General features: G+C 39.4%; 8 protein-coding genes and 1 long non-coding RNA gene across 14 annotated transcripts; 2 read left to right on the top strand and 7 right to left on the bottom strand.

Moving 5' to 3' along the window:
* Positions 1-5890: 5890 nt before the first annotated feature.
* On the top strand, positions 5891-8539 carry LOC306892565 (SLIT and NTRK-like protein 3; the record flags this gene model as incomplete). The annotated part of the gene is made up of 1 exon (XM_079453702.1): positions 5891-8539. The coding sequence occupies one exon, from the start codon at positions 5891-5893 to the stop codon at positions 8537-8539; it is 2649 nt and encodes an 882-aa protein (XP_079309828.1).
* Positions 8540-47554: 39015 nt separating this feature from the next.
* pdcd10b (programmed cell death 10b) lies at positions 47555-53992 on the bottom strand. Of its 2 annotated transcripts, XM_079451910.1 has the most exons (9): positions 53820-53992; positions 53085-53245; positions 51969-52022; positions 49876-49993; positions 49584-49710; positions 48995-49073; positions 48762-48844; positions 48547-48644; positions 48199-48458 (listed from the first exon to the last, which is right to left on the bottom strand). In XM_079451910.1, exons 2-8 carry the CDS (start codon positions 53172-53174, stop codon positions 48563-48565), a joined length of 633 nt encoding a protein of 210 aa, XP_079308036.1. In that variant the 5' UTR covers positions 53175-53245; positions 53820-53992; the 3' UTR covers positions 48199-48458; positions 48547-48562. The 2 variants fall into 2 exon arrangements, with proteins under 2 accessions (XP_079308035.1, XP_079308036.1); XM_079451909.1 differs by having other exon boundaries at positions 47555-48644.
* Positions 53993-54293: 301 nt separating this feature from the next.
* golim4b (golgi integral membrane protein 4b) lies at positions 54294-63025 on the bottom strand. The gene is made up of 13 exons (XM_079451553.1): positions 62664-63025; positions 60910-60984; positions 60700-60749; positions 60541-60594; positions 59808-59958; positions 59450-59532; positions 59277-59360; positions 56315-56651; positions 56057-56130; positions 55511-55639; positions 55114-55167; positions 54943-55032; positions 54294-54854 (listed from the first exon to the last, which is right to left on the bottom strand). The coding sequence occupies exons 1-13, from the start codon at positions 62848-62850 to the stop codon at positions 54816-54818; spliced, it is 1407 nt and encodes a 468-aa protein (XP_079307679.1). The 5' UTR covers positions 62851-63025; the 3' UTR covers positions 54294-54815.
* Positions 63026-64894: 1869 nt separating this feature from the next.
* ptx3b (pentraxin 3, long b) lies at positions 64895-68025 on the bottom strand (the record flags this gene model as incomplete). The annotated part of the gene is made up of 3 exons (XM_079453463.1): positions 67673-68025; positions 65993-66511; positions 64895-65511 (listed from the first exon to the last, which is right to left on the bottom strand). Exons 1-3 carry the CDS (start codon positions 67944-67946, stop codon positions 64895-64897), a joined length of 1410 nt encoding a protein of 469 aa, XP_079309589.1. The 5' UTR covers positions 67947-68025.
* A 1487-nt stretch (positions 68026-69512) lies between these two features.
* On the bottom strand, positions 69513-70496 carry LOC306892439. The gene is made up of 4 exons (XR_013786467.1): positions 70303-70496; positions 70066-70219; positions 69850-69926; positions 69513-69724 (listed from the first exon to the last, which is right to left on the bottom strand). It is a non-coding gene; the product is annotated as an uncharacterized lncRNA (long non-coding RNA).
* A 9393-nt stretch (positions 70497-79889) lies between these two features.
* On the top strand, positions 79890-85772 carry ccnl1b (cyclin L1b). Its single transcript, XM_079452311.1, has 11 exons — positions 79890-80285; positions 80544-80618; positions 80897-81006; positions 81094-81211; positions 82309-82373; positions 83301-83400; positions 83500-83604; positions 83732-83873; positions 83963-84062; positions 84163-84255; positions 84666-85772. Exons 1-11 carry the CDS (start codon positions 80046-80048, stop codon positions 85015-85017), a joined length of 1500 nt encoding a protein of 499 aa, XP_079308437.1. The 5' UTR covers positions 79890-80045; the 3' UTR covers positions 85018-85772.
* On the bottom strand, positions 85412-91075 carry klhl6 (kelch-like family member 6). Of its 2 annotated transcripts, XM_079452304.1 has the most exons (8): positions 90944-91075; positions 90634-90871; positions 90383-90548; positions 88517-88966; positions 87584-87821; positions 87291-87493; positions 86594-86807; positions 85412-86091 (listed from the first exon to the last, which is right to left on the bottom strand). In XM_079452304.1, exons 3-8 carry the CDS (start codon positions 90542-90544, stop codon positions 85790-85792), a joined length of 1569 nt encoding a protein of 522 aa, XP_079308430.1. In that variant the 5' UTR covers positions 90545-90548; positions 90634-90871; positions 90944-91075; the 3' UTR covers positions 85412-85789. The 2 variants fall into 2 exon arrangements, with proteins under 2 accessions (XP_079308430.1, XP_079308429.1); XM_079452303.1 differs by having other exon boundaries at positions 90634-91075.
* A 189-nt stretch (positions 91076-91264) lies between these two features.
* On the bottom strand, positions 91265-102736 carry pak2a (p21 protein (Cdc42/Rac)-activated kinase 2a). 3 transcript variants are annotated; one of them, XM_079452307.1, is made up of 14 exons: positions 102352-102736; positions 96867-97096; positions 96009-96112; positions 95615-95759; positions 95412-95530; positions 94580-94703; positions 94402-94465; positions 93850-93898; positions 93665-93777; positions 93463-93580; positions 93271-93370; positions 92996-93192; positions 92329-92466; positions 91265-92244 (listed from the first exon to the last, which is right to left on the bottom strand). In XM_079452307.1, the coding sequence occupies exons 2-14, from the start codon at positions 97048-97050 to the stop codon at positions 92158-92160; spliced, it is 1542 nt and encodes a 513-aa protein (XP_079308433.1). In that variant the 5' UTR covers positions 97051-97096; positions 102352-102736; the 3' UTR covers positions 91265-92157. The 3 variants fall into 3 exon arrangements, with proteins under 3 accessions (XP_079308433.1, XP_079308434.1, XP_079308435.1); XM_079452308.1 differs by lacking the exon at positions 102352-102736 and adding an exon at positions 99825-99997; XM_079452309.1 differs by lacking the exon at positions 102352-102736 and adding an exon at positions 97538-97626.
* A 57-nt stretch (positions 102737-102793) lies between these two features.
* ing5b (inhibitor of growth family, member 5b) lies at positions 102794-105131 on the bottom strand. 2 transcript variants are annotated; one of them, XM_079452346.1, is made up of 8 exons: positions 104887-105131; positions 104531-104602; positions 104270-104436; positions 104085-104196; positions 103887-103980; positions 103490-103631; positions 103310-103371; positions 102794-103211 (listed from the first exon to the last, which is right to left on the bottom strand). In XM_079452346.1, the coding sequence occupies exons 1-8, from the start codon at positions 104921-104923 to the stop codon at positions 103172-103174; spliced, it is 726 nt and encodes a 241-aa protein (XP_079308472.1). In that variant the 5' UTR covers positions 104924-105131; the 3' UTR covers positions 102794-103171. The 2 variants fall into 2 exon arrangements, with proteins under 2 accessions (XP_079308472.1, XP_079308473.1); XM_079452347.1 differs by having other exon boundaries at positions 102846-103211; positions 104826-104890.
* Positions 105132-108962: the final 3831 nt, after the last annotated feature.

The following is a 108962-nucleotide window of genomic DNA, read 5'->3' as shown; positions in this document are numbered from 1 at the left end:
TAGAGTTGAGGATTTCATCCCGATACTTCATAGCACGTGGAGGTCTGTAAGACCCTCTGAGAACGGTCCTCCCCAGACCACCCTCGTTGTTGCCTCTCCAGTGTACCTGTTGTCGCTTTTATTTGCACCAAAACAAGTGAAAATGGTTCACAATCACTTCTGCTTACTTACAGGGTTGATTTATAGTCCTGAGGGTTAACTGACTTGGTGTTGAGCTGTGATGATCAGGTGTTCCCTTCATTATTTTGAGCAGTGTATATATATATATATATATATATATATATGCTTTAGCGTTTACTCAGAAAAAAATTGCATTGTGTTCACCCAAGAGACTTTGCACTCATCCACAAAGATCGCTTTTGACTGGTTCATCACTAAAGTTTATAAACCGTGATAAAAACTACTTTAATTTAAATTGGGATTATTTTATGCGGCCAAAATCAGTTTTTCTTTACTGCTGGTTTAAAAGGAGGAAGCCTAATTGATGTTTCTAATTTTTACTTTACCTAAACAAATATGTCTGTGTGTATATTACATGATATATATTTTTTATTTTTGTCCAGTTTTTAAGTTTTATTACATTTTCTGTTCCTGAAATCCACCCTTCTGCTGGGATCAGTATAATCCTGTTTTTAGGATCAACACAAACTGATAATTTGATCCTGATTAAAACATTGAATTTTGTGATCTAATCAAATTCTCAATCCATTTTTTGCTTTTGAACTTCCCATTTTTAAGATATGCAAATCTTATTTGCGGTATTCTGAGATGTGTTTTATCTTAAGACATGGTTTCCATTTGACAGTGCTTTTATAGGGTTGATAAGGTTATTACAATATCACGTTTTTATTGCAGTGTTGCTGTGGCCAAAATAATTTTCAATAATATTAAAATAAATTCAATGTAAATGTAATTTACATATTTTGTTGTTTTATATATATATATATATATATATATATATATATATATATAAACACATTTTACTGTGTTCCTTACAGACCTCAACTTTACACGAAAAAATTGGAAAACCATGTAATTACAGGGACAAAACATTACTTTTGTTTTTTGGCAACCCAGCAGCCAGAACATTTCTATTATTTAACAAGATTTGATTTTTTGCAGGTTTTTCTAAAATACGGTCAAAAACTGTAAAATTACAGAAAATACGGCAAATTTACAAGAAAAATGAATATTTTTACAAGTGTAGATAATCTGGTGTCTTACATGTAAATTCCTCCAAGATAACAGATCCCGAATGAGAGGATGTGCAGAATTGTTCATGCTGGATTCTAGTTTTTTGATCTTGTTATGAGAACGCAAAGCTAAAGGCCATGTCATGACACATTCAAGCTTTGTAGAAAACCAGTAAAGTATGCTATACTCTATACAGCCTTAAAGCAAACTATCCCGTAATGTAATTCAATACTTCGGACACATACTGTTAAAACATGTTTTCATTATTATAATTCAAAAGCCACAATGTTGACCAGATACTATTGTATAAGTTTAAATGGCCTTCGATACGTCTTGGCTGGGTTAGCAGACAGACTTTGATTGTAGAGAACATGCAGTCCACTAACGTGACAGCATCTCACAGCACAGTTTAAGAGTTCTTTTGAACCGTCATTTCTTGCCATTTAATTACCCACAGATACCCCTGAAAAGAGGCTGATAAATGCTGCATCCATGACAACCGCAAGTGGAAAGATATACTGGTGAGCTGAACGTCATTATAAGACTCTCAGTGTATGAGTTGAAAAAAGGTTAGAGCCTAAAATATGTTATTTTGCATCAATGCTGCAGTTGTAAGTTAAGCTTGTTTACGCACGTTCGTATATAATATATTTAGTAGGCTACTGTGGCTGAACGGATTTTAAATATTTTATTCGATGATGCTTTTAAAAGTATTCCTGGGGATACTCATTTAATTCTGGTTCACTGTTTCATTAATTTACCACTTGAAAGCTATGTGAATGGAGATAATAATGCACGTTGCTCGGATGTTGCGTGCCCAACTCGTTTTCAACGTTCAGCAGTAGCGAGTCTCTCCAGCAGGGGGCGCGCTCGCCACGGCATATTTTCTGCCTCATTTACTGCGCCTGCATTGATGCAATCTTGTTGGATTTCAAGTATGATGCTTCACACGACAAGAGGTCATTTCCCTCTGAGTACTCCTCTTGATATGTAAAATGCAATGTCACTGCATTTTGTGCAATGACCGATGTTGTTAAAGCAATGAAAATAACAAACAAATCACAAACTAAAAAGAAGTTAAGCTTTTAAATTGCATGCTTTTTAGTGTTAAGGTTAATAAACGACATACCACTGACACTTCAAAACGAAAATGACGGTTTTTACCAATATAGCAAGAAAGCAAGAAAGAAAGAAGCACACACTACCTGACATAGCAACATTGATTCAACCAATGACAGAGGGGAAGGGCGGTTTAATCCGTTTGAACGACCAATCAAAATATTCCGTTTGTAATATATTGTCACCTTTAATAATGCATTTGGCAATCTGCTATAGTCATTCAAAAAAGATATCAGATACAACGCGGTGGCGATCCATCAAATATCATTAACCAACCATAAAAAATGATGTCTTTAACGTCTAAATATTTACCGTGCATAAATGTAAGTGCTCGCATAAGGCTGCTGCTGTTGTGTTTCTCAAATAGCTCCATTCGTCCACCGCACATTATCTATCAGGACTTTACACGGGGACACCAAAGGGCAGGTTCCCATGGCAACTGATTTATATTCTTATTAAAATGGCGCATAGTTTAATTAGCTTAACATTTGATATCGCTCAAGGCTGGCTCTAGGTCCATTTCCACAAGGAGAGGGGTCATCGCTCTGCGGCGGTATTCCGGAGAGCACCTGTGGATTCAGAGACCCCCACCCCTCCCATCACCTCAGTGTTATTTACGCCCTTCATCTTCTGATTGTTACAGCTGGGTAACTAATGACCAGCTTCAGGCTACACGGTCTGACCACCATTACATCTGGATTTCTGGAGAAACGACCCCCCTAATTGTGGTTCTCCAATTGTTGCGAACCGAGACAGTTGGCTTCGTCAAACTCTTCGTGTTGGTTTCTCGCGAGAAGGCTATATCGTGTCTGAAGTGATGTGTTCATTATTCAGAGGTGCTGAAAATCATGTAAATCCTTAATGTAATCACTCCTCAGACAAAGCTCATCTTTTGTCGTGATATTAATTACATACAATTACCTGCTTAAAGTGATCACGGTGTGAAAAGCGTGGCGTGGCTGTTATTAAGAACGGAGAAGCGTTCCTTTCGAAGGCAGTTGAACGACGCATCAGGTCAGATTTTGGTATTCGATTTCAGAGATGGCCGGCTTTCCGGACCCCATTACTATCCTGTCAATCATCGTGCCCTCCGTCACCTCACACCGCGATGGCTGCAGAAACAAAAAGAAGATCTCGTAAACAAAAACGAACTACAAATACCATCTGGTATCATTTTCTTTCGAATTTGTCGCATGTATTTTTCGCTTTGTTGCATTCAAAGGGCTGTTTCTTTGTTAAACACTCTTGCACCTTGCGGAAAGTGCCGTAATCATCTATAACAGGCTTCAGAAGAGAAGAGGAGCCGCTGTCACTAGCTAATTCACTGGAACATGTTCAGATCTGGAGCACCGATCTGTGTGACGGCATTAAAGATTTCTTTTTCTCGGATCTCCAGGAAAATGCTTTAATGCTCAACGGCGCAGAGAGCTGCTGAGACAGAGTAGCTTTAGACTCTCCTCTACCTGTGAGAAAGGGAAACAAAAGTCGATATGTTCAGAATGACTTTGGATGCATGTGTGGAATTTAGTGGTTGCTACTCGTACTCTGATTTCGCTTTTCTTTTAATCTTAACGATTCAAGCCTTGAAGCGATGAAGATTTACATCCATTTACCAAGCACATGCTTTCATCCAAAGAGACTTGCACACGAGGAACATCGCAAGGTCGCCATATCCACGAAGATCTTATGCAAGCAACCACAACCATATAGCTGTAAAGTAATTATCGGGTGACATAATTAACCAGTGGGATGAGAAATCAACAGAAGTGGGCATCAAGTCAACATTGTTCATTCTCAGCTCCAAAATAAGCAACATGCCCATACGTATGAAGCGCCACATTGTTGTGCAATAGCAGATGGCGCTACGTTTCCATGGTAACCAAAAGAAGGTTTCATTAAATTGTTAGGGCCACGATGAACAAGTCACGCGAGAAGCATTATGGGATGAGGTATAATTAACTTCATCGAGATGCTAAACTGTCGAAATTAGAGATCGTACGTATAAACAATCCCAACTCGTGTATTTATACATTGAAGCCAAACGCGTTTAAAGCGCATCAAAAGCCCCCGGAGAGGTGCGTCGCGCGCGCGCGTTGCTCATCCTCTCATCACCTCGCTCATATTTGGAGCATCTCGTAGCAGGGCGGCGGGCGCGCGCGCGCTCCCCGTGCGCTTTTTTGACTTGGAAACGGAAAGAAGTCCACGGCAGCGCCGTCCTGCGATTTTTCGCAATGCCAACTTTCACGCTCGCACCGGTTTAGTTTTTGAACTGCCGCACCGGAACGCGCGGAGATACGGGAAGATCTCACGCATCACCCGCTGTTGAGCGCTCGTCAGGGGAGCGGACCTGCATCCCAAAGCGAACCTCTCCGAGACATTGCAGTCCCGTCACGTCCTCGGCTCTCCTATTTTCCTCGACCACGAGCGCGGAGAGTAGAAGCGGCTCAACGGTGGTGACATGGCAAGAAGTGGCAGCATCATTTAAAGTGCTCGTTTCATTCCACTGCAGCAACCTGAGTGAGTAAAGCATTTCTGCTCAATGTCTCTGATATGGATCCGGACGCGGGCGGTGGTAAATCCAGACAAAGGCGAACGCTGATAGATTGGGTTTCAGCGCAACGGGTTATCACTTTGCGTTCATTGTTTCTCGTACTGTGAAATATAGCGAATCCCCTTTTCGTTTGCTGATCCTAACGGGTTTCTGTAAGTTCAGCTTTATTCGTGCGGTGCTTGAACGATTCCTTATGTCCGTGTGATCGCAAACCCCTCATCTGATGTTTGGTGAAGAGACTCTAGTTTGGGTTTAACTCATAAGATAGGCACCAAAGCATCTGACTTTTATATATCTTATCACGTTGATGTTCTGGTTGTACTTAATGATAATATTTATCGTTTGTGCAAATAAAATCCGAGGCACCGGAATCGATTCTTTCTGTTAAACAAAAGATTTTGCTTGCAACAAATGTACCTTGCATGCATTAGTGGTGGACCTGAGATGGCTACGTTGTTTTAGTGACCTGTATGCACATAAACCCCATCAGCAATCAATAAAGCCTAGGTCTTATTAACATCACATTCCTAAGTGCCCTGCTGTGCACATTAGCTAATAGGTGGGTGGGTGGGTGGATAGGGGGATATTTTCCATGGAGGTCAAATTGATATTCCAGAGTCATTAGCTGATTTAGAAACTAAAGTAAAAACCTGCAGAGAAGCATGATGCCTTTAAATGGATTAGGTCACTAACGTCTTGCATCTTCGCTGTGGTGTATGCAGCAGGCATACTTTCGATACTAAGTCAATATGAAGCTCTGGTGCGTTTTGCTGACCTTGTTTATTGAAGCCTTAATTCTACCTTTTGACAATATCCTTTGCTGTTAAAAGCTGCAGTCAAAGCAACCGAGCTGCAGTCCGTTCCTTCTAACTGTAGAGATGACAATCTGCCCGATTCTACGTCATTTCCCGACTCTCTTGTCTAGAGATCATTTGGATTGATCAATATTCATCATCATCCCCTCTGTATTCAAGTCACTAAACTGTTGTATTTTTTTCTCAGTGCAGTGAAGGAGCTCTCGAGGCTATGTACGTGCCTGCTTTGGGTGAAAGCATGTTGTGGGTTACGCTGCTAAGCACGATTGCACTCGGATGGACGACTCCCATTCCTCTTCTTGACGATTCGGAGGAAATAGAGGAGCCTTGCTTTGAGCCCTGCTACTGCGAGGTGAAGGAAGGCCTGTTTCACATTCATTGTGACGGCAAAGGATTTACAAATATTAGCCAGGTCTCACAGTCATGGCTTAGACCGTTCAAGCTGTACCTGCAGAAAAACTCCTTACGGAAGCTCTACTTCAACAGTTTTCTGCACTTGAACAATGCAGTGGCCATTAATCTGGGCAATAATGCCCTGCAGGACATCCATGTTGGAGCTTTCAACGGTTTGAGCTCGCTGAAGAGATTGTACCTTCACGAAAACAAGCTGGAAGTCTTTCGGAACGACACGTTTCTTGGACTGGAAAGTTTGGAATACCTTCAGGCCGACTATAACGTTATCAAGAGAATAGACAGTGGAGCTTTCCGAAATCTTCACAAACTCAGAGTGCTCATTCTTAATGACAATTTAATACCTGTGCTCCCGGCCTATCTTTTCAGATCCGTCTCTCTGACGCACCTCGATTTGAGAGGCAATCGACTAAAGTCGTTGGCTTATAAAGGGATTTTGGAATATATTGGCCGCAGCCTCATGGAGCTCCAGCTGGAGGAGAACCCTTGGAACTGCGTCTGTGAAATTATCCAGCTCCAGGCCTGGTTGGAGCGGATACCGTACACTGCGGTTGTCGGAGAGATCACGTGCGAGTACCCCTTCCACCTCCATGGAAAGGACCTTAGAGAGATCAAACGCAGTGAGCTGTGTCCCACGCTGAGCAAAGCAGAGATCGAGTCAATTCTAGGCATCCCGCATTTACCATTCTATACAGGGAGGGTAAGGCCTACACGGCCATCATCCATAGTCTCCCCAAATCAAAACACTGTCTCTTCTGTGGAACAAAGAGAAAGAGCACCAAAGCCAACAAAAAGACCCAGGCCCTCGAAGACGCCGCCAACACCACGCAGCGTGTTCCCTAATCAGCCACCCATAGCCGGATATCAGACACGGCCACCTATACCAATCATTTGTCCTATCAGATGTACCTGTAATTTGCACATTAATGACCTTGGTTTGACAGTCAACTGTAAAGAAAACGGGTTTCGGAACATTTCTGAGTTAATGCCTCGCCCCTTAAATGCTAAGAAGCTTTACTTAAGCGGAAATCTCATTCAGAGAATTTATAAATCAGATTTTTGGAACTTCTCCAGTCTAGATTTATTGCACTTGGGCAACAATCAGATATTTTACGTCCAAGAAGGAGCTTTTGTTAATCTCCCTAATTTGAGAAGCCTTTACCTGAATGGAAATAACATTGAAAGGCTAACTCCTGATATGTTTCATGGCTTGCAAAATCTTCGCTATTTGTATTTTGAATACAACGAAATCAGAGAAATCCAGCCGGCCGCCTTCAGTTTAATGTCCTCGCTGCAGCTAGTCTTTCTTAACAACAATCTTCTGCGTACGCTGCCCGTGGGAGCTTTCGCAGGTACATCGCTGACACGCCTGAACCTGCGCAATAACTATTTTCATTGCCTCCCGGTCAGCGGAGTTCTGGAGCACCTGCATGCTGTCGTCCAAATCGACCTGAATCAAAACCCCTGGGATTGTTCCTGTGACATCATTCCTCTGAAAGAGTGGCTGGACACACTGAGTTTAGTGGTCATAGTCGGTGAGGTGGTGTGCAAGACCCCGGAGTTGGTGTCGGGAAAAGATTTACGTTCTCTGACTTCAGAGGAAATTTGCCCCGAGCTTCGACAGTCTTCGCTGTCTCCAGCCGAGTCGGACGGTGGGCTCATCACTACGTATCCCGGGTTGGGGCCGCACCCGCCGAAAAGTGCCATACCGCTGTCTGTTCTCATTCTCAGCCTGCTGGTTCTGTTTGTGTCTGCATTTTTCGCCGCTGCGGCTCTTTGCGCGTATGCGCTTAAAAAGCGTGAAAAGCTCCCATTTAGGAAGCAAGGGGAAGTGGGCCTGACAGGCATTCAGATGGAATGTGGAATATTCACAGAACAGCCACCCACCTTACCAGAGACTCCTCCCACCAATCACGTGTATGACAGCATCGGTGCCCCCTCCTCGCATATGTGCAGTAACCCGGTTTACAAAAGCAGACCGGAGGAGTCGGGGCAGAAGCATCCTTTCACAGAGACAAATGAGAGCGGATCACATTACAGAACGCTGATGGAGAAAGAAAAGGAGTGGAGCATGGCGATCTCCAGTTCCCCCATTAACACTATTGCCAGCGTCGGAGCGCCGTGTAGTGATATTGCTGGCTTTCATGAAAACGGAATACTCTGCCCTACTGTCATTGACAGCCAGGGTCCCACGCCCAAGGTGGGTCTAGTGGACACTCTTTTTGGCACACCCACCCAGTTTAGCAACGTGCCTGACAGGCATATGCACCCACCCTCAGAGTTCCCACATGCAAAACAGGATGCCAGAAAAAAGCAAATGATCACAACCACCACAGGGACAAGGACAGGATGTCCTAATCAAACCCAAAGTGATTACCCTGAGCTGAGGGCCAGACTCAAAACAAAGGTGGATTACATTGATATGCTGGAGAGATCATATCAGTTCTAAGACATGTCAGATATAAGACTGCACATCCAAAAGGACAATGGTAAGATGGAAAAATAATGAATGCCATGTAAGATGTACGGTTTTCCCTCAAGTTGCTCTGGAGGAAACCCCTAGTTCAGATTTTTTAAAAGTGCCTTCATAAGAGCAACCAGCAATGTTGTAAATGAGTATTTTTGTATCACAGTTTTATTTATCTAAAAGACGTAGATTCACATTGGAAGGGAAGGAATCAAGTGCTGTTTCGAGAAACCGCATATTGACGTTTAAGGGACAAGCTGTATGTACGAATGCAGGGCGTGCGGTCTTGACTTTCAACTTGTTTGCATCGAAAACTTCTGAGATATTTTTATTTGAGTGGAAATGGTCCTTCGGCAATAGAGGTACTGCAGTTATTGTATAACTGTTAAGTGCTTTGTTGAATCTGTATTTTCAAATTGAGTAGATTGTCTTTATCGGGACTTATCGAATGGTTTTATGGACCAAAATAAGCTCGAAAACATGTCAGGAAATATTGATCATGTGAAAGTAAGTCTGTGTCACAAAAAGGGAAAGACAGATATGTGCATATATTTATTCTTAGATTTCAGTGTTGCAATTATTATTGTAAGACATCATGTTAAATCAGTGTATAATAATGATTATGCCTCTGGTTTAGACTTCCTTGAAAAAACCCACGGATTCAATAAAGGGTGCTAAACTAAGCCACGTCTACACAGTCATATAAATTGCACACGGGAGGTTTTCTCATCTTGACAGTGCTTACTGTACATGGAAAAAAGATTCAAAAGAACAAAGTGTGTCAATCAAGATAATGGTACATTTCTTGAAAGATGCTGTGATTATTGACACAAATTGTGAAAGATATACAGTAAGGGTGACCCAACAGACTCGAAGGGGGGGGGGATAAGCAGAGCATATGTACAGCATTCTTGCAGCATCCATCCTGCAGTCTCCAGTCCCCCGAGTGTCCATGGGAGGGCATCCGTTAGATACACCTATTCACCATGCATTAGCTGGTCTAACCTAGTTACGCAGCATTGCGTAAGAGAGAAAAATAGTGTTTAGCCATTGTGAAAGCCTTAAATAAAGCCTTGAAAGTGATGAAACTGAACATTAATGAATATTGAAGTCCCATCATCCAACATTTTTTGTTTCATTTCCTCTCTCGGATCATGATTTCTATTCCTTTGCAATAACCCCCTTCACTCGCTTCCACTTTTAGCTTCTAAACACCTCCGTTCCCAAATCTACTTTACCTCTTTATTTCCTGCATCACTCCAGGTCTCCCAAAGCTCTACAGTAATTCTGTAAACATTAAAGTGATGGAACGCCTGAAGTATGTAAGCGCGTGTGCTCGCTGCTTGGCATAAAGAATGATCGCTTTAGTTGGTCCCAATATGGCTTTCCTATTAGTCCAGCTCTGCTCGAAATTTAGCCAGTCGACGACCAGGAAGCACAAGGACGCACGTGTTAAAAGAAGATGGCGTCAGAGCCACAGATCGGCTCTTATCGCTCTGACCCTGTTTACTTTTGCTAATGTTGTACTTGGCAGATTCCATCCTTCACAGGCCATTCATCATTTACACTGTCGGATGTTCGTAACTGAATTTCTGCTGCCGGCATCCAAACCCGCCTGTCAGGGAGAGCGGCTTCATATTCACCTTTCCTCGCTGATAACTCACAAAGCTTTAGTCCGAAGCGTGAGGATAGATAATCCTCTCGATGCCACTCCAGTAACCCTCATTATACGCCTCTGCCGCCCAATTCGGCCGGCTGATCTGGTATGCAATAAATGCGATGGCAGGGGCAGTCAGCTGCCCTGCTACGGAGCGCTTGTGCGCCTCGCTAAGACAAAAGTGGCATTTAACCAAGAGACCATGAATGAAGAGAAACGGGCAAACGCGAAACGATATCTTATGTTTAATGGTTGCTGGAATCGAACTAACCGGCACTTACTTTCTTTGATAGTATTGTGTGATTTTTTTTATGGGAGCGCTCTTAACATAAAGTGCCATCATTATGAGGTTAATAATGACTTTTCAAAAACGATCTCAGAACAGCCCTTCAAAAAAAAGGGGGTATTATAAATTCCGATCACGACATATGGGCACGAATGTGAAAAAGTAGCTAATGCACCGCGCCACAGATAATGCGTTCCCAACACGTAAATGAGCCACAGAATTTTCAATGCGACGCAATTAGTCAGCGAACCTTGTGGGCCGTTGCTCTCTGACATTTGCATTTCTACTGTAGACTGTGGCCTTTTCCTCTGGCTGTCACGCCTGTAATGCGTCTGCTCAGACATGCCGTCAAAACCCCTGCGCCCCTCGGGGAATTCAGGGACACCCCGGTGCAGGCAGTTGTCAATTTACTTAGTCGAAATGCTGGACAGCTTGGACATGGTTCAAGTGTTCCGTTGTCGTCAGTGCTTGTCTTTCTCGAAAATCTTGTACCAAAAAGTTTGTACTAGCATATTTGTGTATAACTCAAATGTATTTCACCATGACATGAGTTAGGCATGTTGTGTGTTGTATAACCTTCTAATACCGAAATACCTTTTTATACGGACCGGGTATTATGTTTAGTAATATTTGCTACGTGTGGTATTTGCTTAAACCTTTCGCTATGTTGAAGTTGTTTGTTTGAGAAAGAAAGCAGAGCTTAATGGTAATTTTTTATGTATTAAATGTATTAAAGCCGATAAACCTTAAATAATTTCCTCTGGTTAAACTACTTCATCTGCACGAAATAGCATTTTTCATAGCTCACAGTTAAAATACAGTACAGTGCTGTCTTTCTGCATTCACCTACTGCTATTAGCTAAACATTGTTGATGTAGGTAAAGTATGTACAGGAGATACAGTATTTATGCATTTGTAAATGATAAGATCAAAAGCATATTGGTTGAATCAGAATGCTTTCCGTCATGAGACCTGTTGGACTTGTGGCTATTGAAAATATTTTTCTGGAAGAACATCTATAAAATGTTTATTAAATATACCAGAAAAGTTTAAAAGTTAAAGAATCTTTAACTAGTGTAAAGTAGGCTTGGTACATGATTTTCAGGGGAAAAGGAGAACTAATGTTTACCTTGTTTTCTGCGGTGAATGTTTTCAAATAAAAGCAGTTGTTCACTTTTTGCCTTTTGTTTCAGTCTTAGGGAATTGTTATATTAATATCTAGATCCTGTATATCGGCCAATATATCGGTTAAAGAATTATCGGTTATCGGCCACAATTTACCTATCGGTGCATCCCTCATTTTTTCTGTGCTATTCTAAACAAAACTACTGTCTACTTGGTCTTTTATGCCAATCGCTTATTGCTCCCTGAATTCTTTGTAAGTCGCTTTGGATAAAAGCGTCTGCTAAATGACTTAATATAAATGTATATCCTACGGTACTATACTGTACTTTATTTAATGCGACTCCAGAGTTTTTCATTGCAGTCTCACTCTGTTGTTTCCATCGGGCCCGGCATTGTTAGATCAGCTCACAAATCCTGCCTGAATGATAGACTGCGGTTGCGTAGGAAATGATAAGACGATATTACCTCACACCATGTTGTGAACTTCTTTAAATATAGCGGCTGCGAGAACAGCCTCGTGTTTTGTATGCCGCGCAGGTTCAATATCTCAGTTTGACGCGCCTCTGACACCACGTCGAGAGCTTTGTCTTGGGAAAAGAGTGGAGGATGCTGTCAAGGCAGATCTTTTCGTTTCACCTTCCAACTTCCTTCATCAGGAATGAAAGTGTGATAAGCGAGGAGAAAGGTGTATTTTCTATCGACTTTTATGTTGGGTTGCACCTTACAGGAATTGTATAGGGCTCTGTTGGTGGTGCGTTTTCTGCAATGGTCTCTGCTGTGCTGTGCAGCTTTTGCAGTTTCGTGCCGTTTCCTGCAGCGAGAGCTGTTTTTATGCATTTCAGGATGTGTTGAATCTAGTACACGGCGATGCATCCATCAGCACTGTCTCTGAAGTCCACCATCTGCCGTAGTCCTTGGACATTCACGGGAAATCTGTCAGCGTAATTGTGTGTTTGTCTTGGCTGGGAGGGCATTGATCTGACCCACTGTATCTAACTGAGCAACAGTCACTGTCGGGGTAATTACATGTTTTCATTAAGAAAACTTGATGGGTGCGCAGAGGGCAAGGAACACAAAGCAAATTATACGTCTGTGTTTGTTTATATTTATCTTTCAAGGATTTGGAAGTAATGCTTTTCAACTGTGATATATGCCAAGGGCGTTTATGGAAAAATCACTGTATAAAGAACTTTAAACAGCTTTGAGATTGCTTTTAAACTGGGCTCTGCTTTCATTACGCGTATCCGTTATTCTCAGCGGAGAATTCAACCCAACGTTTTAGCCAGCAGCGTGTTTCTTGGGAATATCTCTTACCTGGTGAATAAAACCATTAATGTCTTTCTTCATCTCACACCGTTTCAAGAGACAAAGATGGAGATTATTTTATTGCACTTACATAAAGAAATGTTGAAGTTGACACAGAGGTGTTTGTGCCTGTGTTGCAGTGAGCCGCTGTGGGCAGGTGGGAACTAAAAAGGGAACAATAATAGGAACAGAAGGGAGAAAGGTCTTAATAGCTCCTTTCGTATCCCGTTCAATCACTCCTGTTATTCCATCAATTTTAATAATACGGTAATGATGGAGTTTAATCTCGTAATATAACACTAGTTTCCACATTAAGCTAATTACACGAGGTTCCGCTGAGATGGATAAGACCAAAACTGGAGGTGAAATGTACTAGCCTAACATTATCTTAATTATTGTTTTCCGGAAAGACAGAAATAGTTTTCGACCTGGAGCGTTTCTGGATGATAAGGCGTAATAACAAATACAATAATCGGGACGGTTTTTACATTTTATATTGGATGACACAGTGTGATTACAACAAGAGCATAATTAGAGTTTCGTGCCCTACCGGCACGCGAAACCGAGAAACGAGATCCAGGAAAATGTCCTCTCCATTTCATTTTCAGCTGAAACATGTGGAGAGACACATCCGCACGCTGTATTTTTTCTTTTTCCTCCATCTTCCTTGGTTTAAATGAGAGTGCCGACCCCATTAGACACCAAATAGAAGAGCGGACGGACTGCGTTCATTTCGAGGAGAGGGATTAATTACAGATGTTACTGCGACAATGAAATATAGATCATGCCGACCAGGACTCCAGCCGGGTTTACTCAGTGTCAGGCTCTTCCGATTTTGATCAGACGGAGAGAAACTCATCGGTGAGCTATTTGGCACAGGTTTCCTGATCATTACCATTCTCTTCAAAGAAAAATCGTGTCGCAAATTCCACCCGAAAAGAGAGCGAACGCAAGCTGTGACTTATCGTGACATGCTGAGTTAGATTTATCTCAAGAGATATTTTGTTTTTGCAGTGTTGCGAGTCATCTCGAGCTCGTGTTAATGGTGTTCTGAAATGAGATCTCCAAACCAAATCAGACGAACACTTGCTTGGGCCGACAGATGCACGAGGCGAACGAAATGGAAACGAGAGGACCCGGCGGATGAAAAGCCGGGAGCAGATATATTTTGGACAGCTGAGATAAAGGACAGATCATTAGTCAAGGCTCTTAATATAACCACATGCACCGGAGAGCACAGCACTGTCAAACTTCAGACTTTTGAGATCTATTTCCACCTTGTGTGTACATATTGGCCAACTCTTATTCTCATTTCACACTGCAGGGCTCTCTCAGCTGTGGAGGTGTGACCTCTAGCTTGCACTAATGAAATATTAAGGCGTGTGCGTGTGTGTTGCCTTACTGACAACGTGCCTTTGGGGCGTTCTGCTTTTTCAACATTCCAGTTTTTCTGTGCTTTCTTGTTTTTGTGCTGTTCTTTTATTTATTTCTCATAAAAAACAATGACTGATATCCTATGTGTTTTGAAAAGCACGGCGAAGTGTAATAGACGCAAGTTGATCAGACGCAGAAGGGAACGGAGTTCTATTTGTAAATAACACGCAAGTAAACACTTCAAATCTAAGCGCATGCACGCTTCACTTAAATGCACAGTCAAATATTTGCGTGATTTTCTTTTAAAAAATGGACAGCTTTATTGTTAATGAAATAAGGAAAACAAAACAAACAAAAACAATAAGGTTTCTTAACACTAATAAATGTCTTAAACAGGGATCAACTATAAATTATACAGTTTTTCAGCATCTTTGTTAACAGCTTTTGATTTAAGAATATATTAGTACATATTGAGATTAACATCAACTAATATTAAAGGGATAGTTCACCCAAAGATGAAAATTGTCATGAATTCTCATTCTCTAGTTGTTCCAAACCTGTATACATTTCTCTGTTTTGATTGAAGATATTTGGAAGAATGCTTGTAACCAAACAGTTCTTGGACCCCATTGACTGCCATAGTAAGGAAAAATACAATGGCGGTCAAAAGTGTCCCAGAACTGAAAAAAATGATAATTAGTCATTTTTCCTACTATGGGAGTCAATGAGGGGGCAACATCTGTTTGGTTGCAAACATTTTTCCAAATATTTTTCTCTGCGTTCATCAGAAATAGGAATTTAATACAGATTTGCTACAAATCGAAGGTGAGAAAATGATGACAGGATTTTCATTTTTGGGTGAAGTATCCCTTTAATAAATGGGCAATTCCAGTGTTATGGATGTGACATTTTCAGTCAAATCTTGAAATATAAATTCTCAGATATTGTATTTATTACCGATATATTGAAGAATGTGTTTATTAAGTCCAGACATCAGAACAATATCAGTCTTTAGAAGTTTTAAAGAGAGACGAATCCATGCGTTATGGATGTGACAAAAAGGCAACACATTCATTTGCCAATTTATGGGGAATATGGATGTGATAATTCACTTACCTGACTATGAAAAACTATGCCATATAAACAAATACTTCACATGGGTATTTAAACCATCAAATATTGACATCTATCTGAAAACCTTCCAAAAAATACCAAAACATCTCATGGCTGATTGTATTACTGTATGTATTTAAGTGATAATTCGCCCCAAAAGAAAAATTCTGTCATTATTTATTCACCCTCTTTCCATTTTAAACCTGTATGACTTTCTTTCTTCAGCAGAACACAAAAGGAGATATGTTGAAGAATATTGGTATCCAAATAACGGCGGTACACATCAACCTCTACGACTAGCAACATTTTTCCAAATATCTTCTTTTGTGTTCCGCAGAAGAAAGAAAGTCCACAGAGAGCACATTCAATGTAACTAAAATGTGTACTTTATGGTTTCAACTAAGTGTTTTGAGAAAGAATTATGACATTTGGTTGAAATGTTACATTGTCATTCAATATTTATGTACAAATTCAAAGAACATGCTTATTCTGACTTAAAATATATAAAAGAATAGGGGAGCATATTACGGTTTATTGTGCTTGAAATATTATTATTATCTTATTGACAAATGGGTAAAACCTTTAGGATAGTGGCAAATTATATATATATTCTTTTAATTTCTTGATGCAACTGACTAGCATTTGCGGTGAAAGTAATTGTAGTCTTTTAATATGTCATGAATTGATTTTTGTTGTAATGAAAATGACCTTTAAGTGGGCGTCTTCTGTAAATCAGGAGAAAATGTATATTTATTTTTGCTCAGAAAACAACATGCAATTAAATTAAACAGAAAACGTTTTCTTTTTGTTTGGAACAACAACAGTTTAAAGCAGTATTACACTTATTATTTCTATGCCTTTTTCGTCTTTGACCCACAAGCAATTCGATTAAAAATGTAAAACACTGTCCCTCAAACAACTGGAAAAAAACCCATAGTGAATTATTGGTTGAAGGACTTTACGGCAGAAACGCGAAGGCTATTGTGCTAATTGCTTTGTGTCAGAATGATAATAAAAGAAATGAACGGCACGCTGCAAAAACACGCTCCTGTGCAATTAAACACATGACATTTGGACTGCTCGGGTCTTCATTAGGCTTCCTGTCAGAATGGCACAAAAACCTCTGATCAGTATGCATAACCCCAAATACTAATCTAATAAAGCACATACTGTACTGCTAATACGCTTTCAGAGTCAGGATTAAGAGTTTGAGCTATATACTTAAGCCTGATCTGCCTTTTGTAAATCACTGTGAAGAAACTTAACCCTGAAATGTCATTGTTAATTGAATTATTGATATACTCAATTACACCGAAATTGTAGTACCATGCTGCAGTTATGGATTAAACATTAGTTCTGTATATATGGAGTGTAATGTCAGACTGTAATGTATTTTTGCATGTGTCGTGAAGTGAGCAGCAAAGGTGAAGTGCTGCATTATATGTATGAAATCTTTGGCTTATGATGATTTGTGTCGGGGGGGGGGGGGTTAGAGCTTGCATTATAACTGAGACTTCGTAATGAGGGTGAGAAGATTCGCTGTCTGCCCATTACGTTGAAATATATTTTTTTTCAGGGGTCCCATAATAGTCGGACAAAACATGAAGACTTCCTCACTTGTAATGCATTGCTGAATCTATAGTTAAGTCAGGTTCTGAGGATTTCAGTAACCAAGTACTTGAGTACACTTTTTGAGTATCTGTGCTTTACTTGAGTGTAATTACTGTAGTGTACTTCACTACATTTGAAAGACAAAAATCCCTGATAGCACACGTACATCTGGCAGACATCTATTTGATGTCTGCATTTTCATCTGCAAGACATCTGGCAGATGCTGTTTGCTCACTTGCCCCACATCTCGGAGACGTCTGCTGTCAGATGTCATATAGACCTCTAGAAGACGTCTGTAAGATGTGTATGATTTCCAATTGATGTGCAACAGCTCTTTCTAAGAAGTTCAGCACAGCAGATGTTTTCCTGATCTCCATATCTTTGGCAGACATCTTACAGATGTACCTTTGCTTTTCTGGGATCATACTTTTTACTCCACTACATTTATAAAAAAGGCTCATATATAGAAAGTTGTTTCGGTGTAGCGCGCACAATTTTTCTGGCTTGCTAAAGTGTGGGGTGATCATCGTGGGTTCAACTTTGTGTGATGCATTACTTAAAACGAGTGCTACGATCAGTCGAAGATCACAGAAGACATTGTCATGAAAATCATCAGCATTAAGGCTAAACGGTACATGAACATCATATACACCTTGAGCTACATGACAGAGAAAATGGAAGATGTAAAGTTTTCATGAGATCGCATACCACGAGTTAAGGGAGTGTGCGTGTGTGTTGACTTCTGATCTGATAATATATCATTGAAAGCCGTTTGGAAAATGAAGGATGTTTTTATTGTAGTAACTATAGATAATAAAAACAATTGAACCCTGCCTGAAAATATAATGGATTTAATGGTTATAATGGGAATTGTATTGTTGTCTACTTTTATGTGATGTATTTTATTGGTGGGATGGTCAATCCTTTTGGAATAAAACTCAAAACACACTGAAAAGAGGGATTTGATAGAAAAATCTAATTCTTTTTCACAAATTCATTGTTTTTTTTCATCAGGGATGGTATTTGCAGTAAAACCACAGAATCCACAAATTTACCATTTTCTCTATATAGGAACCATACTGCAATTAAGATATTTTTAGTTAAACCACAGTAAATAAGAAATGACCATAGTTTCATTATACAGTAGTATCTATAATTTGTGTTTTTAGTTAAAGGGGTGATTCACCGGAAATACGTGTTTTTCTGTGTCTTTGGTGTGTTACAAGTTGCCCACGCATGTATTAGACACGTACAATTGCAAACATTTAAGTGCGGTTACATTTTATTTACATATACACTGTTCCAGAGAAGTGCAATCCAAATGTTCAGGTTTGTGCAGAGCGTTTCACCAACGATTGCTTCACGAATCTGGGAGAGATCAAGCCCGGCTATGCACGGAAGCTTTTGTTAAAAAGTGGGGCAATTGCAACAGTTAAAATAGACTGGTGCTTCAGATTCGCAGCCTGTAAGTATATTTTCATTCAACGTGGAAAAAAAGACGACATAAGTCCTAATAATAAGTAATTATGTTCCAACTAGACAAGTGTTGTGTTTATAATGGGGTTTATTGTCTTTGTTGAGTCGCGGCGAGACATGGCGTAACGCTGTTTGATCAAGAAGGGCCGAAGTACTTGCCGTATTTATTATGTTACCATTCCCTGCTGTAATGCGAGCTTGTTTCTATCTCACACAAACTCTGTATGACATATAAGGTTGTTTGTTTATAAGAGGCGTTACATTTCCGTACAGTATTCGACCAATCACTACGCACTAGTTAACTGGCCAATCATAGCAAACCTCACTTTTCAGAACGATGAGCTTTGTAAAATATCTGTGCGTTTCAGAGAGGCGGAGCAAAGAGAAGATACAAACATGCACGGTATGTGGAAAATACTGTGTTTTTAAACCTTAAATCGTCTATGCACATTACATTACATCTAAAGTAAACAATAATATTTGTTTTAGCCGCGTCAAATTACCCCTTTAAACTATGGTAATACAAATGGTAATTGTAACACGGTTCAACAAAGGAAGGAAGGAGGCGGGAACCGGCGACCGTAACACAACTTTTAATCATATAAACAAACAATAAAACAAACTTAAAAGATGGGAGACGCCTTTATCCAAAGCGACTTACAGATGAGGTAAACTGTGGCTAAATGATCATACAGGATTATATCTAAACTAAACACATATAAAGCTGTTACAGGAGTAGCTCACTTCAAATGTAAGTAAGAATCTGTCGTTACAACTTTTACTTCTAGTGAGGTAATATTTGATCAGTAGTATCTGTACTTTTAAAAAAAGTGAGGGAAACTTCGTCCACCTCTGGTCAGACTGTATTATAAGTCCCTTCCTCATTTTCGCATAGCGGCGTAGGTAGCTGATTGTCCAGATTATGACTAGTCTCAATTGCAGAACGTTTAGTTCAAGCGACATCAAGGAATCTTCTCCTCTCTTAGGCTTCCTGCCAGTCACCTCTTAACTCAGACTGCTGAAATAACACCCTCGCAGTATCAATTATTCCAGTCTATTTCCCAGTCTGACACTCGCCATTATCCTCTCAGATATCATCGCTGTCATTGAAATGGAGCCATGGCGGAAGCGTTTGTCTACCTGGGAATTTGCGCCTTTTCAACCCTGACACGGAATGGATGCACAGATGTCACATTAAAATGATGGCTCGTCTTTTACAGCCAAGTGTTCTGTATCCTTTCTTCGCTCCCATGTAATAATGCACAGGGTGTTCACTTTGTCTAGACTTTCCTGAAGACAGGGATAAGAGGTCGGGGCGCCAAATTGGTTGAGGTTACGCATGTGGTGTGCTATGTGTGATATTCCAACCTGATCTCACAGGAATTCGTTACAATTTACAAGGTGTCTAATTTGTATGAGTTTGTATGCTGTGAATTGTACAAAAACGTACGATTTTCTGAAAAAACAGTTTCGAAGCCCCACCCCTTACTGGCGTGAAAATAAATCGTACAAAAATGTACGAATGAGATTGTACGAATTCATACAATTTAGCCAAAATTAGCAACATCGAAAAATCTGAACGTTTTTGCATTGAGATTGTGTTGGATATTCAGACTCTTTGAAACTTTTGAGAACACTATAAAAATAAATAATTGAGAAAACGTTAAAAAGTTCGTTAGCACTAACATATTTTTTTTCAATTACGCAATGCTATTTATTGTTTTGCTTATCAAGTTCACCCGACTGAAAACAAATCAGTTTTATATTCAGTTTGTTATATTAGAACAATCCGCGAAGCTTGCTGGGAACGTTCATAACTTTTGTCTGTTTGTTAATCGTTTGTCGAGTAACCAAAAAGCAATTTGTTTAAGCTAATAGTATATAATAGACTGCTTTGACGAAAAAATATATTTTTTAACTCTATATGTTTTGACGGTGAATGCGACAAAGCAGCTCTTTACCATTAATTCACCACCACACTGCTCGACGACTAAACAGAATCTGTCAGACGAATGAGTGACATGTTTTTGCAATGCTAAATTCTGATCTGACTCAATTTCCATTCAGATCGATGTAGCTACATAGCGAACAGTAACGTTTACGCCAACATTTTGTTACAAATTTCACACGCGAACGCTCGCATTTTAGCCGAACTGACCTTGACTAGACGGCATGAAAGGAAGATGACAGTGGCAGCTGTATGATACGCAGTGGTGATGCCTTCTGCAGTCTTATTTAGGCCTGGTCCCTGAAGTCATTTGCAAGGATAATTAGAGAGGTACATGAATTGTATCTGCAGAGCTTCTCTACCCGTCCTTAATAAAATATGAAGTTTTTAATGACAGTGTGGTGTTATGCACCATTCATTATTCATCGCTTTACGTAATCTTTATGTAAGTCCTAAATTAATCAGAACTTCAATATAACTTTTAGGGACGGAATTGAGAGGTTTCATGGTTGTTATTGATGTGGGTCCAGTTTAGAGGATGAGCAAATATGAAAGACGGGCCTGTGCAAGCCCCATCGCAGATGAAAAAGGGGAGATAAATCATTCAGTGGAGTTTGTTCATGTGCTGGGTACATAAATCCGTTCCACGCAGATTTCGGGGATTATGGGTGTAGTTCAGTCATGTTTCAAAGCATTCTACCTGGATACCAGATTTCATGGCTTCGTGGAGATAGAGCGCATTTGCATATCCCTGAAAACAACACAGGGAGCTTGTTGTTTTAATGGAATTAACCTTTTAATGAGGCACATTTCCAAAGCACATTACAGCGCTGGTATCTGAACTCTGCGTCGGGCGCTATCAGCTTGCATCAGTCGGTGCAAAACAAACCGTTGCCGGTATCTCTCTCTTCCCACAAGGCCACTAGCCAGGTTTTGTATCCCTGGAGACCGAGAGGGAAGAGTTCACTGAATTATGGATGTTTTACAGTGCCAGGAATTCTGTGGAAATATTCTGCAAATAAGCTTTAAATCACTGCAGCGTCGACGGAGATTACCTCGCAGCCATTGAAATGCTGAACATGCAGCCAAAAACTCAGAGAACTTGCAGAGAAAGTATGCGAGGGTGATTTTTGCAGGCGGCGCGGCGGTAGAAGCGTAAGCAAAAAAAGCTAATGCTAATTTATTTGTTTGCTGAGGATCTAAGGCAGTTCTAGCCCAAACCAATTAAAACGTTACCAGGGCTATTAAGGCGGAAAGATCGGGAGGAAAAATGAATGAGGTACATTCTGTCGATGCTTGTAATTATTTGTTTCCTGCATTCAAACTCCATTCATTGGAGGAATGGCTGTGGTTGTTTGCCCGAGCTTAGATGTGCTCTCTCCACAGACTTCGGCTGCCCATTGTTAGACAGACAGCTACAATATGTTCTCGCCACAGGCCACCTTTCTTCTCCTATTGGATTATTCCTCTGCATCACTCTTCCTCCGATGGCCCAGTTTGATCCTCAGAGATGTTTTCACTTTATGAGAGAAAAGCAGTTTTCCCCAAACTGGGATATGGAACTATTTCATTTGTTGTATGTTGGCAATCATAGAGGTTACATTCTTGTTTTAATCCTAGTTTGTACATCAAGATATTTTGAGAAATGTCTTGGTAGTTTTGTAACTATACACTGTAAAGGTTTTTGCTGTAGTTATGCAGTAGATTTATTTTTATCTCATTTATTGGCCACGGGTTGTTAAAATATAAATGAATATGAAACATTAGTCTTTATTTTTACAGATAAAATGATACAATAACAGCCTCATGCAAAGCATTCTGGGAACCAGAAAGCGACATTTACATTTTAACATTTAGTTATTTAGCAGACGTCTTATTCTGGGAACCAGAAATCCACATTTACATGATTGCATTTAGTAAACGCTGAAATTACTACATTTAAAACTGGTTTTCTGATTCCCAGAATGCTTTCCATGAGACTGTTCTTTGATCATTTTCTGTTTTTTTTCTAATTTTGGTTCCCAGAATGCTTTGCACGAGGCTGTTATTTTATAGTTTTCATAGGATAAAGGACTTGTTAATGTTAAATGATCATTTATCTTTGAACAAACTGCTGCCAGTTAATGACATAAATGTACATCTACAGTAAGTTACCAGTAATACTGTAATTTCTACAGACATTTTTTTACAGTGTAGATGATGTCAAAGTAACAACATAAACAAACGTTACTGCGCATGTGCCCTTAACTTCCTGTAACCATTTGCAAACAATAGAGTGCCTGTAGATGATTTCTGATAACAAGCAAAAGAAACCGAGCAGAACCGTTACTTTGCTAAACTTGCCTCTCCACTATTTTTTATTTAGACTGCGATGCCAAGCTCAACAGCTAGATGTCAATGTACCATAGGGTTTCTTTAAATGCAACAGGACCTATTCAACCAATTGTTTATTTTATAAATTAACATACAAACAAAACCAATAAATCTATAATAAAGTTAAATTATTAAACACTAGCCAGGCCGATAAACAAACACAGACTGGAAGTTAACTGAAGTCCAGGAGTGTGCATCCGATGAGGGAAGTCAAGTGTTGTTTGGTTAGCAACGTTCTTCGAAATATCTTCCCAAATTTTCTTTGCCGATATCGCTAATATTTATAACACTGCACTGCTATGTGCAATACAACATTCCGACTGTCACGAAATGATTTTGGACAGAACCCAGATGCAGGCAGACGAAGGTATAACAAAAAATGTTTATTAAATAAAACACCCGCAAGGGGGTAAACATGAACAAAAACACTAGAAAAAACAAACACCTCCAACGAGGGGGACAAAAGGAAACAAAGTCCTTAATAATAAAATAATAAGTCCACAAACTATTTGCCTGGAGTCGTGTAATCCCCAGTCACAGCTCAACATAGACATCCACATTAGACAATCAATATAAGACAAAGACAATAGATAAAGACAATGCACCAACACTGAACAGAGAGAAAACTGAGACCATATAAAGGGAGACACTAACGAGGAGTGATTACATGGGGAGAGTGGTGACAGCTGATGGGAATGAAACCCTAACGAGGTGAATTACAAAACAGACGATGGGAATGAAACCCTAATGAAATTACAGGACATAGGAGGGTGGGGCTGAGAGACATAACAGGAAGACACGTGGCATCACGTAACAACATAAAGCCACATGTCTCCACACATAACACAACAGAAACCCGAAAGACGTGGCAATGTCATGACTCTGCCCAGGGAGCTTGAAAGCTCGAGACAGGAAGGACAGAGTCCTAACACCGACGACCGCTTTACTATAAAGGAAGATACTTAGTGAAGATGTTTCCCCCCACTGCTGCAGTGCAGAGAAAGATCCATCAAGACTGCACTTGATACGTCTATTTGCTATATTGCTCATACCCATTTCATCACCGCGGCCACCACCACAGATATTGCATCATTCTTTCCGCTGAAACATTTAAAGCTTTCGAATGCAGTGCTGTTTTCTTCTGGTATTTTGCGCCAAGTATAACTGCAGTCCTTATTTTTAGCATTTATATTTTCGATTTCATTTCAACACCCAAACAGATTAGCGAGGGAGAGAGACAGCGAGAAAGATCATCTCATAGCATTTGGCCTAATAAATGCAATGCTATTGCAGCGTTCCAGCACAGCTGACTGTTTGAGAGTTTGCCATGAGGTATGGTGAAGTTCAGAGAATTCCACGAGTTGCTTTGCACAATGGCTTGCGTTTAGGTTAATTGAAAATGACTTCGGCTGACTACAGCCGTTGCAGACACTCTGTCTGTGCGCTACTGTAATTATTATCCGCTGATTTGGACCAGGCTGTACAATTTACTCTTTCTCTTCTTCCCCCCTCCATCCATTATTGTTGTTTGGTAAAGTAGAAATACAATTTCACAGCTCAGAAGCTGGGTCACGACTGGAATTGTGATTAATAATAATTCACAGCGACTCGGTCCTCATAATTACTCTTTTCTAATTGTTCAAAATATTAACACATGACATACCTGTAGAGACATTAAGTGCTTTATGGTAAAAACTTTATCATGGTAAGGTTGACATGTGCATGAACGTCTTTAATACGTCTGATAAAGATCTGGAAACATCTGCTGCGTAAAATAATCTGCTAAACATCTTAGAAAGAGCTGTTTTACATTCAATCTAAATCATACACATCTTACAGACGTCTTCTCGATGTCTACATGACGTCTGACAGCAGAAGTCTCTGAGACGTATCGCAGTTGAGCAGACGTCAAATAGACGTAAGCCACATGTATGTGTGCTGTCAGGGAAGGTATTCATTACTGCATCCTAAATTTGGTAATTTACTATGATGCTGTTACATTGCCGACATCACAGTCTCAGTTCAACATTGTGTCAATGTACATGAAGTTTAAACACATATTATCTCTGTAAGTTCTATCCTGTCGCGCATCCCTGGTTATTCTCTCCTTCCAACAATACACTGAGGGAGAATAATCTGATTCTTTACACAAGCAAGCAGCATTTATTTATCACATGACCAGTGTTGCTTGGCAACGCAAAGCCTTTAGTTTATCCACCAGCACAAGTAATAAATCCATTATACAGAAAAGCAAAGTCGCTTCCAAAGATATGCAAGACTTTGCATTCGTTTCCCACTGCAATTGAGCCCGGTTTAATATCTGATAAAGAATGAATACCTTCATAATGTAAACCGAGTCATCATTTTATAGATATATTCTTGTTTTGCTTAAAGCATCAGGAGAATAATGAAGGGGGGGTCGAAAAAGAAAATGGAGGATCTGTGTTCTTTAGATACAAAAATATGTGCCTTCAAGCCCCAAAAGTTATATTTCAAGTTCAGGGCGCATATTTTCACCTGCCGGTAAGGAGAAGGAGGGAACCATAGCAACTAGACCGCCAGAGCACTTTTCATCCATTTCGGATCATTATCGGATGGAACGCTGAATTACATACTGTATCGGCTGCAGTATTTGACACATGTCGTTATTTTTCACTTCATTACACATTTGCATATCGCAAATAAACGTTTGTGTCTTTTGAAAAGTACCCATGCTTTGCTGACTATTGTAAGGTCGGCGAAAAAACAATTTAAGCAGTACGAGATGAACCAAATTACACCGAGACAAAGAAAGAAGAAAGCGAAAAAAGGATGATCCCTCAGAAAGTCATTGTATCATTTGCAGACTGGCTGAAAGCACGCAGTCTTACGACACAATCGGCTCTGTGTTTCAGCCTTTCCTCGCCGTAGATTAAAGCAGAATGGCTCTGTTATCAAAGATCTGGAGATGTGAATGAACGTTGTCAACTTGGTCCGTCTTATCAAATCAACAAAACAAGTTTTCTGTACAGGAGCCACGTAGACACCCGTGAACCTGAGAGCAATCCAGACTCTTCCAATATCAGATAAGAGAGAAACAATAGCTTTCTCTAGATACAATCTCTCTAAAGTGTCCATTTGATTCTTTAGATTGCCCTTGTGCTGTCTGCTGGACTATGTTGAGATCCTGTCACCGGCGTGATACACACAGAAAAAAACCCAGCCAAAATACAGGTGGACAGAGGTCATCTTGGCACTAATCTGTAAGAAATACCCCTGGATATGGGGTGTATATTGCTCCATGCCACTTCAACGAGAAAGAGAGCCGGCTTTTAATGTTTTCTGACTCCCAGCACTTTCTCTTCTACTCGGCTGCACACATTTGGAAACGCGATCGAATGTGACCTTTTTCCTACACAGAAGTGGGAGTATGTTTTTGAAGGGTTCATCTCGGGGCCTTCGACTTGATTACTCAAGCTGTGTTGTTTGTGCTCGCCGGCACCATAAAAGACAGTGGAACCTGGGAACACAGAGAATCCGAGAGACGCTATTCATGTCGAGGGAGCGCAGGTCACAACAGATCAGAAATGCGTAGCAAATATAACTGCCGAAAGAAAATAAGGATGAATCGGTGTGCAACATTTTGCAAATTAAATCTAGTCATGTGGAAGCAAAGCGAGATGCTAACCCGATGGCCGAGGCAGGCTCGAGCAGATTCGACTTTGTCTGGCGGTCACCGGCTGCCAATGCATTCCAGGTCGGAGGACGGAAGCGTCAAGTAGGAGGTCGCCAAAAGCCCTTAGCTGTGCCAGAGAATTCACAAAGACGCTAATTGAAAATAATGCCTCCTACCTGTATTTCATTTATCGCTTTTCTCTCCTGTAATGATGTGGCGGGTTGACATCGTCTGCATGACTGTCTGCCCGCAGTGATTAAAATAATGATCAATCACGGCGCACTGGATGGGCCCTCATCACGCTTGCATTCCCTCAGGGGCTCGAGCGCATCGACAGGCGCGGTTGATCCATTCACTAATGATTCAGAGCAGAGTTAGAGTCAAGACTCATTACAATAACACATGATGCGTTCTTTGATGACATGCTATTGCTCCGAGGAGCAGTTATTGAAGAAGCCCTCAATGAAATTAACCGCCAGACGCCATGTTTGTGCGGCATAATGGTGCAACCTTGAGATGCGATGTAGACAAATGCGACATGAAAAGCTGTGTGTGTTTCTGACCCCCACATTCATTCTTCTTCACACACAGCTATGTTTCTTTCTTACAGTACTTGTATGCGTTTTCTCTTTATTTTAATCTGACGTTGTAACAATGTTTAAATTAAGCTATTTCTTAGGTTTAAGCTACTTAAAAAGTTATATGTAAATTGTCACTGTAAAAAAATCCAATTTAAAAATGTACACATTTCTCTTAAACAATCATTTCTTGGACAAAGATTTCTTTGTAGAAGTAGTCAATTTAATATGTTCGGTATACTGAACAAATGTAGACAAAAATAGTTGCTGACAAAGATCGTTTTGTTTGCTGGACTTTGGATATGGTGTTTGGTCAAAATGTGGCAACAAAATTCAACTCTGTAATCTGAACAAAACAAAAGTTCCCAGAAAGCATTGCGACATGTTAAACATCTTATAAATATTTATGCTGTTGTTGTTGTTGAAAATGGATTGTTTTTTTAATGAATGATGGGTTTTTCAATGGTCACCGTGATCAAGGTTTGTGTTATTTTTAAGTAACGCAGTGCTTTATCCGTTTTTTCTCTTTAATTTAACATTTTCCGCAAAATGGCTTAGTGAATCAAAGATTATAATCAAGTGATTATTTACGTCGCAAAACGTTTTCTTGCATAACAGGACAAAAAAGACTAAATTCAACAACACAATAAACAACTGTGTCAATTAAACTGGTAAACTGTATTCACGATATCCACAATTATGCATGCCCCAGTGCATGCTGGGAAGAAAGCAAATTGAACGGAACCACGAAACCATTTTTCATTGTATAGGCTGCTATGCTTGGTTCGGTTTAAAAGATTGCAGCGAATCATAATTGAAAAGCTGTAGATGCATAACATGTTTTGCGGCAACGTGTGTAAAACATTTAAACAATTAAGTAAATCTTTTCTAACATTTCAAGCGTTATTTACTTAAAAGGATACTCCACCCAAAAATGAAAAATCTGCCAGGAATTACACCTCAAGTTATTCCAAATCTGTACACATTTCTTTGTTCTATTGAACACAAAGAAAGACGTTTGGAAAAATTGTATTAACTGACATTTTCGGGACATCGTTGATACCATAATAGACAAAACGATTGCATCATTTTTTCAGATGAAATACTGTGAAGAATTGAGCAAAGCAAACCATTCAAGGGCACCTTTGACTACCATTTTTATTTTTCCTTCTGCATAAGTCAACGGTGTCCCAGAAAGTCAGTTTCTAACATTTTTCCAAACATCTCTGTGAATTTTTCGGTGGAGTTATCTGATAATAATTTTAACAGGAAAGTCAGTCAGCGCTCCTTTAACATCCATGTTTCTCACACGACAATGGCTATAAATTAAAGTGTCAAAACAGGTTAACGTATGCAAATGAAAAAATGCTAAGTCGCATGTGTGCACCGTTCATGTACCGTCTACCTCAGCATTCTCCTTTAATACTACTCGCTCTCCCTCTCCCGCGTTCTTTATTTATTCCTTATTTTATGCATGCGAAATGTGTGAAGCTTTAAGCTCCTCGTGGCCGCAGCATGTGCGAAACGATAACAAATAAATCTGCCATAGATTCTACAAGCCATTTAGGAATCACTTTGGAACTGTGTACATTACATCGACCGTTTCCCATAAACCCAAAGCATTAGATAGATAAATCCGGTTCTTTGAGGAAATTTACAGACCAACCGCCTCATTACCCAACAATCTGTAAAAAAGAGAGTATAACCATAAGCTTACGATCAAATTGTCTGATATTTTTAGGGAAGCTAAAAAGCGCTCTTCGCGTACGATGGATACGTTCTTGTTGTCCCCGCAGCGATTGCTTGCTTTGTATGGGTGATGTGCACTGCTGTGTGTGTACAGCTGTGTTGCTTCTGTTTCGACATGGCTCCAGAGACGCTGCTTGACGGTAATCCTACTCCAGCCTTTCAAACATACTTACAGCTACAGCGTACCGTACCAAAACAAAGAAACGCCTCGAGATCGATAGCGAGTATAAATAACGCTAACTAGCCGTATGTTGAGGTGGCATAACTGGAAACCATCCATCACTTACTCTTGCACGTTTAGTCAATAGGTTCTCATTAGCCCGATCTATCGTCATTATCATCCGGTGTCAAGTGTGAGGTTTAACCTCCGTAGGCGGGAATTACCCTCCATGCGTATCGGTTTCATCTTAATGCCGTTATGTTATTGCTAATTCCTTCAGGTTTGTCTTTCACATCTTTGGAAGTTGGCGGATGGAGATGTGTCGGCCATTAAGATTGTAACTATTTCCTTGCATTGCGCATTACGCGATTCTGCTTTGACATTTCGCTTTGTGTTATCGCCATCAAAATGACAATATTTGAAAAAAGATTATAATCTGTAACTGATCCTCCTGGGATCAGAGAAAAACAGCAAGTATTTTCCGGTGCACTCTTCTTACCGTTTCAATCTTGCATCCTGCCTGTTGTCTCTTGCTGTCTGAGCTTTTATGCATTTAAAATCATTAAAATACTTTAATTAAGCTCAGCGTGCAATAACAATCTCAGAGTGTTTAATTAGTTTAATAGTTTTGATTCAGCTGTAACATCACAACGCTCCTCAAGGATGAATTACATGGCCGGCGGCTTTATTGTCTCATTCTGCAGAATAAAAGCGTGATAACAGCATCGATGAAGGTTGTGTTATATCGTTAAGCTTCAGACATCTCAGGATGTCCATGAGGTTTTTAAATAGAAATTTGACCAAATTCATCCCAAAATAAAGATTCGATAATAATTCTCATACACTCTTAAAAAAGGTGCTTCAAAAGGATCGTCGATGCCAAAGAACCATTAACATCTGAAGAACCTTTCTGTTTGTGGCGAAAAAAGTAAGAAAGAGAAGGTTATTTAAAGAACCCGTTCTTACATGTTGTTTCTATGGTATCGCTGTGAAGAACCTTTTAAGCACCTTTATTTTTAATAGTATATAGCTGGTTTCATTAGATCGGTCCTCGTATGGCTATAATATAACAATTTAGGATATATTTCATGTTATATTTTATTGTATATTCATTGAATTAAATTAAAACTTCTCAAGGGTTATTGATTCTTTGCGTAGGTCTACCAGAAGTTACTTTTGGGCCACATTACGTTTACTTACTGTAAATGGTTTTCTTTCAAAAACGAAGTTTATTCAAGTGTGCTGTTACTCCTTTTAAACTTAAAGAAGAAAGTATAATTTCAGCCTACTTTTTATGCACTTTTTATGCAATACTTCAAAGTGTACTTTCGTAACTAAAATGTGCTGTTGAACTAGTAAACTATCGATATACCTATGAGTTCCTTTGTAGTAGGGTTACGGTACAAACGTAAAACAAAGTTGTAAACTTCTTGTGTACTCAAAGTTTTACACTCCAAGTACACTTAAAAATATACTTTCGTAAACTAAAGAGTGGGTCAATTTTGTCCCAAGTAGAACAAAAATAGCAGTACTGGTTAGCATACTTGAAAACATACTGGTTTTACTTTACTTAAACGGATAGTTTACCCGAACATGAAAATTCTGTCATCATTTACTCGCTCTCAGATTGTTCAAACCCTGCAAGGAAGATATTTGTAAGAATGTCAGTAAACAGATCTCCACTCCCATTTAAAGTAGGAAAATAGTACTATGGGAGTCACCGGGGGATGAAATGTGTTTGGTTACTAACATTCTTACAAATATCAACATTGTGTTTAGCAGAACAAAAACATTTAAACAGGTTAAGAACAATCTGAGGGTGAGTAAACGATGACAGAAGTTATATTTTTGGGTGAACTCTTGGAAGTTATGGACGTTTTTTTAAGGATTGAAACTACAAAAAGCATCCATCACTACAGTCTTCCAAATGATCCTTGTCGGTATTAAAATGTCTACTAACGCAAAATGATTTATATTTTGAGATTTTTTTGAGAAATAAAAATGTAAACAAACAAATCGGGGGACTAAATATGTCACGTCGATACCCTCAAATCTCATGTTCCCTTGAATAAGTTGAACGTTTCATGATGAAAGTCATATGCATTTGGGATGACGTTATAGGTCGAGTAAACTGCGAGAGAATTTTATTTCGTAAGTGAACTATTCCTTTAACATTCAAGAAGAATGTCGCTGAATTAATATGCAATTACACATTTGATTTTATCACCAGTAAAGTGCAATAAATACCACAAAAAAACCTGACTTCAGTCACACACTGTGCATAAAAACTTTGAACAAGTACATTTATGAGGATTTTTTGATAGATGCCTCATAGTAGGAGGAGATTTAACAAATAGTGCTTTAACAATTATATGACAATTATATTGGATTACGTTTTAGCATGATAATGCGTGCAATGAGTCATCGCGGTTAATTAATGCTTCACAATACTCAACGTTGTGTCACACCGCAGGCGGTCCAAGCATTACAAAAGAAAGTATCAGATGAAGTATTCTTCAAAACACCCGCTTTTAAATAAGCATTCGCTTGAAACAGAGCAAAATGAGATCGTGAGAGAGGGTGAAAAGAGCGAGAACAGGCTGAAACCACCGCTCCGCCATTGAGCAAAGGCCTGTTTTGTATGTACAGACACAGAGCTCATTACAGAGGAGGCAGAAGCCAAATCCTTCAGTGCCCGTAGGCAGGGATTTACTGAGGAGGAGATAAAAGCTGGTTCATGATCTCAATAGAAGTACATGCTTGGTCACTGCTCTTAAACACTTCATTGTTTTGCCGTTCAGTTGAAATATTGTGAGTGTCAACGTGATTGTTTCCGTCAAATTCTTATTGCGGAGAAGGCTGTTGCTGTGAAGAATACGCAGGCCGGCGGCGTTCTGCGAGAGAGAATAGTTAAAGGGTGTTTCATACGCATGCAAACGGTCATTGTCAACACCTGGTGTGTGGTTCCAAAAAGTGTGACCTCTAGCTGCGAGAAGACGATTCATTAGGGCTTCTGCCTAAAATAGCTGCGCTAAAAGTCGATTTTTATGCATTTGCATGAATACGGGGCTTATTTTTGCTCTCTCATCCGCCGCACGCATTGATTCCTAGATGCATTCGATTTGCTCTCCTCGGCTCGTTTTAATTGTGCGAGCTGTCTGACGTTCCCTGAATTGTTCGGAACGTAGAAACACATCAAGGCTAGCGTGCATATGTGACAGTTATCCGTTGTTCGAATGTGACGCCTTTGTAATCCGGCGGATGTCTAAGCACCTTGAAGCTGCACTTGTGTAGGCCCGATGCACATTTTCCCGCTGTCTATAGAATGAACAATATCCCCAAAATCTAACCTTGAGGCTTAAGATGGGTGTGAAACAACAATTAAACAGATGCACGGGGTTGCTTTCCACCATATTATGTTTAATGCGAAGAAAATGAAGCATGGGGATAATACGCCGTACCGCAGAGAGCGGTCACGTAATATGGAGTCGTAATCGTACATCCCTCACCGGTTTGGCATTTAATATTTGTAGGCCATTGTAAAAAGATGGAAATGAAACAGTTCGGATTCATTAGCTCGATGTGTCGCGGCAATGAGGAAGTAATTAAACCACTACAGGCATTATGATGCTCCACTTAAGAAAGAGGCCATGTTCTTTGAAACTGTTTGTGCCGTAATGAAAAACAGATCAGCGGATTTTTGGAAGACACCGGCTCTAGTATACTGACATTGATATGCGATTTTTAATAAACACGCAACTTTCTTCATCAAAATTGAAGAAATGAAACGAGCCGATGCTAACAAAGGGCTCCACTCTCGCCCAATAGAAGTCAAAAGTACAGAAAAGAAAAAAGGGGAAGAATTGAAGCATGGTTTCATGCTGGGGATGAACAGCGTATCACATTTCCAGCTAATCTTATTGCCTTGTTTATTGAAGAGGGTGAAAAACTCATTTGATGGATTGTAATAAACCTCTCTGTTTCTTGAATACACGGATCAATTATCGACTGGGGAATCAAAACTGTAATATTGTTTGCCTCCCTTGAGTGTAGACGCGCTTCGGCTCGGGGTTGATGACGAACAAACAAACCTCTGTCTGGGAGTCCAGAAAGAAAAGAAGACTATTATCGCAGAGGTCGAAATGAATTCATCTACGTGCTTCTGTGAACACTTTTTTCCATATTCGTTGCGTCACGACTGTTCTGTGTTTTTCATCCATCTGCCGGAGAGCTTTAGCATGCGGCTTTCATCTATACTCGGCTTCACCGCCGTCCTCTGACCCGACGGACACTGAACTCACCTTGTTCCAGCTACAGTTAGACCGGGAATTAATGCCGCGGTGGTCTGAAATGAAACAAACATCAGACTAGGTAACGGGTGGCATGTGTTAGCACGAATCGCAGTTCAGCAGGTCCGTGACATCCTACAGCTCCAAAATAGGACAAAAACGCGTATTGCGCAGATTCGGAAGCTTGCGAACAAGCTCAGATAAGCTCTGGGAACTGTGACAGCAAATTAGCATTGTTCAGCTGTATAATGCTGTAAATCATGCACGCCCCCCGCCGATCTCTTGCTTGTGTGCTCGCCACTGAATTCATAAACACAGACGCTTGGCGGAATTTTGAAATCTGCCTATTTGATTAACGTCAAAAGACAATAACCATCAATTTCTTATGCGCCGTCTAACTGACAGCGAGCTGCCCGTGATCAAAAATATTAGATTTCTTATTAACCAACTGCTTACAGGAACCGTGGCACATTTCACGGTAGCTGGCAGCTTGTTGTCTTTTGGTAAATCTGTTATCACTGTAAACAAGTGGCAATCGTGACGTCCTCCGGAGAAAACACTATACGAGCCCAGAATCGCGACCTAGATTGTTTAAGCACTTGCATTCGATAAAGAAGAGAGCGTGCATTGTTTTTTTTTTAGGAATTTTCTTTTCTTTAAACCTGGTTGGGTTTAATCTGATATGTTTTATAAATTATTCTTTGAAATAGATGTAGAGTACCCCATTGACAATAAAGAGTACTGTAACAAAGAGGAATAATTATTGATCGTATATCCACAAGCAGGTCTTAGCTAGACCGGAACGTCTGTCTGTGGTGCTGTAAGAACAGTGCTGAGAAAGTCAATGAGGGAAAAAGAAAGCGAGAGAAAGTAAGAGAGGATGAGAAAGCTCACGAGAATCGACTCCTCTGTAAATCAATTCTCAGACAGGTTTCTCAACAGCCTGAAATATTCTATCATCATGATGAAAACACAGAGGAACACAACTTTTGTTAAGTCTAACGCATCACTTTCTGTATTTCTCTAGATAAGAACAGTCGTATGTGCGAGAGGTGCATGTAGCCCGAGGCACTGCAGATTAAAACAAAGGGATTGCGTTCCTAAAAAACAATCTTCATCCGCCAACCAGGCCAGATTGTTTGTGGTGTTCGGTCATGAAGGTTTATCAAAAAACATTTCTTAGACCAAAAATACATGCATTAAAGAAGCATCATTTGTAATTTGTGCAATAATTTATCTGTTGTCCCTGTGGATTACTTTATGCAAGAGAAACATCTAGAGAGTTGAGATCAAGGGAATGTGAGCACCATGTGCCAAACCCTGGTTTTAGCTAATCCTTAATATTTTAAAGAGCGTTCGAGCGAATGATTCGGGTTATACTCGACGGATTCTGGATGTCTCTCCGTGGTTTCTGTAACCTTGTATACACCTGTGACTAGACAGACTGAGTGAATTATAATGCTCATTAACAGCCATTGACTTAACCACGGCATCGTTTTTTTGTTTATGTTGTTTTGATGACCGATGAAGGCCCCGCAGGAAGGTGAAACAATGTCTTTTCATCTAATAAAACTAAAACGATTCCTTCACACGGAATAAACGTTGCCTTGAAAAGTGCAGTTTTGTTTGATGCGTTGATGCAATTTCCACTAAGGCAGGAAATTAGGGTGGGGCTTCTTGAATTGCTCCTCCCCTTTCAGACAGCCAATGTTCTTCACCTCACAGGCCGGAATTTGATTAACAGCTAAAGTGCACGAAGATGTCATAAAAATCAAAGACTCGTACTGGCAGAGGTGAGAGAGAAACGTTTTGAATGAATGTTTCTTCAAACGCGAATGTTGGCGAAGTTGAGCATACTAGCTTATAAACATCTTCGAGGGCAATATAATCAAAAACTAAAGCCAAAAACCTTCCATTTTGATTTCATGGGGACCTTAAGAACGCAGTATATTGTCCTTTCTATCGCCATCTCCATAAATGTATTTCAATGGGTTGAAGTAACATGATATCAACTGACATAACCCATCAATTGTGACCCAACAGCTAAACATATAAATCATTATTGTAACCACTGTGTTACCAATGTTTTTTGAACTTGCTCAGTTTTAGTTCATTTTTAACCACTAAAGTTGCGGATTGCAGCTTTAAAGAAAACTTTTTGATTCTTGGCTCTGCCTCTTCTGTGGTTATTGAAGCACTGTCTTCTTCTTCTTGCCAACAATCCAGAATGTCCATTTTTAGGACGATGTCGGCCGGTACTCATCTCCACTTCTATTGTTTAGAGAACAACAACAACTCAAGAAAGTTCACCATTTTTGGATGCCGCCGTGGCTTGGATTACTAGCTCGGGGGAAAACTGAATCTATTTGGTGAAAATGACTCTCCCGGAGGCTGCAGATGGCTCTCGCCGGGTTACATGCTTTTGATAATTGCTACCGCGGAGAGGCCTAAGGTTACAGCAGAGTAACGGAGCATTCCGAATGAGAGCCATCAGAGTGCTTTTCATTAGCCTCCTCCAGTCTCCTTATCAATTAGCTCTTTTAAATCACACGTTCACAAAACTATCCAAAGGCTCCCTGAATGCCGAGCGGGACGTGAATGCGCGCTATCGTCAAGTACCCTCGTCAAGACAACAGCCAGACATCTCACCTTTACAGAGACTAATTCCAGTGGGAACGGGCTCACGTTGGAGCCTTTTACCTCGCAATTGTCTAATTGTCGCGATTACGCGTTATTAGTTATGCAGACGTGATGGATCGACTTTATCGGCTCGGAAAACACGGCGAGACGGGAGTCTGAGAGCGCGAATGCGTTTTTGTCCCAGCCTGACAATGAGGTCGCAATTACAGATTTGCCATTTCCAGCGAGTCCCAAGCCTATTGTTTTAAAAGGTGGCGAAGCAGTGATTGATGCGGATGTTTTTGTAGCTTTAATAGAAGCCCTGTCAGCGACAGTGAAGACGTGATGGCCGCATTGTGTTTGCCGGGGTATCCATCTATCAGATTGTCATATTGTGGCGTGCCTCTTGCCGATAAGCTAATTGCCTTTTATCAAATAAAAGAAAGCGAAAATTGGCCGATCGATAGGACTATCTTTAAAACCGCCTAATTGCTTAAAAATGGGGGAGACCGTGTGAATTCGCAGGAAGATATTAGCTATTAGAAATGTTTGGAGGGAATAATAACTTGTTAAATGCATGCCCTGATCCGTCGATGTGCTGATATAGTTACGGCTGAAACGGATCTGTCGTACACGCCAGAGGTTTCATTTTTACATTCACAGCATGCGTGACGGGGAAACACGATAGGCTCAGTATGACTGAAGATAACCCCTAACTTGTCTAATACTTTTGAAATTCTCATGTTTACAACCAACATGGTACTTAAAACAATGCATAAATCACGGCGTTATCGTAAAATCGTGTAGAATGAAGAACACACGGCATTTCATTTATTTTCGACAACATTTGGATAAGAAAGTATTAAACAGATGTAATTATTTCGCCTTAGCCACGGACCTCTAGTCATGGCTATAAGGAGATGCGCCAATGAGCTAATTTACAGTATTGTCAGAGGGCCTATTATAGCTTCTTATTAGGCTGCGTGGCAAATCCTGAGCTAAATGATCTGTGTCCGGCCTTCGGAGAGAGAGAGAGAGAGAGAGAGAGAGAGGGAAGACCACATCCTGCAGCAAAACTTCTGCCAGGGTAAATGAGATGCAACATTTGAAGAGAAATCCTCTCCCCCATACGAATAGAAATGCGGGGAAGTGCACACGCAGCCGCCCGTGTATGCGCTTATCACACTCCAAACACTGAGTCATCCACACGCACCACCTGTGGAAATACAACAGTATTAAATTATAGATATGCATACGTATAGATGCCACATTTAAATCGATCCAGACACGTGTCCGCCATCTTGGAATGGTCCACATTTTAGTTGCTGTTGTCACTTCGATGCCACAACATTGTGCAGCTTCTGGTTGTAAAAAGTTTTTTTTACGGGATGTTTTTGTTCTTGTTCTTGTTGACGGCTTTTTTCTACATTTAAAAAAATGAACAGATTCAATAAATGTGATATACGGTATCATCTTATTTTAAATGTTAGGAATGTTTTTATTAAACAAATTAATAATAAATACATATAAAGAAACATAATGGTAAGTAAATACATAAACAGTGTTTTTCTTCTCTCTATTATCAACTAATCCAATAAACAAGACAAATGTGACAAACTGATGTGAAAACAAAATCGAAAACATTTCGTGAAGCTACACGTTTATAAATTGGAAAGCCTCACGTTTTTAACCAAAGTCAACCTACTGTCAGACATGTTATAAATGTCAGTGTCTGAAATCGTTTCTTAACTCTCGTCCTTCTTCTTTCCCTTACAGTCGACTCAACTGTCATTTACAATATAGGGAATAGTCAAGGAGTGTACACTCCAGACACAGCAAATGTTTCCAAGTAATCATTTTTTTGGTCAGAATCGACCAATCACAGTCATGTAAGATTAGTAGATGTTCTGTTTATTTAATCATTTCAGATTTCTGGGACCAACGCAGAATTGTATAGATCTATTTGTAAGATGTAAGCATTTGTCCAGAAGCCCGTCGGGTTTAGTTTTCATTTATTTTATTTTAAAATCTTACAAATATAATTTAATCTTAAAAGATATTCGTTTAACATTTTGATTCGATTACAGATGTCCTGTTTGTGTAGTGTTAACAAACTAAAACAGGAATTTCTTCCGGACGAGCGTTGGATCAGCATTGTTTACGTTTTCTGAAGTGGTCTATATCAGGTACCAATTCTTGTAATTATTATTTCAGAAGATTATATATTTAATATACTGTCTCCAATGAAAAACTGTCCTGGTAATTGAATGCAGTTCAAGGCTTCGATATGTGATTCATGCTCTACTTAAAGAAAATATGTTCACGTTTAATACATTAATCTTGCATGGTTTAATTCGTAAATATGACAATGTATTTGTTTCGCAATCAGCCTTTAATGTTTGGATCTACATAATAGCATATTTAATATTCATAAATGTGTAGTCTCACTGTCAACCTGCGGTTTTATTGGATGCTCGCACCTGGCCCGAAGTTAACTTCCAGTCTGTTTGTTGATCAGTCTGGCTAGTGACTAATAATATAACTATATTTGATTTCATTTATATTCGTATTTTATTGTATAATAGTTGTATTAAATGAACAATTTGTTCAATGTGTCATTTAACTGCCGCGTTTAAGCTTAGGCAAGTAAGGGTACTTCTACTGGTAACCCAAAACAATACAAGCTAGGCACACTTTTATCTTGCTAGCTAATGCCGTTTCTTTAGCTTGTTATCATAAGTAATCTAAAAGATTCTTTGTGGATGTGTACCGGAGGTTAAGTTTGGGCCACAAAAGCATGCATGGACAGTAACGTTTGTTTAAGTTGTTGCTTTGAAACAGTCTCTAGCAGCCCAAAGAAAAATAAAAAAATATTTGCACTGTTGTTGTTTCTGTTTTCCTGCAACCGAAGAGGTCACGCCATGGCGTATCGGCCTTCCATTGGTCACACGTCATCACGTGATACAAATTCCCAGGTCAGAGTTCATCAAACCAATTGCTCGTATAACCGCTGTCCACCACATTCAAGTCTATACCAGACTTTAAGCCTAAACCTACAGTTTATCACATAAATGCCAGATCGACCTAATCGCTATGCTAACATTTGCAGCCCCAATTGTGCCAAACACAGAAGCGTTAATTAAGCTAATGTTCTTGCAGCAGACGCGCACAGTCGCACATGCAGTCACGCTGTGGGAGTGATTTGTACGGCACCATGTGGGGCTCTAATCTGCGGGTTGCAGCGGGACCTTTACAGGCTGCTCGCGGGGCCCGAGCGGCAGAAATTAGGCCCAAATTCAATCACTCGTCCAGGATGGCACGAGCATTTCCAGCAGGCCTCCAAATGCAAGGAGACGCCTTGGGACCAAGGCTCCATCTGCAATATGGGTGAGAAGAAGTTATGAGCATTGCAGTCTGCCATCTCGCACATTAGTGTCACAGCTAAACTAAATAAGGACTCGGGGTTCGAGTGTTTAGCTGAGGAGTAATTTAATTTTGGGAACAAGGTGGCATTGTAAATCACCACGATGAGACGGCGGACTGCGGTCGGAGGCGAGCGTTCGTCTCAGGGCAATAAGGAGCAGATCACAACAGTTAAGGTAAAAATAAATCACGCACTAAGATTATCTTTCTGCAGATAGCGTTTGGCTTTCCGTTGTTCTGTCTGCAAAAGCACGCCGGAGAGGAATGTGGCTGTACGGCTTCTTATTTTTCGAGCGAGTTAACTTTTGTCAGGTCACCGTTGAGGGATTCTGCGGTGGTAAGAGGCGTCGAGCATTGCTGCAGAGAGCACTGTATTAACCGATTGCATCAACTAATCCTCCAACCTATTTGCAGAGGAATATACAGAGCAAGACACTGGAGAACGTACGCGCGCCCGACTCAGTCGTCTGTGAAATTGATAAGCCACAAGAGATCGACCAATTCTTGCGAAATGTGCCGAGCCACAAACATGCATAAAACACAGCGGAAGGCTGAAGAACAGACAACCAGAAGCCATACGTGCCACCACAGACAGGTAATTGTCGGCATATCTCATGGAAATATAATTCATCACCCCAGCTGCAGTCCTGACATATTCATTTTTCTCTCTTCTCGCTCTGAAGGATTGATTGTAGGCATTGCGATGGGGTGCATAGGTTGTCCCTTGAGGCCAAACTGACATGATTGTAGCTCCTATTAAAACCAGAATGAAATGTCCTCACAATGGAAGAAGAAGCTCTTGGGAGTGAAATCGAACGTGGAGACTCGCATACCTTTGCAGCTGTGGTGCAACCTTTCCAAAAATAAATATACTTCAGGTTATGTTCAAGAATATTTGAAGAATCCTTTAGGTAAGTATACTTTCTAAATGTGCTTGGAAATTGTGTGTCTAGATGGGATGTTGATGTCTCTCAAATATACCTGGAGGTATAAAACAAAGTAACATAATCAATATACTAGTACTATTTTAAACTACTTTGTTTATTAATGTAGTCTTTATATTTTAATACTTAAGTATATAGTACACAAGCATTAGTCACTGCAAGTATACAGTATAAGTGAACTCTTGTATACACTAATAGTGTACTAGTTAAATACTTGTAGCACGTTTTATGGTTGATGTAACTATACAGTAGTATTACATCGTATCTTCGAAGATGGACGGCAACGATTTGATTCATGTTGCAAAACGTTATATGAACAAAAAAATGAAGGGGAAAGGGTTAAGGCAATGCTAAACAAAAACCTAACAAAAAAGAAAAAGGTCTGTGGTCAGAATTGATCTTTGGTGCAAATGGAGTGTAGTTAGGAGGTAGAAGCTTTAGCCGCACAATCAGTGCGAGGGTTTGTGATGCACTGCTCCATTGGGACCTAATTTACAGAGAGAGGTGCTTCACAATACTACAGAACGAAAGCCCAACAAACAAACTACTTAGCCATTCATTTATTCCAGCACCGAAGCACAGGAGACACAACTATTTTCACTTTTTACCTTGTGCTTCAGCAGCACCGTTTCAAATGCAAAAGGCTTTTTTCTTCGCCGAGAAAATCAGCATGCAAATAATTGCATTCGTGCATATGGTTTCATGGATCTATAACTGTAAACATTGATATCAACTTTGAATTTGGCTTAAACAGTGTGCCAGTGAAATGTGCTGTGTGAATAAAGCAATGCAGTAACACAACATATGATGTCGTCTTGACTTTGTTTTCTCCAATACTGTTATTTAAAAGAGGCTCTTATGAATCCGTATCTAGCATCGCCTGTGCTTCCTCCAGATGCCAAAAACACCTCTTACACATTTGAATTCACAGTAAAGCTGTCATTTATAACCGCTCTATGAAAAATAATAGGTTGGAAGGGTTTGGGAATATTATTCAATTTTACAGCCCATCACGAAAGAGCATTTTTTTTTATTTCTCTCACAGATATCAATCCGTCTGCCCGATCGCTCTCGCCGGCAATGCGCGATAAACAATATCAAAATGCATTTTTGCAAAACAGGAAGGGCAGGAATTGATCAGACTTCTCCATTACAGGAGCAAACGGCGGGCTGGCGAGGGAGGAGGGGAGATGAAAGAACATCAATGCACAGAAAATGTGAAAAGCCACAGAGAAGCACTGCCCGGCATAATGACTCAGCTGCCGCGCAGGGACCAACAACTTTCTAAAGCATCTCAGACATTATGCAGAAAGACGAAGGTTCTCTCTGCCCGCTACTCTGACTGTAGGCGATGGCTGATGCAATTAAAACCAGCCCACGGATCTCGTGCACAGACGCCACGAGGAGCCACATCGCGCTGGTGCTGCAAGACCGACCGGGCCCGAATCTACAATTTTCCAGCATGCATAATTAACACGCATTACTAATTCATACCTAAAGTGCTTCCCGTGTAATCTACCGCAGTTGACTTTAATGAAACACATGTACCGTTGAGCGATCCGCAACTGCGTAACGCGCATCCAATGAACAGGCGCTCGTGGCCATGCCCAATTATAGATACAAAATTCAAATGAATCGCGGGCCGTTTTAATAACACCAAATGTAAATTTAACACGCGTGGCACTTAGTATTCAAATAACGGAAGAGGAAAACACGCACGGGTTCTCGGCAGGCGCATAAACACAAAACCCCTTATCAACCGGTGCCATACGGAATAAGCTGAAACTCGTAAACGCTTTGTAACCGAGCACTGGAGATTGCCAAGAGCCCGGCTGACCTCTGACCTCCCCGCAACACATTCTTAACATAAACCTTTTAAAGGCAAGTCGGGAGAGAGGATTTACTCCATTGTGCTTTAAAACCCTGGTTGGTCGGATTATGCTGCCGCGTGTTATCAGACAGCTGACCGACTGAAATATCAGTGTCGTGACCCACGCCGGCCCTGCATTAGTCTCCTCGTGGACCAAGTCGGGCGAAATGGAAAAACCTCTTCACCGAATGTGACAAAAGACGGTTCTCAGGCGCGAAATGCATTCACGTCCTTCTCTCCTCTCCGCTGCACTGGTTCTGCACGGGCTTGTGAAGGTCTTCGCACCTAAAAAATCTGTTGTGGATGCTACGGAGGTGAAGTTCAGAGGCAAATTATGGAGGTGTAAGAAAGGCGACTCGGGAAAATAATACATCTGTTCTATAGCTGCTCAAACATGTACTTTGACACAATTACGCGTTGCGAGTGAATTTTCACCCTCCGGCTACGGCGTTGTGACAGGTGGGAACAGAGCCGGCCAGAAGATTGCCTCCAAAGTGCTTGGAAGAAGTGACAGGTTGCTAGTAGCGTAAAGTAGTGATACTTCACTGCCAAGCAACATCTCGAGCGGAGTGATATCACCGCCTCTCTGCATCTTTTCAAGACCTTGGATTTCGCATCGTAGACTAGCAAAACGATTTTAATTGTGGTAGTCAAACGCAGACTAGACTAGAATATGAAAACCATAGTGTGAGGTTGCCAGTGCTATACTGGCATCAAGTGGCTGAGATGGGAAGATTGCGGGAACGCCTACAGCAGTTCTGCTTCCTCACCCTGACATGCCAACGTCCCCATGTATTTCCTCATGCACACACGCTTTTCCACGCCTGTGCAAGGAAGCTTGAATAATTCATGATTTATTCAAACTTGCTCAGCATTTAAATACCAAAACGCTTGACGTTCGTGTTAACCAGACACAAACATAAAAGGAAATCCATCTTACAGGTTATCAACAAGATAACCATGGTTTTATTTATCACCTTGAGTTTAGAACGGCACGGCGTTAATATTAAACGACACTCCCTTAGATGTATGTTGTGCTGAGGGTGCGTGCTGCTATACGCGTGTGTATTCAATTACCTCGCCCCGAGTTAATCCATGGTTCAACAACAATTTTAATTTCATGGAAGAGTACACAAATACCTGGGGATTGAAAGATCCTGTATTTTAATGACCCGGGTTACAGTAGGACATCTGCCGACACCGTCTGCGGACCTTTTTGCTCCCGCGCCCCGGCGAAAATAAACATACATCATGTTGCTATGATAACTAATGGTGTGAGGAGGTCCCACTTCTCCACCAAAGTGCTCTCTCCATCAGTAACATCAGCAGGGACTCCGGCGCCGCTTTATACATCCTGGGGAGAGAGGCGTAAAAATCGATATGTGATTGAACGGAGGTAACTGACATGAGATGTTGTGCGAGGAATGATTAAAAAGCGTCAGTGGTCAAGCACATTTGTAAATATCCTTAAGGTAGACCTCACGGTGCGTTCCAGACCTCAGATTTAGGAAATAAACGCAACTTGAAGTCGGATGTCCGACCTAGATGCTTCATTTCACACGGCCTGACCAAGACGCTTCCGGTGAGATTACATTTTAAAGCATTTTCAAATCATATAAAATAAAGTATCTTATACGTAGATAAGAAATAATGTTTTGCCGCTCTTAAGTGCCGTGTCATGTGGTGGGAAAAAATATGAATCTTATAAAATATGAATCTTTGTAACACCAAACCATCAGCCACTGTGCACAAAAAAGATCAAAGCGCAAATTTTGAGAATGTATTCAATAAAATCAATAAATAAGATAAGATACAAAAGAGGCTCTCTCACACACATGCCATTACACGGTTTTACTTTTTTTTACAACCAGATGGCTTGAACTGCTTTTTAAAAACTGGATTTTAACAGCCTGGTATCTGTTTTAACCTGCAATATATTTGAAAAAGTATTTACATTTTTTTTATTGTTTTCAGTGGGTAAAAATGGGATAATAGTTATTGCATAAATATTTATTAGTACCATCAAAATATCAAAAAACTGAAATAGAAAATAAATAACATTATTGAACAAAAATGTATTATTACAATGTAATAATGACATACGTTTTCCTTTTTAAGGCTCCGGTCACTTTCAACCCCGAAGGTCAGATTTTTTAAAAGCATGTTTTTTTGCAAATAATACACCTTATGCACAGTTTATCTCACAATTATTCTCGAGGTTTAAGTGAGTTTTCCTGTAAAATATTCAAGAATCTACATATTCTCTTATTGTAAATTTGCTTCTTCTCGCAGGCCTTCAGACTGCTGACCACTTCTCACCCAACCTCCCGTCATACTGAACACTACCCACACATACACTGATCATATTTGAGTATATTATACAAATACAAGTCTCCTGCGTATACTATGAACGCCGGACTCCAGTGTATATTGTGTTGAATGTGTATATATTTGCATAATGTGTATACTATGTTAATATGTGCATTCTAATATTTATTTATCAAAGTATACTGTAATATCTTGTTGTTTGTACATCCATGGCCGAGTCTTGCACATACGAATTTCCCTGCCGGTATACTTTTTTATGGTAGACTTGATTTGACTAACGTGCAATCCAGGAACATTAGCTTTTGACTTCTTATAACGTTAGGGGAACATTCCCAGAAAGTTAGTTTTATATCATTAATGGAGCGATTCCCACCATCCTCGCAACTATTACCGCCCTCCAGAGAGCAAGACTTTTGACAAATCTGTGTTCTTTGTCTCCAAATGTTATCATGCTGGGTGATTTTAACAATCATATAGACATTGTCAGCAATGCATACACAAGTCATTTCTTAGTTATGACGCTTGGATAGTTTTGGTATGCAGCAATTGAACACACTTCCCACTCATCTTAGAGATAGTCATACTTGATCTTGTTTGCTGCTCCTGCATAACACCTTGTACCGTTTCTGACTTGTCTACACACGCTGGTGTCATTTTGTGCCCAACTGGCAGTTTTGAAGGTGTCATTTCGGAATATTAAAAGCATTGATGTGCCTACTCTTGATGACGAACTTGACATCTACTCCAGCATGTCTGATTTCGGTTGAATAAGGACTCATTTTACAAAGATGGACATCATTTCAGATGATTTAACACCTGTGAAAACTCCACCCGGTTCATTGGTACATTGAGCTCCTTGGTTTACACCTGAACTGCGTTGACTTAAAACTAAGTTCTGTCTAGAACACCTTACAGTGCACATTTCTCCAGCAATTGCACTGGCTTAAAGTATCGAGTGGATTTTAAGATATAAGAACTTCTTCAGGTTTAGACCCTTTCACACGCTCTCAGATCTCCATCTTCAATTTGTCTTGTGGTGCCTCGGATACTACCAGAGATCTTTTAGCCATGCCCCCGCCTATGGAACTCCATTTCCTAAGAGATCCGAAACTGCGATTTCTTGCGTACTTTTTAAACACGTCTTAAGACGTATCATTTTCCTTAAGCTTTTTGTAATATGCAATATTTTATAATATTCATGACAGTTTAATTTCTGGGTCTAACTTTCTGGGAACCAAACCCAAAAATTGTTAGCTGGGTTTCGGCTTCGCCTCGATTACGCATGGACGCAACGTTCACCTAGAAGAAGATCCATGCAATTCTATTTGTCTTCGTGTGAAACTTTCCATCTCATATTGCGAGAATGCCGACGAAAACAAAGCTGTTCCTAGTAGAGGCTCATTAAACTCAACTCGGACCATTTTAAATGCTAATTCTGCGCTGGCTTGTGGGCATTCTGCATTAATGCCTGCACCTTTTTCCTGAATCCAGAGGACCGGAGAGCGTCTCGCATGAATATCAAACATCGTGTATAAATTAAATCTGAGATTTTGACTGGAGTGACTTTGAGCGTCTGATTTAAATTTAAAATTCCAAATGCAAAGCCCACTTTAGAAAATGAAAGAGAATTTCGACTTTCGAGCCATCGACTCTCTCCGTCCTTATTATTTTATAGCAAGCACTTATTATGATGAGAGCTGTTAAAGAAGGCATCCGAGGAGGCCGTGTCAGCTGGGTTTCTCATGTCAAAAGTCCGACCAGTGGCCTCTCGATAAAAATGGCTTTTCTGACAGGTTCTGCCGATTCCTAAAGGTCAGACTACACGCTGTTTGACCGCATACTACCGTTACTTTATCAGACACGCAGACAGAGGCCCTGCTGGACCCTTCACCAAAACACCTGCAGTCCTCAGTATTATATTGACAGATGGGGAGAAATTTATGAATGCAATAATCGACGCAGACAGACTTCCCTGCTGACATTTCCAATCGATGAGTCTCTATAACTGATCAATCTGCTTCCGCTGCAAACTACGAGACGGATCTCTGAGCCTTAAAGGGCATCATTAGTTATTAAAGCAGAAGCAGCAACTCACAGTCTGTGTTGGCCTTGGGCGTTCTACTTAGAGTCGGTAATAAACGATTTGCTCACAGTGTCGTCCGCCCCGCCTTGGCAGTCACTTACGGTTTTATCTCCAGGATTACGCACAAAACCTGCAGAAGAGAACCTCTGTATGGGAGGATATTTATAAGAGATGTTCACCCTGCTGTGGGACACAAAAGATATTTGGGGAAATGTCTCTGTGGTTTTGTGTTCGTACAATGGAAGTCAATGGGGGACTTTGTTGTTAATGTAATATAAATATCCTCTTTTGTGTTGAGCAGAAGAAAGAAAGTCACACATGTTTGCAATGACATACGGGTGAGTAAATGAAGGAAGATGTCATCTCTCAAAACAGGTAGTTTTTTTTGTCATCTGTATATTACCCTCATTTAAATAAATTTGTGTATAGATTAGGGCTGTCAAATGATTAATCGTGATTGATCGCATCCAGAGTCAAAGTTTGAGTTTACATAATATATGTCTGTTTACTGTGCATATTAATGTTTTATTTAGAAACACATGCATATATTTAAGAATAAACATTATAATATGTATAACTGTCAATATGTTTCCAAAATATATGCATATATGTGTATGTTTTTGTTTTTATAAACACAAACTTTTATTCTGGATGCGATTCATTTTAAAGCCCTATTACAGACTGATATTTTTCGACGGATGGTTCAATATGAAATAAATACATTCTTTGAGAACCGAGTTTTGACTGCAAATGTCACATCCGTAACTGGAATTGCCCACTGCATTTCTTACATTTTGGTGGTATACCTGGGAGTTTGTGAAAGTCAAATATGCCCTCATACAAATAAAGTCAAACCTAAATGTGTTCAGACACCAGATATATTTTGTGATATTTTTTACTATAGTGGGTGCAGGACACTGTAGTTCATTTATGTAAGTGAGGATAGTAAAATAAAGTAAAGTGTGCCATTTTATATCCCAAAAAAGTTGTTCTTTTTCTACCAGTAAAAACAATATCGGGGACAAATTATTCAGACACCGATCAAGTGTTTTTACTTTAATTGCTAATTTGACCTTTTTACACCACAGATTGACACCAAAAACGTAGCATTGCTTAACATAGCAAAGGTAATTGGTTGCCCTAAATTGGTATTATCTAATCGGGTACAAAAATGCAAAACAGCTGACAGCTATTCAATTTAATTCATTACTTTTCTTTCTATCAAAAGTTAACTGACATTATCAAAATGATTTTTTCTGATACAGTCTAACGGAGTCAGTCATATTTGAATACCATTTTTAACTATAGCGAATTAACTGACAATGTGAGAAATGTCTAAATAAATGTCATTTGACTGCATGTCCTCTGTTGGACAATACCCTTCGGCCACTGCTATGTGTTCTGGCTTTTATTATTGTAAATTGGTCTAACCAATTGGATTAAACTCATCCCAGTACACCCCATTCTGTCTTTAGACAGACATTACATAGATCATTTAATATCCACTTAAACACAGGCCGAGTCAAAGGCCTCTGCATTATCTGTGCTTCTTAATGTACATTGCATTACAGAGCAAACGTCATAAAAGCCGGTATTGAACTTCCTTGGTGCATCTCTCGGGATTTACTCGGCGAATAAACCGAAAGCTCCCAGGACAGAGAATATTACAAATGTCAACATTTGGAAACTATTTATTGAACATTTATAACCAAATATCTGTTAAATACATCATTTCTCATTCGTAATGCCTCAATGTCAAAGAACAGCAATATTTACACTTTGTATATGGAATGTTGCGTGACACTTTAAGGCGCAGAGTCTTTTGGCTTTCATTTGACTGGAATGACAGCGAGAGAAAAGCTTGAATCGTGAAATCGTGATTATTAAATAAGGAGAAAAGTAACATTTTGTAGTGAATTCCTCTTTTCCAAGTTCCTTCAAATGAAGCAAAGTTTATAAATTATACTTTTAAAAAGACAAAAAAATGTATGTTACATATAACTGCATCCATTTCCTTGCATACATCACAACTTTGTCTCCTAGTTGACAGTTTTGAAGGTTTGAAGTATCAAGTTTGTTTGGTGGATCAGCCTGTTGGCACTGATGAAGACGTTTATTGCCCTGCGAGTCAGAAAGAGGATGCATAGGATTGTCATATTTCAATAAACGGTTCACTTTCAAACAACCAAGCAGATGTCTATTAAACAAGCATTATACATCCATCACTTGCTTGCTTACTTTCCATCTTTGAAGTATGTTTTCAGCGTATCGCTGAAGCTCTTGGAGTACTTCACAAACTCCTTTTTTTGGTGTTCGAGAGCCTGGAAAAAGATTTCTCATATCAACCGTTTTTATTTACAAAGCTCGGTCTTAAAAATCTAAATCCAATGGCTATGAAAGTCAGACACATTTCTGCTCGAGCTTGCTGGCTCTCCTGAAGAAGCTGTATCTGAGAAGTAAAAACGACTTACCCTGCGATTCTGATACTGATATTTCTTAAACACATTGTTGACTGTGTCCAGCAGTTCCTTTATAGCGCTGGCTATGTCTCTGTGGAAATCAGTGGGAGGTCAGAAGTGATGAATACATTTATGAACGGTGAAGCGCTGACTCAGCAGTCAGACATGTGGCGAATCGCTAGATAATAGAGTCGAGTCCCATTAGAACGTCTACAAATCTTTCACATTTTGGCATCTGCAGAGGTCTGCGCATCCCTGTCATTTTCAGCTACGTGAGACTGCTAAGTCGATTCACTGTTGGCTTTACTGACTCTAGCTAAAGCTCTAGACTTTATGCAAAGCTATAAGGAAGAAAAATCCATAGGCTCCATTCAGACTGCAGTTAGTGGGCAATCATTACTATAGTATACGGCAAATGCTTTAATCTTAAGTGAATTGCGTGTGCACTTGTAACTGAGACGACTCCCCTGGAGAGACCCGAGGCTAAGTGTCATGAAAGTGTCGTGTAAAGGGTTGTCACACACAAACGTAAAACTTGTATTATTTACTCCATCAACTGTTCCTTTGACAACTATGCTTCGACAAAGGAGAAGATACTCACTTTATGGTCTGTAGAAAGCGCACCCTGTCGTTGATCTCGTCTGGGATTTTGCTCAGGATTTGTTTGAGGGCTCTTGCTTTCTCGTTCAGGTCGTGGAACTCCTGCTCTGGTCTTTCGACCATGTACTCTGAAACGTGTTTGAAGCAGACACGCTTTCTTTTTACACACCGCCCAGTTTCAACTCTTTATTTACCTGCCTAAGCAGATCTTTATTTCGACTGTTACTGAATTTCATTATAGAATAACCCGAAATTAGGAGGAACTAAAGAAGAGACAGATGGTGTTGTCTTACCCTCCACGTCATCGGCTGCCATGCGCAGTAGTGATTCTGTGAAGTTGATCTCCACATTCTTCTTCTCCAGTATCTTCATTATGACGTCCTGAGTGAGTCCTGGGTTCTCCTTCTCTGCCTTAAGATGACAGTGGATAAAGGACATCACACTACATTTAGTCACAGACTAAATACATTGTTAATCATGAGATTATTCTAAGCACAGAACATTTGTGACCTTGTACCACAAAACCAGCCATAAGTAGCACGGAAACATTTATATGTGGTATGGATCAAAATGATCTATATTTCTTTTATGCCAAAAATCATCCGGATATTTGGTCAAAATCAAGTTCCATGAAGATATTTTGGAAAAAATCGAAACGTTACATTTGTGAGAGCAAAATGGCAAACAAATATAGCCGGAAACTTGCCTACAAACGTCACTCACTGCTGCCCGCTCTGGGAACTACCCACTCAAGATTGGTTTCTATGTAAAGCTTAGACTTTCAGCTTTCGGGTACATCTACTCTCCGCAATGTCATTACAGCGGTAAGCCAATAGAAACTATTACTATTAAAACAAACCTGTTTTTTCTTACCGACGGCCTTCTACAGCGCCTCGATGCACAACTTTAAAGGCGAATTTCTCAATATTTTAGATTTTCTGCACCCTCAAGATTGCAGAGTTTATAATAGTTGTATCTCGACCAAGCAGCAACCTTCCGATCGCTCTTGCAAAGTGACTTAAACTGCAATTTATCGACAGGCTCCAAAAGAGAGCGGAATCTCACTGAGCCTCATGCTAAAATGGGCAACTTTACAGCAGAAAAAACATTTACAGTCCGATACAAAAAAGATTTTGGTCCACGTAGCTAATTTTACCCTTCATGACAACAACTTGGAGGGAAAATGTTTTATAACCGTTTAACATATACCGAACTCGTACGGGTCTCGGGTCAGGTCCCTCGTGAAGACCTCTAGTGTGAAGTTACATAGCACTGTGACCCACGTTAATAAATGGGCGTGACTACCTCACATGTTGAACTCCTGCATGTTAGTCGGAGTGGCTCTTTGATCAGTTCAGCTCGATATAAAATCACTACGCGATTGAGTCGTTTATAACGTGCTTTTGATACAGCAACACTCGTCAAACACCATCGTTATAAATATACTTTATTATCATGAAAATATGAAAATGTTTGATGAACAGCGATAGAATATGACCATTGGCATTCCCTGGAACTGTGTGTAGTTGGGTGCCAAATGACATACTATACACTATGCATATACTGTAGGCACTCAACCATGTAGTGTATGAATTTTAGAAGAGTAGTATCATCCCAAATGGAATATTAAACGGTTTTATACCAACCGGAAGTATATCGGACTCAGGGGAGGGCTAAAAATGCCTGGCCATGGCACACTTAGTATAGTCCTACCTCTTTTTGTTGCTTTTTTGTTACATTTATGCATTTGACAGACGCTTTTATCCAAAGCGATTTACATTGCATTGTACTATACATTTGTTTCTGACTATGTGTTGAGAGGGGGAGAGGAGCTTCATGTTTTTGATTAAATAAAAAAATGCAAATAATTCGTTTTTAAATAATGGTGCACACGGAGAAATGATTTACAATAATCACTGCAGCTCTGTGTGAAACCCTTCAAATTTTCCACTTTGATTTCATGGTGACTTTAAGTGCGTGAAGTGTCCACACTTCATGTTTTCGGTTGAAAAGGTGCTTCATTCGGGATCTTAAAGTGCACTTCCTGTGAATGCACTACTCACACTATTCGACTACAAGATGGCATAGAATAGTGTATAAGTGAGTGATTTCGGAGTTTCTGCGCGATAGCACCCTCTGGCTTTCGGATGTTGTGGCATTGAACCATAATTAATTGAGGAAACTGAGCATAAGAATTGCACAAATATCGGCCAGCCCCAATACATTTATGTAGTACAATGTAGTATTAATCATTCCAGTTTTGTTATTATTACTCATATCGTGAAACTGGTTTTTGGTCATACCGCCCAGCCCTAAATGACTCTAAACACAGAATTGTCATGAGTGATGGCATGTCAAATCAAATGGTGATGCGACATGATCTTACTTTTATAAATGCCGCCCGCAACGTCTGTGCCGCTGACAGATTTATCCTTTCCAACTGTTATACAGAACAAAATTAACATCAGACAGCACACAAATTCATGTATACATTTGTTCCGTAAACACCCAGATAGCACAGGTACATCTGTAAGATGTCTGCTAAAGATCTGGAAAACATCGGCTGTGTAAAAACATCTTAGAAAGAGCTGTTGCTCATCCATTCTAAATCATACACATCTTACAGACGTCTTCTAGATGTCTATATGACATCTGACAGCAGACATCGTAAAAACATCCACTAAACATCTTAGAAAGAGCTGTTGCTCATCCATTCTAAATCATACACATCTTACAGACGTCTTCTAGAGGTCTATATGACATCTGACAGCAGACTTCTCAGAGATGTAGGGCAGATGAGCACCAGCATCTGCCAGATGTCTGTGCACACATACATCTGGCTTACGTTTATTTGACGTCTGCAAGACATTTGCAATGCATCGTTTGCTCATCTGCGATACATCTCGAAGACGTCTGCTGTCAGACGTCACATAGACATCTAGAAGACGTCTGTAAGATGATTATGATTTAGAATGGATGAACATCAGCTCTTTCTAAGATGTTTAGCGGATGTTTTCTTACGATGTCTGCTGTCAGAAGTCATAAAGACATCTAGAAGACGTCTGTAAGATGATTATGATTTAGAATGGATGAGCAACAGCTCTCTCTAAGATGTTTAGCGGATGTTTTTACGATGTCTGCTGTCAGACGTCACATAGACATCTAGAAGACGTCTGTAAGATGATTATGATTTAGAATGGATGAACAACAGCTCTTTCTAAGATGTTTAGTGGATGTTTTTACGATGTCTGCTGTCAGATGACATATAGACATCTAGAAGACGTCTGTAAGATGATTATGATTTAGAATGGATGAACATCAGCTCTTTCTAAGATGTTTAGCAGACGTATACAGACGTTCAGGCGTCTCCGAGACGTATCGCAGATGAGCGAAGATGTCTCGCAGATTTAAATGCAGACGTCAAATAGACGTAAGCCAGATGGATTGTGCTATCCGGGAATGTACACTACACACCATTCATACAACGGATCACAGCCGTTACCTCGCTGAAGACTGGATACATGACTGCATATAACGTCATAGAGACTATAGAATTTGTCTCAGCTTCATTCTTCATCTCTTCCATTGTCATCCTCAACGGAGAGCCCACCGCAGGTACAAATAGGCAGTGAAGCCAGCCAACTCACAGATTCCTCAAGAGTCCTGCAACCCATTTAATAAAAGAATAAGTTCAACTTTAGTTCAAATGTACACATGACACAAAACATTCACCGTGTCGCATCACATGAGATTAAGCTCCGTACCCCTGTACCTGCCTGCGTTACACCTGATCGTCTCCCATCCATTGCGCTACAACACCCATTCATACTGTTGTGACAGCGAGCATGTACACCTCGACATTATCTCATACAATCTCGATTCGTTACACTGTACTTGTATATGTGTAATGACAATAAAGTTGAATCTAATCTAATCTAAAAAAATCACGAAAAAGACAGTGGAGCTAGGCGGTTAGTTCTTAGCTTGCTATCCCGACAAGAATTATGAATGTACATTAGTCTCATTATTAATATGAGACACAAACACACTTCTGTTATCTTGCGAATTTAAGCGTCGAAGACAAATTAAAAGTCTCTTTTTGAGGCAAATCGAGCTTTGCTTAACGTTACGCGAGTGTTTTTCCAGAGTTAGCATCCAAGCTAATCCACAGCCTGTTTAAAACAGACAAACGTCCGTCGAGTTCAAAGTTTCATTAGTACAGTTTATCCAGAAATACCTCTTCTTCGCCGGATAATCCCTCAGTGCAGAGGCAAGCACTGAAAGCTTCCTTGACGATTATTTGGCCAAGTTTAGTTGTGTATTTGTTTTCAACTTCGGAAGGCGGAAGTTTTCTGATGGAACTGCGAGAAGTCGACGACTTCCGTCTGGGCGGCCAATCAGATCGCACGCATTGTACGTGCGCAGTGAACTCTTATTTGAGAATCTTTTGCAAAGTTATATTTTTTTACGTTGCAAAACAACACAGAACATTTAGTATCAAAGTACAGCCAACAGAAGATAAAAGGTTTTAATAGGAGAAAATTCACACTATTATTTAATGACCACATTCTTTCTATTTTTCTCTGTTGTTATATTGATTGTCCATGTAAAATGATTTCCCTGTAATCCTAAATTATATTTGAATCTTATAAATGTTTGTATCAGAATATATATGAAATCTTTTATACCAGTCCGAATAAATACATTCTTACAACAAAAATGACCATTTCTTTATTATTGTTTATTTACATGATATTACTGCTCAGCGTTATATCTTGTACTTCATAGAAAATATATGCATTCTTTATTCATTTAAAATAAACAAACAAAAGTCCTTCTTTCGAACTCATACTTTGAAAATGTATATCAATACATTTCACAAAAAGACAGAATTGGGGGATATTGTAATAACAAAATATTGGCTTACAGTATAATCCATTTAAATAAATACCAGTCATTTTGCCCTAAAGAAAGAATGCATTGAGGTTTTGACAGTTCAAGAAAACCTTACAAGATTCTTGGATGTGCATGAGTTGTAGTCACTTCTTAAAAGTAAGTTATTGCTATTATGTGCATTGATTTTAAATCCAGCATGGGGTGTTTTAATGTCAGTATATTTATTATGTTTACTGATATATAAAAAATGAAGACACTAGATGCAGATCCTCTTCACGTGGTTTCCTTGTTCTTCATCCTCTTATATCACTTTGTTTGGGGAGCTTTCTTTCCGGCATCAGTTTCGGCTTCTGTTTATGGTGAGGCTATTATAGCCCTGCAACAATTCAGTTTTAAAGTAAGTATTATGACATGTTGTATGATCAAAGAAAACAATTTAGAGCCATCTTGAGCATCTCACTGACCTCTGTTTCATCACGCTCGCCGTAGAGATTTTCTGCATTGTCCTCCTCATCTGCTCTCTTCTCTCGGTTATGCACCGAGTCATCAACATTCTAATGGGGGTTACAGGATGGGTGATGTATTATTTCATATCTCTTCTTCACGTCGGTCAATCCATGCATGTGTTCCCTCACCTCATCGTCATATTGTTCATCAGGCTGCTCCTCCTGCTCTGGACTTCCTGCCACCTAAGACAACAAATATAAGATACATATCCACCTCAAAAATAACAATTCTATCATTAACTTAAAAAATGCCTTTATGACACCTTTATATTTTTTTTGCGTATTTTTATGCAATGAAAGTAAATGGCGACTGAGGCTTTAGATAGCTGGAATGTTATTTACAAAAGACCAAATAAGTCATATGGGTTTTGCCTTCTGTCAGATTTGACTGCCGCTATTAACACTGACGTTGTGAGTTAACAACTGATTTTTAAGATTACATACATTGCATCCCAACAAGAAAGGTCAGAGGTCAGTATCCCTGCATTCCACGAATAAGCGATGAAGAGCTTTCCTGTTCACTCACCACAAGCTCCTCATCCTCTTCAGGCCTGACCTTGTTCATATTGCTCTTGTACAGTGTGTCTTTTGCTTCTTTGAATTCATCCCCATTCAGATGTTTGGCCTCATTCGTGTTCGGGTTTATTTCAAAGTTCTGCGCATAGGAGTCATTGTAATAGAAAATAAAAACAACGAACAGAAATACACAAATCTCAATTACTCATGAAACTCAATCGTATCGATATCAACTTTGAGGAACACGATGTGCATTTCAAATCACCCTAAATGAGAAAGTATAGTTATACTGTAGTATACAGTAGTTATTCGGCTTAAGTTGATTGGTCTTCTTTTTTTTCTACTCTTTCTATCCTTAAAGTTAGAACATCCTTTGCATTGTATACTGTGGTGGGCTTTTTAAGACCGGTTTAATTGCACTTGTGCTTTTTTTTGTCCTTATGTTGTTCCAATTGCTTCTCTTGTTATGCCTTTGGATAAATGCGTCTGCTAAATGACTAAATGTAAATAAGATAGATGAGAATTAAATAGATGAAATACATTATTACAAACCCACCATGTCATGGTGTTGAGAGTACTCTTCGGCATCTTCTTGTCCAGCTATAACATGATGTGCGATTACAGCGTTCCCTGCATTTCAACAGAAATACTTTTAACAGAAAAGTAAATGTCCTTTATAAATGCGAAATAAAAATATATAAAAGCTCATCAGCGACCAAGAACAGCAAACTCGACTGCATACATTTTTGTGTCTTTCGTCACAAAGCACTTAGCTTAACAGAATTGAGAAAAAGCCCCCAAATAGTTTCCTTACCAACAGTAATAATTAGATCTGAAGCCTGAACATGTCCTTCAGTAGTGTGGAGTGGCTCCGTCTGTATCTGTTTCTCCAGGGTTTGGCTTAGCGTGTTGTGAGGTTTAACACCCAGCTCTTCTGGGTTTGATAAGGAATGTTCCAGCACTGCCTTTTTACTCTCATCCTCTCCTTCTCTCTCCTTTGATGTGCTCTTTTCTTCTTTCTTTCCTCTTGCCTCTGCAAAAATATCAATTTGACGAGGTTGCTTCACTGCCACTTTGGTCTCATTGTTATTTTCAATTTCCGACACACCTTGAAGGAAAAACCCTTTTCCCTTTTCCTCAAATCCTTCCACCTGTAAAGGAGAAACATCCGTATGACCAAAGTGCGGTGCGGCCTGATGATAATATAAAGTCACACGTTAACACATTCACTCTTTCCAAACCCGCTTGACTTTCATCGTAAAATTCAGCAGAATGTCCGAGGTGTTGTCTTTCATACAACGGGAACATAAAACGCCCAATAAAACGAATCCACATAAACTGAATCACATGTTTGTGTCAGGAACATAACGTAAGGTTACATTTATTTGACAGTCATGGTGACATTCACGTTTACTTTTAGTGTATGATAGCACAGCTTTGATATTCTGTCTATGAATTCATCCACATAAGTGAGAAAATAAAAAGGATTGAACTATATTTTCTTTACTCAAAAAAAAATGGTTCTATATAGCACCAAAAGTGGATTTTTGCCCGTATTCACATTGGTCATCCCAAAGAACCTCTAAATGCCCTTTAGATAAAAACTCAAACTGCAGTAAGAAGTGAGAATCATTGAAAAGAGGATTAAGATTCAGGATGAATCCATTAGTAACGTGAGAGTGCGAAGGATACACATGTGTTTTTCTGTGTCTTTGGTGTGTTATAAGTTGCTCATGCATGTATTAGACACGTACAATTGCAAATATTAAAGTGTCAGAACAAAAGATGCTTTCTATCTAAAAGCGAATGCTCACCCAGACCTGCCTGAAACGCCTCGTGTAACCACACCCCCACAAATCTACATCAGTTCGTGGGATGATTTGACTAAGACCGCCCAAATGTAAACGCAAGTAAGGTATTGCTTTGGAACCTGATGTTCCAAATATGACAAGAGACGTTATATTTACATCACACGCTCGACCAATCACTATGCACTGGTTAACTGGCCAATCATAGCACACCTTGCTTTTCAGAGCGATGAGCTTAGTAAAACATATGTTAATACACACATGCACGGTACAGCGGTTATAAACCTGAAATCGTGTATACACATTGCAATACATCTAAAGCAAACGTTAATATTCGTTTTAGCCGTGTCATAACAAGTTCTTTATTGGGAAACGTCGCTATTTAGCATCTCGGTCACCCCAAAGAACCTCTGAAGAACCACTGAAGCACCAAGATATGGTGCTATATAGCACTTAAAGGGGTTCCCCTATGATTACCCGCTCACAATACAGAAAGCCTAGTGACGAGTATATCATGACTTTAACATTTACTGATGTACCTGATTTGGCTTTTTATCCAGCTCCATATGGGCTGTGTCTGTGCTCTACTGTCTTCAGTATGTGGCCGTGGTTGGCAAATCTAAGATTTTTTTCAGCTTGACACGCACTGGAAGCTTAATCGAGGTTCTCCTTCAATCGCCACAGCTCATCCACCTGAAGCTTTATTCAAACACTGAATAATGGCGGAATTAAAATTTCCGAAGTGATAGTTTGTGATGCATGGGCCGGGTAATAAAAGTCATATCCAGTAGCCTGAGACCTGACGCTATTAGACAAAAGTCCTGAGTCAGCACAGAGAGACTCTATAACAGCCATGGAGATGTGGTGAATTCATAATGTGAGATACTAGATGTTACTTATATTCAACCTTCATAAATAATTGTTATAAGTGAAAAGGAGTTTCATCTGTTTTTGTCAAAGAGGTCCTGTGACTATAAGCACTTTATAAAGTACTTCAAACTTTACTTTTACAAAATACAGCCGCAGACAGAATTAAGAAACCCTTTGAAAATGATTTCCTGTTTTTCAGAATTTACTATTTATAGTGTTAAATTATCCTTTTTGTTTCATTCTGTGATGTACTAACACTAGTTCTCCCAAATTTGAACTGAACAGTTTGCAGAAAAGATGTTTTTTGTTTAGTCCTCAAAAACTGAGAAATGATCCACTTAAGCAATACGACTGTATGTTTGTACATGTATTTAGGAAAAGTTCAAAAATATGTATTTCCCAGCTTTCATGTGTCATGACGTCAGTCTTTCACATTGCTGTTAGACGACTTTATGTCACTCCTGAGGTTTGATTTTGTTGAAGTTGTACACTGGACTGGAATGACCACAATATATCTTCAAATGCTGATTTGAAATGATAATTTGCAATGGTCTAATGATCTCAGCGGCTGTACTGTATATAGCCCATCAATTTATTTAATATAGCAATATAATATATATATTTTTATAATGCAATGTTACTAAAAAGATGATGTTTGCAGTGTTAGGTTAGAGAGAGCAGTTTTAATATTAGTGGCGTTTATGATTGCGATTACGCCACCCGGAGGCAAAAAATCTGGAAAAATGAGTAGAGAATATATAAAAACGCTCAGGATGTCTACAATGTTAGATATGAGTTTCTGTTTCAATGCAGTGCTTTAGGCCTAAAGCATGACAACTCAGATGAGATCACAATAAGTGCAGACAATATCTGAACATTGAGCCATTATGTCGTTTAAACAGTGAATGGTTTGACTACAGGCAGCAACCTACTGAAGCAAACGCTGTGGTCGACATGTTAAGGTTTAGTGTGAAAAAAAGTATAGTATAAGATTTTGCATTTGTTATTTGCGAAAATGCTTTAGCATGCAGAATGTGATGTAGTCAATGAATACATCGTCAACCAAAAGCATCAGTCAGAGGTTGAACTGAGCATTACCTGCGCTGCAACAAATGCATTTTTATGGTCTTCTAAAGTGAGTGTAAGATGACCTTTGGAGGCCTTCAGGTTATTGTGCCGTTCCTGGAACGGTGAAAAGCAAAGGATTGGTCAAAATAAGAATATACACCTCCCTTAACTAAAGTGCTATGAGTAACATAATATATTCTGACCCGCACATCGAGCAACTGTGTGTAGATGTCTTGATGAGCTTTCCTCAGTTGTTTGTTCTCCACTTGAAGGTTGTACGCGTTCTCTGCAAATGAGAAATCATCTATTAAGAATTTCAGCAAACGTGTGAGGGGTATTTAAAATGGTACATCTGAACCTTAAATCCAATGACTCTAAACAGGGCTGTGGCAACCAATTCTGAGTCCCAAAACTCTATATTGATCTGGCCTCTCTACATTAATAATTCAGCCAGTAATATTGTGGGTCCTCTGCACCGTTGGACCTCTGTAATTGTTTCCATTTTTCCAAGGTAACTACTCAATATACAGTATAAAAAATTAGAATATCACGGTGGGTTACCTTTTAGTCTTGATATTTCATCTTCTTTCTCTCTCTGCAGGTGATCCAGTTCCTGTCTGTGCTCATCTAGAATACGCTCATGGTCCTCTCCTTGATTCTGGTTCTTCTTCTGAAGTTCATAGTATTGCATCTTCAAGTCTTCATGCTGGGACTGACCCAAACACAAGCCAAAAGAAAACAAGGAAAGAATTATTATAATGTTTAACATTTAACTTTTAAATAATAATAATCTCATAACACCCTACCTAAATATATATTACGTATACACATTAAAAAACTGTCATTTTACATAATTTTGCTGTTATATTTTACATATATTTTAATGTAAACTCTAACCCTGTAGTTTTACCAAATTGTACTGTTTTTTTACAGATTTTGAAATACGGTAAAAATGTAAAATTACAGAAATCGAGTGCAAAATTTACAAGATGGGTGTAAAATAACATGAAAACTGTTATGTCGTGTTTTTTTTACTGGCGCCCTAGCTTCCAGAAGATAATTGTTTTTAGGGCTTTTTCCAGTGTTTTTTAAAATACGGTAAAAATGTTGAATTACAGAAAAACGCGAGACAGCTGTAATTTTTTTTGGCGCAAGGCTGCCAGAACACTTTTTTTACAGGATTTTTTTACAGTGTATCATTACAATTGGCACAATTAATAAATGACCGAAGCAAAAAATAGCTTACAAAAGCTTCTAAAATGCTTTTCTACAACATCCATTAAAGACATCTCACCTTCAATATTTGGTGCTGTGTCTGCATAACATTCAGTCGACTGGTTGAATCTTGCTGTTTTGTAAAGAACCACATGTCATTATGCATATCTCATAAGCACAACAACAGAAACATCTTTACAAATTATCATTAAGCTAACGCCATGTGTTAAAGCCTGACCTTCTCTTTGTTGAGAACCTTCTGCGATTCCCTCTTAAACGCAAGGAAATCTATGAAGTATTGAGATTCAATATATGATTTAATAGAGCCATTCAGGACACAGCAGTATGTTGAATCATTATATATCATTATCATTATCAAATCACATCCAGATTGAGTGGCTTGTGTCTATAAAGAAATCAATGCTTGTGCTAATGAGCAGAACATTACCCTCTTCAGCCTTCTTATGCTCAAGTCTCTCTTTCTGAAGCGATTTTTCCAGTTTAGAATGATGCTCATAAACCACTGAAAGGACACAGGAAGAGAGAAAGAGACGGAGAGAATAAATATGAATATAGTAGCCTTTTGAAATGGCACAAAGGCGTGAAAATTCTCTATGTTGTGTTACACAATGTTTCTCAAAGAACCCCATTCAAAAGCTTAGAGACAAGGCCCCAAATGCCACTGACTGACCGCAAATAAAACCTCCGTGTGTTGGGCTGCAGCTTAGTTGATAGAGCTTTGGGTTAGCCATGCTAAGGTTGTGGGTTCCAATCGAATGTATTCGAATCTGGGTGTGACTCTTTCTTCAGTGAAGAACAACACAGATGAAGATATTTTCAGAAATGTTTCAGTGGTGTTCATACTATGGAAGTTGGAGCATTAGTGGTGAGATCATTGCGTTAACAACGCATGTTTGTGGGTTCGATGCCAGGGGCTTGGGATAAAAGCGTCTGCCAAAAGCCTGAATGTAAATGTAAGTCACTGGTGTTCAGTGTTGTTAGGTTACCAACATTCTTCAAAATATGCTATTTTGTGTTCTGCAGTTACTAATACTTTTTTATGGTCTCACCAAAATAATAAACACTGCCCGTCCAAAACATGTAACCACCTGGATTTAACTAAGAAAATAAGTTGGAGCCTCCCATTGGATTGGAGGTCCAGGTTCAGCAACGTTATGTGCCCAGGGAATACCTGAATATACTGAACGACCAGATTATCCCATTAATGATTTTTTTCTTCCCTGATGGCACGTGCATATTCCAAGATGACAATGTCAGGACTCAAATTGTGAATGAGGGGTTCAGGGAGCCCGAGACAGCGTTTTCAAACACGTATCAGCCACCGCGGAGTCCACACCTTAACCCCATTGAGAATCTTTGGGATGTGCTGGAGAAGACTTTGCGCATAGTTCGGACTTTCCTGTCATCGATACAAGATCTTGACGAAAGATTAATGCGGCAAAAAATGGACATTCTGGACATTGCAGAAGCTTATCGAAAAGATGCCACGGCAAATGTGCTCCAACAAAACATGCGGGTATGGGATTTTTTTCTGGACGGCCAGCGTAAATACTGTAGAATTCAATCTGAGAAAAACACGATTACTCCTTTCATTATCATAAAATCGTTCATTTTTATAAGGGTTATTCAAACCTTAACTGTTAACATTAGTTAATGAACCACAAATAATTGTATTGACTTAAACCAACGTTACAGTCACAGTTCACCCAAAAATAAAAATGAAGTCATCATTTACTCGACCTCTTGTCATTACAAACCTGTATGACTTTCTTTCTTCTGCAAAACAAAAATGGAGATATTTAGAAAAATGGACCCCATTCACATGCATTGGTTTTGTGTTCATACAATACAAGTGAATGGGGCACAGTGCTGTTCTGTTACCAACTTCAAAACATCTTCTTTCGTCTTCTGCTGAAGAAAGAAAGTCATAAAGGTTTAAAAGAGGGTGAGAAAATGATGACAGAATTTCAGGGGGGGGGTCCTTTAACAAGGATTAACTTTCTTGCTTAAATGTTATTTACTAACGTTAATAAATACAGCCTTATTGTAAATTGTTACCAATTTGTTATAATACGTTAAATAAAGTGAAATGAACAATAATAAGTAGTAAACAGCTTAGGGATTTGCTGGCATTAGTCATTAAAAACACAAGGGACTGATGGAATGAATGCAGTGTTTTACCTTGCAGCTGTGCAGACAGGGACTCCTGATGATGCTGGTACTGTAAAGCCGTCGCCTCCGTCTTTTTCAGCTCTTTGCGCATCTCATACGAGATCATCAAGGCACACGCTGTCCCGCAGATGAAGAGGAGAAGTAAAAAAGACTGAAAAAAACTCCTCTGTCGTCTCGAACAGATTCCTTTCCCCATCTATTTCTCCTCTCGAGTAAACACCATGTGCCATGTAAATGTATTTACTAAGCGCACAGTGATCCGTCTGGTTATTTTACTAGAACCTCCGGTCGGAGCATTTTCTTTCTCCAATGCTTTTCTCAATTCTCTCTTCCAGACGGAAAATGTAGGTCCGCCTGGCTATTAATAGACTGTTTTCTAAACTTTCATACGTGTCATTGAGAAAGCAGCATCATTATGGTTTGCGTTGGTCAACTCCTCCCTTTTGACTAAAGGCGACCACCAAGAGGCCAGTGCGCAGACGTGCGCATTTCCTTTCGGGGTTGGAAACAGAATATTTGTTAAATAAACATTTTTATTGTACATTTGAAACTCACTCGGTCAATAATGTGCACATTAAATGTGTTAAACATGGTAATACACTGACTGAAAACGTAGAACCATAAGATCCTTTCTGTTTATCAAATGGTTTATTGTAGAGGATTCTTGAACTATAAAAAGAAAGAAACGGTTCATTGAAAAATAGTTATTTGGGTAACCAAACTAGTACTTCCATGGCAATTGCTGTGGAAAATCTTTTAAAGATTGTGTTTTGTAGGGGATTTAAATCTGTATGTATAGCTCGTATTCTCACGATTTGAAGATCTCACTTTTTTTACAGAATGAGTTGAGGAAAATTAAAAATGAACAACAGCCCTTTTATTATATCTCTAATGTTGCACGTTATCGTATTTTATGTCAAATTATTAAATTGCAGTTTTTAAACAAAAAAAAAAAAGAATAATGCACAAGTCTTCGTCTGTGTTTTTCCTAACTTTTACTTTTTTAAGAAATATCAGCATATCCACATTTACCAAGTTTGCAGAAAATAACAGCGGCCCCTGCTGTTCAAAACTTGAACTGCGATTCCTTTAACGTCGATTAATCGTCACATATAATCGATTTACAAACGGCTCACGGTGAATCGTCAAATCATTACATCCCTGGCAAAGGGTGGCTTCTTGTAAAAATGTCTAATATGTTAGATTATAATAATATAGACACAGGTGATAGAAAATATAGATTTGGTTTGGATTTGGGAGTTTGGAGTCATAACATGATTATTCCTTTCAATAGTTCAATAAAATGTGGTAAAATATAAATAAGTAATAAGTAAATGACCCAGACTTTTAAATCGTGGTGAATGTCATGTATACAGTGAGATTACACTTGAATTCATGCTTCATGCTTCATGAGGTTCTTCCATGCCTTAGAAGAACCTTTTGGTTTCATAAAGAGCCTTTAACATCCGAAGACATCAGTTTTAACATCTGTTTCACAAAAGGTGCTTCGTGGTTCTTCAGATTGTTCCCTACGGCTGAATGGCTCTTTGCCGAACCAAAAATGCTTCTTTCATGGCATCACTATGAAGTGCTCTTATTTTCAAGAGTGTATGGACTATTTTGAGATTCTACCGCTATCACCACTGGAAAGTACAGCTTGTTTTAAAATGCATTTGATGTGTGTACTGTCACAGTTGAGTTGCTGGGACTCTGGTTTAAGCACACGCCTTGCGTTTGTGGTCAGACTGGAGGAACTGGCAATACAGTCATGTTCCAGCAACACATATGCAGCAAGAAGCCAACCGAACATCGTAAACCCCTACTAAACTACACGAGAGGAAAAATCTGTTTCAAATTACTGGTGAACAATGTAAACAGTCATGTCCGACACGGTTCAGTCCAGACTCGCCCCTCCTTAAGTCAATAAAATGTATGTTTTGAAAAGAAAAGCTGTTCTGCTATTTGTAGTTCATTAATAAGGCTAAGTGAGCCACACCACTAACATTTATTAGCTTTCTACACTTTCAACAGAATTTAGTGGCATGTCAATGCAATTATTGCAATAAAAACACAAGTTTTGTGATGACTGTTTTAAGTTTTGATAGTAGCACCCTCTGTCTGGAATACGCATTTGCAAAACAGTATTATAAAATACTGAGGTCAATTGAAAACCATTGATATTATGCAACATAAAACCTCTTAATGTACAGAATAAAGTTATGAGAATGTAGAGTTCTGTATCAGTTGACATATTGAGCGCCTCCATGTGGAATGATCTCTGACACGCCCCATCCGATCACATTCCCACGACTGTCACATGATCCCTCCGGATTGGCGCACTCTTTAATCCTTTCTGGCTCCAGCACGCGGTCCCACACGTTCACCCCTGTCATCTTTCCGGTGAAAGCAACCGATGAGTCCAAATCCTTATAACTCCCCGACCGGCTGGGCTCCTGTCCGAGCAGGATGAATCCATCTCTGGGCAAAAGGTGGCCCTCAGCTACGCCAGAGACGCTGGCCACTTTCTCTCCGTTCATCCACAAAGAAGCCAGTCCCTGTTCTGAGCTCCAGGCGGCACACACGTGTTCCCACTGTCCATCTGTTACTATCCCATCAGCTTCCACTAGATGGGTCTCACCGCCCACCGTGAGCAACAAAGAGCGCTTTGCTATGAAAAGCTGGAGCTCTTGTGGGTTTTTCTTGGTCCCGTAAGAGAAAAGCACTGTTCTGTTCAGAGCCTGAGTCACCTTTGCCCACAGGCAGATCGTGAGTGACTGTAGAGAGAAGGATATGGATGGTGTCACCTCTGCAAAGATGTGTTTGGAACGCATTGGAAATAAGATCGCTGTTTCGCAGCCTTAAACAGAGAAAGAGAGAAAAAAATTTGATTATGAAACAGACTCCAGCTTGTGTTTTTAAAGTCCCCGTGAACCGGAAGTTGCGATCCGTAATCCGTATTTTAAAGCAGTTCCGAGTGAAATAGAATTTCTAATGAGAATAATAGTGGCCGTGGCTTTCGTTTTTTCTCTGATTTGATTCTCTTTCTTTTGATTGGATGTGTAAAAACAGCTGTTGCTGTTTGAAATGGAACTGACAGTTGAAGGGGAGGAGTTAACGGATGCTCCACCTAAGTCGTCTAACATATGTCATTACAGGAAGCAAGTGCATTTCCAGATTTTAACTAAAGATTATAAGGGGAACACAAATTTTAAAATGAGACCGACCCACTTTGATAAACTACTTACAATAAACGCTGCAATATTTCATGAAAAAATAGGCATTGTATTTTTTATTTCACTGGGACTTTAATCATATTTGTACCTAAAGCTGAAACACACCTGAAGGGAGATAGCGATGAGCGGTTGCTCTTTGGGAAAGAGCCAACTGCATACGTATCATTTGAAGGGTTCTCTCGAGCTTCCCGCCATCCGTACCGCTTGCCTCTTGCTCCTTTGGGTACGTGGGAAAAGCTTTCATGGCCGCCTGACCCAAACCTACTCTGCTCTCAAGTTTGGTGAACCGGGTGGCTTGGCTCCTGGCGAATTGGATGAGCTGCTCCAGTTTGTCACTGTTTTGGGCTTGATACTTGTCTGCGACCTCTCTGAGGTGCTTCACGGCTTGGCCCAGCTTGAGGTTAATCTGCTCATTTATACATTTGCAGGTGTTCTCTATGGCTTGGACGCATGCTTTGTTGTTGGAAATGTGCTTGAGCTCTTTCCGTAAGATGTCCATCTGCCCCGTCATATCTTCAGTATGTTGCAGGAGCATGTTGTCTTTCATCTCAGAGTTTTCAAGCATGGTAAACAGGTTATTCCAGCGTGTGAGATCCTGTGATCGACAGGGGGTTTGGGTGGGTCCTGCAGTAAAAGAAAATGCATATTACGCACATGATGTTGCTTCAGTCTGCTATTAATCTTTTAAAATGAAAAGCAAAAGCTGCATTAAATCGGGTGGGGGATAATGAAATTATTTGGAGCTATAGAGAAAATCAGATTTCCCCTGAAAAAGAAAGAAGAGCAATTTTATACAATCTGGCAACCATTATAAGATTACTTTAATGATAACAGTTCCAGTGGCTGGAGTTCAATTGGTCCCTCGGTACAAGTAAATTAAGAATAGGATTAAATTAATGATAGAAATTACACATTTCTTTTTGCCAACCCCATGTTATGTTATTGCTCGACCTTATGGGAGTTATTCTGTGAGCTTATTATCATGAATGAGTATTCATATTTTTATATGATTTTTTAGATTTTGTACGTCTTAACAAGCACCCTTTCAAAAGCAAAAGTTCAAGAACGTTGAGTTTTTTCGCATTAAAATTATGTTTTTGATAGTTGATTGAATATTAATAATGTTATTAAAAATGCAGACTTGTACTAAACAAACAGCCCATTGTTTGCAAATCAAACCCATGAGTTTGCTGTTTCAAGCTCCTCTGTTGAAGCTAAATTCTTTGCTCTTGTTTAGCACTGGCGCAACTTCTCTATACTAACTAAACTCAAAGACTATGACAATGAATAACCGTGTGATGCTCATAAGCACCGACTAGTTAATTTGTCCAAGCGCCATGCTTAGGTTTGCATGATAATGTCAAACGTCATGACACCTGAAAATACTTTTGCAATGTCTAAAAAGGTCTTTGATTTGTGAAATTGTGATTTCAGAGTACTGTACATTATAAATAAAGATATTCAAATGTTGTTAGTAAGTTAACATTTAATACTCCAGCCTTGTTCTGTAACATTTGTTAATACAGATGCTTAAAGCTTTATTAAATTAACTTATTGAATATAAACATGGCGCCCGAGATGCTTTCCGACCCAACTGTTACACGTTAAATATTTATGTTCATTAAAAACCTACACCACATAATTACGGACGTGTTATGAAATAACACACAATAACAAAGCAACATATTCATTGACATTTTTGTTTCCTAAATGAGAAGCATACATCAAGTGTAACAATATTTATAAATGAACGAGAATTCAAAGACACACACGTACTTGTCTTACCATTAGAGATTGAATTATAATAGGAATCTTGATCATCCTCTCCATATTCATAACCAAACACATTCCCACTCAAAATGCAGAACAGACAGAGGGCCAACGCAGCCCCGGGTGCATCCATTCTGAGTTTTATGCTGGTGTGTATGTTTGTCTCTGTCTCTGAATGTAATAAGATTATTCGTCCGAAACTCAGATGTTCCACTGCCGCTATCCTCCTTCTGGCTTCTTCCTGTGTTGATACTGAACAATCCCTTCTCCTCCGTCCTTCACCGAGCATCAGATCTGTGCGGGTTCTTTTAAACAGCGCTCGGGGCAGGAGTGTCACACTGTGAGTAATGCTGTGCTGGAGGTGGGCAGTCTATGTCAAGGACTCAAATGTCACAACTTCTGCGTTTGGCTGAGCAAGAAATTGTCGTGAGGATGAGGGGTGTGGAGAAGAAATGAATGAGAGGGGCCGGGTCTCCCCTTCACTTAGAAACCTGCCTCAGGTGAAGGAACAAGGGTCGGAAGAGATCCTTGGACAAAAATAATCGAGTTTTAAATCTAAGGACCTCTGAATGTTTGATGATGTGCACGTCCAATGATCACTGGGTTGATGTAACTTCATAATGCTATTCACCCCCGAGCTTCCAGCTCTTATTATAGGCCCTGTAAATATTAACTTTGGTTTCCTTGGAGCGTTTTCTGACTTGAGTTCAACTTATTAGAAAGAGAAAAACGCCTCTAGGAACCAAACTGTGCAAACCAATATAGTGACTTGGAAATTACTTCAAGCTTAGTGACTGGCTTTTTAGAACACATGGACAAACTATTAATAACAAAACAAAGTGAACCATAGAAAAGAATCGTCTCGGCTGGAATTAATACAGTTTTCAATTGTATTGGTGTTTGAATCATTCAACGCGACATGTTTTGATGCTTTACATGTGATATTGTTGATTTATAATATATATATATATATAATTTAAAGGGATACCTCACCCAAAAATGAAAATTCTGTCATCGTTTACTCACCATTGAGTTGCTCCAAATCTGTAAACATTTCTTTCTGATGAACAGAGAGAAAGATATTTGGAAGAATGCTATAGCCAAACAGATCATGCTCCACTTTGATTCCCATAGTAGGAAAAATGACATTAGCCTATGCTTTTTTATTTGTTCTGTTGAACACAAAAGACATATTGAAGAATGTATGAGAGCAAAAAGTTTTCGGGCACTTTGACTACCATTGTATTTTTTCCTACTCTGCACACAAAAAACAAATGGTGCTATATAGCACTAAAAGTGGTTCTTTGGCTCGTAATCATAGGGGAACCATTTTTAGTGCTATATAGCACCTATTTTAAATGGTGCTATATGGCACCTTTATCAAATGGTGCTATGTAGAACCATTAAAGGTGCCATATAGCACTTTATGCTTAATGGTGCTCAACAGAACCAACAATGGTTCTCTGGATCATAATCATAGGAGAACTTCTATATGGCACCTACTTATAAAGAAGCGTTATAGCATTTCTCAAAAGGTGCTAGGTAGAACCATAACAGGTGTCGTATATTGTTTTAATTTATCTAGTAGGGCTCATTTTAATGCCAGATACTACCATAGACAAGTTGAAATGCTTTAATAAATGACACTTATTAAAAAACATTTTTTAATCGTATCAAAACACCATAACACCATAGATTTAAAAACCTTTAAAGCATTTATGCATTTAAGCAGCAAATAAAATATATGCTTAAATAAAGCGAATAAACAGAGGCAATACAAAATTAGATTAGATTCAACTTTATTGTCATTACACATATACAAGTACAGTGTAACAAAATGTAGTTTAGGTCTAACCAGAAGTGCAATTAGCAGGTGCAGGATATACAGTTAGAATAAATACAGGATACAATTTATTTCTTACCACTGAGCTACAGGAAACTTGCCTCTGGAACCACTTCTGTCCAGCAAACGGTTTGCGAGTTATCGCTGATGATGTAAAAAACCTACTTTTGCGAACTAGTCCTTGGTTTTTCGACCGATCGGAACCAAACCAATGCAGATGACTTCTGTGGAGTGTGAATGTAAATAACTAACTAAGTTTACTACTTGTGTAAATGTTCCATTTCAGTGTTTTCAATGTAAAAAATGTGCAATAAGTTCTTCAAACTGTAATCAAATGTTCATGGCTTACCTCAACCTCAAACAGCAACCCTGGGTCCTCCTTGAACAGTGCAGGTAAGAGCAAAATAGCTGCTTCCAACAGTAGGCCTTTAAATACAATAACCTCATTAGGTTGACATAACATGGTGGATGCTTTCACCAAATACTTGTTTAGTTTTTTAAACATTCATTACTGTGCAGACAGAAACATGCAGGGAGACTATCTAAGCAGTGCAGATTGAATTACCTTTTTTAGTCTGCCATTTACACAGTCCTCAATTTTGCGCCTGAATCTCTTTTTCAGGGGACTCTTCAAGGACTCGAGGTGCCATTACAGACAGCTGCGCAAGAAGTCGTTGGTCCACATCAACAGATGTGTGGTCTCTCAAAGTCCAAAGTAGCTTCCGATTAAGTAAAAAAGACGCGTATTAAAATATAGCCATAACTCAATTAAAGGAGCCAATTAATATACTACTGTACTTACTATTTTGGCCAGTCTAAAACACGTGAACTCACAGAGAGCCTCCTCTGTGCTGTGGTTGGACATAAAATTTCTTTGGTAGCATTTAATCAGTGCCAACTTTTCTTTTCTGAGCTCTATATTTGGTCGAAGCTTCTCAGTTTCCACCTTCATTGCTCACAGATGTTCCTTGATGCTTCGTTCATCTTCTCCGGCATCTACCTATTAAGGGAAGTTAAATTGTCATAAATGAGGGTTGTCAATAAAATGTAACAAATAAGTGTCATAAAGTGATAATATAAATATAAACATAATAAAGTGATCAATGACATTATAACCTGTTCCAGTCAACTATGCCATGTTATGTTTAAATAAGGCACAATACTAAACTCACCGGCCACTTTATTATGTACACCTGTCCAACTGCTCGTAAACGCACATTTCTAATCAGCCAATCACATGGCAGCAACTTAATGCATTTAGGCATGTAGACATGGTTAAGACGATCTGCTGCAGTTCAAACCGAGCGTCAGAATCAGGCAGAAAGGTGATTTAAGTGACTTTGAACGTGGCATGGTTGTTGGTGCCAGACGGGCTGGTCTGAGTATTTCAGAAACTGCTGATCTACTGGGATTTTCACACACAACCATCTCTAGGGTTTACAGAGAAGGGTCCGAAAAAGAGAAAATATCCAGTGAGCGTCAGTTCTGTGGGAGAAAATGCCTTGTTGATTCCAGAGGTCAGAGGAGAATGGCCAGACTGGTTCGAGCTGATAGAAATGCAACAGTAACTGAAATAACCACTCGTTACAACAAAGGTATGCAGAAGAGCATCTCTGAATGCACAACACGTCGAATCTTGAGGCGGATGGGCTACAGCAGCAGAAGACCACACCGGGTGCCACTCCTGACAGCTAAGAACAGGAAACGGAGGCTACAATTCGCACAGGCTCACCAATATTGGACAATAGAAGATTGGAAAAACGTTGCCTGGTCTGATGAGTCTCGATTTCTGCTGTGACATTTGGATGGTAGGGTCAGAATTTGGCGTCAACGTCATGAAAGCATGGATCCATCCTGACTTGTATCAACGGTTCAGGCTGGTGGTGGTGTAATGATGTGGGGGATATTTTCTTGGCACACTTTGGGATTTTATGAGTCCGAAAAACATGGATACGTAAAGAACTTACTCTTTTGTACCTTTTTAGGCAGCCACTGTGTCCACATACAACAAAGAAATGTGGCTCACTTTCATGGAAATACTGCAGGTGTCTGAGGTATTTGTTGTAAGTGAATGTTCTAACATGGCAATTAGGGCACTGGTACATCAATTGCAGAATACTTGAACCTTACCCAAAAAAGTTTCACAGAATTCCCCCAATTCGATATCTTTTAGCCGCTGGCAAACTTGAACAGAAGTCCAACTCCTAAAGTCTGTCAGAGTCTAAAGAAAAAGATAAAATAAAGGTGAATGTTAGCCTATAACATTATCTGCTATTATGCCTACATGAAAACCTGAATTACTAATATCTGCTAGAACAGTAGTTTAACACAATTTAAACTGAACAGTTACTGTAAATCAGTTAAATGACCACAAGGCCATTAAATGTCTTAAATCCAATTCATTAACACTTGCAATGAATCGCTTACTGTAAATACAGATACACAAAATATACACGTAATTATGAAACCAAGGATATTTCGTTACACTTTACTGTTTGTAAACTTATCTCTGTTACGTTAAATGAACCCTGTTTTTTTAGTCTCGAGGTTAACGTTAACGTTGTCGGTTGGTTCGTTTTTTTGTTTAAAACTAGCAATTACAGCTGGTTCGACTTTGTTGGTGTTTTTTGAGCGTGAATGGGATGGTAATCGCATATTAAAGAAAACTAAATCTGCAATTTAGCGTTACCTTACGCGGTTGGTTTGGCTCTGTCACAAAACGCTATAAGTTAAAGTTACGTTTGCAAATACAAATGAAAAATGTCGCCTGTAGAATACATTTTGTAAAGAGCATATTTCTGTGGCACTGTTACTCACCTCGATATATATTTGCTTCTCCGTCTGAATCCGCGTCCAACGATGAAGTTTTCTCCTCAGGAAGCTTTGAACTCGCGCTTGCATGGTGCGTCCACCTGATTGGCGAATGGTTGCTAGGTTACGTGACGTGCTCTGGTCAAAGGTAGTTCTGAGCAGGTCCAGCTCAGGTTTTTAGCGATTTAAATTCTTGTTCATGGTGGGATTTTATAATCTATGTAAATAAGATTAAAGATGGTACGGTCTAAACCTTTTATAAATGAAATGTAACTATATATGTAAGATATAATTTAAAACAATGGTGTGATAAAAAACACTTCCAACTCATTTTTGTGGGCAGGACACATAACCATTGTTGTATTATGTCTAATATCAAGACTATAGTTATTGAGAATATTGAGAATGCTTTTGATAATCTATCTGAATATTGCCTATTTATAATTTATTATATTTTGCTTTTCACCCAGTATGTGACACACTAAAGACATTGGAAATTAGTAGTCTACTTGAATGCAGTTTCCAACAGAAAGGTCATTATATAAGCTTAAATCACAAAACATTCATATATAATATTTCACTAAATAACACAAAGCAAAGTTAATATATGAGAAAAAGGCAATAGCCCAAAAATTGAGTTTGTGATATAATTTCTGTGACTTCGCACACCCATGTGAAGTGTCTTATCCATTTACATTCATTCAAAGACTACAGCCGTTCACCATGTTTTAGCTTTCTCTCATCCTCCTTTCTCCTTCCACATAATTTAAGCTACAACTAACAGCTCTCACATCCCAGAATTATCTTGTTGTTTATGTTGTTTTCAATCCTTTCCCCAACTAAAGAGACTAAGAGAGAGTTGAGATCCTAAATAACTATATACTGAGGGGTTAACGTTTACTTGTACGGCAGTGGTGCTATATAGCACCTTAACAACCCCAAAGAACCAATGAAGAACCACTGAAGAACCATACAGGTGCTTAACTGGTTCTTTATACAGTAGCGGTGCTATATAGCACCTCAATCATCCCGAAGAACCGGTGAAGAACCGGTGAAGAACCATTTTTTTTCTGTGTGTGGTATTCAATGAGGGAAAAAATCTGTTTATTAACAAGCATTTTTCCACATATCTTCCTCTGTGTTCATCAGAAAGAAAGACATTTATACAGATTGGGAACTCAACGGTGAATAAACGATGACAGAATTTTCATTTTTGGGTGAAGTCCAACATATCAGAAGTACAGAAGACAGAAATATCAACATAAAAAAATTAGACCGAAAACTCGAAGACAAAGCAAAATTTTTTGCAGTATTATGGCAGTAAAACCTGTTGTTTGAGGACTGTACATGTTCAACGAAAGTATTTTTCTCAGTATGTATCAGATGTACACTGCAAAAGATTTTGAGGCACACAACCAAAAAATCTTAGTACCAATTTCCCCTATAGCTTTTTCTTTCTTATGACTGGAATACACGACAAGACTTTTAAAATCTGAACAGATTATTTTTAAACTAAACATCATACTGCAGACTTTTGGAAAGTTTCAGATCAATTTTGTCCAGATTGAAAATGGGCAAAATCTGAGCAAAGTTATTTTACTCAACTTTTGATCAAGTCAAATTATCTAAGTAATTACAAAAAGTAAAACTCAGTTGAACCAAAGTGAAATAACTGGACCACCGGCACAATTGTTAGTTCACTCAACTATGGATTTAAGTCCATCCAACCCAAAATATGAAGTTTTCTTATATGATTTTCAATACATTATAAACACATTATAATCAAATCTAATGAAGGCAGGCCAAAACATTGGTCCAATGCTCAAACAGTTTGTGCTGAATCCAGTTTCAGATTAAGGAGCATGTTATTATGCACTTTAACCTCAACACCAGAAACACAAACATCATTCATTAAAAAACAACTCTTACAATTAATCTTGCATAATTTAGCAAATTTTGCACAACTTGTAAATCCAGTCAACACCGTATTTGATAGCAACACGCTGTGGACGGATTTTGATCACAAAATAGTATATTGTCTCCTTCTGCAAAAATGTTTATGTTCAAGTAACCTTGATGAACATTTTCAAGTTGGATTTTTTTGCATTTTTAATATTCCACCCACTTCTCAGCAAATAATTTACTGAAGGGAGGACAAACGTCTGTAAAACCGAGCCACACCACATAGGGTAATCTACCCCGTCTGGGGTGTGTCTGTAGTTTCCAATATGCCGTGTTATGAAAGTGACAGAAATAGCATTGTTTTAATATGGATTCAGTGTCTACTCTGGTGTCCGGCATGTACAGAAGTGTTTAAACACAAAATGTTGTCTAGGACTTTGGGAATGAAATAAATAAATGCATCTTATTTTGAACAAAAAAATGTCCATATAATAGACCATATGCACGCAGGGCCATGACGCTTCTGCTAACATCTCAGCCATATAGCCACTTACGCTCTCGTAGCGCTGAGGTCATTTGTCACCAAACAATAACGACATGTTTACTTGTAAAAAACTTTGACATTTCAGCAAACCGAGGGGACCACGGTTGAGCATTGCCTTTGTGATCAAGCCTAGAGTAAATACTGTACAAACGTTTACTTAGTTTTTGGTCATATTTGTGGATGTCGGCTTGAAGCTGTTCCCCTTTTGGGTTGTCGATGAAGAGCTTTCACTACATTTACATTTAGTCATTTAGAAGACACTTTTATCCAAAGCGACTAACCAAACACCCAGACCCCTCTGAACTTGTTAAAGCTGATTTCGGAAACTGCAAGAGTATAAAGAGGTTAAAAGCTCCAGGCAATTTAAAATTTGTAAAAGTGAAGACAAGATAAAAACATGACAATTACAATGGATTTTTTTAAATGTGAAAAATAAGGTTTTCATTTGTTGTGAATGGCCCAACCAATAAGTAGTTTAAAGTTGTGTTTGTTCTTCACTGTACTCGAACAAAAATATGCACATATACTAAATATCTGCTCAACAAACCAACCTAAATGAATGTATTAAATGTTTGGGATCCCATAAACAGAATTGATCCTTTAAGACTGACATTTCAGGTTTGGAAAAATGAAGACGTATCTGTTTTCCACACTTAGAAACGACAATAAGAGAAATTCTCAGAAGTTTCTGAAATCCATCAGCGTTTTATCATCTGATGCCAGAGCAGTAGCTGAGATTCATTCTCCTTATTGTTTATGTTACATAGACATCTGTGATGATCACATGAACTGGTTCAGAACAGAGAGCTCTCAGTCAGAGTAAAAATGAGAACATGCGGCGATGGAAATATTTACACTGTGCCTCCTAGGGGGTGAGGTGGGAATTATACTCAACATGACACGGCAACACCAGATCTGAGCGGTTTCTATAAACGGCTTTTGGATTATGAGGTATTCAGAACTGAGCTTTCAGCAGGTGTCCTATGAAACTGTACATACAGAGTTTATAAGCCAGGTCAATCACCCTATAATAAAGCTTTTAATATCAAGCAGTATAGTTAAGAATACACTTGAATATAAAGCAGGCATAGAAAACTTTGCACACTTGTTTCGGTTATATAGCCCACACCCAATTTAAATGGTCTCACCTTTATTTCCACCGGACATTAGAGAATGGAAACTGAACTCGGGTCGGAACCGTGGAGCATTAAGGAGAAAGGTGAAAGATCCAGTATGTCTTCTGTCAGCACAGGAAATTTAAACTATGTTTACAAGGTGACTAATTCATACAAAAACATACAATTAGTACAAAAAACAATACTAAAGTCTCACTATTAACCCAAACTTGCACAAAAGCAAACCATACTTAAAAGTACAAATGTGACCCTGGACCACAAAACCACTGTACAAACGTTATGTAGAAATTATGTTTCATGCAAAGCATTCTGGGAACCAAAATTAGAACTAAAACTGAAAAAGGTTTCTGTGGATTTCTGGTTCCCGGAATGCTTTGCATGAGGTTGTTATTTTATCTTCTCTTCTGTAAAGAAAAAGATGAATGTTATATGTTCATTTATCTTAGAACGGACTGTTGCCAATAAATTTGAAAAATATAAATCTACAGTTAGTAACTAGCTGCATAACTACAGCAAAAATAAGTAGCATAGGAACATTATTAGTAAAAGCTAAAAATACATTGTATGGGTCAAAATTATAAATGCATATTTATATGTTCCATGAAGATATTTTGTTAATTTCCTACTTTAAATATGTCCAAGCTTTATTTTTGTGAGTAATATGCCTTGCTAAGGACTTGAAATGGACTACTTCAAAGGCAATTTTCGCAATATTTAAAAATGTTTTCGCACCACAAGATTCCAGATTCCAGATCAGCCAAATATCGCCATATCATCCTATACATCAAGGGAAAGCTTATTTATTCAGCTTTCAGATGTAAAAATCTTAATTTCGAAAAATTAACCTTGAAGTTTTGTTCTCCAGGGTCACAAGTGAGATTGTATGAACTAAGTTACAAAGCTGGTTACACAAACCTCGAATAGACGGCTGTTACCAATTTCACCGAGTTGCCCCAATGGCTGCAACACTAAACACTATATTGTTTAAATACTGCAGTGATGTCATTTCCTTTCGGTAGACGTGCATTTAGAAAACAGCCACCTATAAGAGATCTGATGTCTTGTTCATAATGGTGGTTAAGCTCAGAGGGCTGTGTGACGTAGATGAGCTTCGACAGTAAACGATACAAGATGTCTCGTGTACGTTGCGCTGTAACATAAAGCACAGAGAGAGAACTCAGCCAGCGTGTCAACAATCTTCTTGCACACCTTTGTTTTGTTTCAAACTAGATTTTCAGGCGATTATGTCAGATGATAGATAGTGATGTTAAATCGCACCGAGATCGCTAACAAGGATTCATTCAAACCCTCACTGTGGAATATGTTCTCCCCCGAAGCAGTGAGGTGAAACTAACCAGATCCCAATAGTGCCCTTCAAGCGTGCAGATCTGGAGTGCATTTTACATCCCCCGGTCTCGGACAGATCGGATGAATAATCACCTGCTTAAAATGTACCAGTGAGTGATTTATGGAAGAAAAAGCTGCATGATGTTCCCTCATGGAACACTGTGCTGTTCAGCCGCCAATGATGCATCATATGTGTGAGGGAATATAATTACTTATCGGACCAAAGACACGAAAACCGAATATTTCGGATTATAACCTGCAAGTTGAAGGATGTACTGTTACGCCAACAAATACAGTAAAAGATCTAGGCGTTATATTAGACAGCAACCTGTCATTTCGAAATCACATCTCAAATGTCACAAAAACAGCCTTTTTCCACCTAATAAATGTTGCCAAGAAATATTATTACACGAAATATTATTTGTGTTGCTGTCGCAGAGAAGCTTCATGCATTTATGACCTCAAGATGTGACTACTGTAATGCGCTACTTAGTGTCTGTCCTGCATCATCAATAAACAAACTACAGTTAGTTCAGAACGCAGCTGCCAGAGTTCTGACCAGGTCCAGAAAATACGATCACATAACCCCAATGTTATCAACCCTTCACTGGCTTCACATTAAGTATCGTATTGACTTTAAAGTTCTTTTAATCACTTATAAAGCCTTAAAGGGTTTAGCCCCACATACATAACAGAGCTTCTATCACACTACAACCCATCACGCTCTCTAAGATCTCAAAACGCAGGACTTTTAATAACACCTAGAATATCTAAATCCACCAAAGGGGGTCGAGCTTTCTCATACGTAGCACCTAAACTCTGAAATAACCTTCCTGATACTATTCGAGGGTCAGACACACTCGCCCAATTTAAATCTAGATTAAAAACGCATCTTTTCAGCCAAGCATTCACTTAATGCAAAATATGCTAAATAAACCACCAGGAGATGCTGACATTAGATATTATTTACTAGAATAATTTAACTTGTTATATTAACACCATGCACTGTGCTGTGTTTGACCGTTTTTTTTTTGTTTCATTTTTTCTTATTTTCCCCTGTAAGGCTGCTTTGGAACAATTCACATTGTGAAAAGCACTTTATAAATAAAATTGAATTGAACTGAAGTTGGTCTGGGACCAGTCTTAAGCCCTGCTCCGGGAAACCGCCCCAACCGTATGTTGGACATAAAACACAGAACTGCAGCAAGACTTTTTGTATACATCTTGTTTACTATGCTCTTAGTGACAAGCATTTCACAAAAACAACCACGGACAAAAAATCAACACATTGATAAGAATACAAATGCATTCTATTAATGTGTTCAATCCCAAAGATATTTTCACTCATTTGTTGATTCCAAGGTTACTAGAGCAGGCAGGACGCAGTCCATAACCAGACCTGACAAATGCTGTGATGATAGAGCTGGACGAAGGACGTGGCGACTCTACAAAACTTCAGCCGCTATTAGATCATTAATTTTAATCTTAAATCAAATTTTTGTTATTTTGCCTTGTTGTGCGCGCACTGTCGAGCTTGTGCAGAGGCTGCACCTTTGGCCAGAGGGGAACTGGAATCCCCTGGTTAGGCCTGATTTCCCTCTGAGGTTTTTTTTCTCCTCCAATGGAGTTTTGGGTTCCTCGCCACCGTTTGCCTGGCCGGGGGGGCTGCTAGAATTTGGTAGTCTTATTTAACTAACACTGCATATAGGAATTTATTGTGTGTCTGATATTTGACCTGTGTTTTGACTTGCATAACCTTTTATGTTTTGCTTATAGTCAATGTTTCTTGTACAGCTGCTTTGTAACAATGAAAATTGTAAAAAGCTCTATATAAATAAAGCTGACTTGACTTGACTTGACTTGGAAAGACAAAAATAGAGCTTGCGCAACTTTTCCATAAACGTTTCCAATTATAAATAAATGCAGAATAGTTTGAATTATTATTGAATCAATCTTCAACCAATGCACAGCAGTGGCCAAAAGGGGTTTGCAAGGTACATATTTGCCCATTTTTTTTAATATATTCCCCAAATATATTGACACGCTTGCTGTTTTTATGAAATATCATGCATTTAAAAGTTGATATGCATGCTGCGTAGTTTTGCTTGGAGTCTAAACTAAAGATCAAGCCAATAATTTACACACAGTACATGTGCAAAGCGTATCGACTCAAAACACAGAATAATGACCGTCAGTGCATCAGAGAATCAAAATGCACACTATAGTTAGCCTTTTTGCCAAATACATTAACCAAGTTTAGTTTTTCTCACTTTTATTCCAAACCTCTTATATTTTGACAATTCAATCTGTCCCGAGGGGGCTAATATTGTTTATTTATTTGTATTATTTCTTAAAACAATACAGATAATAACAGTCAACAACAGAACCAAAACAGATCTCATTAAACAAAAAATCACGAAATGGGGGAATCGTGTAATTTAAACATATTGATAAATTAAGAGACTGAAAAACGGAAAACAATTACAAACAGATCATGTGAGAAAAAGAGGTTTGACATTTAAATATTTAGATTTATGAATATGAAACTTTTCAAGTAACAAGATCGGATTAAATATTTAAAAAAAATTATATTGATAATAATCCACAAAACAAGGGGCTTATAATATACAACGTCTAGCGTGAGAACGCGAGTCCAACGAGATCTCGCGAGACGGGAGTTTGAATTTCGAAACCAGCAACGGACGTCACTTCCGCGGTCGAATTGCGTCACGCGAAACGTAGCCATTTCCGCCTGGCAGGACGACGACGGGTTTACGTTTGGTGAAACTCTTTCGCTGTATCAAGATGTCTCTGGGTGTTTTATCTCCGAGTCTGAACACTCCACAGAACAGCGACGGCATTCTTATCGGCGATAAGCTGTATTCGGAAGTGTATCTGGCCATCGACAACTCGATCGTGGGCGAGGAGAGACTCGGCACGACCCCGTCCATGCTGGATGGCCTCGACCAAGAAACAGAAACGGATCTGCGGATTCTCGGCTGTGAACTCATCCAGTCCGCCGGGATCCTTCTTCGTCTGCCACAGGTCGCTGTCTGCTTATATTGAGCATTGTGATTTGCGTTTACGCTAATGTTCTTGTTGACGTTAGCATAGCTGGCTGACTAGCCGGTATACCGTAACCGTCGGCCTTTGTCTCGAAGCGAGTCATTTAGATGACGCGATCGTGTGTTGTGTGTCGTTTAACACAGTTATTTTGTTGTTTAACGGCCTGACTAACTTGGCTTTATTTGTTGTGAGTGTTTTGAAATACCGTTTTTACATGTTGTTTTCGCTATACCGTAGGTGGCGATGGCGACTGGTCAAGTTTTGTTTCAACGGTTATTTTACTGCAAGTCCTTCATCAAACACAACGTCGAGGTGAGTTTCCTAATTCTCTTCCTTTTCCTTCTTTATATATAAAAAAAACACTTACTAACCTCACTATTCTTAGCTTTCTATACTGTGCTAGGCTTTAATGGACTAGTTTGATGCACTTATGTATTTTGTTGTTATAATTGCTTCTAATGTTTCCTCATCTGTAAGTCGCTTTGGATAAAAGCGTCTGCTAAATGACTAAATGAAAATGTGTCATCCTGTATAAACGGAGTTATTGTCATCAGAGGAGATGGTTGTGATTGACACTTTTTTTTTAACAGGTCGTTGCCATGGCCTGTGTGAACTTGGCCTCAAAGATCGAGGAATCGCCAAGACGGGTGAGAGATGTGATCAACGTCTTCCACCATTTAAAACATGGAAAGGGTAAAAAGTAAGTCGGTGCATTATCGGTTTCGCCGGTTTAGATAATGTTCAATTTCTTTCCTGGGATGTTTAACGTTTTTATGTGTTGAACCAGGAGCACCCCACTCATCCTTGATCAAAATTACATTAATACCAAGAACCAAGTGATCAAAGCCGAGCGCCGTGTGCTGAAGGAGCTGGGCTTCTGCGTTCATGTCAAACATCCACACAAGGTCAGTCTTGTTTGTTATTAAAGGAGTAGTTCATTTTCAAAAGGAAAATTTCATGATAATTTACTCAACCCCGTTTCATCCAAGATTTTTATGTATTTGTTTCATTTATCATATAGAAATGACGTTTTTTGAAGAAACGTGCCAGGATTGTATCGATGTAGTGGACTTCAATGGACTCCAGAAGGTTGACGGTCAAAATTATAGTGTCAGTGCCACTTCAAAGGACTTTAAACGATGCCAGACGATGAATACGGGTCTTATCTAGCGAAATGATCGTCATTTTATAAAAAATAATGTAAATGCTTTATAAACATAAGTGTTCGCCTCGCTCTGCGATGCGCCTTCATGTACTTGCGGTTGAAAAGGTCACCCGTGACATAGGCGGAAGTACCGAGTCAGTGTTTACAAGTTGAACGTGCAAATATTAAGACAAACGGCGTTTACAAAAACAAGGAGTTAAAAGGAAAAAAACAATGTAGGATGATTTTGAACATGGAGGAAAGGATGAGATTTTTTTTTCATCCTGCCCTACCAACCTTTTTAACGTAATAAAAGTATTACGCGAAGTCATGAAAGCGCAGAGCAAGGCGAGCATTTGTGTTAATAAAGCATATTCATTTGTTTTTTTCGTCTGGTATTGTTTAAGTCCCTTTGATGCTGCACTGAAACTAATTCTGACCTTCAACTGTTTGGAGTCCATTGAAGTCCACTATAGGGGGAATAATCCTGGAATGTTTTCATCAAAAACCCAGACTAAATAAACAAATACATAAACATCTTGGATGACATGGCGGTGAGTAAATGATCAAGAACATGTATTTTATTAAAAGGGCAGTCACATTACACTTTTATGCGCTGACTTCCATTCATTCACATGTCAATACATGAGAATATAAACACAAGCTTGTGAAAAAGTTTGCCGTTTTTTGGGTGGATTTCAAACTTCAACTTTGGTCAATTCTGAGCTAAGAAATCATACCGGGAAACTAAAAGAAGATCTTTACATCAGAAAGACTAAGATATGCGTGTGACTGCCTTTAACCACAATACAACCACAACGTTTTACAATAATGACATTTTTCGTTCATCTCTTTTAGATTATAGTCATGTACCTGCAAGTTCTTGAATGTGAGAAGAATCCGATGCTGGTTCAAACAGCCTGGTAAGTGTGATTTAGTCATCGGAGCTTATAAAACTGCCCTTACTTTATTATGACATGGAATTTTATTTCCCCTTTGTAGTGGACACATTGGATCAGGTTTATGGTTGGACCGGTGTTATGTTTCCACTGGTAGAGTCAGATAGTTGTCATTGATTTGCTCATAAGAAAGATAGCGTTTATCTGAGATCAACCGATGTTTGGTGCTCAGGTACTAGTGGAAACTCTGCATTATAAAACATGATTGCGTTAATGCTTGGTATAACGGCAGGTAAGAGAGGTACTTTATTCCGGCATCGACCCCTTATTGGTTAACTCTGTGTCATGTTTTTCATGTTTTCTTGTTGCACACATCATTGAGGTTGAGGCTTATGGAGAGCTCTGTTTAACTTTGTCCTTTCTCTACTCTTTGATTAAAGGGTAGCCCATGGTGGTAAGTGTCACAGAAAACACCCAACTCCTCTGGCACAAGACCCAGGAGCCCTTCCACCTCATTGGCCGGCCTTTGAGTCCCCCAGCCAATCCAGTGAGAGCTCTCAGCGGAGGTTCTCTGGATGCAAGGCCATGGCCACCAGGCACCGTCAGCCTGTGTTGGACCTGGGGGGGTCCAGGATTTGATTTGCTTGTTGCCCGTCGTTAGTTTTTGAGCTCTGAATGCTTCTTTAGCAGTGAAACAGCTTGTTAACCGCTTCATACGAAGCACATGTTCATGTGAATCTTGCTGCAGTAAGTTGTCCACTGACCAGTCTGTCTCTCCTCACACTTTTTGAAAGCGTTTGAGATTGCTTCAGTTGGCTAAGATTAGTTTCCTCCATCATGGCTACGTTTGAATAAAGAGAGGGAAAGGACACGAAGTTAAGAGTCTCCGGGTGATGATGTGTGAGAGAGAGCATTGCAAGTGTTGTATAGGTGTATCTCTATGCGTTGCAGGAACTACATGAACGATGCCCTCAGAACCAACGCCTTTGTGAGATTTGAACCGGAGACCATAGCATGTGCTTGTATCTTCCTCGCCGCCCGAGTACTAGAGGTAAGATTTAGGATGAGTGTTCAAAAATCACTTTGACGTTTGTAACCACGATACGTTACATTTCATGTCTTGATTGTGTTTAAACCTTTATTTCTTCAGATTCCTCTTCCCTCTAAGCCACAATGGTATCTTCTCTTTGGAGCAACTAAGGATGACATCAAAGAAATATGTGTCAGCACGATGAAGCTTTATTCGAGGAACAAGGTACAATGCTACAGCCATAACTGACTTCGTAACCTAAATATTCCTTGTATTCCCAGTATTCCTTGACTTTCCTATTTCTGCTTGATGTTTTTGGATGATCTTGTCAACACTTAAATTTATTTCTCAGCCAAACAGTGAGCAACTTGAAAAAGAGGTAGAAAAGCACAGGCTGGCCCTGGAAGAGGCTAAACTGAAAGCCAAGGGACAAAATCCCAACCTCACCCCAGCACTCTTTGGCTTCGGTGGATTTTCCCCAGCATCAAAACCTGGTGGGTTTGTTTGGCTATTCGTCTTTGTTGAGTAAGATCTTTGCAAGTACTTGTCAATTCGAAGGCAGCTAATATGTTTGCTTTTTCAGGTTCTCCACGAGAAGTCAAGGCAGAAGAAAAATCGCCAAACTCTAAACTAGCAAAAGAGCCTGAGAACAGACAGTTGTTTGCGAAAAGCCCCGTGAACGGGTAAGCGTTTGAATATGTTGTTTTATATCTTAACATGATTGGCAGATGTTGGTTTCGCTATATACTGTGCCATATTGTGTAATCTTTGCTTTTTTCATAGGAGCGTGAAAAAGGAGGATAGCAAAGTGTTTCAGAATGGCAAGCACCACAGTCGGTCGAGATCGCGCTCTGTATCTCGCTCTCCACGCAGGCGGTAAGTCCATGAGATCTTTATAACTTCAAAAAAAATCTGGCATTTATTCTCTTCCGTATTATATTTGTAAATCCTTCTTTTTTCAATGTGAAGCACAAAAGAAGATATTTTGAGAAATGTCTCTGTGGTTTTGTGTCGATATTGGAAGTCAATGATGTTAAGTGATGTTCAGCTATCAACTTTTTTCCGAATATCTTGTTTTAAAAATCATACCGGGTTGGATTTACCAAAGAGTAGATTATGAAAGAATACTTTTGGGATAAATTGTCCCTTTAAAGGTACAGTTTGCCGAAAAATGAAAATTGTCATGAATTACTCAAGTGGTTGAACTTTCCCTTTAAGACTTTTATGTTCCTGTATAAATACTCTTAATGCTGATTCAATAACACATATATTACTGCTTTCTTTAGCCGAAGGAGCCACTCTGGAACGTACAGCTCTCACAGCAGCCACAGTCCGTCTCCACGGCAACACAAAGGTCGCAGGGCATCACCGATTACACAGGTGGGGACGGAGCACAGAGCGAGCGAGTCCAGTAGGCATGGAAACAAAAGGAGGAAGTCACGGAGCCGAACTCGCAGCAAGTCTCGCGAAAGAGGCCGCGACCGTGACTCTACGAAAAACAAGCAAGATCGCGGCAGCGGTCACCACTGGGACCACCGTGATCGAGAGCGTGACCGGGGCCGATCGAACGATCACGGACGAAGCAAACATCAGAGCAGGTCACATTCTGGGCACAGCCATAGCAGGCACAGGAGATGAGGCGTAATGGACTAAACACTTGATTCACAGAATCATGATTTTACAGACTTCTTGGTTACCTCTTTGAGATGTGGATGTTCAGTTCACAATGAACGGTTCTTGCTTATGACAGGCTCACGTAGAGTTCTTTAGGCGAGGTAGTGGTGCCTTTTATGTATTTGACCTTTGTTGCATTTTACTTTAAACTTGAAAGTGACAAAGTGGGAAAATGACAGACCGCTAAAATCTGTTTATTTCAGGGATCACATTTGCACAGAGGAGCCTTACGAGACCTGTGCGTGTGTATTTTGTACAGCTGTATTGTTTGTGCGGTGTATATATAAAAGCTTATTTTTATGTCGGAAATGAAAAACTTTTGTATTCATGTCTTCACAAAATAAAACTGATGGTTATTACTTGAAAAATCTTTAATGCTTTTTGGTTTTGTTCAAAATCACACGATATTTTTTTCACATTTGGATGTTAAACACATTCTTTATACATTGATATAAATAAAATAATCAACTTTACAAAAAATGTATAAATATTAATAAGAAAATACTGTTTTGTAGTAATGGCTCTTAACCAAAAAGCAAATAGTTTTGCTTGTATGTGGCTCAAAAATACTTGGTTATATATCAATAATCCAAATCATACATTTTACAAATTTCACATATATTGTAATCATTATGATCACAAAATGCTAATTTGCATTTTCCGTAACATGAAAAACACTTTACAAATGAACAATGTCAAATTAAATGTAATCTATTGTATAAAGCTGCTGTATGTGTCATGCCGTGACTGTCCCTGGTGTTATCCTGCGTATATGTGTGTATGATTTCCTGAGAGTCACGCTGCCGTGATGGGAAACTCCGCGTGGCAGCACACACTCCTCTGTTAACTTCTTCACCTCCGGGTCCCAGCAGAGAACAGTAGCGATGACCTCATTCTTATCGTCACGACCGCCGGTGATGAAGATCTTGTTGTTGCAGGCAGCGATGCCACAGCTGGCCCTTTCACATCCCAGATGAGTTATCAGCGTCCAGGCATCTCCAAGAGGACTGTAGGAATATAATGCCTTCATCGCTCCACCTTTATCATAAAGTCAGACAGATTAGGATGCTAAATTGAATTGTCGGTCTGGTCTTGTTTTAAAGGGCTAGTTCGCATACAAAAAAACAAGATTATTTCAATGTTTACCCTCACATCATTCCAAACCTGTATGACATTAAATCTTCTGCGGAACACAAAAGGAGATATTTTGAAGAACGTCGGTAACAAACCAACATCCACAAGGTTTCTTTAAATGCCTCAAGACCATTCAACAACTTGTTTATTCAATACAATTAGCCTATTATACAATGAAATAATAACAAATTAATATGAACTTGAATTAAATATAAACTGTGTATTATTAAACAATAGCCAAACACAGACCGGAAGTAAGCTACAATCCCGGTGCGCACGTCCGTCAAAACGGGGTCTAAACAGGTTTTGCGTGACATGAAGGTGAATATATGAGAAGATTTTCATTTTGGGGTCAACTATCCCTTTAACTTAGATTTTCTCAAGTTTCTAAAATGAAAGCACGAACCAACAACGTAGATATCGTCCTTAAAGGTCACAGCATTTGTGCATTTGGCCTCAGTGGGCATTGGGCATTTTAAGGTCCATCTGTTTGACTCTGAATCAAAGCACTGCATGTTGTTTGTGGCCAACTTGCCGTTGGGCCCTCCACCGATCACAAAGATCATCTTGTCGTAGCTGACGGCTGAAAAAGAGCTCACGCTGAGCATGAGTGGCGCTGCCTTTGGGAAGATTCAAAACAAAATGGATTAACAAGATGGACTCTACAAAAACCAAGATTCCTGCGGAGTAACTAAATGAACATGATGATTATTGATTATTACTCAAATATGACAAATGTATAAACCACGATTATTACTACTGTTAATGCACCTCAAGTTAACATGTCATATTGCCGTATAATCATAGATATGTGACGTCTGCGTAGCCTTCGACCAATCCAGACACGCTGATGTGTCATCTTGGAACAATAAACATTTGAGCTCCTTTGTATTCCAAAACCATGTGCTTTCTAATACACCACAACATTTACAGAGAATTCAATTCTGTTCAACAGCAAACAACATTTGCGTGTAGCTGGTGGACGACTTCGATAAAGCGTCCAATTGATACAGCAACTGATGATGCATCTATGTTTATACATCTATGGCAGTAGTAACATTATTATTGTGATAGAAAACAGTGATTGTGAGCCACAGACTCACCTCTGTCCAGCTGTTGTGAAATGGATCATAGGCTTCGACGCTGTTCAATCTCTGGATGCCATCGAAGCCACCCAACACATAAACCTTTCCTCCGAGGACTGCCATCTTGTGTCTCCAGCGCCCTGTGTTCAGATACTCAATCTGAATCCACTTGTTTAGTGACGCATTATACTTCCACACATCGTGCAGGGTTTCCTTGCCACCTGTTGCAGACAATTGATACGATTTATCGAGAAACATCATATCCCAGCTTCAGCAGCTGTGACAGCATCCAATGTGTTATTGTTGCTCACCAGATATGTACACTTCATTTCTAAAGGTGACGCAGGCAAACTCCACCCACTTCTTGTTCTCGTTCTCAGATTCCATGTCTGTGTTTGGTAGTTTTGACACCTCTAAGCGGCTCCTGCGCAGCGGATCCAGGCAGGTCACCTCGGATACAAACTTCTCATCCTTTGTGCATCCTCCGATGATCATGAACACCTCCGACTGGAACTCCTGCACTCTCGGTTTGGTGCGCTCCGAGATCACCTTCAAAAACCAAGACCAAGGGGGCGTTTTGATAAATGCAAACGCGTGCTTTTCTGTGCAGCTGTTTGAGCGTTCTGAACTGGAGCTGTGGTTGTGGTTTGTCTGCCTTGGGAAGTTACCCAACTTACTTTCAAACGTTTTTTCACGATGACATGAGATAAGCATTTTCTCGCACATAGAAAGCATGATGACACAGTTACAGTGGTGTGAAAAAAGGATCTGCCCCTTTCTGATTTTTTGAATTACATTTTCACGGAGGGTCAGAAATGTTTGGATTTTTAATTTCCTTAAAGAAATCCAGAGTAAATACAAAATGCAGTTTTTAAATGATGGTTCTATTTATTAGAGTAATATAAAAATTTGTTTGATGATCTGAATCATTTGAGCATGACAAATATGCAAAAAGCTAAACATCCGGAAGGCGCAAATACCAGTTTAAGTTTTTTTTCTGCAGAACTCAAAAGAAGATATTTTGAAGAATGTTGGTAAACAACACTGGTCTCCATTCAACGACACAAACTACTGAGACCTTTCTCGAAATATCTTCTTTTGTGTTTTTTTTTTTAAATCAACTGTCCCTTTAACCTTTGGTTTCACTTCCCATGTTTGAAAGTCTCGTGACCTGACCGACGTTATAAGAACAGCAAACTAGAATTTCAAAGAAAGTTCACCTTGAAAAAACCATTACTACTGACCTCATTTCCTGAGAGGTGATAAACTCTTGCCTCCTGCAGCAGTGGAAACGCTTCCGCACATTTGCGGATCAAAGGATCTCCTTCCACTTTCTCCACAAAGTACCACGGATCCAACAAGGGCAGCCGCACGTGCGTGAGAACGCGGGGCAGAAAAGGCAGCCGTTCCTGCTCCCGTGCCCTCACCCAGCGGATGACAGTCTCAAAAACCTGCTCCTCTTCCGTCACCCCCAGATCATCCCGCTGGAGCAGACTGGCCAGCACATCTACAGGAAGCTCCAGGATCTCATCGTGATCCATGACTTGAGAGAAGTTCTGGATGATGTAGCCGTGGACTTGAGCTTTTAGTGGGTCCAGCGAGTGGACGTCAGCTAGATTCAGGATCCCTACGCAGTTTTCAGGGTGTAAGGCCTCCGCTAGATAACTGGCACAGGCATCAACCATGCGGGGAAACTGCAGTAAACATGGGTTAAAGCTTTCTGCATCCATCGGTATGCTTTTTTGATTTATTCAACGGATCTAGGATTGACAATCATAACTTGCATTGTAAAATATACAATCGTTTGCACAATGTATGTCATCAAGCAATTAAACAATGAACATAAATATAAATGAAATTGTTATTTTTGCAATTGCAAAGATGAATAGTATTAATTTATATTAAAACTACTTTGTTCTTTGTGGAGGTAAACCTGAAGATTAGTTTGTAGTTGCTACTGAAACCATCTATATATAGCGAACATATGACCCCACCCAACTATAGATGCGTGACGACTAAAACTGAAATATCCTTTCGGTAAACAATGTTTATTTTCACTTCCTTCTTCTAGGCCTACTTTGGCTGTTTCTGAGGGGTTTGCTTTCTTCGAAAAAAGAAAAATAGAATAACAAAATACCACACCGGGGCGCTGAGGAAGTGAAAAGTGACATCACTGTGATGTCCCCACCACACACATGTTTTATAGAGATCATGTAATGGACATACCACTTGTAATAGTTTTACAATATGGCTGTCACACTCACAAGAACCAACAATAATGATATTGTTACAATATTTATATTTTTAACAAAATCTTAAGTTTGTGTTTGTTTTTTGGCCAATGAATCAAACTTGGGGCCAGTTGCATAAACATAGGCCTTGTCACTAAGTTAAGACACCGTCTCTATAAACTAGTCTCAATGACAATTAGTTAGGACTAATAAGTCTTACAGATTTCAGTTAGACCAATTTACCCTCTTGACGGAAAAATGGATATGACTAACTTAGCAGTTTATGCAACCAGCCTTTGTTCTTAAAGTGATAGCTCACCCCAAAATAAGACTTACAGAAAAGAAGATATTTAAGACAGAAAACTGTTGGTCCCCATTGACGTGCCATTGGTTTTGTGCCCACACAATAGAATTGAATAAGGACCAGCGATTTTGTTTGCAAACCCTGTTCAAAATATCTTCTTTTGTGTTTTGCAGAAGAAAGAAAGTAATGCAGGTTTAAAATGACAAGAGGGTGAATAAATAATGAGAAATTTCATTTTGGGTTGAACTTTTCTCTTTACATTTTTCCTCATTTATTCACCCTCGTGTCATTTCAAACCCGTGTGACTTTCATCTGCCGAACACAAAAGAAGATACTTTGAAGAACGTTGGTAACCGTACAATATTGGCTTCCATTGTATGGACACAAAACCACAGAGACATTTCTCAAAATATCTTCTTTTTTGGGTTCCACTGCATAAATAGTCATACACAGGTTTTTAACAGCATAAGGGCAAATAAATGATGACCAGATACCGGCATTGGATTATTTACACAGTTATTGTGAAATCTGGCATATTGCGACCCCATTCTACCAAATGTTTGCTAGATACAAACCTGAAACAGACCGGCAGCCTCAAGCGTCTTCTGAACATTGTCTTTAGTGATGGTGACTTTACTGGTGTACGTATATTCCAGAAGAGTTCTCATGGTTTCAGCGTCGAGACCTTTAATATTTACACTTTCTTCATGCTTCTCTCTTAAGTCATTGCAAAACATTGCTCTGCAGAAATCACAAAGTTTTAATAGAACGTTCAAGTTTAAAAACAACTCATTTGTAGACGCGTGTAGACAGAAATCTCCCTGACCTGAAATAATGACTGGCTGCTGCAAGAACCACCCGATGGCAGGAGAAGCGTTGGCCCTGGACGTGGAGCGTCACGTCTGTTAGCCTCTCCTCTAGGTGAAGATCACATAGTCCGTTCTGTAAATGTCCCGGAAACTCAGAGTCTTCAAATACAACATGGCCATCGTCCTGGTTGCCTTGCGTCGAGCTCTCCAGAATGCCGAGACCTCCGGTTGAAGCGTCATCATCACTCTTAACAGCTGAAGGGCATTCAGAGTTATTCTCTAAAGTGTCACCCATCATCAGGAGATCACGGCGGACGCAAAACTTACTTATTGTTTCTCCGAATCAAGTCGAACACCATGAGACAAACGGAGCTGAAGATAAAAGCTGAATTGTTCTTTCCTAACGCGCAAGCTTCCTGTTTTTGAAACGGCTCTGAATTCACATTGTAGCGGTCTGGTGTAGAAAGAGGAAGTACCGAACACTATGAAGAACCACAGGATTCATTCGGATGATGACTGTGCCTCTGTTGACTTCCTCTTTTAAAACTGTTAGTTAACGCAACGTTTTTAAATGATCAGAATAACAAAAGTTCACAATGAAAGAAGGAGATTTGAAGGAAGCAATAGTGCAAGGTCTACAAATGTTTTGGTCCAAGTGTATTTTTAATAATAATTTACAAATGATGGTGCAGGTGGATTTCATCAACCAAAAACTTGTCTCACGGGAAATAAGTATAAAACAGACAAAACGCGTTCAAAACGTGAACATTTGAAACATCGTTTCTTATTGAAATGTAGTTTTTACTCAACAGGTTTTAGACTTGACATGCAGGGAATATAGCAAACACGTTAGAAAATACATTAGATTCCGGCATTGTGTAAGACTGTTAGTTCAAATATAAAACACTGTATACAAACACATAAATAAGACAACGGCTAGTGAAAATTGTCCTGATTCCTGTTTTGTTTTCCCGTTTCGGTATGCGAATCAAAGTACATAATATACAAAACCATTTCACACACGTCAGCCAACAAATATCTGACGACAGAAATGGTTCATTTCATACAGCACAACTTTTCCATTTTGAGACAACTAAAGGCAAACAGGTAGTAGGCACAAGTGAAAGGTCATTAGGAGAGATCGGAGCGGATATAAGAGAGTTCAAGTATTACAATACTCCTCTGAAAAAATAAAAATGGGAAATACTTTGTTAGGTCAAAATGAACTAATACTCGTGTCGTGACTAGTACAGTTCAACAGAATCCGGACAGAAATTCAGGAAACGTTCACGCGCGTACTGACGACAGAACCGTGAAAACGAAAACAAAATGAGAGACATCAGTAGAAAACGAGAGGGCTTTACAGTTTGCGACTCCTCTGGTATTTCAGCCACTTACAAAGAGTTTGGCGTGATGATTGTGCAAGTCAGTCGCCCAGGTGGAGAAAACTAAAGTCCTCTGGGCTGAAAAACAAAGGTCCTCCTCTACGGCCAGAACACACACTGTGGCGGAGTGACGTTGGTCTTCACAGCGATCGGAGGCTAGCGACTACTCTTCATTGCCTCCTTGGCTGCTAGTATAAGAGGAGTGAGACTGGAAAGAGGCTTGGCCAGCTTGAGGAACGGATGCTACAAAGGGAAACATTTCTGTCTTGTAAATCTGATTCTTCAAGTATGAAACGAGAAAAAATAGATGTAGTAGTAGCGTCTTACTTGGAGTAGTTCCTTTCCTCCACCTCTCTTCTCCACATCCATCTCAAGACAGCGGTTCAGGAAGTCTCTAAATATGGGCGACAGCTTCTCTGGGTTCTGAAGTTCAGGGGTGCCGTTCGTGGCGATGAGGTACAAAGCCTGAAGACGGAACGAATATTAACCAAACAAACAATGCACAGGCCGCGTCCGCTATCTCGGATGCTTTTGCAATGTAAGTGCGTTTCCATCAAGAGCTCTTTCCCAAATACTTTCTTCGCATTTTTAACTCAGCCGCCCAATCGCAGTGCAGGAAGGGGAGGGAAAAATACCACATCAACCAATCAGCACATCCGAATTGTATTCTATTAGATTCTTTCTTCAACAGAACACGAAAGACGACATTTCGAAGAATGTCAGGAACTGAACAACTCCTGTTCCCATTCACTTCAGTTGTATGGACACAAACACAACTCAAGTCAATGGGTACCGCCGTTGTTCGCTTGCCGACATTCTTCAAAAATACAGGTTTGAAATGACTGGAGGGTGAGTAAATGATGACACAATTATCTTTTTAGGGCGAACGGAAAATTATTAATTTCAATGATACCAATTAAAACACATTATCATTTCTGGTCTATCAAATGCATGCAGAAAAACGGTTAAACAGTCCAAGACAACCGCAGCTCACCCGCAGTGGATTCTCATTGAGGTAAGGTGGTTCACCCTCTACCATCTCAATGGCCATGATGCCCAGAGACCATATGTCCACTTTTGGCCCGTAGGCCTTACGTGTGACCACCTCAGGTGCCATCCAGTAAGGTGTTCCTACCATTGTGCTCCTCTTACTTTGCTCAGGGGTGATCTGAGCACAGAACCCAAAATCGGCTAAAAAAGGGTGGACAAACAAACATCATTACAAACTGTATACAGAACAAAGTAGCGAAACTTGAGAGCGAGACTCACTTAGTTTGACCGATCCATCCATTCCTAAGAGAACATTGTCACTTTTGATGTCTCGATGGATGACCTGGTTTGCATGCAGGAACTCTAGTGCTTGTATACACTGTGGAAAAATCGCACCAAGATATTCAGAAGAAATTAGATATTGCGAAAAATACGCGAATCCGATCCCTCAACTATGGCAAAAGATTATACCTCTCTGCAGACAGCGGCAATCTGTGCCTCATCCATACATGTTTCTGTCACAACATCAGTGAGAGATCCTCCAGCGAGATACTCCATAACCACAAAGAGCTCGTCCCCAACCAGGAAGCTGGAATGACATGTTATAACATTGTAAGTTTTCTCAAAAGCCTGAACACGCATTGACTTCTTTAGATTTTGTGAACAGTACTACCTGTCTACGAAGTTGACAATGTTTGGGTTCTTCATCTCCTTCATCACCAGGATCTCATTGATGATCAGCTCCTTCTTGGGCTGTTTCTGGAGGTTAATCTGCTTGATGGCGACCTAAAAACACATTGCTGTCAGTTACAAAAGGCCTATGAGGACGAGAATGGACAGCATTGCATGAACAATTACCTCTTGGCCTGTTGCGACATCAATGGCTGTGTACACTGTACCAGATGCACTGTGGAGACATAATATTCATTTCAAGCAATCGCACAACTACACGCTAATAGTGCTGTTCTCAAAAATACCAATTATAACCAATGGCAAACTAAACAGCAACTATTCCAGAAACACTTGGAACTAATGGAATTGTAATAGAGTGTTCACACCAAACGCGGTAAATCGCGCTATTCGCGTGTAGTTGGACGCTTGAACATTTTGAGTTACTCACATCATTCACGGGTGAAATTCGTTTCATAACAGACGAGAATTTGCGACATAGGAGGGGCTTTTGCCAGGCGGCTCCAGTCTTGTTGCAAAACGGCTGCCAAAGTTCAGATTTTTCAACTCGATTCATGTCATTCGCGCCACCTGATTTGCACGAATCGCACCGCAAGTAGGTCTATCGCGTCCTTGCATTGACTTAACATGTAAATCACTCGCGCTTAACGCTTCATTAGCGTTTGGTGTGAACTCTCTATAACTATCTAGTACATCTTTTTTTTAAATAAACATATTTACCCTTGTCCGATTTTTTCGTATCTGGTGTATTTTTTCTTGGGGTCTCCAATACTGACAATTGTTCCTGAGGTTCAGATAACAGAGTGAAATGTGAAACAGTTTTTCAATGACGCAGCACATTTAAGTGTTGGTATGTATCTCATGTACTGAGATGATCAATCTAATGAATGAATCGTACTGAGTTTCTCCATGATCTCCTCATCGGTCATCTTGCCCTTGGCCTTCTTCTGTTTGTCTTTGGCATCTGTCTCTGCAACGGCTGCAGGTGCTGGAATGGGATCGATGACCGAGCGGGTGTATACCTATACACACAATAAAGAAATTACTGGATTTGAACTTCAATCAATGACAAATCAATATCGATCCAATACATTTATGTATGTTTTAAATACCGTATACTATACTAGTATTGTTTCCTATCTTCCAGAATAAAACATCAAAACATTCCTAAAACAACAAATTAACAAGTTAACTTAATTCTTATTAAAAAGTTTTTTATTACAAATAAAATCTATGGAAATAGATATAGGGTATAAAAACAGACATACCTATAAACTAAGACTCATATGCGTTCTCTTAAAGTCGTTTTGCCTTTCGAGTAAATATGCTTTTAAGATATTAAAAAATGTTTTACTAAACCACAAAAAATGTTCTTAAGAAAATAACCTAAAATGTTGAATGTCTATTGTAGTCAACGATATGAAAGCTCTAACAAGACGTGTGATGTGGCAATCTGCTTGTTCAGTATGATGTCACGCAGCACCACTTCTAGGCCGAAGGAAAACAACAAAAATTGCGTGTGGCGTGCATCTCCATAATGAAATCAAAAACAGCGATTCTTATTTAAATATAATGATTAAAATATTGATGACGGAATTCTGTGGGTCTATAGGGAAGTTTATCTTAAATGTGTGATATGAAAAATACATAGAAACGGGTGGAGACGTGATTCTAGACACATAATTTACGTCACGACTTAACACGCGGATAGTACGTTTGCGTCCACTCACAGATATGGTGTGCTGTGGGCGTGGTGCTACGATGGGAGGAGGGGCATCATCGTCGTCATCATCAGGGCTCTTGAGAGGGGATTGCTCTGAGCCTTTCTTTGCTGGTGGTCCGTCTTTGTCTGAGAGCCAAAAAACAGATAGACTTCTAAATAAGGGATATACACATGCAACCAGAGTGGTGTTTTACGGATGTATTCACATACCTGTAAAGCTGAGGTATTTCTGCCTGGTGTTGCCTGTGGAGTCGTAGAATTTGAGCACATCCAGCACAGCTTGAGGGTTTTTCTTCTGCTCAGATTTCGTGATGTTGGAAGTCTGCAGGAGCCGAGCCCATTGCTCCGGCATGCCCTGAGAGACGACAGAAACAGGATGAGAACGAAAGAAGAAAACATTTCTCCAGCAAATCAAATTACAGCACCGTGACAGGAGATGAACGTCACGAAAAATGGAGGAAACAATTTAATCCGCATGCCGAGCAATTGCATGAGACGCTCGCTGTATTGTTGAATAATACGCAGGCACATCTGACGGATCTCAGATCAGAGGTAGCGTGTGTAAATGACACAAGAAGAAAGCAGAAAAGGGTGTTTTACTTACGGTGAACTCTCCTGTGACGGAGTCAAAGCCGACATGTATGGTGTGCTCAAAGTCCGAAGGGTTGGAAATCTCCGGACGCTCTTTATCCTTGTCTTTTTTTCTTCCTTAAACAGAAATTACGATGGTTGGATGATTCTGATCAATATTTGTTGGTTACAAAAAAATTAATGTATAATCACACTCAGTACTGGAAATACTGAAAACGTGTTTTTCCTTATTGACTTGGTATAAAAGTACTCCGAAGTTAGGCCGTGTTCAGACTCGACGCTGGCGGCGTTTGGTTACACATAGCGGCAGAACGCCATGACTTTGACGGCAGCTCAGAGAAACAGATAGGCAGCGTAACAGAAGTCTATTTGAATTATAAACAAGAGAGCGTCTTTGCAATAACTAATCTCATATTTCCGAACTACAATACAAATTTCTCGTAAAAATGTGTTATGAAAACTATTCAGCAAAGGGCGTTTCCGCCGCCATTTCATTTTTTCGAGCTTTAGATATCTCGACCAATCACGTTCCTCGCATGTTGTAATGGAAACGACAGTTCTCTTTTATAGGTTAGCTGTGAAAAAGGAGCTTGACGTAGGGCGTTTTTTTCCCGAAAAAGTTTAATGTTTTCAACCTCGGAAGACGCTCTGAGCTGCTAAAAGACGTAAAAATACAGCTAGCTCCATAGGATTATAATGTAAAACAGATGCTAGCAGCTTCAAAAAAGAAGTCAAGTCACACGACATTTACACCCCTTAAAAAAAGGAACAGCTAAAAATGATTTCCTGTTTTTAATGACATTATGCCAAAGTGCTTGTATCGAACCAAGTAGCGTTGATGTGACTTCTCGTAGTGTTCTGTCGCTCTTACCTTTCTCTGAGAATATGGAGGGGATCTTGTAGCGGTGTTTGTCTCTCTTCTCCTCGGGGAGAGAGGGCAGGGGTTTGGTGCCGGGTAGGGTTGACATATTGTCCTTGTTGCCGGTGCTAAAGGTGCTGCTCATTCTGACTGGGGGGGCAGGGGGTTTGTCCTCCAGCTCACCGTTGTCAGACATGACACAGAAACACACGCAGAGGACTTAGAGGGTTTCAGAGATCAACCTGCAGAGGGCGACAGAGAGACACAGCATGAATGAACTGCAGAGCAACAGAGATGCATGGAATAAAAGATACCACAAGATCAAGGATGTCTGGAAATACTCTTGGATAGAAACTTGCATCTGTAAAGGCCTGTTCACAGCTGATAACATTCTTCTTGTTTTAAAGGTTGCACGCTTTCATGCTTCAAATATGCAAGGCCTTCAAAGGGATAGTTCATCCAAAAATGAATATTCTGTCGTGAATGACTCAACCTCAAGTTTGCTTTGTTCTGTAACCGTTGAGCCCAGTTAAGTTTGTATTTTCTTTTGTGTTAAACAGAACAAAAACCATACAATAAATCTTTCTACTATGGTAGACAATTATATTTTTTTATACGTTTGCTAACATTCTTCCAAATATCTTTCTTTGTGTTCGACCAAACAAAGATTAAATGTTATTCACCTTTGCATTAAGTCACTTAGTAGACGATTTTATCCAAAGCGACTTACAGAGAGTTCAGGGAGCAATAAGTAATATGTCCAATAGTACGATAGGTGCTGATACAAAGTAACTTATTTTAACAAAAGCAAGCATTGTTCTTTTAAATGAAGATTATTTTCGACCATTGACAGCACACACAACATTTTGATCAAACAAGTCCGCTAATCCAATAATGCTTGGTTTAAAAACATGTAAAACAATGCAGCTATTTCAGTCAAATCAGAGAGGACCATTTCAGAATTGTATTGCCTTTAATGAAAGCTTTTCAACCACCACAACCGCGAGTCTGTTAAAATAGTGAAATGCAAACTAACCGCTAGCTAACATACTGTAGGGCAAAACCAAACAATCAACAAGTTAACCGAGACAGAGAGAGTCTGTTTATCATTTCTCATAGCTTCCTCCGGTTCCAGAAATACATCTACAATGTCTGTCCTGTGTGAAAGCCACTGATAGCTTTGAAAATCTACTGCACATTGCTATACGTATACATTGCTTCCTAAAGAGTATAACAGCTTTTTGTCTTTTACGACATGAGTAACGTCTTCAAGAAGTCTGAACTAGCAAGTGCCTACGACCAACAATCCCCGAGTGGGGCTCATTCCTATCCCTGAAATTGAGTACCCACAAAAGTGAGAGTTTCGATAAGGGATGAAGGGTGTAGGGGACCATACAAATGTTTCTTCAGCGTCATCATCCCGCGCCCTTAAGAAGGCGCCGTCGTCACGCAGAGAGTCATGGGGCGCAAAGTGTCCATCAGTTGTACCCTTTGAAAAACGTAAAATGTTATGAAAAGCTAACATATTAAATTGTACAATTCTTTTGTTGGTTGTAGTTTTATAAACATTTCTGAAATGGTCGTCCCCTAGCGCCATCTGGGGACCCTAGTTTGAGAAGTACTGCTAGGCAGAGACGGCAAACTCCGAACCACACAAACAGCTTTAGACTCTAATCTAATAAAGTTGTGTTAGCATGTTGCATTTGTTATCAACAAAAACACAAATATTCACTGAACAGCCATTTTTATTTCGACAGAATAGCACCACTTTTCAAAATTAAAGCTGCAATCCGTACCATTTCCCTCTCTATCGCCATCTCTGTTTTGAAACATTAAATTGCACGTTAAGCCACCCGAAACGCAGCGTGGTTGCGTTTCAGGTGACCAGATTTTAATTCCTGATCCCGATCCTTCTCTCTTCCCCTTCGGTTCTTGTCATCTCGTACAGAAAACTCCCCAAATAATCTTTAAAAATGTTTTATTACCTTACCAATCTTTATTTGGGTTCATAACAAATGGCGTCAAACTGACTAAATCATACCCGTTTCATTTTTAACCCAGGTTGCATGCAAATCTTTACCTACAGTTTTCAACATGATTTTGTGCGATCAGTAGATGTTTGGCGTGTCCAGGTTCCGAGGTCTTAGAAATCAGTGCCATCATGCGTCTGTCAGCATCACGTCTCTCTACCCTTTTCATCAACATGTCCAAATAAGGTAAAATCCTGTCTCACCTCCGTGAGGTCAATTCGACAAATCAGACACATGCAACTACCTCAACGTGACCACAACGCCTTCCTGTTTGACAATAAAGTTGTACATAACCCCTAAACGTTATTTAGAACAACACGAGACAAAAGAAAATCATTTAAGGACACAACATCAAGCTTAGCATCCGTTAACAATCAGTTAAGCAAAAGTGCAATAATGCATTTTACTGCACTGTTCAGTCCAACTCTTCCACCTTTGAAAAGTGAAAAAATCCGGTTGTACCCAAGCCACAGCTTTATACATTTAGCACATTTAGGTGACAAGAGAGAAGTAAGAAAAAAGTTGATAAAACAACAGCTAACCATTATGCAAGTCGTGCATGATCTGAGACAGTTCCTGTTCCCTTAAACAGAACAACTTAAGCTCAATTTGTGCGGTAAATTGTAGTAAAGCTGCTGACTTTGCTACAAAGAGACAATATTTTATTTTTATCATTACATGAGGCACGAAACCTGATCAAATAAACCCTTAATAAAATAAACATACAAACGCACACTATTATTTTTGCACTCAGGGAACGTACATAGTGATAAATTGGATGAAGGTGAATGCCAAGTACACAAAATCTAAAGGTAAATGCATTACGCTAAATCCAGCTTACCAAATCAACAAAAGGACATCATACAACAGTGTCCCGCTAGCTGATTTTCTAAAACACGCAAACATTTCAGAAAACACGGTGTCATCCCTATAATCTCACCCTGAAGAACCCTGGTGGAAAGATCCCGCAGACGCTCTTGTCCCAGCTCTTCCACGCTCCCGAAACATCGAGTGTCTTTACTGCGGCGTGTCCGATGTGCCTTTCTCCCTGTGCTTCCACAAAAGTGAGATAGAGACATGTCGATGCAGGCATGCTTCATTCCTCAGCAGGATGAAATGCAACGAGCGCAGTCATGTCTTTGCGCTGCACGTTACCATGGTGACGGACCGGCCCTCAGGCTCGATGTACTGGCCAAGAGCAGAGACTAGACATACCTTTACACACCACTGCCTCTCGCCACCGCAGCCTAAAATACATCCACCCCGTCGGATACCGGGTGTCCAACTTGTGTTATGGGAGATGTTACTAGAAAAGCGTCGCATCTATAAAGCCTCTGAATGTATAAAGATAAATAAATCAGTTAATAATAAGGACTTTGTGAAGCATCACATTAATAATGCTTCCAGGAGCAGGATAAAGATTTCAGTTGAATATTCTCCGTTTTCCCCTTAAGGAATGTTTTTTGGGATTGTCAAGTTTGAACTTGCGTTCCCATAATGACTGAGATCTAGAGAAGGGTGGGACTTCTAAGCACGCAGGACCTTATTGCCTCAAACATAGTTAATTTCGTGAGTTTTACCCCACTTACAGCCAGTGTTTCAGGTTTCTCTGTCGTGAACTGTTAGCCCATCCTTTTGGACTCTTAAAGCCTCGGGCTACTAATTCCATAACCATTTCTGTCAGGCCACGCGTAACATGACTGGGTAGGCATGCAAACTTCAAGCACGCACAGCACACGTGCACAGACTTGACGCCATAGCCCATTTCACTATTTTAAGTACTGCGCATGATAAACAACAACAGGTTACAAGATGTTTTTATCCGCGATGTGGACATTACCGTCTGCTATCTGCGATTCTCCTTTATACCTAACCAGCATTATTTGCTTGGCACAGAGGCTCGCCTGGAAAAAGTCAAACATGACAACGCTTGCTTTAATGATCTTTCATGAAAACAAGAACATTTAAAAGCTTTAAGGGCAATTCATTACATAATAAAGTCATTATTATAGATTTTTGATGTAGTATCGTCCACACCGCGCTTTTATTTACTCCGCATGTGTGCAGTGCAATTTTTGTATGGTGTTCATGATTTAAAAATATTTATGATGAATAAACATAAATATCTAAAATTGAAAAAAAAATAATTATATATTTCTTAGTAAGCACTGAAAAGGGGTCCCACAGACCCGTAAGACATGTGAGCTCTAGTGGATTTTCATTGGCTGTCAATGTTGCTCCAAAACAATATTGTTCCTCTCTTGCGTTGTTGTAGTCGTGGTTAATCGTACTTTTTATTTTCTATGTTGTTTTAAAGGTTAATGAGCCATCGTGTAAAATAATCGAAAATCTCAAAATCACTATTATGATTTGTGTCATAACCGAGCAGCCCTTGTCGTGGCGTGTCCTCCGCTTCTCTCTTAATATGTGTGTTAATACATGTAAAATAAATCTCACTGTTAAAGCTACATCACGACAGCTTCAGTTATTCGTCTTGGTGTGAAGTTCGGCTCAAGTACCCCCAAAAACCGAACCATTCCAGCTTAACCCTTCAAACTTTTCCGATGTGTCGACTATGGTGCCAATTACAATCTTCGAGCGACCGCTCGAGAGCCGTTGAACAAAAAAAGCCATCAGCAGAGTGCCTGCACTTCCTATTTCTCACATCCCCTCGGCCTCCGATTGGTGGAAGGATAACAAGCATTTCCCGATCCTAGGACAGACACCACAAGTACAGGTCACATACTTGCACTTAATCTCACCGACCGGACCAAAACAAAGATATGAAAGCACCCCTCTCCTTTACAGATGTGCAGTTGTGCGGAGGAACTGTTTACAGGAAGAGCGTCCAGGGGCCTTTTGTGTTTGCAGCTTCTATAAAAGGAAATACTGAGCAAGACTTCCTGAACCGAGACTAGCCGCCGTCCCCCTTCTGTGCTATTGGAGAACGTGGGCATGTCCTGGAGATGAGAGACGGGCTTTCTAGCCACTTGCTTCTTATTAAAGACACAAGTACAAACTTTCTATTTAACAAGATTGAACAAACTATATCGAATGCTTACTTGCAAATGCATCAGGTATGCATTTTCACACTTTGCATCACATAATATATAAATATATATATATATATATATTATATGTGTGTGTGTGTGTGTCATGCAGTTGGAAGTGATAAGGGCCATAAAAAAGTCAAACATAAACTTGGGATTTGCATTTTTGACCCCTAAACAATTTCCTTGCATTGATTTTTGTCTTCGTTAAACACACGAATGGGTCACTTGGCATCATTTAACATCCGACAAACGTCGTACAGACAGCTCTGCATCCAAAAACAAGTCTGCCCCTGTTATAAAGGCACAAGTTAAATGACAACCCGACATTAAACCTCCAACATAAAGCAAACTTAAAATAAAAGGCTCGAGTGTGTATGTGATGCTGGCCATACAGATGTTCAGCGTTAAACTCACCAGAACTCCGCGTAAAACCGCTTTCAGCTCCGCCTTGTGTAGTTGTTTAACGATGATCTCTCCGGAGATTATGATTTGTGAAGTCTGATCAAGGTTCTTCAAAGTTTTCGGAGTTTTCGTTCACTTCTTGGACCCGGGATCTGTTTGCTATGGCGGAGGGGAAGCGGAACTGGCGACCCAGCCCAGTCTTTGGACTTCACCAAGCGTGTATATTTAAGACGAGGACTTTTCTAGCCTAGTCTGTTATTCGTTAGAACGGTGAGCAAATAATACAATCTTAAACCAAAGTCTTGTCGCCTTACGAGGTTTTCTGAAAGCTCAAAGAACTACCGTTCGCGAATAAGTTCCGTGCGTGAGTTTTGACGGATGTGTTGCACGACGGGAAATGTAGTGCCACTTCCGTTCGGTGAGCCGAGACCGATGGCTCAGAGAACTACGTTTCCCGGTATTCGGCTTATTTCAATTCGCCAAAACACATTTTACAGTACACAGAGTAAGGGTTTAAAAGTTTAATAGGTATTTTTTTTAAAGATGTGCGATAGATGTCATACATGAAGGGAATAATTCATACAAAAATATTAGCAGTGCGCAAATGTGACTAGGGAATAAATGAGGTAAAGTTATGCATGGTCATAATTTAACTTTGTTATTTAAAAAAACGCAAAGGTCTTTGCTGGCACATTTAATATTCTTTGATTGATGCCCGTCTGTATACTTAGGAAAGCCACTGATACACAGATTGTGGATTTTCCCGACACCAGGTAGGTTGTAAATGAAAAAAAGCAGCTTTGTTAATTCAAAATGCATCGTGAAAATAGCATTACTTTTTCTTCATCTCTTGGGTGCATCGTGGGCAGTACCTGTCAACAGAGAACGTGTTGAAAACATACCGTTTTAATTCAGCAGGAAAACATGCGTTATAAATACGAAGAGGACACAGTAGGTGGATTCGTCTTACCACTTTCCCTTTGGTTTAATTGTCAGGCCAACACAAGCAAAGTGAAACCATTCTATAGGACACTGTTAAGACAATAACCCAATTCATTTCACGTAAGATTACTTTTGGTTAATTGTAATTATGCCTACTAAACATGTTTACTTGACTGAAAATGTAGTTTCGAATAAATGTGTTACTCACATCTGCGTTGTCGCAGCCGATCATTTCTCCATACGACACTTGACTACATAAGCAGTATGTGGGTTCATTAGGGTCCACGGGCATATCAAGGACATCTGATGGGTGCATGGTGAGAAGAGCTTCACTAATGGTAGGACTAGGCCTAGAGAAAAAGACACATATGATTCATCAAATTGATCAACTATCATCCCTTTTTAACAAGATGTCATCAATTAAATGACTGTAAATCACTGTCATTTTACAATAATGGCATTACTAGTGTAATAATATTATAATGATCTCACTATCATGATAATGCTGTGTGTGAAAAAGGCTCACGATTTCATGTAAACAGACTGAACGCCAACACATAAATAACACATGGTATAACATCAAACGTGACCATTTCATTGGTTACCCATTTTTCTGTCTTTTCTGCTTCGGCGAGTCTTGATCTGATCCTTTCTTGTCTCTTCCGTGAGATCCCTTCTTTTCCTTCATATTTTTATCCTCTGAAACAAAACATTCAGTCCTGCTTTAAAATGACTGCAGCAAAATACGGTCTAACAAAGTCACTGGGTTACATTCGTACACGTACGTGTGCCAAAACACTTACTTAGCGAGTGCTTTTCATCCGAGCTTTCCTGAATACCCGAATCCAGTTTCTCCTGCAGGTCATTTTCAAAGCGTGCCAGATCAGCATCTAACTGCCGAATGTGTTTATCCACCTGATAAAACAAGCACCGGTTTTGATGCATGTACACATTAAAAACATAATACAAAGGATTCCCTGCCACTCACCATCTCATAGATCTGCATTGCAAGCTGAACTTTATCATCGCTGTACTCTTTGCACTTGTGATATGCGCTCTCGATCTTCTTTAAATGCTGAACACGCTCCTCAGATGCCAGATTCCTGACTTTGGCAACATACTCAGCAGCCAAATCATTAATCTCGGTTTTCTTCTCTGCAATAAATTGTAATGCATCTCATTTCAGAAAGTGTGCTAAATAGCAAAGTAGTTTCCTGTTGTAGAATCTGAATTGCAGAGAATAGCATACCTTCAGTCCTATTGTCCAAATCACCCATCAATGCAAAGTTTCTCTGTAGCTCGCAGGGAAGTCCCTCTATACCTGGAGTGAAGGATGGGTTGTAATTGTATTAAATGTAGACGGACAAGACATAATGCACCTTATGCAACTACATTTACATCATGCAAGCCAAATGAATTACATAATATAGACATTGCACAGACTTGGTCATTGCTATAACACTACAAACATCGTCGTTAACAGATTTAATTGCGAATAACATGCGTAATACAACAGACACGTATGATATTCACACATAAATAACCTGACAATCATCAAATAGCATGACGCGTTAGGTTTACTATGAGAACTGTGAAAAAACGTACTATCTAGATAATGCTCTAAATACATCCCTTTAGCCATTCTGTGTTGTGTTGTCTTCCACACGAGGATGAGATTTGTTTAGCCCGCGCCGAACATCACTTCCGTAATTCACGGGGCGAGTTATTAGATCTTTAAATAAAAAAGTCCCTTTAAAACACGCCGTGAGACTATGCACGTGGTTTATACGTCAGTGCTTTTGGGGTTTCTTGATCACCGTTGGTAACTAGGTAACAGTTTGCTCGCCATCGCCATCTACTGCGGCGGGGGTTTGACTACATTGAAACCTGTGACGCATTTGTGACGTATTGTATAAAGAAATTTCCCCTTAAAAACTGTTCAGATTCCTCAATCAATGGTATTGCTGTTAAAACTTGTGTCACATATTTGGGTATACAGATAATTAAAGATAACCTCAGATGTTCCACAAATATTAATCCAATTATATCTAAAACAAAGAAAAGGTTTAACTGCTGGCTACAGAGGGACCTCTCTTTGACAGGTAGGGGATTACTTGTTAAAGCGGAGGGTCTGTCTCGCCTTGCGTATGCTGCGCAGTCATTGTAAATTGACAAGTCCACATGTAAAGTAATCGATGGAATGCTATATAATTTCCTGTGGAAAAACAAATCTCATTATCTTAAAAAATCTGTGTTAGTAAACTCTCACAATAAGGGTGGATTAATACAAATAATTCATTTAAAATAAACTGGCTCAGTCAATTTCTCAATAATCCTACCTCGATTTGGAATCTATTCCCCCAATTTGCATTTTCACAATTTGGTGGCATAAAATTTGTTTTAATGTGCAATTATGATATTCAAAAACTTCCCCTTAAGCTTTCTAATTTTCACAAACAGGCTCTTTTGGCATGGACTCTTATGTACAAACATAACTTTTCCCCTCATCGATGTTACATTTGGAACAATAAAAACATTATATTTAAAAATAGGTCTTTGTTCTTTAAACAGTGGTTCAGTAATGGAATATTGCATGTTGGCCAGCTCTTCAATAAGGAAGGCATGCTTTTTAGGCATTCAGAATTTCTCTCTAAATATAATATACCAGTAACTCCTAAGGAGTTTGCCATTGTTATGGATGCTATTCCATCTGGCATATGCATGCTTTTTAGAAACTGTTCTTTATTTTCAGAAGTCTCTTTACCTGAGCCTAGCGATACACCTTCTGGTAAATTATGTTTTACTAGTAAAAAAGGAAGAAATCTTAAGGTAAGAGCTTTACTTATTGAGAGCATTGCCTGTGCCCCTTCTGCTGTTTCATACTGGAACAGCCTTTTTGACAATCTAAACTGGAAGATTATATGGTCCATGCAACAAAAATATCTTCTTTCTAATAAAGTCAAAGAAATATCCTTTAAAATACTCCATAACATTTACCCTTCCAAAACTTTTCTAAAGAAAAAATTTTGATCTGACTTTGACACCAAATGCATCTTTTGTCAGAATGACACTGAATCTCTTCTTCACTTGTTTTGGTCAACTGTGCAACTGTATTCAACTACTTTGGAAACATGTTGGTTTGTTTATTTCAAATACTATTTTGAAGGGCTTTGTTTTGAACCCCAAAACTGTTATTTTTGGATTTTTTGAAGGAGACCAAAATGCTTGTTTTATAATCAACCTAGTTCTTTCTCTGTGTAAATTTTATATACATAAATGTAAATTTTCTATAATAGCAAACCTATTTTTATAGTTTTTCTACAAGAGATAAAACTGTATTTAAAAACAATTATGTTTTCTTCCAATATGAAAGCACAAAGAACTTGTAAAATTTGCACTGATAATAAGCTTTTCAACCTATTTAATTTGTATTTTTTATTTATTTATATTATTTGTGTAACTCCCTCTCATGTATTTGTTTTATTGTTATTCTTTATTTTTGTCTTGTCTGTTTCGAGCCATGGAAATTTTTTTTTTCTCTCTCTCTCTTTTCATTAATCTTAGTGTTTCTTTGTAAAGTTTCTGTTGTAACATTGTTTTGTTATAGCAAAAGGTTCAATAAAGCATTATAAAAAAAAAGAATTACGCGCACGCGCACGCGCACGCGCACACGCACATAAAAAAGAAAGGAAGAATTACACATTTTACTTTACGTGTAAGTTTATGTACATGGATATTTAATTAAACAGATTAATCGAGTGACTTGATGCGTAGCCACAAGGTGGCATAGTTGTCACAGACAGACACATAAATAACCATTACAGTTTTTCTCGATTGTTTACACACAAATATTGGTACTTGAGACACAATGACCACAACATGTAACTCGTGCACCAATCCCCTGAACCAATTCTGCTAAACTACAAGCACAATTCCTGCTTTACACTCACATTAAAGATCTAAAACACACTTTTTTCAAAACACTAAACACAATTCTCTGCATTTGGCACAATGTTCGGCAAGAAAAATCTCTTGTTTTCACAAGGAACACACTGCCATTCAAATATCCACACTGACTCATCACATGGGCAAACACCTGTCATAAACGTGTAAACCCCTTCTCCAAGCTAAACACGTGGAGATATAGCAGCTGATGCGTTTCATGGCTGGACTGAAAAACATTGCTTGTGATGTGGATGATGTAACTGTATACAGTAAATTCTTCTGTTGTTTTGTATGTGCAACTTTGCGTTGGTTGGGATTTACACTGTACATTGTTTTTGTTGGAAAAATAAAATATATTTCTTATTGTGTATTTGTATGTTCTGACTATAAAAACAATTATATATATATACAAAAAAGATTTTACAATACACTTATGTATGTACTGTCTGTAGTAAGTGTAACACTGAACCAAATAAAGAGCAAAGTCATTATGATGAATGGAGAAGTGTTTTCCATTCATCATAGTGTTTTATATAGAGCACATCAGTGTTCAACTGGTTCTTATAAATGTTTATACATATGATGGTTTGTGTGTGTCATTTGAAAACAAAATACCATTTTGAGAAGAAAGAACATTGTTTTGAATGTGAAGTTTCATTTTGCAGGAGAATTGAGGGGTTTTGCCCATTGTGTTTGTGTTTTTTGATTTGTGTGTAGAGTTCTGAGAATATGAGGCATGCTTTCAGAAAATGTGTGTAAACAATTGAGAAAAACTGTATTGTCATGTTTTTGTTGTGTTTTATTGTGTAAGATAGCTGTATTTTTCAGTTATTGTGGCTTTAGTTAAAACCAACCAACTGCAGTTTGATTGATAGTAATTGGAATGTACAGTAAAAAATTATCTCATATTGCCACCAAACTCTTCATATATATTTCATGATTACATGGTGATCATGATATAACTCATGATAATGAAATCTAAATAAAAATCAGCGTGGACATTTGAAAGCATTCGCGTTTAAGCTGTGACAGTCATGGGTCTGTCTACAGGTAGACCATAAATGTATATATTTTCCAGATTTATACCATTTTAGACATGACGGCATTTGACTTAAAATGGCCTTTTATACTGTACAGGTGAGTGAATATTGTAGAAAAATGCCACACTGGTGTTATATAGGTAGTCCCACAAAATGATAATGTTTATAAAGAGTTGGAACTCATGAGGAAGTGAAGGAATCAGGATGCATGACAGTTGCGGTCAAAATACAGAACTTTAATCTATTGTGAATGTGCCTTTTGAGTTCACATTTACGAAAAAAGATATCCAGCAAGCGAGAGGAGCTTTGGCTGTTGCTCTGTCTCGAAAATTTGTGAGATTTTTCATTAAACCTGAGAATTTCTCAAGCTGTTCAAAGACTTTGAGGGATATTTCTCACATTTAAAGCAGTTTTAAACTGAAGTTGTTGAAATTAACTTTTTTAGTGGTTCATTGCAATGAGACGGTGTTTTTTTCCACAAAATAAAGTGTTTATACCCATTAGTGTTCAATACTGAGGAAAGTGTCTGAAGACTGTCCATTTCTATAAATTGGATAAACTCAGTAACAGTTGCAGGAGTCCACATCATCTCAAAGGCTTTAACATCTGCTGAGTAAGCACGGAAATGTGGTACAGAGATGAGGACATTTACATTTACATTTATTAATTTGGCAGACGCTTTTATCCAAAGCGACT

The sequence above is a fragment of the Barbatula barbatula genome, assembly GCF_947034865.1.
Source record: "Barbatula barbatula genome assembly, chromosome: 3".
NCBI lineage: Eukaryota > Metazoa > Chordata > Actinopteri > Cypriniformes > Nemacheilidae > Barbatula > Barbatula barbatula.
The sequence above is the reverse complement of the archived record's forward strand: the minus strand, read 5'-3'. Positions and strand labels throughout refer to the sequence as shown.

Coding starts and splice junctions, on each gene's coding strand:
- pdcd10b (XM_079451909.1), bottom strand. CDS start 53,174: ATGACAATGGAAGAGATGAAGAATGAAGCTGAGACAAATTCTATAGTC. Junction 49,711..49,875: donor GGCAGCCGATGACGTGGAGG/GTAAGACAACAC, acceptor AACACGTTTCAG/AGTACATGGTCGAAAGACCA. Junction 48,845..48,994: donor ATCAGTATCAGAATCGCAGG/GTAAGTCGTTTT, acceptor ATCTTTTTCCAG/GCTCTCGAACACCAAAAAAA.
- golim4b (XM_079451553.1), bottom strand. CDS start 62,850: ATGGGGAAAGGAATCTGTTCGAGACGACAGAGGAGTTTTTTTCAGTCT. Junction 59,533..59,807: donor TGAAATATCAAGACTAAAAG/GTAACCCACCGT, acceptor TCTCATTTGCAG/AGAACGCGTACAACCTTCAA. Junction 56,131..56,314: donor AGATCTAATTATTACTGTTG/GTAAGGAAACTA, acceptor GTTGAAATGCAG/GGAACGCTGTAATCGCACAT.
- ccnl1b (XM_079452311.1), top strand. CDS start 80,046: ATGTCTCTGGGTGTTTTATCTCCGAGTCTGAACACTCCACAGAACAGC. Junction 83,605..83,731: donor AGCTTTATTCGAGGAACAAG/GTACAATGCTAC, acceptor TTTATTTCTCAG/CCAAACAGTGAGCAACTTGA. Junction 84,256..84,665: donor TCTCGCTCTCCACGCAGGCG/GTAAGTCCATGA, acceptor TGCTTTCTTTAG/CCGAAGGAGCCACTCTGGAA.
- klhl6 (XM_079452303.1), bottom strand. CDS start 90,914: ATGATGGGTGACACTTTAGAGAATAACTCTGAATGCCCTTCAGCTGTT. Junction 87,822..88,516: donor ATCACCTCTCAGGAAATGAG/GTCAGTAGTAAT, acceptor TGGTTTTTGAAG/GTGATCTCGGAGCGCACCAA. Junction 87,494..87,583: donor AAATGAAGTGTACATATCTG/GTGAGCAACAAT, acceptor TGTCTGCAACAG/GTGGCAAGGAAACCCTGCAC.
- pak2a (XM_079452307.1), bottom strand. CDS start 97,050: ATGTCTGACAACGGTGAGCTGGAGGACAAACCCCCTGCCCCCCCAGTC. Junction 94,704..95,411: donor GCCCACAGCACACCATATCT/GTGAGTGGACGC, acceptor TTGTGTGTATAG/GTATACACCCGCTCGGTCAT. Junction 92,245..92,328: donor GAGGAAAGGAACTACTCCAA/GTAAGACGCTAC, acceptor TTCCCTTTGTAG/CATCCGTTCCTCAAGCTGGC.
- ing5b (XM_079452346.1), bottom strand. CDS start 104,923: ATGGCTAAAGGGATGTATTTAGAGCATTATCTAGATA. Junction 104,603..104,886: donor TTTAGAGCATTATCTAGATA/GTACGTTTTTTC, acceptor CCTTCACTCCAG/GTATAGAGGGACTTCCCTGC. Junction 104,437..104,530: donor TTTGGACAATAGGACTGAAG/GTATGCTATTCT, acceptor AATTTATTGCAG/AGAAGAAAACCGAGATTAAT.